The 144179-nt window shown below is 36.6% G+C and overlaps 3 protein-coding genes across 4 annotated transcripts; all 3 read right to left on the bottom strand.

The window, feature by feature from the left end:
- Positions 1-3406: 3406 nt before the first annotated feature.
- LOC132311173 (peroxisomal and mitochondrial division factor 2) lies at positions 3407-5285 on the bottom strand. Of its 2 annotated transcripts, none has more exons than XM_059808941.1 (2): positions 5169-5285; positions 3407-4845 (listed from the first exon to the last, which is right to left on the bottom strand). In XM_059808941.1, the coding sequence occupies exon 2, from the start codon at positions 4836-4838 to the stop codon at positions 3774-3776; it is 1065 nt and encodes a 354-aa protein (XP_059664924.1). In that variant the 5' UTR covers positions 4839-4845; positions 5169-5285; the 3' UTR covers positions 3407-3773. The 2 variants fall into 2 exon arrangements, with proteins under 2 accessions (XP_059664924.1, XP_059664923.1); XM_059808940.1 differs by lacking the exon at positions 5169-5285 and adding an exon at positions 5025-5162.
- A 16538-nt stretch (positions 5286-21823) lies between these two features.
- On the bottom strand, positions 21824-35874 carry LOC132313860 (probable hexosyltransferase MUCI70). The gene is made up of 8 exons (XM_059812800.1): positions 35850-35874; positions 34736-34807; positions 34445-34644; positions 31571-31754; positions 31291-31429; positions 24619-24712; positions 24029-24212; positions 21824-22411 (listed from the first exon to the last, which is right to left on the bottom strand). Exons 1-8 carry the CDS (start codon positions 35872-35874, stop codon positions 21924-21926), a joined length of 1386 nt encoding a protein of 461 aa, XP_059668783.1. The 3' UTR covers positions 21824-21923.
- Positions 35875-80109: 44235 nt separating this feature from the next.
- On the bottom strand, positions 80110-126315 carry LOC132311172 (uncharacterized). Its single transcript, XM_059808939.1, has 16 exons — positions 126175-126315; positions 124053-124125; positions 123116-123188; positions 122653-123020; positions 122512-122578; positions 118780-119084; positions 118604-118667; positions 118371-118517; positions 118212-118291; positions 117656-118079; positions 117477-117574; positions 112208-112251; positions 104635-104815; positions 94707-94851; positions 81707-81834; positions 80110-80846 (listed from the first exon to the last, which is right to left on the bottom strand). Exons 3-16 carry the CDS (start codon positions 123171-123173, stop codon positions 80706-80708), a joined length of 2250 nt encoding a protein of 749 aa, XP_059664922.1. The 5' UTR covers positions 123174-123188; positions 124053-124125; positions 126175-126315; the 3' UTR covers positions 80110-80705.
- Between the last annotated feature and the right edge of the window lie 17864 nt (positions 126316-144179).

The following is a 144179-nucleotide window of genomic DNA, read 5'->3' as shown; positions in this document are numbered from 1 at the left end:
ATCAAATCTGTAGCATTTTAGGAGAGAGCAGGCTCTTTAAAAATTTAGAGCCTGCTCAAAACCACTTAGAGCCGGCTCTAATTCACTTAGAGCTACCCAAAACGATGAGAATTTGTATCGGGATAATGGCAGGTGGTGCCTTATTCACCCAATATCTCATTTATTATTATTTAATCCAAATAACATAATTATCTTCTCCTATTGCACAGTCTCGGCCTGAGCCACACTATAAGGTCCTTTTGACAATCTTAACCATAAAACCAATTAAATAGCAGGCCACGCCCCATGATTATGAACAACCATCAAAATTTTCTTTTATAACGCTTCAAGTTCAAAATTTTAATTACTTTTCTGATCCTCTTTTCAGAAAATCCAAAAGCACCCTTGAAATACCTGAGGCACTAAATAGAGTGAAAATCTGAGCCTTTCCTTTGTTAGTGTTTCACCTAGATAAGGTAAAAATTCAGCAAGCGTAAATAGAGGCCATGAAAAGTACAAACTACTTCTTTCAAGGTATGTATATTGGCAAAAGAAAAGTCTTAAACCCATCAAATGTCTCCCATTAGCAGTGAGGATGGATATAGAGGAAGTTTTCCCAAACACAACAAATTAGGAATCGATCTCCCTGCAAAGGGATTCTGGGACAAGCTCTATGTATCAAAGGATTAACACAAGATGAATATGACAATATCCTTAAAAGTACTTCAAATTACCTAGTATACACAACCATTTTCAAGCATTATGCTCTAATTTTCTTCTAAGACTATGTTGCATCTGCGTACGGTTTCCTTTTTCATAGACTCGGTGTAGCATAATAGAGAACTACAGCAAAACTACATTCAGGCCATTCCCAAAAGTACGACAAATTGCAATTTTCAAGTTTGAAGGCACTCCTCAAATACAAAGAAAAAGCAGGGAAGAATCAATGCTTTTCTTAAAAAAAAAAAATGTAACTGCATAATTTCCCCACAAAGCTGCCAGTAAATAGATGGATACGAGTACTAGAGCAATGTGATAATCGAACTATATTCTAATCCTAATGTAACGTTCAAATTCAGAAATTAAGATAAGAATTCTGTAAAAGCAGATGCATGATGCAAATTATCCCTGGACCATGCAGAAAAGGGTATCAAACTTATCTACCTCTAGTCTAGACTTGGAGTAAACAACAATTAGGTGTTGTTTGAAAACTCAATTCAGCACTTGATTAAATGCTTACCCAATATCAAATGCAATTTGAATATCAATGAAAACGGTAAGCGTCAGTTATTATCAAACAGCACCTTAGTTTTACCATTTTGTTCTCGCACTGAAATCCGTTTCAATGATTTTCAATGAGAGATGTGTTCCTAAAACAGAAAAACACCTAACACCACTTCATCAAACCAATTTTTAGTTCAAACTCAAAACAAGACATTAATCGAAATAGGGGTGGAGGAAAGATAGGAAGGAAGAAACAATCTTCTTTCATTTGGTAGAGAGGAAACAAAGAGGGAAGAAGAAGAAGAAAAAAAAAATAAAAAAGAGATGGATAAGAGACATCCTTCCGGCTTCACAAATTCATTTCCCTCCATATATGGAGGAAAAGGAGGAAGGAAGAGTAGAAGCCCTTCATAATTATTGGATGAACCCATTTATTAGCAATCTCTTCCCCCCTTCTCTCTTAACAAACAAACAAAGTTCTCTTCCATCCAACCAAACAAAAAGAGAGGAGATCGCTATCCTTTCCCTAGAGATGTCTCGTCCATCCCTTCTTATCTCCCTTCCATCCAATTTTCTTCCTTCCTACCAAATGGAGCATAAATTGTACTTCAGCATAGCTTTAGACAACATCCTCTAGATATTAGGCTTACTTCACTGACACAAGCAGGCAAATAAAGTAACACGAAAGAGAACATAGGGGATTTACATGGGAGCTAGATCTTCCCTTAGTGACAACACTCACGCATGATTCAAAACCAGATCATAGAAAACAAGCGTTGTAGAATATATCTGGCAACTAGAATTCAACCCCTCTCGGGAAGGAATCAACCTCCTGAAGAGAGGTAGTAGGAGTATTATAAAAAATTAATCATCAATATAAATAGAGAACAGCAAATAATGAAACAAATGGCAATAAATTGCTAGAATTGATGGTCTCAATCAGCATCTATACCTCTTTCAGATTCGTAATTAAATGATTATCTTATCAAAAGCGCACGAGGGTAATTTGCAACGCAGATAGTAATAAAGAATCAACAGACATATAACCAATAAGAGCCTCTTGAAAAGTGTCAAATTCATGCAATCACAATATCCAACCACAATATACTAATGGAGCACTACAATGAGTAATCTGCATAATTATGTTGCATCTGCATACGCTTGCATTTTTCATAGACTCAAGGCAGGAGATTAGAGAACTACTGCAAAACTACATTCAGGGCATTCCCAATAGCATGACAGTTTGCAATTTTCAAGATTGGAGGAACTACTCAAATTCAAGGAAAAAGCAGGGAAGAATCAACTTTTTTCTGAAAAACGAATATAAAAAAAAAAGTAACAACATAATTTCCCCACGAAGCTGCCAGTAAGTAGAGCATGTGTATGATCGTTTAACAAATGAATATGAGTACAGAGCAATGTGATAATAGAACTATATTCTAATCCTAATGTAATGTCAAAATTCAGAAATTATGATAAGAAATCTGTAAAATGCAGATGCATGATGCAAATAATACCCTGGACCATGCAGAAAGGGGTATCAAACTTATCTGCCCCTAGACTTGGAGTAAACAACAATTAGAGTTACCATATGTGTTCCTAAAACAGAAAGACACCTAACAACACTCATCAAACCAATTTTTAGTTCAAACTCAAAATACAATATTAAATTGAAATTCAGCACAGCATTTAAACATCCTCTAGATATGAGGCTTAAGACTTAAAAAATAGTAATATAATGAGGCCAATGGGGATTTAGGTGGGAGCCAGATCTTCCCTTAGTGACAACACTCATACGCGATTCAAAACTATACCATGGGGCACAAGTGTCGTACGATATATATGCCGACTAGAATTCAACCCCTCTCGGGAAGGAATCAACCTCCTAAAGAGACATATTAGGAGTATTATCCAAAATTAATCATCAATATAAACAGAGAACAGCAAATAATGAAACAAATGGTAATAAATTGCTAGAATCGATGGTCTCAATCAGCATCTACACCTTTCAGATCGTAATTAAATGAACGCATATAGTAATAAAGAATTATCATCGATGGTCTCAATCAGCATCTACGACTTTCAGATCGCAATGAAATGAAGGCAGATAGTAATATAGAAATATCAGGCATATAACCAATAAGAGCCTCCTGAAAAGTGTCAAATTCATGCAATCACAATAACCAACCACAATATACTAATGGAGCACTGCAATGAGTAATGTGAAATACCAAACAATATTATGTTTTCTGTTGCATGATTCAACCTTAATTTGTTGGCCTAAAATAGTACATAAACTCGAGCATATCCTTACATCCAAGTAACAACAATGATCGTGTTTGATACATAGCAAACCAACTGAAAGGTTAGGAGAAAATGTTGTGAATATTACTTTTTCGCAAAACAGAATAACTTTCTTTAACTTCTAATATTGAACTAAAATACTCGATAACAAAGCGAAGCAAAAGCACAGCACCTAACAAAATCAAACCATTTTAGCACTTGAAATGAAAACCAAAATTCTGCAAGTTTCTTCATGCATGTTCTATCATTTCCTAAATACCACCCAATCACCTTTGCCTTCCGTAGCGAAGGTAGCACACAACGGCCACTGCAGCAATTGCTCCAGTTGATGCTGCCAGCATTGGCCACTGCTGCTTCAACAAACCCATTGATCCCTTTTGCCCTTCTTCAATAACAACCTCATCCATAACCACCGCCTTGCCATTAACACCTTCTGCCGATTTCGCCTTCAGCCCGCTTATCATCATCTGCTCCGCTGCCTCCAATTCCTTTTCTAATTTCTCAATCTTGGATTCCATCTCCTTTGTCTTCCTATCTGATTTCTTCAAAAGTGCTTCCAATTCGTTCTTCATAATCTGCAGCTCTTCCTTCTCCTTCTTCAACCTCTCAATCTCCAAACCACTCTTCAAACCCTTGGAATCCAACTCTTCAACCCACTTCTTCAGTTGACGAATTTCACTCTCTCTTTCATCAATCATCCCCCTTGCCTCTTCCTCAATCTTAATTCTCTCAACATTCTGAGTACTCTCTCTGGCCTCCAACGTCTCGATTTTCTTCTCCAGATCACGAATTTGACTTTCATTCTCTGCCTCCTTTCCTACCCTTTCCAACAACAAATTCCTCTCCTTCTCAAGCACCTCCACCTTCAACCCATTCTCCGAATCGCTCCTCCTCAGCTCCTCCACTGCTCTCTTCAATTCCGATACCTCCAATTTCGCTTCCTCTCCTTCTGTCATCGAAGAAATCAGATCGTGTTGAAGCCTTGAGACCTCAGTCTCAAGCTCGGCTGCCCTAGCAGCAATGGATTCCAAAGCTCTCCTGTCGGCTACAGACTGATCTATCTCTCTCTTCATCTCTTCCTTTTCGCTCTCCAACCCTTTGATCTCTTCACTCAATTTCACAACCCTCTCCCTCATAGCTTTGTTTTCCTCACCCAATTGAACTTTCTCTTGTTCTAAACCCGCAATCCTTTGGGTCGAATCTGAGTTCTTCGCGTCGTTCTCACCAAAATCCTCGAAAACGTCGTCGCGGTCTTCCTTTCCACTGATAACCACCGTCCGATCAACGGCGGCGTCCGTTGCTACGCCGTTGACGATCGCCTTATCCGCCATTCTAAACCTACAAACAATCAGAGAAACAAAAATCAAAACCGAAATCAGAACTCACAAATTATATGTATTCGTCCTGTTTGTTCGCCGAGAAACTGTGAGAAAAAATATATATATTTGAGATAACAGTCGTGAGTGTTGGTGTACAACTTTCGGACGGATATAAGATATGGAGTTCTGATTCTTTACTTTTTCTGCGTTTTCTTGAGAACCAATCGGAGTGCGAAGACTTAAAAAAAAGGATGAGATGATCTTTCTGAGTAAAGTTATGTGGATCGATCGAATGTTAAACCAATGGTGATGAGGGAAAGAACTGGACAAAAGAAGCACTACCTTTCTTTTTTGGAGTGTGAGTTGATTCGATTAGGGTTTCGATTTTTCGTCTGCTTCTTTTTTCTTTTTCTTATTCCTTTGTGTTTGATATTAGTGAAAATATGAACTCTGAAAAAGAGAGTTAGAAAAAGAATAGAACTGAAAAAAAAAAATTTAAATTATTAAAAAATTAAACAACTGCAATTAATTTTTTGTATTTTTAATAATAGCATAGAATATAAATAAAATAATTACAGTAAGAAACAAAAAATTCATTTTAATATTAGTGAAAAAGCAATACTTCGTCGAGGAAATTTTTTTTTGAGCAAAAAAAATTAGGGCAATGGAGCAAATTATGCTCAACAATTAAAAGTTTTATATGTAAAAATCTTTTATAAGAATTAATTTATCCATATATCTATAATCTAACTACGCAAATTCATTAAAAAAAAATACAGTTTTCAATAAACACTTGTTAAGTGAGCCAAAACTTTTATTTTTATTTTTTGAATTATATGTGCATACTCTATATTAATTGATATTTGTATGTGAATTGTAAGTATTCTTATACATGGATTCCTTAATTATGATTTTATGCATTGTAAATAAAATACATAAATAAAATACTCAAACTTTAAATAATGTACTTAAACGTATTTAAAATGCATTATAAATAAAAATAAGTAAATAATATACTAAATTTTTTGTATTTTAATAGACTTAAATTATTATTATAATGGAAAAAAAAAAAAAAAAGAGTAAATTTATCTATTTCCATATCTCCTTTGAGTTTTTATCCTAAATTTTATCCAATTTGAGTTCCATCCTATAATTTATTTAGTTTTAAAAAAAAAAATACTATTTTTAAAATCTATATCTATATTAAGTACAAGAAGTTTGAGTTTCCAACTTATATTTTATCCGGTTTGAGTTTCTATCTTATATTTTATCTCATTTGAGTTCCATCTTATATTTTATCCAGTTTGAGTTTCGATGTTAATTCGGAAATTCCTTTTCGGTTCCCCTATCATTACTTTATTAAAAATACAAGAAGTTCTTAGAGTTTCTATCCAATTTGAGTTTTCATCTTATATTTTATCCAATTTGAGTTTCAATCATATATTTTATTCCAATTTGAGTTTCAATCATATATTTTATTTAATAAAAAAAACATATTTCTATATTCATTTTTAAAATAAGAATTAATAGAGTTTTTATTTAATTTCTTTCCTTTGGAATTTATATTCAATTTTGTGTCATATGATCTCTCTTTAGAAAGTAGAAGCCTGATACCGCTATGCCATTAGCCTCTTGGTATCTAATTAGTTTTTTATAACTCCTTTCTATATCTTTTCAATTTTTCATAACAACATTATCTTCTTTTTCATTTTCATAATACCTTTCATGGTACTCAAATAGAAATTTTGATTCGTACAAAATTTTGAACGAAAACTGTAATATTTTTCAAATTTCAATACTTTGCAATTTTTTTTTAAAATTCTTCTTTTTGTTTTTGTTTCTGGAGCCATTAATTTTGATTATTATATCAATAAACAAATATCTATGTAATTATATATGGGAGATGCAATCTTAACTATTCATGTGTTTGAATTGTTTTTCAATTTTATATAAATTATTCTATTTTTGTACATCAATTTATGGTACATGGGTATGATGAGTGTTGCCGCGTGCTCCAATTTTTGAGGGGTGTATATCATTCTGTTGTCCATCTGGCAATCGATTGAAGATATTTTTTTGAGATCCGCCAATTGATAAAAATTAATTATTAGATTCATTCACTTGCTAACACATGTATATTCTTCAACCTACTTTCTTCATTGATTTTTAATAATATTCATAAACAAATATTTGACTATCAAGAAAAATTGTAAGAAGTGAATAATATATATTGATCAATAATTGTATTGTTTTTATTTTATTAACTATATATATAAGCAATAAATATTTGTAAAATTCTACTATATAAAATAAAAACAACTTAGACATATATAATTTATTAAACTCAAATAGATTAAGTACCAATAAGAAAATTTAAATAATAATTTTTCTGTTAATTACATATCTAATGACCATAGAATGAATATTAAAGAATTTTTTATTAAATATAATTTAAAGTGGTTAACAAAATTCTAATTAGACATATTCTGTAAACGACAAAAAACAAAAGAGTTAGCGCATTGAAAGAGAAAAGAAGACTGATACATGTTTGTAGATTTGATGTTCATTGATTTTTAGCATATTTTCTTGAAATAGATTATTATAATTGTTCATTATTAAAAATAAAATAATTATAAATCAAGTACATTATTATAATAGAACTTTAATGCTACTTTTGTTAATTTTGTTTTTGGTCCTTTGATGTCCATGTCACCATCACACACAATAAAGATAATTCTAAACCATGAAAGAAAAGTACTCTGTAACCAAAGTGAAGATAAGAGTGGAGAGAGGACATCTTTGCCTTAAACCTCTTTTAGGCTGAAAAAAAACCCACTGGAGAGCCATTCAACAATATAGAATAATCTTTACCTAAAAAATATATATATGTATATATATATATTTTTTTAGGTATAGAAATATATATATATATATAGAATAATGCACTGAGCAAACACACTCTTGAACCCAGTGAATCCAGCTTTCACCAAAACCATAATTCTTCAATAGAGAAGTTAAAAATTGCCATGAAACTGAATCATAAGATTTTTTTCAAATCCACTTTCAGAGCCATTGAGGAGTGGTTTTTGCAGTTGAAATTTCTGATTAAATCATGTGCAACAATCATGGCATCCTGCAGTCTTTTACCTTTAACAAAAGCATCTTGCCATACTCCAATTAGATGATTCAGAACCAGAGCAAGTCATGACTCCATAATTTTAGCAATAATCCGTGTAAATGTCGTATGGCGTTTCTTTAATTAAAGAAAACAAAACAAAACAAAAAATAATACACATGTAATAAAACAAAGAATCTGCGAAACAGACAAGTTATCTCCATCTTTTATCGCTTCTTCACTGTCCCCGCGATTTCGTTAAGTTAGTTTTTAATTATAAAGTAGGTAATTATTTAATAAAACAATTTAGCAAATAATAAAATAACTTATCAATTAAAATTAAATAAGATATTGTTTAATTGAAAGTAAACAAGATGTTTTAAATAATAAAATAAATTATCAATTAAAATTAAATAGGTAATTATTTAATTGAAATTCAATCTAAATATTTCAAATCATTTATAAATAAAATAATATACCAAAAAATAAAATAAGTTACCAATTAAAATAAATCCTATAAGTTACCAATATAATAAAGTAAATTACCAATTAAAATTAAATAGGTAATTGTTTAATTAAAATTCAATCAAAATGTTTCAAATAATTTATAGATAAAATAATAAAATAATTTACAAAATAATAAAATAAGTTACCAATTAAAATAAATCCTAAAAGTTACCAAATAAAATAAAACTATTTAATAAAATAATTTACCAAATAATAAAATAAATTACAAATTAAAATTGAATAGGAAATTGTTTAATTAAAATTCAATCAAGATGTTTCAAATCATTAAATAAATTACCAATTAAAATAAAATAGGTAATTGTTTAATTAAAATTCGATCAAGATGTTTCAAATAATTTATAGATAAAAAAATAAAATAATTTATCAAATAATAAAATAAGTTACCAATTAAAATAAATGCTATTATGCTCAGAATTCTTCAAGGTTAAAACAATTTTATTTTTTCTATTTTATTCTATTTCTAACTATTTCCTAATAAAGATCTAAATCTTTTCATTATAATATTATAATTTTATAATAAAATTATTATTATATTTTATTGTAATGTCATGGTGAGATACATTAGTTACATTTACCAAAAGTGAAACAAATGGTTCAAAATTCTTTGTTTTTAATTTATTTGAAATTGATGATATCCAGAACGCAGATTAAATTTAGAGAAGTATGTAGCTCCCTTCAACTGATCAAAAAGATCATCAATTCTGGGTAACGGATACTTGTTACGAACAGTAACCTTGTTCAACTCCCTGTAATATATACACAAGCGGAGTGAACCATCATTCTTCTTCACAAACAGAACTGGTGCTCCCTAGGGTGAAGTACTCCTACGAATAAAACCTTGGCTGAGTAATTGCTGAATCTGATCCTTCAGCTCTCTCATCTCCACAGGTGCCATCCTGTATGGTGCCCTAGCAATAGGCATAGTGCCCGGAGTCAAGTCAATCACTAAATCTATCTCGCGACTATGTGGCAACCCTGGAATCTCTTAAAACACATCTGGAAAGTCCTATACAATTGGTATGATATCCAATGACACAGTAACCTCCTCCTCCATTTCTTCCTCCATATGGAACAAATAAGTGCTAGCAACCCCGTTAGAACGTGGCATAGCGACGACGTACATATCCTGACTAGATATGGTGAAAACAACAAACTTATCATAACAATTAACTTGGGCATGGTAGTGTGATAACCAATCCATCCCAAGTATCACATCATAAGTGTGTATGTCCAGGACCAATAGATTAGCTAGAAATCTGAGTCTACCAATATCTAGTGTCACAAGCCCATCACTCTCATGTAAAATGGCTGTTTTGCCTAAAGGTGTAGAAATACCCTGAGGTCTACTGTATACCCGCGTCGTCATCCCAGATAAAATAACAAAAGATTTAGAAACAAATGAGTGTGTAGCTCCCGTATCAAATAAAACATGCCCCAATGAACCATAAATAGGAAACATACCCTCAACAGCCTGGGGTGCCTGAACAGCCTGTGGCATAGGGTTGTACACCCTACCATAATGCAATTACTACGGTGCCTGTCCCTGTGGCTGCGGCGGTGCTGGTAAAGCCGGGGAAGGTCTGTCCCTGAATGTGCGGAATCTGTGGAACGGGTAAAGGTAATGGTGCCCTCTATCCCTGCTGCACCTGTTGTCCCTGTCCAGCTCTGGGACACTGCCTGGAAGTGTGTCCAAGCACTCCACAAGTATAGCAAGTACTCTTAAAAGTACCAAATGGCCTCCTCTGTTGCTTAGCCTGTGGCTGATCCCGTCCTGCCTGTGGTCCCCCATTCTGCTACCTCTGAATAGATGCCCCATCTTTGTGAGCATCTGAACCACCCTTATGCTTCTTCCAAGATTGTTGTCCCTGGAATCTGCCCTTATTATTATGTCGGTGTCCGTTGCCATTCCCTTTCTCAGCTGACTGATTAATAGAGTCTATGTCACCCCGCTTCTCACCCCTAGCCTGTCTGAAGTCCACAGTCAACTAATACTGCTGTAGAGCGGCATCTACCACCTGAACATAAGTAGTGTAGGCTGGACTACCTATAATAGATCACTTAATAGACCACATAAGTCCCTTAACGAAACTATTACGTTTCTTTTCCTCTGTATCCACCTCATCTGGAGTAAAAAGAGATAAGCGCGTGAACTGCTGCTCATATTCTGTCACTGTCATGTTCCCTTACTGTAGATTAAGGAACTCTGCCTTCATAGCTGTCCGGACTGCATATAGAAAGTACTTCTCATCGAAGCGAGCACTGAACTGATCATAAATCAATAAAGTCCTCTCATCCGCAGAAGTAACTGACTCCCACCACTGGAGTGCATCCCCGACAAGCTTGAAAGTAGCAAGCATTTGTTTCTGAACCTCTGTGCACTTAACCATTCGAAGATGTCGCTCGATGTCCTTTTTCCACTGGTGAGCTACTTTCGCATCGGTGGAGCCTGAAAATTCAGGTGGGCTCCCCTTTGTGAAAGAAATCCTAGCCTTTTTCCAAGGATTAGTTTGAACCACTGGTGCTGGTATAGGTGCCTGCTGAACTTGTGGCAGATTGCGAAGTACAGCTGCTATACCTGTTTCTATAACCCGAGCAATGAGGTCATTGATATGAGGAGGAAACTCTAGATCCCTGCCATAATAGTAGCCCTGATCTTGAGACTCCTGATTTTGTTGTACTTCCTCCTGCTCAACGTGCAACTGACTAACCTCCTCATGTTCCTCCTCCTGCTTCCTACATGTCACTCCCCTTCGTTGCCTGTTTCTCTGATTGTCCCGTCTTCTTCTAGCATTAACCATTCTGTTAACATAGAAAGACAGACATCACTACGATTTAAGCGGACCATAAATTAATACAATGAATCCTAAACTTAGGCTCTGAATAAAAGAATACGCTACGCGGAAGTCTTAAAACGATAGATCTCCAGAGACACTTGAACCTGGAGTGCTTTGGTACCAACTGTGATACCCCTCGATTCTAGAGCCACGGGTGATCAAGTCCGAGTACAGATCCGAGGGATACCAATAATTAAGTATATAAACCAGCATTTGAATACAATAATAATAATAATAATAATAATAATAATAATAATAATAATAATAATAATAAATAAATAAATAAATAAATAAGAAGCTGAAGGGAACTAAATAATAAATCTTTATTTAAAAATCCTCGAATAAATGATAATTAAAAATCCCATACTAAAATCCTCCAATCATCTGATACCAGTAATTAATTAAATTACAACTCGGGAATCCATATTATGGACCCCTAATAATATCCTAACTGAAATAACTGAACTGAAATAAAACTAACAATTAAACCAAGAAGAAGAGTCCTACGTAGAGTCGGAAGAGTGAATGACTGTCTCTGCTTGGCACGAACAATCTCTAAGACTGGAACTGAAAAACACCTGAAAAATAATGGTGGGTCAGACCCACATACAAGTTCTAATCTACTACATCTCAAACAGAGACCCAATACACGTACACATCCTAATTAATTCAATAATAACTAAATAGTCCATAAATAGATATATATACACACTAAAGGAACCTCACTAGACTATAGAGTTGTCTCAACCTGAATAGTAGATAACATGCAAAACGCACATATAGTGGGCATGAGTACCTAGACCTACACAACTACACTATATCTAGCTACACATCCCTGGCAATATACGCAACTTAACCACCTATCCTGAGCCTCAAGCTCATATCATGGCGTATAATTATATATGTAAAATCCGTCCTATCCAACCATTAAAATAAACTATTCAATTATTATTTTAATAATATGTCATCCAACTGTTCCGTTGACCTGACACGAATAAGTAGGATTTAACACTATGGTTAATCCGTTCCCTTATTAAAAAAAAAAAAAAAGGTAAGACTTAACTCTTAAGTTAATCCATCCCTAATATGTCCCCATCCCATAATGGTGCATTAATCCATATCATAACCAAATAAAAGTTTCCAATCCAAGGATATTGTAAATAATATTTACATCCAATAATCCAAATAAACATGATATAAATCATATACACATCCTTTGCATTACTTGAGCAAAAATATCAATATTAAATAGCATGCATTTAATTTACATGACAAGAAATTAACATGCATCTCAACTAAATTGTACATCTCCATGTTCTGATTAAATTAATTTAAATATAAACAATTAATTAAAATAATTTAATCCAACAATATTTAATTAATTTATCCTTTTAAAATTAATTAAATTCTATACTTAGCATGTAAACTTAAATCATGCCTTCTAATTCTTGATGAATCTATTTACATTAATTAAATATTTAATATAGATCCATCAATCCAAAAATAACAAAATAATAATACTAATTAAATATTTCAGCATTAAACAGATTTACATACAAATTTATTTAATGCAAAACCAATTATGTACCAAACTGATTCATTTCTAAAACAATTGTCCTTTCCTTTTCCTATGGTGTGCACAATTGATTCTAATTACAATTGCATTACAAATTGATTCATTCCAAATCAGTATGTTTCTATTCTTCGTTCAGCGTGCATTCATAAAGGAAACAAATTCAAAATTTGACTTCATATACATATAGTGTACAAACTGATTCATGCAAATATTCGCCTCGTTCGACGTGCATTCATAAAGGAAACAAATTTCAAAATTTGATTTCATAAATCATAGTATACAAACTGATTCGTGCAACCCATCACTAGGCTAGTTCTGCGCGCCCCCTTTTGCTTTGAAGACAACAAATCAACATTTATCCAAATTGATTCATGCTACCATTAATTCATGTTTAAAAATAAAAATAGATAAATTAAAATAAAAATTAAGGCCATCAACAGTGCTAAGTTCAGCGAAAGAGAAGAATTAAATCCCATTATTTAAACATAAATTTAAATTTTCAAATTAATCAAAGAAATTTGATCCAATTAATTTATTTAAAGAACTTACAATTAATCTAGCATGCATAGATTATGAATCAAAGGAGAAGAGAAGAATTAAAACTTATCTTTAGGGATTTGATAAAAAACCCTAACAACCTTCTTCCTTTTTATCTCACTTCGTCTTCTTTTTTTCTCTTTCTAAAATATATTAATGATTATTTTCTAACCCTTTTTACTAACCTATAACTATATATTTATAGGCAAATAAAATAACCCTAATCCTTTTTCCAATCCAAGTCAAACTAATAATAAAAATAAAATAAAATTTAAATACTAAAAAGGTAACTAAAATATATTTTGCGTACAATCTATGTGTAATCCTTTTTATATATAACATATAAATATACACATCAGATTATTGCTAAAGAACTTTCCTTATATATATATATATATATATATATATATATATATATATATATATATATATATATTTATTTATTTATTTATTTATTATATATACATATCCAACCGTCCATGGGTAATTATCCGTACTCATCAAATCCCTTATCCAAGTAGTCCATGGAACCCAATAAATTGGTCCATTACTACTATCCATATCCAATTCCTTAAAAATATAAAAATAAAAATAAAAATAAAAATAAAACAATTAAATTCCTAAACAAATATACATCATCACACACAATGTCATTTAAACAAATAAATCAATTAACACATTTAAACAAATAATTAAATCAATTAAACAATTAGCCAAGAAATCGACTAAATAATTAAATGCAATTAAAATAATTTTTTTAAAAAAATACCTAGACTATCCTTTTAAAGTTATGGGTATTACAACCACCATCCAAAACTACTGTGTAAAAGCAACCTAACACCCAAGCCCTTATCTTCCTTCTTCAATTATCAAGAACAGCCACCACCAATTCATAAAACCCAAAACCACCACCTTAAAACAACAACCGCCCATCAGCATTTTACTTGCCGTTCCGTCCTCCATCCTCGCCGGTATCGTCTCTGATTTTTGCTGGAGTTGCTGGTCTTTGTAGCCGGAATTGGGGATCCTTGCTTGCCATTCATTATCACCGGTTCAGTCCCGCCGGAATCCTTGTTGGTCGTCACGGTTCGTCGGATATCACCGTGCTCATTGTTGTACAGCCTCATCATCATCTTTGCGGAGTTTTTCTGTTTGGGACATTACCGTATTTATATATATATATATATATATATATATATATATATATATATACAGTACCATATTTGGTCAGTTTGGCTACAAGTGTAGCATTGTCCTCATTCAGGAACTGAACTAGATTCTCAACCAGTTTAACAATCTTGAGTTGTCATCGGATCAACCTAGGTTTGGCATCTTTCTTGGAGAGAAGATGCCTCAATGCAGCATGACCGGTATAAATGATGACCTTGAAATCCGTGATAAGAAAGACTCTGCGAATGTAGTCGCTGATCATTTATCTCGTTTAGTTGTTGATTCGATTAGCAATTCTCTTCCCATCTCTGATTATTTCCCTGATGACCAACTTTTTACGGTATCTCCTGCACCATGGTATGCCGATATTGTCAGTTACATTGTCACAAGTCAAACCCCTTCTACTTAGTCCAAGCAAGAGAGAGATAAATTTCTAGCTAAGGTTAAGGAATATTTTTGGGATGACCCCTACCTGTTTAAGTATTGTCGAGATCAAATCATCTGTAAGTGTGTCCCCGAGGTAAACCAAGAGTCCATCATTTCATTCTGTCATGATCAGGCCTGTGATGGCCATTTAGCTCTAAACAGACCACTGCAAAAATCTTACAATCAGGCTTTTATTGGCCCACCCTTTTTAAGGACACCCATACCTACTGTGTAGCATGTCCTAGATGCCAACTCTTAGGTAAGATTACCAAAAGGAATGAATGGCCCCAACAATACATACTAGTGGTTGAAATCTTTGATGTTTGGGGTATTGACTTCATGGGACCCTTTATCTCTTCATATGGGTATACCTACATCATTCTGGCCGTTGATTATGTGTCCAAATGGGTAGAAGCCTTAGCCACAAAGACAGCCGACCATAGGGTTGTGGTGAAATTCTTGAAAGACTTAATTTTGTCTCGCTTCGGTACACCTCGAGCCATAATTAGTGAATATGGTTCACATTTCTGCAACAAAGTTTTTGCTAGCCTAATGTACAAATATGGAATCACCCATAAGATAGCCCTATCTTACCAACCACAAACCAATGGTCAGGCTGAGGTATCCAATAGGGAGATCAAGCATATCTTAGAGGAAATGGTTAAACCCACAAGAAAGGACTGGAGTCTCTGCCTTTATGATGCTTTATGGGCCTATCGTACTGCTTATAAGACCCCTATAGGAATGTCTCCATACCGATTGGTTTATGGTAAAGTCTGTCACTTGCCTATCGAACTGGAACATCGTGCTTATTGGGCCATCAAGGCCATGAACTTTGATTATGATCAAGCCGATGAGCGTAGGATACTTCAACTTAATGAGTTAGAAGAACTCAAAAATGATGCCTATGAGAGTTCGATGATTTATAAAGCTAAGACTAAATTGGAACATGACAAACAAATTTTAAGAAAGAAGTTTTTCCAAGGCCAAAAAGTTCTTTTGTATAACTCTCATCCTGAATTGTTTCTTGGGAAGTTGAGGTCACGATGGTCTGGTCCATATTATGTACACCATGTTACTAGTCATAGTGCCATTGAGGTACAAGATCCCAAAACTGGAATGCTGTTTAAAGTCAATGCTCATTGTTTAAAACCTTTATTTGATTTTGAGGCTCATGTTATTGAGGAAATTTTCCTCGTCGATCCGGTCTATTCGGACTAATCTCTTTTGGGGGAACTTCCCTCATTACGTCTGGCTGAAGACGTTAAACTTAGCACTCCTAGGAGGTAACCTAGCCGGTTGTGTCTATTCAGTTACCTTGGATTGATTTTTGAGTCTTAACCAGTTGTATCTCACTCCTACTCGTTAGCTCCGTAACTGTTTAGTATTTGAATATGGTTATATTTTGTTTGGAGGTGCTATATTTATCTGATATGGTTTTCGATTGTTTTTTATAACCTCTTTTGCAAAAATTGTACTCCACATCAAAACCAGTGAGGTAATATATTCCAATGTTTCCCTATATGTCTCCACCTATACCTGTTCATTTGATTTCCATATTCTTTGGTGCCAACATTAGGGATAGTGTTGCATTTTGTTTGGGGGTGGGGCAATGCTTTTGCTTCTATGGAAATTATAAGTTGAATTACATGTCATGTCCAATTTGGGTGAATTATTGTTCATATATGATTGGGAATTGGTATTTTACGGCAATTTTGAATCTTTAATTCATGTTTTGGTATATGTGGTCCACATCATTGTCCAGTTTGACTATTGTTAATGATAATTAGTCAATAGTGTACTTCACTTCTCACAGATGCACACTAGTATCTTTTTGTGGGGTATAGGTCTAACCTTATGTGATATATTACATGTGTTGGATACGAGTTATTAGACCTTGAAAAGTAGATGTACTTGGCATGATGATAGAGAAATGTGCATGATTAGTTATTACCTTTCACAAAGTAATCAGGTCTCTTGCCTTAGTAAGTAGTGAGCGCGTCAAAAAGTGGAAGGTTAGGAAAAAAATGAATGTGGTGGTTTAGGTTCGAAGCTTAGTTGACTTGAGTTAATAAGCTTTTTGGGGGTGTCTTTATACCTAATGCCCTAAATTTGTCTGGTTGGGAGCCATTAGCCTAAAGCTCGTTACATGGGTCATTTAGAAAGCTTAAGGGACTTAAACATTGCACAGCTTGCCATCTTCAAAAAAAAAAAAAAAAAAAGAAAAAGAAAAAGAAAAAGAGAAGATGATGGAAGAAAGAAAGATGAAAAATTTGCATGCATAAGTAAAGTCACGAATTCATGCCTTGGGTACTCTAACTTAGAAGGGAATATTAATGAGTTGAAGCTATTGTGATGTTTAATATAAGGATAAAAGGGTGAAACACATAATTGGATACTAGTTCACTTCAAAAGGAAACTAGGGATTGATTGTAATTGAAAATATGTTGAATTGAACTTTGTGTGGGGACCATAGTATTATTGCATGTAATTCGAGGTTTGTGATTGCTTGAGAATATTAATCTTTCTTATACTTGACATAATAGCTAACTTGATGATGACGTGTATGCAATCGTTTTTGATTCCATAAAAATAATTGAGCTAAGTGCAAAGTGTGCACAATTTTGGATGTTTGTGGGTATCATCTCTGGAAACTCTCACGAGGTTATAACTCGTCCACTAGGGTAACCTAGGGCTTTAAGGCCTTATTGCATATGATAAATGCAATCGAAAATAGCCTACGAAAGTGGCATATTTTTAGTTAGGAGTCAGTTAAAGTAATAATTTTGTAAACTTATCTCTTTTTGTCTTTAATTGCTAGAGGACTAGCAAAAGCTTATTTGGGGGTAATTTGATAAGTGCACAAAACTTGTTATTTTATACGTAATAATAAATGATTAATTAATATTTTTCATTAAATAAATATGCTTAGATCTGTTTTTCATGTTTTATAGGGGCTGATTTCGGAATAAGAAGAAAAGAGACAAGAATAGCAGAAATATGGGATTATACGATTAATCAAAGCCAAATTGGAAAATATATCAAGACAGATTGGAAAGTACGTCAAGTCAAAGATCAAGCCAAATTGTATAGCAGCAAGATTTTTGGAAGATTTTATTTTATTTTATTTTTCTCTTCTGTAATTAGAATTTTCTCCTCTTGATCGTTCCATTCTAAACTCTATAAATAAGGACATATGTAGAGGAGGTTAAATAGACAGTATTAGTGAGATAAAATAATAAAAGTTATAAAAAAATTAGAAAGAGGATTCTTCGTGTTTGCCAATTAGTGGTAATTCGGAGAATGCCTATTTCTATTTAACAAAGATATATCAGATTAAGTAAAATATATTCTCAAGCAATTATTATTTCACGCTATTATTTTCCTTCATCTCTCCAAGATGTAATTGGACTGGTGGAGTGATTTGCTTATAATAGGAAAATTTATATACATTGAAATATACTAATTTATTTATAGTAAGCTATGGTGGTGGATTCTTTCCTTGAGATTTTTCTTATTATTTGATCAAAATAATTTTCGTCTTATTTATTTATTTTATTTTTAGCTTATTAGTAATAAATCATTAAATTGTTTTAAAAGTTATTCTTCCTTAAATTTGGTTTTAATTTTAATTCACGAGTTTAAATCTTGTATGGTTCGACCCTGCTTATTCTATACCATTTTAAATTTAGTTTTTGCAAGTTTTTCTTATTTTTGCACGAAATGTAGAAAAACAACGACATAATCCATAATTCTATACTCGTCAAAGTGAAACAAGCATAAGAATTGGATTCTAATACTACTCCTAAGCAAAAGAAATGTAATACAATGAAAAGACTAAAGTAAATTTACAGAGAATGAAAAACATCGATAAAATGAAATTGCAGAAGTAGGAAATTTGTTGTGATCAGGGACCTTTTGCACAAGGCCCTCATGGTGCTATATATAGATGTCTGGAGCAGCAGTTTCCTTTTCAAATTCAAATATTATATTTGAATTGAAAATTTCCTTTACTTTAAGCTTATCCAAATGCAACTCTTTTTTGCCTTTTGTTTTAAGTTTATCCACATGAACGGTGTTTTTGGAATAAAATTGATGTAACTTTAAATCAGGTAATTTATTGACTTTAGACTCTAATTTTAAATAGGAGTTTTTTATAATAACAATATTAAATTATTATCACTAAAATGTTACCTCTTTTCTTCCAATCAACTAATGACATGTGACTGAATTAATATCTTTTCCTCCAATCAACCAACATCATATGTCTGAATTAAAAATTAAATTTTGGGTGCAAACATCCATAAAATTAAACTATTTAATTTTACTTTAAATTTATATATATTATTTATGTAAATTTTAGTGGAAAATAATGAGTCCTTAAACCATAAGATCTGATACCACATGTAAACTATAATTATTCGTGCCAAACATTAATCACAAATAAATATGCTATAATATTTGTGTGAGAACATTAAACACAAATCATAATCCCAGGAAATTGAACTTCATTATTTTTACATGTCTATAATGTATAAATAAATAGTTAGACATTATACGTGTACCTCGATCTATAATAGCAAATCTTGTACAAATCAAGTCAAACGTTGAGATCCTTTATGCAGAACGAACAACATTATATGTGTTGTTTCATTAGTGTTTATAATTGATGGGAATAAGATGACCAGTTTTCCTTTAGTAACCCTAATATCTACGTAACTTCATTCCGTCAAAATAAGGAACAAATAGACAAACAATTCTCCAATAATTAATTACCAAAAAAGTAATTTATAAATTGACCAAATAATATAATATTTGTTTGATATCTATTTACTTAACCACTAATTAATGAAATATATCACATATCCAAATTATGTGGGCCACACAATTAATAAATAATTAATAAATAATCTTACATAAGGTATCATGAAAGGAAACTTATGAGATGAAAAGAAAAACATTTAGGAAAGTAGGATTACCTCAAATAGTTTATTTTCTCCAAAACTAACAATCCGACCAAAAAGGTTAAAACTCTTTATGTACGGTTAACACTTAACCCATTTATTCTAATTTCACTTCTCATTCAAATCCGATGTGGGACAAGTATCCCCTTATAACACCAATTTCACTTCTCATTCAGATCTGATATGGGACAAGTCTCCCTTTGTAAGATTCTTTCCCACCTGAATTGGCCTACTCGGGATAGCACCTAAACTTGGCCTACTAGGGATGGTGCACTCCGCGCTTGGCATAACATCAGATAAAGGACTGGGTCTGACTCTGATACTAACTGTAACGTGTGGGTGCTTCACAATCTAACTTAAAGCTTAAGCTATTTTGTGGGGCTAACATCAACTCATTTATACCCATCTCACTTCCCGTTCAGATAATGTGTGGGACAAGTCTCCCTTACTAACAACTACCTCACTATGTAGGGCTGCAAGTTGGGCAAGCCCAATCTAGCCCTGTCCCAACCCAAAGTCAGGTTGGGTTGGGTCGGCCCGATGTCATAACAAACTAGGCTCTGTCAATAACCCTATCCCCCCCCCCTCCCCCCAATTTTTTCCTTTTGATTTAATTTTCGAAAAGAAGATTGGACACAGATTTACTTTTAAAATGTTTGACGGCCAAAATTTATTGATAAAGGGATATCATTTGAATATTGTTTCTCTCTTTACCCTTTTCATTAGATTTTTCTCTCATTATCGGCAATCACATATATATCTATATCTATATATATATATATATATATGAAAGACCAATTATGATACAGAACTTCACATAATATAGATACATATATATCAAATATTTGGAAGGTAAAAAATAAAAAATATTGAAAGTTTTTTTAAAATTTTAGGTTTTGAATTGGGGTCGGATTATATATATTAAAGACCAATTAGGATACAATACTTCACATATATAGATACATATATATATATACATAGATACATATATATATATATATATTTATATCAAAGATTTGAAAGGTAAAAAATAAAAAATATTAATTTTTATTTTTTTATTTTGGGTTTTAGGTTGGGTTGGGTTCGAGTTAAACTCGAGCCCAACCCAAATGCGCCTAAGTTTTGAAAAAATTTAAAAAAGAATTTGAATTCAATTTGTGAATTTAAAATTTTAAATTTCAAAAAGCTCAAATTTCAAAATTTTCTAACTTGATTAGACGCCAAAGTTGCACCACAATCACTATGCGGGGTTAATTATTACACATGCTACACGGTTTCGGGCTTTGGACCTCAAGGCTTAACATTGGATAGGATGTGACATGTTTGCCTATACTCACTCTGTTGTGTTTATGTTATGAAGCATTATTTCAAATATAAAAAATTTAAAATAGATATAAAAAATTATATTTTTATTTTAATAATTCATCAGTTTATTTTATTTATTTTGTTTGGGTTAAAATGGATATAAAAAATATCCTTTTTTAGTTGGCAGAGATTTAGTGAAGGGAAAGAAAAACAAAAATGAAAGAAACCGAAATCAAATTAGCTCGCTGTCCCTCTTGCTTACTTAATTAGACTATAAACTGTTATCCCGATCATGACAGACCTGGAGCCCGAGGTATTTTCCTTCAACTATTACTCCTCTCGAGAAAAGAGGAAAATTGCAGTAATGAGAACTAGAATTTGGAGAGAACAAAGAAAAGAAAAAACATAGTACACGTGTCATACAGTTATATGAAGTTAAATACGTAGTACTAGATTGCGAGCATGCATTGAACGTTCCATGTATAAACAAATACATGTGTCTACATTTATATGTATGTATTACATCCAAACACATCATGAAAAGTTCTACACCAACAATTAGAGAAGATGGTAAGCAGGAACATACAGTTGCAATTATGTATAACCTACTTCAACTTCTTCAAAATATCGTACAAAGACTTTCTACAAGGCCTTAATGATTTTCCCCTTGAAACAAGGAAGGAAAAATATATAAATTTTCCGACAACTACAAAAATTCCGAAACTGACACCAAAAAAAAAAATTGGAGTAACGAAAAACTAATCCTGCTTTTGATGTTCTTGATACAGGTGGTAAAGCAACTGAATTAAGATTTCCAGGGTAAGGAGTCCACAAGCCTAATCCTCCCCTACTCTCTTTCAAAGTACTATTGTTCTTGAACTCATTTAAATCTTTCACCCACTCTATAACAGAAGAATGCTCGCGTGTATGTGGGTGCAACACAAACAGCGAGTTATACTCGCAGTTATCAAACATAAAGAATTTGAACGCACCTCCTAACCTGTACACAACATATCCAAAGCTCAGCTGATCTCTTGGTGTGAAGAGATTGACCTCATTGAACCACAAGCAACTAAACAAATTATTCAGTGCTGTATGCTCGCGTATGATGATGGCTCCTTCTGGAACATCTGCATTTTTGAAAAAAAAAAAAAAAAAAAAATCTCTCAATATAACATAGAATGGCAAAAAGATTATTGGAAACATTAAGGGGGAACTGTGCAGCTTTTTATCAGCATCGAAATGACAGTGTAGGAAGCAGGACTGTGCCATTCTAAATCCTACTACCTTTTAGCAAGAATATAACCCAATAATACAGCCATGAAAATCCATGATTGCAATATTATACTAGTCACTTATAAAAACATGTACACCATAAGGCACCCTGCCTTTCAAATTTCTACACGTGGTACAACATGAAACTATAGATTTAGATCCTGTATCAGTCTGTCATAGGCAAGAGGCTTCCGTATCCTCATTCTTTTAAAAATAATAGAAAATCTATGGAAGGAAATCCATCTCCCCAACACTAAAATGGTCGTTTTGAAGGTGCTTCAAATCACAAAGGCACATAAAAATTTGACGATGCCAGTTGAAATACAGGATAACCTCAACTTTGCCAGGCTAGAGATGCCACAAGGGACCACATCCATCTGCCTTGTACAAACGAATGGCAGAATAAAAAAGATCCCCTAAACTACACCTCCTCATGAAGTGTGCATCTACGTGTCCATTCATGTACAAAAGCCATCACCCTTCCGAGTGAAAGGCAAGTATAAAGTGGTACCATGATGCTTATGCTTAAATCTGCTTCAGGTCGAAATGTCAATGCACAGGAGGTCCCTCCCTCAGGGAGTAGGGTGTAGTGCTTGTCAGTGGAGTGATTCCACAAAATGTCATGGCTATGGAATGTTCAAGCAAACTTAGCTGGCTCCTTACTCCATTTCAAATCTGGAGAATAGTAGAACATCTAGCCTAGTCAAGAAGAAAGTGAGAATCGATGTCTTCATACGACACATGACGCTCAATGAGCAATCATGAGGCCTAATTCATGACATTCCTGCTTATATAGGCCCCACAGGGTTGACACTTAACACCATTGTCTTTAGGTCTCCGCCAAGTTGCATCACTTATCCACACCGTTCTAAGACCCCTACAAATATGCTTAACAGCACAATTAAATGGGCCAACCTAACAAGGATTAGCGTTCTCAGTTTGACAGATCCCTGAGTGGAACTCATGATTATAAGGCCTCACTACTGTCATTTATTCACATATATATTCAGGCTGCTCCCACTCTTACCGGTCAAGCCTACTTCATGTGTACGTGTTGATGCTGCCTATTTGTACCAATCCCAGGAAACATGCAAGGCACCCAGCCAAGAGGTTGACAGTGTGAATTAGTGGTGTGACTGATTCGGCCTTCGAGAGTCTAGTCAGGTGTAATAGTTTTTGATCGAGAAAATAAAGATTGGGTCCTGTATTTCTTATGTGTTCCTTGACAATTGACCATAGTGCATTAGTGATTGGCTAAGAATGTGTACACCAAATCCATTACTGTAGTGAAAGTTCATTGTAAAATTAGACCCCTTGGACACTAATCTGTTAGTCTTATGCACCTCCCAGTGCAACGATCCTGACCTGTCAACAACCTTCAGGGGCATATATATATCTGACCTTCACTTAAAAACCAAAGCATAAGAAGAGAAGAAATGAAACGAAAAGAGTTTAGATAGTTCCTTTCTTACCACTGATGGTTTTTTTCTTTGGACTCCATGGTTCCAGTCCTTCATAACGGTATATTTTCATGTGAAGATCAATAAGAGGTCGAGCATATCGCTTCCTCCGTTTATTTGCATCAGCCTCCTCGTAGATATTCCGATGGTGCTTGTGCTGAGCAATGGCAAATGTGTGCTTTCCACGCCATAAATAACAATATATATATATATATATATATATATATATTAAAAAAAATAAAAACCCTTCATCATGACTCAAGGGAACTTAACCAACAGATCCCATTAGTTTAAAGGGAAATTTCATCAGATCATCATTAAACAACCCTTTATATTTATAAAAATGGTAGAAAAATATTGGGAAACTAAATTCAAAGATTTAAAGGTACAAGTGTGTTCCTCATCTAAGAAGGGGCACATGTTCCGTTCCAAAGCACTATGCATGACACACATGGTGCACACCAGTATTCTTGTGAGCTAAATTCGACTCTTTTAGTCATCAGTATCAATTTATCAAAAAGCTTCAGTTTCACCTCATTGTAAAGCTCCATAAGAAATGATAAATAAAAAAATTTATGCAATGTTTTCACCAAAAGAACATACCTTTCCAGAATAAGCAATGGATCAACTATAAGCTCCATTTTACCATCAATCCAGATGCTGTACTGTGCTTGAGGAAATAACCTGTGGGTTAATTGTGATAATTCTAATTTTCAGCATTTTAGAATTTTCTGAAAATTCGTTAATGCAAGGCCATTTTCAACTTTTCACTTTACCATCCGGGTTTGTGGTTGGGTCCAGTTACATTTCCTACATTTTAATTTATGTAGTGATGTGGCATTTGTATGGTGCAATTGTGTATTTGTGGGGTAATTAGAGACAAAAAAATAAAGAGAAAAGGAAAATAATTTCAAGTGGGGTCCACCACTAACTTATTTGGCCAAGAAATCTTCTTTTCTTTCTCATTTTCTTTCTCTTTCCCGTATGCTCTCTCTCCCTCTCGGTTCCTTCTCTTTTTCTTTCATTTTGGAGACAAAAACTTTGAGGTTTGATTACTCAATCATCTTTCATCGGATTTAGGAACCGTTTGAGGCGAAACGAAGCTTGTAGCGAGCTCTACGCATCCATACTATCAATTTCCAGATTTGAGTCTTCCTTGGAGCTCGAATTTGGAGGACCTATTCTAGGGATTTCGGCTTGGATTGTGAGGTAGGGACATCTTAAGCCATGGAATCTTGCTCTATAATGAATCATGCTCCTCTATGTGTGTTATAGCATGTTTAATTGTTATTGATTTTGATTAAAATGATTTAATTGATAACATGCTAGTTATGTAAATGTGTATAACATGGTTGAATGAAAAGTATGTCTATGTGATGGTTGTTTACATTTTTTTTTTTTTTTTGTTTAAAAAGTATTAGTTTTGAGTCGTTACAAATTTGGTATCAGAGTAAAGGTTCGAAAACCTTTAGGACGACGGGTAGAGGCCTACTTAGGGTCACATGGAATGTTGTTTGTGTTGCTTACTTGACTACTTGTTACGTGATATTTTACTTAAATGAGCATGCTTAATTGCCTATGTGCTTACTGCTTATTTGTTTATGTTAAAATGTTTCTTGCATAGTCTTGCATGCTAAGTGTTGTACGGTATCAATTCTTGTTGAGTCATCCACAGTCTTAGTGTCATGTTTCTGAATCGTTTTCTCGTTTTATAGCACGATGTCACGGCGTGAGGAACCTAGAGAAGTTGGCCCTAGGCCAATAAGGGGTGATGTTGGTGAGAGCTCCAGCTCCAATCCGGAGGAGCTAAATGATGAGAACATGCTTCTTAGGGACTTGATTCCCCCAAGAGCTGTTCCCCCAAGAAGAGAGAATGTTGAAACACCCGTACCTGTAGAAGTGGGTGAAGGTTCTGTGGCACTGGAGTTTAATCGTTTGTTGCAAAATGTCGTAAGGGCAACGATTGCTGCTCAGTCGGAGTCGGCACCACAACCTACAGTTCAAGTTGAGGAGACGCCAGCTCAGAAGCGTCTCAAGATTATTAAGGGGTTTTCTCAGCTGATGCCGGTTATGTTTGAGGGCGGTGCGGATCCAATGATAGCAGATGACTACTTGGATCAAGTTGAAACCCAACTAACCTCAATGGATGTGACAGAGGATCACTTGAAGATCATCCTAGCAACTTACAAGTTTGCTATGGATGCCAAGGTTTGGTGGAAGTCGATCACCAACTAGTACAAGATTGAAGAGATGAGTTGGGACAGGTTCAAGGAGCTGTTTTATGAGAAGTATTTTCCGCTTTCCAAAAGATGGGAGTTACAAGACCAGTTTCATAATCTTATTCAAGGGAACATGTCAGTGGCGAAGTATGAGAACAAGTTCACCTCACTCTCCTGTTTTGCTCCAGAAGTGGTGAGAAATGAAGCTAATAAGACTCAGAAGTTTATTTCCGGTCTTAATGATCGGATGAGGCCGTTGATCATGGCACAGTTCATTAAGGTTTATTCTGAAGCAGTGGAAAGGGCTTTGATGTTGGAGGCTGATAATAAAGAGAAAGATGCAAGAAGAGAACAATGGAAGCAAAGAGGGGTGCAGGGCTATCTTCAGAGGGATCTTTTTGGAATAAGAACAAGGGTGGTTCATCTCAGCTTCAGGGACAACAGTTTACAAGATCTGCTCCTACCACTCCTATGCCAGCTGGATCTGACAGGAGTGCAGTTGTTTGTTATCAGTGTCAGCAGCCTGGGCATTACAAGTCCAGTTGTCCGATAAGATCGTCTTCAGTTTCGTCAGCTCCGAAGGCTTGTTATGGGTGTGGCCAGCAGGGTCACTTAATTTGTGATTGTCCAGGCCAGGGAGTAGGCACAGGTAGTGGCAGGGGGTCACGACAGAGGCCGTCTCAGTCGGCTACAGTTCAGTCAGGTTTCAGACCGCCACCACCACAGCCTGCCGTGTCTTCACAGGGTTCACGGTCAGTTAGGAGGGATACTCCTACTATGTCAGTGCAGCAGTCAGGTGTTCAGGTTGGTAGTCCTCAGGCACAGGTACCACAGGGACGTGTTTTTGCACTGGCACAGACCGATGCATCTTCTGGACCGTCAGTTCTTCGAGGTATATTTCCAGTGTTTGGTTGTTGGGCCCGTGTTTTGTTTGACTCTGGTGCATCTCATTCTTTCATTTCATCATCATTTGCACTTGTATCGGGGTTGGAAGTTAGTTTCTTGGAACGGGCATTGAGTGTTGATACGCCAGTTAGGGTTTCAGTGTCTTTGAGCCAAATTGTGCGGGAGTGTCCCATTGTGATAGTCGGGCGGACTTTCGTGTTTGACCTTATCCTCCTGGAGATGACTAGATTTGATGTCATTCTCGGGATGGATTGGTTGGCTTCATTTCATGCCACGATCGACTGTTACAGAGGAAGGGTTACAGTTTTCACTTCCGAGGGAGACTGTTTCTTTTTCGTGGGAGATCGGAGTGATTCCCACATTTCATCGTTTTATGGAGTTCGTGGACGAAGTCATGGTGATTACTTCTTGGCTAGCCTTATAGCCGAAGAAGATGATGTTGGGAAAGAGGATTATCCTGCGGTTGTTTGTGATTTTCTGGACGTGTTTCCGGAGGATTTGACAGAGTTGCCTCTACACCGAGGAGTGGAGTTCTCTATTGATTTGATGCCATGTACCGCGCCGATTTCTATGGCACCATATCGAATGGCCCCAGTTGAATTGGAAGAATTGAAGAGGCAGCTTGATGATTTGAGGATGAAAGGTTTCATCCGACCGAGTGTGTCACTGTGGGGCGCACCGGTCTTATTTGCTAAGAAGAAAGATGGATCTTTGAGGTTGTGCATTAATTACCGGAAGTTGAATCATGCCACCATCAAGAACAAGTATCCTTTGCCAAGGATAGATGATTTATTTGATCAGTTGAGGGGAGCCAGTTGTTTCTCGAAGATTGACTTGAGGTCTGGTTATTATCAGTTACGGGTTAGGGATGAGGATATCCCGAAGACAGCATTCCGTACACGGTATAGACACTATGAGTTCCTTGTTATGCCTTTTGGCTTGACTAATGCGCCAGCGGCATTCATGGACTTGATGAACCGCGTCTTTCACGATTACTTGGACCAGTTTGTGGTAGTTTTCGTGGATGACATTCTTGTGTACTCACGGACTCGGAAAGATCACGAGGTCCATTTGAGTATTGTTTTACAGATTTTGCGGGAGCACCGATTGTATGCCAAATACGAGAAATGTGAGTTTTGGCTACAGTAGGTGAAGTTTTTGGGGCATGTTGTTTCGGAAGGTGGAGTATCAGTTGATCCATCAAAGGTTGAAGCAGTTTTGACTTGGGAGCGACCCAAGAATGTGTTTGAGATCCGCAGTTTTCTTGGTTTAGCGGGTTATTATCGGAGATTTGTGAAGGATTTCTCCCGTTTGGCAGCTCCTATGACCCGTTTGACCCAGAAAGGGGTCAAGTTTGTCTGGAATGAGGCCTGTGATTCATCTTTTCAGGAGTTGAAGACGAGATTGACTACAGCGCCAGTGTTGGTGATACCTGAGCGTGGCTTGGGTTATGTGATCTATTGTGATGCTTCACGTGAGGGGTTGGGATATGTATTGATGCAGGATGGTAGAGTAGTGGCTTATGGGTCTCGACAGTTGAAGACTCACGAGTACAACTACCCTACTCATGACCTGGAGTTAGCGGCAGTTGTATTTGCCTTGAAGTGTTGGAGACATTACTTGTATGATGAGAGATTCGAGGTATTTTCAGATCACAAAAGTCTCAAGTACCTTTTTTCCCAAAAGGACTTGAACAACAGACAGAGACAATGGGTTGAGTACTTGGAAGATTACAACTTTGATTTGCAGTATCATCCGGGCAAGGCAAATGTTGTAGCTGATGCCTTAAGCCGAAAATCTCATGGAACTTTGGCCAGTTTAGCTATTCGGAAGTGGAAGATGCTTGAAGATCTGGCAGAGATGGGATTACAGTGTTTTGATGATGATGGTTACAGTGAGTCGGCATTCTTATTTAGTCTTGTGGCTCAGCCTACTCTTGTTGTACGAGTGATTGAGTCATAGAGACAGGACCCGGACTTAGATGCCATCCACGCTTTGATCTCTAGTGGTGAGACAGTGAAAGATTGGGCCTTGCATGCAGATGGGGGTCTACGGTTCAGGGGTTTGTTGGTGGTTCCCACAGTATGTCGTGAGGATGTCCTACGGGAGTTTCACACTTCCCGTTTTGCAGTTCATCCAGGTGGTACTAAAATGTATCACAATTTGAGACGTCAGTATTGGTGGAGCGGGATGAAGAATGATGTTGCACAGTTTGTGGCTAGATGCCTTACCTGTCAGCAGGTGAAGGCCGAGCATCAGAGGCCAGCAGGTTTGTTGCAACCATTACCTGTAGCGCAATAGAAATGGGAGCATATCGCTATGGATTTTGTAACAGGTTTTCCAAGGTCACGAAGGGGCAATGAGTCTGTATGGGGCATCATTGACAAATTGACCAAGACGGCTCACTTTTTGCCTATTAAGGCAACAGACGATGCAGAGAAGCTTGGTGTATTTTATGTGAAAGAGATTGTAAGGTTACATGGAGTCCCTATAACCATTATGTCAGATAGGGATGCTAAGTTCACTTCGAAGTTTTGGAAAGGACTTCAAGCAGCGTTTAGTTCAGCGTTGCATCTTAGTACGGCATTCCATCCACAGACAGATGGTCAGTCAGAGCGTGCTATCCAGATTTTGGAGGATATGCTTCGGGCATGTGTATTTGATTTGGGAGGTAGTTGGGAGGATCACCTTCCACTTATTGAGTTTGCCTACAACAACAGTTATCAGGCGAGCATCCAGATGGCTCCATTTGAGGCGTTGTATGGTAGACCTTGTAGGTCTCCTGTTTGTTGGACTGAGGTAGGCGAGACAGCCGCCTTAGGACCCGACATTGTACTCGAGACTACTGAGAAGATTAAGTTGATAAGACAGAGGTTACTTACAGCTCAGAGCCGACAGAAGAGCTATGCGGATAAGCGGAGACGACCGTTATCCTTTGAGGTGGGAGACCACGTTTTTCTACGAGTTTCTCCACGAAAGGGGTTGATGAGATTTGGGAAGAGTGGCAAGTTATCGCCACGATTTATTGGACCATTCGAGATTTTGGATCGGGTAGGAGAGGTTGCCTACAGACTTACTTTACCACCACAGATGGACAGAGTTCACAATGTCTTTCATGTATCGATGTTACGAAAGTACGAGCCGGATCTATCTCACATTTTGAGTTGGGTTGATGTGGATATTGATGAGGATGTTTCCTACGAGGAAGGATCAATTCAGATCCTTGACACTCAGCAGAAGGTGTTGAGGAACAAGACGATACCAACGGTGAAAGTCCTTTGGAGACACCACGGAGTCGAGGAGGCTACTTGGGAGCTCGAACAGGAGGTTCGGTCTAAGTACCCAGCGTTGTTTTCTTCCTCAGGTATGTCTTGATTTCGGGGACGAAATCCTTATAAGTTGGGGAGATTGTGATAATTCTAATTTTCAGCATTTTAGAATTTTCTGAAAATTCGTTAATGCAAGGGCATTTTCATCTTTTCACTTTACCATCCGGGTTTGTGGTTGGGTCCAGTTACATTTCCTACATTTTAATTTATGTGGTGATGTAGCATTTGTATGGTGCAATTGTGTATTTGTGGGGTAATTAGAGACAAAAAAATAAAGAGAAAAGGAAAATAATTTCAAGTGGGGCCCACCACTAACTTATTTGGCCAAGAAATCTTCTTTTCTTTCTCATTTTCTTTCTCTTTCCCGTATGCTCTCTCTCCCCCTCGGTTCCTTCTCTTTTTCTTTCATTTTGGAGACAAAAACTTTGAGGTTTGATTACTCAATCATCTTTCATCGGATTTAGGAACCGTTTGAGGCGAAACGAAGCTTGTAGCGAGCTCTACGCATCCATACTATCAATTTCCAGATTTGAGTCTTCCTTGGAGCTCGAATTTGGAGGACCTATTCTAGGGATTTCGGCTTGGATTGTGAGGTAGGGACATCTTAAGCCATGGAATCTTGCTCTATAATGAATCATGCTCCTCTATGTGTGTTATAGCATGTTTAATTGTTGTTGATTTTGATTAAAATGATTTAATTGATAACATGCTAGTTATGTAAATGTGTATAACATGGTTGAATGAAAAGTATGTCTATGTGATGGTTGTTTACATTTTTTTTTTTGTTTAAAAAGTATTAGTTTTGAGTCATTACATTAATATCTTTGGAACCTTTCCGTTTCTTCTGGGTTCATCATACGGTGGATACTTCAGAAAAATAAGCCACCAAATGCCCACCCATTGTCCCCCATCATAGTCCTGCCTGACAGTAACATTCTTACTTATGAAGTTAAAGAGAACTTTCCTCCACCACCATAAGAAAGCAAAAAAGCTTTTTAGAATGGATACTTCAGAAAAATAAGCCACCAAATGCCCACCCATTGTCCCCCATCATAGTCCTGCCTGACAGTAACATTCTTACTTATGAAGTTAAAGAGAACTTTCCTCCACCACCATAAGAAAGCAAAAAAGCTTTTTAGAATGGGGGCTTAAATTCGATGGCTGATGAGGTGTATCATATCCATCAAAAATGCCTGATGCAACCACAAGTCTACACTTCTTGGCATATTCAATGTCTTTTGGAGCCATTTCTGCACCACCATTTCGCATAAAACCACAGTGCACCTAAAGATAGATTACGCAATTAAAACTTAGACCTAAAGTAAAGGGAAGAAGACAAGAATGACGATACATATCTTTTCATAATAATAGAAAAGAGTTAAAGTTGGCATTCTGCTGAGGTCCGCTCAGCTTGCCTTCCCTTCCGTTTCCTCTAAAGTTGTCAAATTATAAGTCATATGCAACACATCACAAATATATATAAAGAGATTCTTTCCTAATAGTAAGTCTCTATTTTGCAAGTTGAGCGGCAAGTGATCGACATGAACTCAATACCTATTGGTCGAAAGTGAACTATTTTAAGCCAGGTAAGTTCAAAAGTTGGGTTGGTTGAGGATTCTGGAACTTGGTAAAATACCAAACAGAATGCCTTATAAATGTTTGTCAGTTTGACCAACCAATTGAATGCAATTCTGTTGGGTATTCAAACTACTTCAGAATGCTTCACAACAGGTTGGGACAAATCACTAATCAGTTGTACAAGGTTCTGGAGTCATTGAACTCAATTTTAGCATACTTCACAATTGATTGGCAAAAAACCCAACCGGTTGTACTTGCCCCTGGAATTTTTTTTTGTTGTGCTCCAAAGATCTACTCAACCGGTTGGCCCAATATCACAACAGGATGAATGTGTCTTGTACAAGATCAAAATTTTCATTTTGATAAAGGTTTTTAGTCCAACATAAACAGAACTCAAAGAGACGTCCGTTAGTGTTTTTATACTTCTTTCTTAATGTTTTCAAGGATTCTCTGCATTATAAATTCTCAGCTTTGATAAGGATTTTATGAGAGAGAATACCACAGATTATATTTTGTATTTTGTGAGATTTTGAGAGAAAAATCAAACTGGGATTTTATTAAATTTCATCTTTCATATTGTGAGCATACATGCTCTCGTTGAGTGTTTAGTGCGAAATTCATCATCTGATCGAGAGTATTGTGAGATTTTTAACAAAGTTGTGCAGGCGATCAGAGAAACAGATGTCATTCGATCTTCGCACATAAAGTAAAGGCGAGGTGAGGTCAATCACTAGGAGAAGCAGATTATGGTGAGGTGATTGCATTGGCGTGGATCAGTGTTGCCGTTGATTCCAAAAGGCACCGGAGTCAGAAGGCACTGAGCGTTGGAGGTAAAACAATGACAGGTGAGTCTGAAAGGTCCTGGAATCGACAACTCATGGAGTAGTTCCAAAACACTAGAACTCGTACTCTCTCGGTTGTTGTGGGTTGCTTTGCCAGGGACGAATCTCCATGGTTTTTCTCGCAAAGGTTTTCCACGTTAAAAATCCTAGTGTCATCTCTCTTACTTTTCTCGTCTTTCTTTTTATTGCTTTTGTGTGACTGACTAATAGTGCTCTAATTGGTTACAATTGAAAATAACTTTAAAATCAATCAAATGAGAAAACTATTCAAACCACCATCCTCATTCTTTTACCTGCTCAAAAGATGATCTTTAACCCTTTTGATCAAGGTAGAATGAGCTTCGTATTTGTCTTGATAAAAACAACTTTTATTCAGAGTAAGATATCGGGACAAGGAGTCTTTCCACGAAACACAACAAACAAAAGATAAGCCATCTTTTAGTTATAGTTCTTCACAGATGTATATAATAATTTTTTATTAATCAATATCTAATAAGACAGATTAGGAACAACTATCTTAACCTCATTAATATATTAACAGAATTATATACCCCATACATCTAAGAAATGCTCAAAATTCTGCACCCTGCACTCAAACCTATCTTCAAGCTGATTACAATTACTGTTGGAGGAGAGACAATCTTCACAATCATCAATCACAACACAACTCCAACACAACTCCAGTACCAGCAGCAACTACAGTAGCATAATTTATTTATTTACTATGTAAATCAGTACTAAGACTTGTGAGATTAGGTACTACTGGGAAAACATTTTTAATCTAAGCTATTATTGCTTAGAATTATTTCAAGCAAGGGGGAAAGAAAAGAACAAGTATAGGTTTGCACCCATTTTTCTCCCAATATTTCTTGATTTCAAACAAGTACTTTTTCCCCTAACAAGTGTGATAAAAAATTTACTGCTCTTTTTAGGAGATGCTGCTAAAATTACATAATATTGAAACATCTATTACTACGTAAAAACCTCTATATTAAGAATCGTCCGGATTTAGAAGCTCCCATACCAGTCTCTGCACATCGACCAGAAAGTATTTTCATTTTATTCATAAAATATTAATTTTAATTTTAGAAAAACAGAAATGATATTATAGGGAAACTCACCAAACAATCTATAAACGGCCCAGCAAATAATAATAATAATAATAATAACAATAATAATAATAAAGTAGACTAGATTTCATTAATGAACACCCATTGTTTAATGGGAAATAAAAATAGAGAAGAAGGGGAAAAAGCTACTGTTTTAATTGAGTTGGAGATGGCTCTATGTTTTTCACCTAATTTTTTTTTTTGGATCTTCATAGTTCAAACACGTCATTAGAAAAACAAAAGTCAAAAGGAAAACCTTTGTTCATTGGCAGCAACAAGAATGTGATGATATTGACTTAGCTTTGTAGTTGAGATTGATTTATACTCGTCTCATAAGAACATTTATTGAAACAACTGCATAGAGATGCCTTGATGTCATTTTTAGAATTAAATAAACAAAAATATAACTAGCATGAAATTGACTGTATATAGAGTAGTTGTTCACCATCATCGCCGACTTAAGTTTAAAACTATCATCTCTCTGCGACCAGCTTTGATGCCCTCCAAATAGTGGAGATGACTGAGATCCATTATTTGCTAGCTCATCCTCCATAACATACGAAAAAGTTTTAACAATTTTGTCCGGCGATCTTCGCTTCGGAATAGCTACTTTGTCTGGGTCATCGGCAACGGGAATAGGACAGCCTAATTGCATGTCATAACCAAAAAAAGTGAACTACATCTTCATATTGAGAGATGAAAACTTAATACAAGAGAAAATGCTATATAGGCTTACGATGTGGTGGTTTTAGTCCAAATCCCATGTTGTTTAACACATCACTTACCTTGCTATCTTTGTTAAAAATAACTGTAGATCAAGCAGAAAACAGCAAAATCACTAAAAAATAAAATTTATATAATTTTGGGTAGAAAATTTGAAATCGTATGCAACATCCTGACATTTTCATTTAGCAGACACAAACATATCAACGCAAGTATTCACATTGAAAATTAGCAAATGAACTACAAATTTGTGAATCATTCTGATTCATTCAAAAAAAAATTCCTCAAACATTGAGAATGGTTCCATAATGACAAGAGTTTCCTTCCCCTTCAATGCATTGTTTTCCCTAACTCAATTTTGATTCCTAATATTCTTTCTACCACTAGCTCCACAGACCACGAGTTCTCTAGGTTTATGTAGATTTCAAAATTACCATTCTCTTGCTAACCACTAAGTTTAGTTACAAAAAAAGTTGACATAGAAGGACCCCAAAGGGTTGGCCTAGTTGGAAAAGATTTGGGCACTGGTGCCTCATGAAGTATCAGGTCTGAGGATCGATTCCTCTTAGGTGCAAACAATTCCATAGGGGTCATGTCCGCGAACATAGTCTAAGCTTTACACGATCCATGTGGAGGGGGTGCTTTGCACGGGTCCTGTGATTAGTCAGGACAAAGCCTCAGACACCCCGGTTATCGAAGAAAAATAAAAGTTGACATAGGAGGTGTAACCAAAAAGTTGGGATATACAAGAAGCAATAGAAGTTTCATTCTGCGCTAGAATGCTAAAAAGCTACTGCCCGCAGGTATCCTTTATGGAGTCCGATATTCTATTCATTAGGCTGGCATAAGATTTATAAGTTACTTCACTATTTTTTTTTAACTAGAAATATTTTCCTCAATACAAAAACCTAAAAAAAGCTTAACATCTACATAGGCTTTGAAAAAGCAACAACAAGCCAAGGAGTCCAGAAAAGGAAGGTATGAATGACAACTAGGAAGCACAGAAAAACCTAAAGGGCAAAGAATTCGTGTCGGACACCGACACGAGCCAGAAACACCCCAACATATGTCGAACACGCCAAAATATGTGTCCAAATATTTATATTTTTTCAAATATCCGGACACACCGTGGACACGCTTCCGACACGCCATGGATACGTGTCCGACACGCGTGTCCCACTCATTGGGGATTTTTAAGTTAGTTTTAGAAACAATGTTGAGTTGAAGTATAAATATTAGGAGTTGTTTAATTACATAATTACTTAAATAATTGTTGTTTCATAAAACAATTTTATACTAAAAAATTAGATATTTATTCCTATATTTTAGTTCAAAGGTTCGAACCCTTACACGATCATCTTGACTCTCTTGTTGTCCCACCAACCAAGCTTCGCTACCAGTGAATGGTCTTTCTATCTCTCTCTCTTCTTTTCTTTCTTCTTCTTCTTGTTCTTCACAGACCCTAAAATACTTCTTTTTTTTCCTCTCACAATAAATTTCTTTCTCTTTTTTCTTTTTCCTCTATTCCCCATAAACTTTTTTCTCTTCTATGGATTCTTACCTTTATTTTTGACTAAGGTTTAATCCTTTTTCTAACAAAACCTTAATCCTCTTTGTCTCTTTGTTCCCCCCCTTCCCCCCCCTCTTAACCCTCTTTCTATCATTCTTTCTTTTTTCCATCAAAACACTTTTTTTTTTTTTTGGTCATTATGAGATTGTAAAAAATAATATTACTCTTAAAGTACAACATCATGTATATAGAAAATATATTTCTTATTTGTCGTGTTCCCGCAGTGTCCGTATCCTAATTTTATAAGATTTCCCCTGTTGCCATATTCATGTCGTGTCGTATCCGTATCCCATATCCGTTTTAATGCTTGGGGTCACGCCCAAGGACATAGTCTAAGCTTTACCCGATCCATGTGGAGGGGCAGCTTTGCACGGGACCTGTGATTAGTCAGGACAAAGCCCCAGACACCGTCAGGGACGGAGCCAGAAAAAATTTTCAAGGGGGGCACATTATAGTACCATATACCATATCATATATTTATAATATAATGTATATGTATATAAGTCAATATTTATGAGTGTATATATATATAGAAAGAGATAATGATACTTTTGGAATGAAATTAATTTATAAATATAGAATATAAGGATTAAGGAAACAATTTAGGATAAAAAAATGTGAAACATATATAGAATTCTCCGGAGAATGAGAAAATTGAGGGGGGGCACTTTCCATATTTTCATTAAAAAAACATATATATTATTATAAAATATATATAGAATATAAAAGAGGGAGAAAATCCAGGGGGGGGGGGGGCACGAGCCCCTCCTGGTCCTTAATTGGCTCCGCCCCTGGACACCGTGGTTATCAAAGCAAAAAAAAAGTTCACATAGGAGGTATAACCAAAAAGGTGGGATATACAAGAAGCAATAGAAGTTTCATTCTGTGCTAGAATGCTAAAAAGCTACTGCCCGCAGGTATCCTTTATGGACCCGGATATTCTATTCATTAGGCTGGCATAAGATTTAGTTACTTCATTATTTTTTTGAACTAGAAATATTTTCCTCAATACAAAATTCTAAAAAAAGTAGCATCTACATAGGCTTTTAAAAAGCAACAAGCCAAGGAGTCCAGAAAAGGAAGTTATGAATGACAAGGAAGGTGAACTTCTAATGAAATAACATGGCGTATATCATTTAATTAAAGATAAAAAAAGGTCATTTCAAAGTACCGAGCCACTTTGCTGCTTTGTAAATGAATATAATTCTCCTATTTTTCTAAAAAATCACCAAGTTTGGCAAAAACCAAGAGATAAACTAAATGTAATTCATAAGTATATCCCGGTCATCCAAACACAATATCCAGCCATCCAATGTCAACCTTTATGTTAACCTTTTAACACAATAATCATATCTGTCCGATGCCTTGGCCTTCAAATTCCCATGGATACCACAAATAAAACCACCTGCCACGAAATCCTTACGAATGGCATTATTTGCAAATGCAAAAAGTTGATCTAGGATCAATCCTGGAAATTGTTTCTTCTTGTAAAAAATTCTTAATGATGAAAATATTAAGGATGATCATAGATTGTGACTTTCATTATTGGAAATATGAATGCTTGAGTATAACAGTAAGGAATCTTACACCGTTCAGTACAGTCATCAATAGTTCCATTAATTCATCTCTCCTCTCAGTAAATTTTCTCTAAACTTTTGCACAATATGTACAAACTTAAACATACATTCAAGAAATAACTAGGTATAAATTTCCATTATAAAAAAAAAATAATAATAATAAAAATAAAAATAAAAAAAATAAGAAGAAGAAGTTATGTTGCTAGTCCTGCAATACCTGAAAGGAAAGTCAGCGAAGATTGGCAAGACCAAACATGAAATAATAGTACACTGAGAATGAGTAACATCCATGTAATGCCACCAACAAGAACCAAACGAATAAATCCCCTTTTCCAAACAAGCTTTATTGGATAATCTTGAGAAAACCTCTCAGGAGAAAAGAAACCACCTTCAGGATCTGCATCAACCACCACATAATTTACTCCAACTATTCGTCCAAATCCAAAAACTCACTCACTCCATATATAAGAACGCACACATGTATGTGTGGCTTACCTTTAGTTTGTTGTTGTTGAAAAGAACGGTCTGTCCTACTATTTGCCCGTAAAGATATGGACCGTTGAACTTCATTTTCCATAATCAGAGTCTTAGGCTTCTTAGCATTACAATCAAAACATGTACTGTACAAAAGAATGATAAGAATTTGATCCGTGATCTAGATACAGAAGTCGGTTGGTTCTTGAAATAATGCTACAGTACAAGAAAAACAGCTTTTTACCAAGGTAGAAAATGATATCTATCACAGTTTTGAACCGTGGTGGAAACGGCCGTAGTAGTAAGTAGAAGAATTTCTACCACGGTGCAGAACCGTGGTAGAAAAAAGAATTTCTACCACGGAAAGTGTTATATAATTTAAAAAAAAAAAAAAATAGTGTAGCCCCTATGAGGCCTTTTTATTTCCCTACTAACCTTGCAAGGACCCCAGAAGGAAACCCTAAATAAATAAATATAGCATCACAACCAGAAAACTTACAGTTCACTTGAACAACGGGCGATCAGCGACAGAAAAGAAGTTGCGAAGATGATGGACCCTAAATCAAAATAAAGAATGAACAATTATGAAGAAAAAAAAATTAAAGAATGAATTTTTTATCCCTCCAAGGGAGATATACTACTGTAGATGAAATTAAGGATATCATAAATGACAAACTGTTTAATGTGGTACTATATTAACCACCGACTCTTCCAAAAGCTCAAACCTTTTTGACTAAATGATGCTTAACAATAACATAATGAATATAACCTGCATCTCTAAAGAAACTTTAAAACAATTGACCAAGGGTCTAAGGTAATTGGGATAGGGAGTAATGTTGGAGAATATTTCGGTTGGACGTGGAACTTGAGGTATTGCTTGCATTTGCTGTTAGTTCTTAGAAGAATTTTTTGAATTGTTCTTTTAATAACAAAAAGTTTACCATTTTGTTACAGTTCAAACGCATTTTCTATTGTTCAAGTAAAAGTAATGTTTTATCATTTTCGATTCATTCCTCCCGCACTACTGGTCTTTTTAACATTATTCATACAGATAAGTTAGATCTTTTCTAACTTCTTAAATAAAGGTAAAAAAGTCAAATTCTTGCTTAACAAAAGTAAGCATGTGAATTACTTGCTATTATAAAAATAAAAATAAAAAATGTTTGAATAATAATATATAATATGTTCTTTCGAATGGGATGTGAGGGGATGATGATATACTATTTTACTTTGTTCACGGGAGATGGAATAATCTTAGGCCAAGAATTCCAGTGCAATTTTTTTTATTTGTTTCACTCTGCCGTTGGCATATTATGAAAAAGTAAAAAAATTATAGGGATATAATGAACACTTGCGTTATGCCTTTTGGGAAGAAAACAAAAACTACTGAAGTTTTTGAAGAAGATTTTGAATACCCATCCTCAATTTCTTTTGGGATCTTTAGAAAGGAGAGGGTTAAGGAGCTATGTGCTTCTAGGGATATAATGAACACTTGCAGTATTGTTGAGAGAGAGAGAGAGACAGAGGAGCGTGATAATATCATAAATATATATACATATACACACTACTTGGTAATAGTTCAGTTTTTAATTTTAAATTTCATATAAAGAAATTGTTCATTCCTTTAGAATATATTATATATGATTTCATAGACAATTAGAAGTACTAATACAGTTATTAATATTGAGGAGTCTATAGCCCAATTTTATATATTTTTATGAATTGTTACTTATTTGTTTAGTACAGATTTTTCTTTTCTTAAATATAATGCAAAGTTGCTTCCTTTTATGTCATGAACAATAGTTACAATATGCAGTCATGCAGAAATTCTAAAGAGAGAGAGAGAGGAGTTAATTAACTATATTGAAGGGTGTTTGAAGGTAATGTGAGTCAGTAATTGAATTCTCAGTTGGCAGACTGTGTTGGCACATTGATTGGATTGGAAAACATCACTTCGTTCTATCACATACCACAATAAAAATCAACTACAAAAACTACAGAGGAGTCCACTAACAAAAATTATAGAGATGTACGGATGTTTACCTGAGAAACAAACTTTCCAAACAAGATTTAAAGCTCACCAAAATGAAGATGAAGCGCATTCTGTCAGAAACAAAGGAAAGGAAAAAAATATGGATCAGATCCGTTCGCACTAGGTTTCCATAACTGAACAAATATTCTGTTAAATTCTGTATGTCCTTTTGTCGATTTGAACTACAGATTTCAACTTTGAAACAATATTTTAGAGTAAATCGACAATAGCACATGCAATTTAATCTTCTCATCTTTTTTTTTCTCAAACCTAGGGTTTTTACATATGATGAAAATAAGGTGTTGATTTGAACTCATATTAATAGAAAATAAACAAAGGTTGAGTGAAAAATAAAGAAAATGAGATGCGATTCAATCTTCAAGAAAGAAAATGAAAAAAAAAAAAAAAATCTTACCGGAGTATATGATGCTCGTTAGAGGCCGTCCGCAGCCAAAAATTTCAGTTCTGTCGAAAGAGGCAATATTCAAAATATGAGATCTCTGCAACCGCTGCGATGTAGGGTTTTGTAGCGAGAGAGACTATAAAGTAGAGAAAAAAAATGTAAAATCGCGAGAAATTTTGTGCTGATCGAAGACTATCCATAATTAGGATTTGTTGTAACTCTGAGTGAGGGTGTTTCTTGCCGTCACGATAAGTGGACTTTGGTTCACCTATCACCGCCGGGATTCGAAGAGGAAGAGAGTAAAGTACTAGTAACAACAATGTTATATACTTTTTTCTTTTCTTTTTTTTTTTTTTTCACAATATATGTTGAATTATATGTTTGACATATGGTTTGTTTTAGGTGTCATGTTTTGCTACAGGAGTGTTCTGAAAAAAATTTAAAAGTACGTTTCGGAACGATATTTTAAACGTTTTACTTTTGATCCGTATTGCGATATTGTTATAATTTTGGGCCATAAATAATTGTCAAAATAAGAAAAAATAACTTTTTATTCTTTTAGTTTTGGTTACTATTTACGTAATATTTTAGCACGGTATAAAATAAAAGCACCAAACATATTTTTGTTGCCAAAATCTACATTGTAATAGCCGAAAAACAAAAACAGCAAAACAAAACGCATGCAAGAAACAAAAATTTCTTGTGATAAATAAGAAAAAATAAATTATCCTGAAATTTTTTTCGAGGAAAAATATTTTGAAAGAAAAAATTTAAAAAACTAAAAAATATTACTTTTAAAAATGAGAATTCTAGATTTATAATATTATTTGAGAACTAAGTCGCATTTTGTTTTTGTTTTTGTGTTTTTATTTTAATTTGAAAAATAAAAAAATTAGTTTTGTAGTATGGTATTTTAAATAGTAAATGAAAACATGTTTGGTAATATCTATTTATTACAAAATTTTTGAAAACAAAAATATAAAAAGTGTTTGATAAAAAAAGTGTTGTAAATTTTAAAAGTATAATGGATTGTTTAAAAAGTCATTTAACAGCTTAAAAAGAAATAAATAAAAAGAGTTGGGTACTGTTTATTGCTATAATAACCACTGTTACAGTACGAAAACATGTTAAAATATCAAATAGGTATTTTGACTTTTAGTTACTATTTACGAGATGTTTCGATACAAAACAAAATATTTTTTTACCAATCGTTGTTTTTTTTAACACTGTTACAATACTGAACAAAATAAAATCACCACAAATAAAACGTACACTAAACTGACTCTTAATTAATTATGACTCGAAATTCAGTGCATGCATTTCGCATAAAAAAATAAAAAATAAAAAAATGGAGGAGATGGTATCTAACAGATAGGGGAGGGAAAGGCTGTTAATGCAAGTCTGAATTTGGGGAAGCTAGTGTGATTTTGGGGCTAGGAAGATACAATAGTTACATTTAATAGTCCCTTAATTTTTTATTGTGCTGTGAAAAGTATTTTTATAAGGGTAAAATGTAATAAATAATACACTAGTAATAATAATAATAATAAATAATTTAGTAGTTGTTGAAATGGCTCACAACTACGCCACGTGTCAAAAAATTAGCAAAAGGTAAGCAATTTGTTTTAGCACTCCTTGAAACTAATTTAAATTCACCAAAAGACTTGAAAGGCCTCACCATCAAACAAATAAACCTTAACATTGCGCTAGGTTAAAGTCTCGAATGGTTCTCATTAACGAGCAATCAAACCCTAGCGTTGTGCTGGGTCATTAAAAGCCTTGAATGGTTCTCACCAACAAGCAATCAAACCCTAAGCATTGCGCTGGGTCATTATAAACCTCGAATGGTTCTCACCAACTAGTAATCATACCCTAGCGTTGCGCTGGGTCATTAAAAGCCTCGAATGGTTCTCAACAACGAGCAATCAAACCCTAACGTTGCGCTGGGTCATTTAAAAAAAAACCTTGAATAGTTCTCACCCACGAGTAATCAAACACTAGTGTTGCGTTAAGCCACTTAAAACTTCGAATGACCCCATCATCAAGTCAACCAAACATCGATACTATTCTACACCTCCAGGGACTTCAAGAGTCCTTGATAACCAAAGTACCACATCATGTAGTACTATGAACGCAAATCATAATCAAGCAACTCGAGATACTGATAAGTTCTTCTCGATTCTTGAAGCTTCTCCCTATTGGGATCTATAGAAGGATTTGGTTTAGTGGATGAGAAACTAGAACATGCTCTTTAGACGAGCCTGGTTAGTGAGACGATGGATGTATGCTGTAAAATAGAGACTTCGCATCACATTTAATGCTCTAACATAGTCATAATCAACTTGGCTACCACCAGTAATAAAAAATGACAAGAAGTGCATTTAATGCAATGGATAGAAATAACCAGCAGGTTCCAGGGCTCGATAAGAGGAAGTAACCTCTTAGAGTCCTACTTCAGTAGCCATGATTCATGACAAGGACCATTGGGTAAATATCTAAGGTGTTTGAAGGCTATAAATAAAAGTCTCAACACAAGCATTAAAAACAAAGCATTAAGGAAGAGTATTAAGGTGATACGATAGTGCATTCCCTATCTCCACCAACGTACTCACTAACCAGTCTACTTTCTCCTCCTTCTCCATCCTCCTCTGGATCCTTCACAGTTGTGTTTATAGATATCACCATTTATTTATTATTTAGTTGTATTAAAAAAATGTACCCTCCTACATTTGGCGACTCCGCTGGGGATATCGACACAAGCCGATGGATTCACAAAACGCGTCACCTAGCCACTCCGAGTAGCTAGCCAACGAGGAAAATATAGCCCTCGTTATGGAACATGTTCCATCTCAGGTTTCTGCTATTGGACCACTGAGACCATTTTCGATCCACCCAAAGCTCAGTCACCGTAGCCGTCAATCCTTGCCCTCAATGTAGGTGCTGCGGAGGCCAATCGCCTACTCCATGAATGAATGGACAGACTCGAGGCCATCATCATTACGAATATGAGGCCTCGGACATCGTCTTAGGAGCAAACTCTGCCTATGCACTCTACAATGCACATACCACCATTTTTTCACCCACCAACTCAGGCACAAGTCTCTCCAAAAGCACCAGCGTCCCTGGCAGTACCTCTACTTAACTCATCACCTGAGTTCGTTACCAAAACTAAACTATGGGACTTCTTCATAAAAAATTCCCCTTTTGCAGCCCGTGCGTTGGTTCTTCTATCTGAGCCACCTTATCCATGAAATCTAGCCCAGACACCATATCCCCCAGACTATGTTATTCCAAAGTTTCCAAAATATGATGCCATCAAAGGTGACACTGACGAACATGCTCAATGTTTCATCAAATCTTTGGGACAACACATCCACGACGAAGTGTTGCGCCTTAAAGAGTTTTCCAAGTTTCTCACCGGCCTTGCTTATAGATGGTTTCGAAGTTTGGAGCCAAACTCTGTCACTACATGGAAGTAGCTCTCTGACAAATTTCATGCTAAATTTGGGTAGGCCATCAAACGAGTCACTACTCTCTCCCTCACCAAAGGGGTACAAGAAAACTGGTGCGACCGAGCGTGTGCACAAAATAATGCACAACACTTTAGGTTTAGAAATAATGTCAAGTGGGCACCATATTTTAAAATTTATAAAACCACTAAACACTTATACTATGGAGTATGAAGTGAGCAGGGATCGTCCCAAGAGATCTAAACAATTATAGGTTTTCCAGAATTGAATTCTACTTTAGTGCTTATGTGATTGCCAAAAGGGTTTTGTTTGTGATTAAAATTAATTTTAAACTAAATGATTGCAATAAAGAAATAGAGTTTAAGAGATTGGAAAGAGACTTAGGGTGTAGGATTCACCACTAAGCACATTCCCTCATTCACTTTCAACTAATTGGGGAAATAATACTATGTAATCTATATGTGGCTAACAAGTGTAATGAAAAGTGTAAACCATCAATTTCAAGCATGAATCAACTACCTAATGACAATTAAACTAAGTGTAGTGCAATTCACCCATTCAAAGTATGATTTATCAATCCAAGTTACAAATTTAACACACATTAATCTAGAAGATAATGCAATTGTGACAAAAAGTATGGAATTCAAACATAAGTATGGATGGTCTACTTACCTAATAATTGAATTGCAATTAAATTAATTAAACTTAAATTAAACTAATTAAACATGAATTTAAAACTAATTAGACAACAAATTAACCTAAACATGTAGTACCATCCATCAAATGGAAGCATTTTTCATCAATTTGAAACACAATTACAACTAAGCAATACCATGCATAGCCATCACAAGAATCAATTAACAAATAATTCATATGTAAAATTTGTTTATCAATCAACCACACATAAGACAATATGAGATTAATACAGATAATCAATTGGAAGAATTTAATTCATAATATTTAAGACTATACACTAATTACATAAATTAATCCCCAAAAAGTATGAAAAGAGAGAGAGAATAGGTTACATGCTTAGGGTTTATATAACCCTAAGTAGAAGAATCAGCCACTCATGGTTGATGGAGTCGAAGACAGGACAATCCCCATCATCTGCTTCATCTTCTCTAAACTTTTCTTTCAAACCCTAGCATGTTCTTGCTTTTTCTCTTTTTTCGCGTGTTTTTCCAGAGAGAAAATACGATACAGAAAAATAATAATAAAATTTAATTCTCCAAATAATAAATCACTAAACTAATAAATACTAACCCTAAAAACAATGGGCCTCACTGGGCTTAAGTAATAAACTTATTAAAGCCCACTAGGTTACAAAATAAGCCCAAACATTAAAATAAAAATATGCAATGTTGCCAAGTCCTGGGGGATCGATCCCCCACCCTGGGGATCGATCCCCCCAGAGTTGACAAATTCCTTTAAGCCTTGTTCAGCTCCATTTTTGCCCCGAGCTATTTGGTTTGCTTCTCCATCTTTGGGAACATCATCAAAGGCCCGAAATTGACCGCTTTGTGCCATTGTCTGAAAATCTTTGCTTAACTCCAAAAAGGCTTAATTGGACCGTTCTTAGCTCATTTTAACTTTATTGCCCTGAAATACACATAAACATAAATTAGGACTAAAACATAAAATTAAGATAGATGCAAAGACTGAAATACCTTAACTTAGGTGCTGAAATGTGCAACATTTAAGCACTTATCACGCCCCCAAACTTAGATATTGCTAGTCCCTAGCAATAAACTACAGCATGGAAATGAAACAAACATATATACAATTATGAACTAATAAAGCAAATGAAGATAACACCACTTTCGTAGGGATCATGGTTGCATTTAGCATATGCAACAAGCCTTTTAAACCCCTAGGTTACCCCTAGTGGACGAGTGAAGTCTCGTGAGGGTTTGCAGAAATGATACCCACAAACATCAACAGCTCTTTCTTACTTGAAAAGTAACGACATATATCAAATAAGTGTTTAAAGTAGACTACTTCAAGTATGCAAATTTCTGCCATTTCTAAGTTATTCTCAATATTTCAACATCATGTAAGCAACAATGGTCCTCCACACATCAAGCAAGTTAATCATGCAAATTAAATCAATTCTATCATCCTTTTTTAGTGAACTGGCATCAAAATGTGTTGCTATCTTAGCAAATCAAAGTAATGGCATAGCCTTACCCTCAAACTAGTATACAGATATAGTACCAGACATCAAGACATTGAATGAACCTTGTTATTCAATCAAACATCTTTTTATTGATTTCATTTTTTTTTTAATTTTTTTTAATTTTTATTTTTATGTATGACTATGTGCAATGTCCAAGTTCATTAAGCTCTCTAATCACCCCATGTAACAAGCGTTGAGCCAACGACTCCCAAACCAGATGGTCTTAGGGCGTTAAGTGTAAAGACATTCCTAAGGGCGTAATGACTCAGAATGACTAGGCTACGAACTCAAACTAATCATACATCTTACATTCTTTCCTTGTCTTCCTTTTTAATCAGTTGACATGTTGAAAGAATGCAGTTTTTTTTTTTTAATTTATTTATTTCTTTTCTTTGCAAGGTCATTTTATCAAGAATGAAAGCTTTCAAAGCATACTAGCTCAATTGGAACAAACCAAGACAATAATCAACGAAGCATGTACCCCACAAATTAAATGCTAGAGTGTACAAGTGCAAGTGTAGAATTCTAGAATCAACTCTCAAAGCATTTTCAACCAACAAGATGATGTGTACCACAAGACCAAACATGATATCAAAAATTAAAAATTTACCCCTAAATGGCATCCTAGAGCATACATGAAGTATTAGACTTTAACAACTTGTTTTTTAAAAGTACTATGCTTCAAAAGTTCAAAATCATTGCCAAATACATCTCAAATTGCATCATGCATTTAAAACTCGACTTAAAATAGAATGAAGCATGATAACCTTACCCCTAAACTTAAACTGTACATTGTCCTCAATGTGCAAAGAGAATAATGAAAAATGATGGAAAGAGTATACCGTGATGGCAAAGATTATGAAGTCCAGCAATGATCTAGTAGGAAAGATGTCTCCCCCAAACTTGGATGCAAAAACCTAGCCGTAGAACCATACTAGCAAACTCACATCAAATATCATATAGGATAAACAATGCATACAATCAAAAACAATATAGAACAGGATGCAAAGAGATATGAGATGAAACCCTGGATAAAAGATGAACATGTATAACCAAACATAAGGGTATACTAGTAACATATTTTTTATTTTTTTTTATTTTTTTTTTGTGAAAAATCAAGCATGTATATATAAAGAAATCACAAGGCATTATAATTTAATTACAACATAATAATTCCCCAAGAAAAGAAATACAAAGGTTAGGGTTACATGAACTTAGGGCTCATCCAAGCCCTAAGTGAAGAACTAGCTCATGGAGAAGATGATCATGGTGTCAACAAGCTCCATCTCCATCTTTTGACTCCTTCTTCTTCTTCCTTCAATTGTAGACAAAGCCTCTGTAAAAATGTTCTTCAAACCCTAACTTTTCCTTTTTCCCCCAGAGAGAACGTGATATCCCGGTACAGAAAAAAATAATAAAACTTAATTCTCCAAATAATAAATCACTAAACTAATAAATACTGACCCTAAAAACAATGGGCCTCACTGGGCTTAAGTAATAAACTTATTAAAGCCCACTAGGTTACAAAATAAGCCCAAACATTAAAATAAAAATATGCAATGTTGCCAAGTCCTGGGGGATCGATCCCCCACCCTGGGGATCGATCCCCCTAGAGTTGACAAATTCCTTTAAGCCTTATTCAGCTTCATTTTTGCCCCGGGCTATTTGGTTTGCTTCTCCATCTTTGGGAACATCATCAAAGGCCCGAAATTGACCGCTTTGTGCCATTGTCTGAAAATCTTTGCTTAACTCCAAAAAGGCTTAATTGGACCGTTCTTAGCTCATTTTAACTTTATTGCCCTGAAATACACATAAACATAAATTAGGACTAAAGCATAAAATTAAGATAGATGCAAAGACTGAAATACCTTAGCTTAGGTGCTAAAATGTGCAACATTTAAGCACTTATCAAAAACAACGAGGAACCCCTTAAGTTCATCATTCGCTTCCAAGGTCGTGCTAGAGAATGCTTTGAGGGCAGCAGCGAACGTGATTTAGTTAAAATTTGCATTCAAGGCATGAACCGGGTCTACATGATACACCTGGTCAACCTTGGTTTGACTAGTTTCAGTGATCTCACCATAGCTGTGCGGAACTTGGGCAAGGACCTCGCCCCAATAAAAGCAGATGCCCCTTAGCAGAGTATTCGTCGGCCCGCTCCAGTCATCACTGACAATGACAAGGCCAAGGAGGTAGTCCTGATTTCTGCCTCTATCACCAAACTATCACTCATCCCACCCATTCTTGCCGAGTCCTCCGTCGACTCTTCCACCAGCGAATGACACCAGGGGGTGGGGGGGACCTTGAGGTCACCGCCTCAAAGGATGTGCGATACAACACTTATCTGCGTCATCAAGGGGTTGTCGCAATTTCTTTTTATGACGTGATGTGACCCGAGCGTGTGCACAAAATAATGCACAATACTTTGAGTTTAGAAATAGTGTCAAGTGGGCATCATACTTTTAATTTATAACCGCTTAACACCTATACTATGTAATATGAGTGAGAAGGGATCGTCCCAAAGGATTTACAAGATTTAGGGAATCGAAATTAAATTAGTAGGTCGAATGATCAAAAAGAGTGGTTTGTTGGTTGAATTAAGTTATGATTAATTAAAAACAATGCAATGTAAAACAAGCTGAAGTAAATGAGGTGTACAGAATGAGAGAGGGGTCTTGGGACATAGAGTTCACCACTAGGATTTACTTCAATAAACATTTAACATTTGTTAAATTAGAGGGATTCCATGTTATAAAACAAGTGTGTGTTCCATTAATTGATATATTAAGCATGGATGACAAATTAAGCATAAATTGTCTAATCAATCTAGTGAGTAACACAACCTATCAAATTAAACCATTAACCATTCAATAAACCTACAATCAATACACCTACAAAAATCTAGAGTAATGAACTACTTGTACTCATAAGCATGGACCATCAAACAACAAGAATGGATTGTCTACCTATCTAGGAAAGTAAAGCAACTAAGCTACCATTACATTAATGACAAGGAAATTAAATTAATTAAACTAATGAAGTAGTACAACCCATCAAGAAATAAGTATAGTCCATTAAATCAAATACAAGAGTAATCAATTAAGCACCATGTATTGACCAACACTAGACTCATCATTTTAATACACATAGACATGCACCAAATGTAGAGAATCAAGTGTGAACACATAATCTGTAACGACCCGGGTTTTTATTCAACCCGGTAGGTCAGTGATGAACAAATGATTGACCTGTTAACGGATCCAGATGAGGAAGCAAGAAACAAAACGATAGTCTTCCAAGGCATAAAACACCTCTAAGACCCTAAGATGACCCCCCATGAGGTCACGGAACTTAAAGAAAGTATATGCGGAAACAAAAGATAAACCAAAGTCTTAAGAGATATAGATCATCTCTCAGACGCAAATGTGACTTTCCATGAAGTCACGGAACCCAAGGAAATAACCGGAAGCGGAAACCAGGATAAAAAGGTTAAATGGTACCCTATGGTACCAATGACAACCAAGGGAACAAAGTCTAGTTCAATCTAGACCATGTATGCCATTAAATGGCTTGAACAAGCTCAACGAGATCAAGTGGGAACGAATGAAACACAGTTAACTTGTCTAAGCAACAAACCAAACAAACTCACAAGGCAGCTCCATTTCGGTCGACCGAAATGGAGCTTCGGTCTGCTGAAGTGAGCCAGGAAAGGAGAAGGAATGAGCCTTCAGTTCGGTCGACCGAAGTGACAAATCAGTCGACCAGTTTGAGGCTCGAGATAAAAGATGGTGCTTTAGTCGGCCGAAGTAGAGAACCGGTCAACTGAAATAAGCCTCTATAGTGAAAAAGGTTACTGGAATTGGAGTTTTAGCTGAACAATTGAAATCCAAAGGGGTTCGGTCGACCGAAAAAAGCCACCGGTCGACCGAAACAAGTCAAAAAACTAAGAATCAAGCCTGCCATGCACCAAATGATGAAAGAATTCCTAAGTCTCATTAGAATCCCCCATAGCATGATCAATTTGCATCATAAGCTATTGTGTGATGATGTGAACATACACGCAAGTTTAATATGGCATTTTAAACATGTTACAACGGCCTACGGCCTCATTACACTCCATTTACAAAATTTGACATGCCAACCATCCAAAGTTAGAAAAATTACATTTCAAAGGCAAAACTTGAAGTTTAAATACATACACTTGAACTTAAAGGTTTGTGGCCCTTGGCCTCATGTCATACATATCAAATACAACCCAAATAGTGTATCTATGTACACCTTACATGTTATAAGGCAAAAATGACATATTGAACCTAGTTATGTATTACATCCTTATAAACAAAACTTAAACATGCTTACACTTGCATGTGAACAAGAAAACCTTAAAAGAAACTTCAAGTCTCCAAACCACCCAAGGCAAGTGCAAATCTCCGGATCTTGAATCCTGTACCTGAACAAATCCCCCAGTAACTTCGGGGGTGAGTAAACAAGTTTACTCGTAGAGAATGAGCATGCATCGACTCGATTTCTTCCATATTTTTAGATTTACATGAAACATTGCAAAGGGATCATGCCACCTAACGTTTATGTCAATGGTGAAACTCAAGGAGCATCTTAAGTTACCTTAGAGTGTAAACAATAAGAATCGTTATATATAAATATATATGAGACGAATCAAGATTGGGATAACCCAAAAAATCACGATAAGAAGGATACTTGAATATTGATTAACATGAATTGCATTATCAATACAATTAAGCAAGGTTTGGAATAATCCAAGAAACATGACAAAAGGATACTAGAATACAAGGATCACATTATCAATGCAATTTACATGATTGGGACATACCGATTAACACGACAAGAATTATACATGGAATCAAGAACAAGACATAATATCTATGCAATTAAACAAAGATGGAATCTTCCATACAACATGAAAAGAATCTTAAATCTTCAAGGAATACAACACTTGAAATATAAGGAATAAAATCACGAATGAAGCATAAAATCTATGCAATGAAATAGGATTGGAGCATTTCACATACACGACAAGGTTTAAATCTTCAAGGAATAACAACTTGAAATTTAAAGAGTGAAATCAACCAATGTGGAAACTCGGATATCGCCCAGATTAAAACCGTACTCTTGAGATCACTTTAGGGCTACTAACCCATGGATACCTTTCCCCTAGTGCGCACTATAGTTTAAAAGGACAATCCCTCGTACTAGAACCTAGTCCCAGCCATATTAATTCTTGATTGATATCCCAAGTTCCAAAATCAACAAGTTGTGTAAGTCAAGATTTTATAAAAATACAAGAAATGCATTAACCACGTTTCATGCACAACCAAGATTTTGGAACACATGATATAATGGCATGTGAAATGTCAAGAAATCATAGTATGCATCTATATAGATTAAAACCAAGATATATAGCACAAGAAACCTATTGAAGTAAAAATACCACAAGTATAAGATACATGATATCAATTACTTATTAAACAACACGCGAGTAATTTAAATCATTCCAAGACAATCATACTAGTTCATTAACTTCCTTAATAAGATCAAGATACAAGGGGTCTAGATACATGATGACAAGCTAAAAAATCCATGAAATACGAGTTAGAACCATGTGAACTAAGTTCCATACAAGGGAAACAAGTAAATGCAAGTCTCAAAACTTATCCGATTATTCTTAATTTAATACACGTGGAGGAACTTATCAAGGAAAACATGAATACAAGGTTAGAAACTTAATTAAGTGCATAGAACCATTGAATGGATTTTAATTGTTCCATTTAATTAAAATCTCTAGATTTCGAAATTTGTCCAAATGATCTCAATTTAAAGTATGTTATACAACATGTCAAGACTTGATTTAAGGACACAATACCAATACATTCCATGCAAGATACGGCCACGAGTATTAAACCTTAATACTAGAAAGATATTAAATGAAAAGTTTCAAAACCTAATCAAATATTCTAGATTTAATATATGTGAAACTATATGATATACATATCAAGAATATCAAGTCGGAATTCAAATGGAGTGAATAGTACACTCGGAATAAATTAATTAATCAAATTAATTAAATATTACTAGATTTCAAAATGTCTTCGATTACTCTCAAATTCACCTATGTTGAAGAGCATGCTAGGGTCTAATATAATATGCTAACACATTGATTTCAAGCTAGTTAAGGCCACATGATTTAATATTTTATTCAAGATAAATATTAAATAAAATCTTCGTTACTTGTCCAAATGATCTAGATTTAATATATTTCAATCAACATGTCAAGGGGTAATCTTCTATCATGCCACATATTTAAACAAAGTCATGAGCAACCGGGAAAATCAAATCTCATACTAGAAAATAAATAATCAAAAGTTATAGATTTAATATCCTAGCATGTAAACAAGTTGTATATGCATCACAAGCATGCAATATAACAAGAAAATAAATTATAACACCCCCTACCTCAATTTGAGATGAAAACCTCAAAGACCCACTGAAATAAAAGTGCTCCGAATTCGACGATACCGAAGGGTTTTGTCGAGGATAACACGATGAACAAGAATCCCCAAGAAGCCTCATGAAAATCACAACTTGACTTCAAACCCAAATTCAAGAAGTGGTCAGAAATGGATTCTAATAAGGGGGAAAGGTGCGCGGCGTCAAGGCGAACAATAAACTTTAAAGCCGAAGACTTTTCACCAAGGAAAAGTGGTTCAAAGGAGGAGAGAGAAGGTGGCAGCCATGGCTGCCATGGAATCAGGCCAAGAGAGGGGAGGAAGATGATGAAATCTGACTTTTTGACTTAAGAACCCCTATTTATAGAAAATCTCAAAAAGTGCCCCGAAAGGGTCTCGCCGGGTTCGGAAAAGTGGATTTTGAGCAAACGCGCTCAAAAGGAAAAACTCCATGAACAAAAAAGATTCAAAATGAGAAAATATGAACAAAAGAAGAAACGACGTTAAAAACTGAGTCCCGAGCAGAGAGATATGCCCCAAACAAGTTCAGCGACAACCGGGGTCAGAAACTCAGAAACTGGAGAAAAACGACCAGAACGAAATTCTAAGAGTACATGACTCAATGAAGTGTGAAAATGAATCCCGTACGAGGATCTAGGCTCCAGACGAGGTACTTTTGCAATAACTTTCGTTAATTGCACAATGGCCCCTCCAAAAAGTGAAAACTGCACTAATGCCCCAGAATGAAAATATCTTCCAAAAATATTTTCTTAAAAACCTCTGAAATAAAATATCTTTAAAAGATATTTACGAAAAACACTCCAAGAAAAGAAAATAATTCCAAAGAACTATGCATCCATGCCCTATGAACACCGGGAGCAATCAGAGTACTTTCTTGCAAAAGTAAAGATACGTATTTCGTGGAAATCACTAAGGTTGAAGACACGTGAAGTCAAAAACTAACTCCGAGAATGAAAAGTGAGGTTTTGTCAACAAAGTGACAAATGGGGAAAAGACAGAATAGGGAAAAAGACGAAATAGGGAAAAGGACAAAAAGTGAATAGTGTCCGAAAAGTGAAAATGTGGAAATGACTCAGTCCTCAAAGGAAGTTGTCAATCCAAACGAAAGAGTCTCAGAAACCATTTTCGAGCACTCGAGATGACACTAAACGACGAAAAACTGAACTCAGAAAAGAAAATTAAACGGAAAAAATTTATTCGTAAAATTTCAGGAAAAGGAAAGGAAGGAAAATGACCGAGTCATTACATAATCATCCATTCCATCACACATAGACATATGAATAGAATTAAAGGATTAATTAGAAACATTAAATCATACAAATCATGTAAAAATAAGATTTATATAAACATGAGGTCAATACAATATTTACAACACAAATCCCCATTAATTACAAAGTATTAAGGTTTAGGAAGCAAGCCTAGGGCCATTTCTAACCCCAAGAGAATGATCTAGCCACTCATGGTTGTTGTCATCCAACCCTCAAGAGCTCTCTCCATGGTTGGATTCATCTTCCTCCTCTTGGTGTTCTTGGTAAAAACCTTAGCAATTGGAAGAATTTTCCCCAAAATGTGTATATTTTCTCTCTAATCTTGAGCCAATCTCTAACTAACCAACCTCTTTACTAAAAATAGCCAATTTCCTTATATAGGTAGCTTATATGTCACACCTAATGGTTAGACCTCGTGCACTAGGACCTCCAAATAATTGCACCACGAGCACACCTTCAATTGGGCTTGAAATCTGTTTTGCACAAATTTTGAGGCAGTTCGATCGAACACACTGTTGCTCCGATCGATTGAAGTATGGTGGCGCAATTATTTGGATAAGGACAAAGGCTAAGATATTTATGGGGAAAAAGATAAAAGTGGTTATGAAGATAAGATCAAAAGGTTCGATCGATCGAAGAAATGGTTGGTTCGACCAAATAGGAATTTTTCTTGAGGATAAGGACAAGGGTTCAATCCATCAAGGTAGGGTTGGAACGATCACTGTGTGATCGATCATAGCATGGTTTGAACGATCGAACATAGAATTTTCACCACAATGAGAATTCGAGAAAGATAGTCGGCAACAACATTTTCGGAACCTTTTTTTGTGCCGGATTTCAAAATTGAATTCTTGGAGCAAGAGTATCCAATGAATCAATCAGGGCTTGATTTCCCTTTTCGCTAGCAAATGCCTAGAGTGGCATGGTTAAAGAAAATAATGACCTTGGATCCCAAAAGGTAAGATCGGAATTTGTCCAAGGCGTAGACGATGGCTAACAACTCATTTTCGGTGGTAATGTAATTCATTTGGGCATCTAAAAGAGTTTTGCTTCCATAGTAAATAACATGTGGAATTTTGTCCAAACATTGGCCCAAAACCACGCCTATCGCATAGTCGGAGGTATTACACAGAAGATAGGAGGGATCGGAGCTTCTCGAAAGCTTGAAGGCACGCTTCATCAAAGTGGAAAGGAGTCTCTTTGTCCAGAAAATGGCAAAGGGGCCTAGAGATCTTTCTAAAGTCTTTGATGAAGCGGGGATAGAAACCCATATGACTAAGAAAAGATTGAATTTGCTTCACCGAATTAGGCTGTGACGGCCCTGGTTTTTAGGCCAGTGCGTCCTATGATAAACTGAACGTATATCTGATGATGAATCCAGAATGCGGAAGAAAAAGATAAAACAATAGTCTCTAGAGATACAACGTGTTTCAGAGACACAATGTGACACTCAATGAGGTCATGGAATCCAAAGAAAACAAATGTGGAAGCGGCGTTTCAAAAACGGATAAGAATGAAACTATAAGCAAAATGGTCATTTCTAACATGAAATTGGGTGCTACCGTGCACTCTATTGGAAAGATAACGAAAAATTAATAAATTTAGACTCAAGAATCATTTAATTCGAAGTCCGGACGAAGAAGATATGGCTAACGGAAGAAAGAAGGGCAAAACGGTCAAAAAGAGCCAACCTAAGAACATCTAATTGGTTACCAAACTTTCCTAACCGGTTAGGAGGCCAAAAATAATGATCACAACACTGCCCCAATTCATTAACCGGTTACGAGAAGGTTACTACTCACACATTTGTACTACAACTCAGCAAAAACCTAGCAACAGGGGTTTTTCAGGAAAAAAAAATGGGTTTTTAAGGCCAAGATGACATTTTTTGGAAAAAAAAAAAAAAAAAAAGAAACCCTCCTCAAAATCGAGTTTCCTACTCGAAAATTTGGAAGAAAATGGAAAAAAACTCGCTGTGAAATGCCCAAAATTCCTCTCCATGAAATCAGGTCATGAGGGTCAAAAAACTGCTAAATGAAAAACAGAAAACTGAACTTTGCGATGGATTTCCGGTTTCAAGATAACATTTTCTGGAAAAACACGAAGAAGAAACCCTCCTAAAATCATGTTTTCTAAGTGACTATGTCGAGGTCGGAATTTATTTTCTGAAGGAAAACCCCAAAATATCCCTAGACCAGATTATGCAATAAAAATACAAAATGAGCCCATATGAGGCTCATTTTACCAAAGAAAAAGTTTTTCATGAAAACGATCATACACGCAAACGTAACTTACCTAATAGGATGTGCTACAATGGTCCATGGCTTAAAAATATCGCCGATGCAAAATACGACTCCCTGATGGCCAAAATGACAAAAATGAAGTTTAGAATGAAAACTTGGAACTTAAAATTATGAAATGGTTTCAAAATACCGTTTGGCCCTTGGCCACACTTCATACATGATTAATGAATACTAATGGATGAATTTCATACACAATGCACGCTTCGGTGCAAAATAGCATACTAAAACGCATGATTTTTCATATATTCTAATTAAAGGCAAGATTTAACATCCATGACATATATGTAATTCCAAAAGAAGTTTGGCCCTTGGCCTCATGTCATATACATAAAATGAGAATCAAAAAGTGTGCCCAGGCACATATTACAAGTTTAGAATCAAATATACACATTTGACACATAAGACTACAAGTGGCATTTCAAGCCAACCTTCACAAAAATGGAACCTTCAAGTCCACGATTCATCCAAGCATAATGAGAATCTCAACCTTGATCCCTGTACTTGAAAAATATCCCCAGTAACTTCGGGGTGAGTAATATAAAGCTACTCGTAGGAAATGAGCATGCATCGACCTAGCATTTTACAATTTTATCACCTTAAGGTGAAACATGTTAAATGGGCTCATGCCACCTAACGTCTATGTCAAGATGAGACTGGGGGAGCATCCTAAGCCACCCTAGATCATTTCTAGCATAAATCACATTATTCATGCAATTTCAATAACGTAGAAGAATGTTATACAAAATAACAAAATATAGATTCTCAAAGTTATCAACTCAAAATCTAAAGTACGAAAACGACAAAAGTGGGTCATGCCAACTAACGTCTATGTTCCAAACGAATCTATAGAATTATTCCTAAGCTACGTTTGAACAACAAAACATAAATCACAATATTTATGCAATTTAACCAACATAGAAGTATGCTATACAAAGTAACAAAATATAGATTCTCATGGTTATCAACTCGAAATCTAAAGTATGAAAACAACTAAATATAGCAATTTAGTATAATTAGAATTTCTAATACCACACATCAAGACATAGATTCTCTAAGTTATCAACTAGAAATCTAAAAGTGCGAAATCAAATAGTGGAAGACTTGGACATCAAATCTCAGAGTACCAAGACCTATTTGGTTATTCCGGACACTAACCCGCTGGGAAGACCACCCCGTGCGCACAAACGACTTAGAGGACTTTTGTCCCCATACTAGAGCCAAACCCAAGCCATCTCAACGTAACAATGTCCCAAGTGACTCCAAAATAAATAAGTTAATAACTTATATACGTATTAAATAGTACACAAAACTACTTTCATGCACAAGTAGGTTGAAACCACACAATACATGCTCTAAATCCATAACTACTATAGGATGACAGTGTCAAAACTTCAGAGTGCAATTCGTTGCACGCTATAACAACATCACATGTCGAATCTTCAGTGTGCAATTCGTTACACGCTATAACAATATAATCCAATATTGAAAACATAAACTCATAAATCCATTACAAGTCTAAAATCATGCTTCAATCATAATACCAATGTCAACCACATGATTTAATCAGTAATGTAATAGAAACTTAAATTAATTAAGTAAAACAATCAATTTTTCTAAGTTTTAAATCTCAACCAAATGGTCCCTAATTAATACATGTTATACAACATAGCTTTATCATTACATATATTAATTTAAAAACTTGATTAGGCCATTTGAACAATAAAAATGAAATTTAATTAAATCATGATAATCAAATCCCTAAATTCTAAAACAACATCAAATGGTCCCAAATTAACATATGCTAATATACAAGCCTTAATTATTACAAATATCAAGTTAAAAACTTAATTAGGTCAATGGAACCATTAAAAAGATTTTAATTAATCCTTTTAATTAAAATCTCTAGATTTTCATACTTATCCGAATGCTCTCAAATTAAAGGATGTTAAAGAACAAGCCAATACTTAATTTAAAAGCATATCACTAGTTAATTTCATGCAAGGTACATCCATAAGAATTAAACTTTTACAAAAGATAATTATTAAATAAAAAGTGTAATTCTTATTCAAATAATTTCAATTTAATATATGTTATCAATGCATAATTTATCATCATGCCACAATTCAATTCTAAGTTATATACATCCTTGTAAATTAAATGTTATACAAAGAAATAAATATTACTAATTTTTTAGATTTGATATAAGGCATGCACACAAGTTGTATAATTATGGAAAACACTCAATAAAACACATACAAAATCCTAAAACACCCTCTACCTCAATTTGAGATGAAAATCTTAAAAAGCCACCAAAATGAAACCACTCCGAATTCGACGAAACTTCTAGGTTTTGTCGAGGATAACACGATGAAAAAGAACCCCAAGGAAGCCCCATCAAAATCACAACTTGACTTTAAACCCGAACTCAAGAAATGGCCAAAACAAGATTCCAATCGGTGGAATCGAAGGCTTTACTAAGGCGAACACAAAATACTAAGGCACTATGATTTTTCACTGAAGGGAGGAAGCTCAAAAGAAAAGAGAGAAAGTGGTAGCCATGGCTGCCATGAAATCCGGCCAAGAGAGAGGGAAGAGAGAGTGAAATTTGAAATTTTCTTTTAAGACCTCCTATTTATAGAAAAACTCAAAAAGTGCCTCGAACGGGCCCGACGGGTCCGGAATAGTGGAATTCGCGCAGACGAGCTCAAAAGGCAAAACTCCATGAGTGAAAAAGAATCAAAATGAGAAAATATGAATAACAGAAGAAACGGCGTCGAAAATTGAGTCCTGTGCAGAGAGATATGCCTCGAACAAGTTCGGCAACAACATGGGCTAAAAACCCTGAAACTGGAGAAAAATAACCAGAAGAAAATCCTAAGAGTACGCGACTCAATGAAAAGTGAAAATGAATCACGTATGAGGATTTAGGCTCAAAACGAGGCATTTAACAATAACTTTCATTAATTGTACAATGGCCCCTCCAAAAACTGAAAACTGCACAACTGGCCCAGAATGAAAATATCTTCCAAAAATATTTTCTTAAAAACTCCTAAAATAAAATATCTTCAAAATATATTTATGAAAAACACCTTAAGAAAGGAGGATGTTTCTGAAGAACTGTGCATCCATATTCCTATGGACACAGGGAGCAACTAGAGTACTTTTCTGCAAAAGTAAAGATACATATTTCATGGAAACCACTTAGAATGAAGATACGTGAAATCAAAAACCAACTCCAAACACAAAAGGTGAGGTTATGCCAACAAAGTGACAAATGAGGAAAAGAAAAAATAGGGAAAAGGACAAAAAGTGAATAGTGTCGAAAAAATAAAAATATGGAAATGACGCGGTCCTCAAAGGAAGTTGCCAATCCAAAGAAAAGAGTCTCGAAAATTATTTCAGAGCACTCGAGACGACACTAAGTGATGAGAAACTGAACTCAGAAAAGAAAAGATCAACGGAAAAAAAATATCCGTAAAAATCTGAGACAAAGGAAAGGAAGAAAAATGACCGGGTCATTACATAGGCGGTGAAAGATTATAAATGAATTCGACCTTGGCTTTGTCTACTTCAATGCCTTGTTTCAACACAATGTGCCCCAAAACAATGCCTTCTTAAACTCTAAAATGGCTCTTCCCCCAACTTAAGTTAAGATTGGTTTCTTTGCATTGTTTAAGCATAAGAGAAAGATTTTTGAAAACATGTGTCAAATGAGGACCCAAAGACGGAAAAATCATCTATGAACACTTCTAAGAATTTTCCACCATATCCAAGAAAATAGACATTATATAGCTTTGAAAAGTCATTGGTGCATTGCATAGCCCAAAGGACATGTGTCTATAAGTAAATGTGTTAAAGGGACATGTGTGAAGGTGGTATTCTCTTGATCTTTGGGATCAATGGCCACTTGGTTATAACCAAAATAACCATCAAGATAGCCATAATAACTTTGTCCGGCTAAACGCTCTAGGATTTGGTCAATAAATGGCAATAGAAAATGATTTTTCCTAATTGTGGAATTGAGCTTCCGATAGTCAATACACACATGCCAACCCGTAGTTATGTGTTGTGGAATTAATTCTCCTACCAAATTTTGAACCACGGTACTGCTGAATTTCTTTAGCACCACTTGGGTGGGGCTAACCCATTTGCTATCCAAGATGGGGAAAATGATTCCCGCATCTAGAAATTTTACCACTTCTTTCATCACAACTTCCTTTATATTTGGATTTAACCTACATTGCACCTCTCTAGAAGGTTTGGCATCATCCACCAAATGAATGTGGTGTATGCAAATGGAAGGGTCAATCCCTTTTAGATCGGATACCGACCACCCAATAGCTTCTTTGTGCTCTTGGAGCATGTTTATTAGGCGATTCTCTTAATCTTTGGTTAAATCTGAAGCAATGATCACCAGGAGAGTTTCATTGGAGCCCAAGAATGCATATTTTAGCTTGTCCGGCAATGGTTTGAGCTCAAGCTTTGGTGCAGACACAAGGGACGGAATTGGTGGAGTACTAGAGATGAGAGGAAGATATTCTTTTGGCAATTTCCATGGTGGATCATCCATGATTATCACCGCATCAAGTAAGGCATTGACCTCACGAATTGAGTATTCTATATCAAAATTATCAATGCCAAAATAAGTTAAGCATGTCTTTAGAGGGTTTTGTGTCAAAATGAATGGGAGAGAATCCTCGACCATTTCATCTATGACATCAAGAAAGTAACACTCACTTTCATCTAGAGGATGTTGAGATGCATTGAAGACATTAAGCTTGACTTTTATGTTCCCGAAAGATATGTTCAGGACCTCGGTTCTACAATTTATGCAAGCATTAACTGTGGCTAAGAATGGACGACCAATGATCACGGGAATGTGACTTTTTGGGTTGTGGACATGTTCCGTGTCAAGAACCAAGAAATGCATCGGGAAGTAGAATTTGTCAATTTGATGATGACATCCTCAATGATTCAACACGGTTGCTTGATAGATCGGTCCGTAAGTTACAAGACAACCATCATGGGTTTGATCTCTCCCAAGCCCAATTGCATATAGACTGAGTAAGGAATCAAGTTAACACTTGCTCCTAAGTTAAGGAGGGATTTTCAATCTCGTTATTGCCAATGACACATGACATTGTTGGAGCACTGGGGTCCTTGAACTTTAGAGGGGCATTATGTTGAAGAATGGCACTCACTTGCTCGGTTAAATATTTTACTTTCTTTGGGGCATTGCTCTTGAATACTCGCTTATGAGTGCACAAATCCTTTAGAAATTTTGCATATAGAGGGATTTGCTTGATGGCATCAAGAAGAAGAAGGTTAATTTTTACTTGCTTGAATACCTCCAGCATGTCATGAAATTTGTCTTCGTACTTCCCAAAGGAGGCAGGTTCCTTAAGATGTTAAGGAAATGGAGCTTTTGGCCCATATGATATCTCAAGGTTCAAAGTGGATGAAGAAGGTACATCGAATCTCACATGCGTTTCATTTAAAACTTTTGGATCTTGGGGATGATTTGGATTATCGGAATCCTGATTTGGATTTTAGGAATAGTTCAACTCATCATCTTCATTTTCTTACACTTTGTTATCCACTACCTTTCCACATCGAAGCGTGGTAAGGGCTTGGACTTGTTCATGGTATGATCCATTAAGCAGGACATCACCAATTTGTATTATCCATTGCAAAATCACTTTGACATTTGTGGGGTAGACACAGACGGTAGCTTGAAGAAGAAGAATTGAATGGTCAACTATTGGTTTGAAAGTTGGGTTGAGTAAGGGGTTGACCTTGTGGTCCACGAGGTGGTGTTGAATTTTGTGTGGCTTGTTGTGGTTGCTAAGAGCAGTTTGGATGATCCCTCCATCCTAGGTTGTAGGTATTTGAATATGGATTATAACCGGACCGATAGAATGTTGTATTGACTTACTCCTGACGATTTTCAAAAAATTATTCCATTGTGGGACAATCTCTCAGATGAGATGGACTTGAGCAAAATGCACAAACTTTATGAGATGAACTTGAATAAAGATGAGGAGAAGGAAGATGAGATGTTATAAGTTGATAAACCTTATGAGCTATGGCAGCAACTTGAGAACATTCTTCCCTCATGCTTTGTAGTTGACATGGGTTTACACCTTTGCTAGTTCTACGAGAACCATGTTGCGTAGAATTTTTGCTTATGTTATCAAGTAGAGTCCAAGCTTCGTCCTCACTTTTGGACATGAAAATGCCACTATAAGATGAGTCAACCAACTGTCTTTATGACTCAGTTAAGCCATCATAGAAACCTTGCACCAATTTCCATTTTGGAATTTGATGGTGTGAACATTTTCTTAAGAGTTCTTACAATCTTTCCCATGTTTCGGAAAATTATTCCCTTCTATTTGGGAGAAGCTGGGAAGTGAGCGGCGCATTTGGTTAGTTTTTCCAATAGGTAATACTTCTTTAGAAATTCATATTACATTTGGTCCCAAGAATTAATAGAATTTGCTGCTAAGGAATTCAACCAATACTTTGCTCTTTCTTTTAGAGAAAATGGGAATAGACGTAAATACAAAGCATTTTGAGGAAAATCCCGTATCTTGATAGTAGAACAGATTTCTAAGAATTCATCAAGATGCTTGTAGGAATCTTCACTATCAAATCCGTGGAATGATGGTAACATTTGAATGATGTTGGAATTGATTTCATATTGGTGTGTACCGATGGTGGGCATTTGGATGCATGAAGGAGAAGTGTATGTGGTTGGTATGAAATGATCCATAAGGACCTTTGGTATCTCATTCCTACCAGCAACCATGTTATTGTTTTCACCTTCTTGTTCTCCGAACAATTCGGGATCCCTAGGGTTCTGTCTAAGTTGTCTAAGAGTTCTTTTAAGTGAAATCAAGGTGGTCATCAAGTAAAGGAAGAGATAATGAATGATGACCCAACATACACACAAATTATCAACATATACAAACGAAGCAAGAGTGCATACAAAGAGATATGAAAACTTACCTAAGGTCCCAAAAATTTCTGATTCCTTTGTCCAAAATGATGACCTTCGTATCTACATATTGCACTCGCAACAATAAAATTTCAAAACCAAATATATACAATTCCTAGTCTAAGAACCAAACTAGACTTAATCTTTAAACTTAACGACAAAACTGTTAATGCAATCCCCAGCAGCGGTGCCAAAAATTAATGTATTCTAAAACTTGATATTCTTTTCAATTAAAAACTACGTAAAGGGTGTCGAACCACGAGGATTGCGAAGTTTATGGCTGTTAATTTTGCAAGATTAGTTCTAGTTTAATTTGAGAATGGTTGAATGTTGAATAATCTAAATTACTTGAAAATAAATGATTAAGTTTGCAAATGGAGAGAAGGCTAGGGAATTGAATTCACTATCCCCGTTGTAACTATGTCCGATTATGTTTGTCTTAGGGAAAACAATATTAAGCGTAGCAATGAATTATGTGGCTAACACTAACAACAAATTCTTTAAGAGGATGAATGTACATACAATTCAAGAACTAAGCATAGTTTAGCTTTGGTTGGTACACTTCATTTACCGGTCTAAAGTAATCTAATGTGTAGCACGAATTGTCATCCCTATGTATGATATATCAAAGTTCTTGCCTCTTATGCCATATAAACGTGTGTATAACTTGTCATTTTCATTGTCACTATAAAGATGATCATGGCTCAAACACAACAAAATCTTTCTAAGATAATAAAAGGGTTTTATCATGAAAGAATATAAATATTGAACTCCATTACAAGATATATAATACTAGCATTATCAAAGTTATACAACAAAGTTATGCATTAACATCATTTTTCCCAAAATACAAACAATTCAAAACATATTTATTTGGAGATGGCTACATCAACTCCATAGGAAGAGGTTTAGTTGCTCATGGTGAAGGTGGAAGAAGACATCATCTTCAAGTTAGAATCCATGGATGAGCTTCAAGCTTGAAGAACTAAGCTTTCTCTCCTTAGAACTCTCCCTTTCTCTCTCTATAAATGAATATCAAGTCCTCTATGCAAGATAAACCCCTTTTATAACTTGTGTGGTCTGCCAAGAGGTCAAAATTCGAGCTCAATAAAGTTACCATCTGTTCCACAAAAAGGAGGAAAGTTGGCTACTTTTGACCCACTAAAGCATATTAGACGACCTGTCGTAGAGAGTCGGGATACTAGCCATGGCATTTCTGCGCGCTCGTGGGGAGTTGTCAAGGTACTGAAGGCTGGCATACTATGTCCGATCTTAGCATGCTACTTTCGGTCGTAGGTTCATAACTTTTGTGGACTGGGAATGCAATTGAAATTGCAACATTTTTTTTATACTGACGACCGTTCGTAGGGATCAGGGCTACAACCTGTCGTAAGCCTTGAGTTGCTAATGCTTCTTGTTGGGATTGTGTTTTGCTCAGCCCAACACCTTCCATCTTCAATCAACCTAGAATGGGCCATGGACTTGGACCAATACTCTTGAGATTTTCGTTGAATCTTAGCCCAAGTAGAAGTATCATTTCAAAGCCTAAATTTCCTAATTTTTATTCTTTTTAAGGACAAAAACTTGAAAGATATAGAAAATACAAATTGCATAAAAGTATACAATAAAGGACTAAACCATGCAAATAAGGGCGCTTGAATATGTAATATTCGGTGCTTATCGAGAACCAATGCAATATAGATGTTGTTAACCTCATTAAGAAGTTTGCCATTGAGAAAGAATTCTCGAATGGCCTTAATAATGTCCCTACCAACTAATGGCCAAGGTTTCTAAAAAAAGAGTGCATTGTAACCATTAGAAAGCTTTCCCTATATTAATTAACAAGAAGCAATATTGTATTTCTAGGTCAGTGGGGATGGAAGAGAGGCTTATCAACGAGATGGATGGTACTGATTTGGAAATAAAAGGTTGCAAGTGTAATATACGTATGTAAGATGGAGGATTGACACCTAGAAAGTTATAGAAGTGATCCAAGACAACATGTTTGATAGGGATATCACCTTGAATAACGCCTTCAGTTGAGTCTTGTGAGATAATATGTTTTCTGTTGATATTTTACCCAATAGGTTTGAAGAAATAGGTTGTGTTGGTGTCCTCTACTTGTAGCCATCTTATTATTGACTTTTGCTTCAAATTTTGTTCTCCTTGAGTTCATAGTGTGTAGTCATTGATAACAACTTTATGTTTAACTATGAGATGGCGATGTTGAAATATTTCACGAAACGTTTTCTTTACATGAAGTGATACATATTGATACACGGCTTTTGTGATGCAAACTGAACACCGAAACCATCAATAGATGGAGAAGGAAGTAGATTGGATGTAAGTGAATCCAAGCATTCCTTCCTTGTCCTTTTTCCTTTCTTCTTAGTGTCGCATCTAGGAAATTTTCCAGTGGACCAATCACGGTAAATGCGACTAGGGTGGAAGGTGTGATGGGTAAGGCCAATATGTTTAGAGTCGCCACCTAACATTGATTTTTGGTGTGCTAGGTCACATAAGGGAGCTTTAACAAGCAAAATGGAAGAAGTGTGATGTGGCCCTTATGTGACTCTATACTAGTTGGCGCGACCCAAATCAATGGATTCAGGCGTTTAATTACGCTTGAGGAATGTGTTAGGTAACCTAAGACTCTCATACCAAGTATGGTTACTTACTTTAGCTTTCATGTTGCTTCTAGTTGACCTTAAAAACTCCATCCAAGGATAATCTAGAGGTTTTAATGATAACAAACCATTAATGGCATTTAAAGACTAATGTTTACATTAAGTGTTATATAGATTATTCACATTTAAAGAATAACCTCAATGAAGCTATAAAGATCATTCCAAGTATTCCATTATTCAAGATCACATCAAGGAAAACAATGGATAGAAAGAAGACATCAAGTTACAAAGAACCAAATGCAAAGTCCATCCAAAGATAGCTTGGACTACAATGAGTAAGAAAGTAGCTCAAAGGAAGGAAGAAAGCAAGACTATCTCAAAGCCTAAAGATCATGGACAAAACATGGTAGATAGGATGGTGAGTGTTTATGATTCAATGTCAAAATATTTATGAATCCATTTGAAGCTCATCTCTATAGGACCATGCATATTGTTGCCCAGATATAGACTCTAGAGGGGGGGGGGGGGGGGAGAATAGAGTCTAAGCAAACTAAGGTCAATTTTGGGTTTTAATTAATCAACTAGAACAAAGCTTAACTTCCTTGATAAATATTGAAGAAAGTAATTTGAATTTTAAACTTCAAAGGATAATATTTATCAAACAAAATATGAATCAATAAATGTAAGAGATAGAGATAGAGATTGCAAACATATACTAAGCGATTTTAGCGAGGTTCGGAAACTCCTATTCCTCGGCTCAAGACCCCTCTTGAGACTTCCCAATTCACTATGGCTTCTCCTTGTGGGTAGAGAACAAACATTTTACAAGAAGCTCTTCCTTGCTTCTAAGTGCTAAGAGAAACACCTTCTCTTAGTCTTTCTTGGGCCACACCAGCCCTTACAGGATATGAACAAGATTGATGAAGTACAAAGCGATCTCTCTTAGATCTAAAGTACAAGATTCAGCTCACTCTAGAGTATATATGAATAAATTGAAGCTCAATACTCTTTTATGATATAAAGTGTGTATATGATGATGAAAGTCTTTATGATTGCAAGAATATCTTTCTCAATGAATGTAACAACTTTTTATGAAGACCTCAACTCATTATATAAAGTTTCAGATGAGTCTGATATGAAATCTAGCTGTTGGACACACACTTCGAGAAAAACAGGTCGTTTGAAATTTGAATTTTCGCAGGTTCGGTCGTCCGAAATAAAACACCCTTGAGGTTCGGTTGACCGATTTGGTTAAAGGATGGCCATTAGCCTTGGTTCGGTAGACCGATGAAAAAGCTCTCTTTGTTCCGGTCGACTGAAACTCTTTTCTCCTTTGTTCTAAACTCTCTGTGAGAATCGACTCTGCTGATTTATTTGCCTGTCTAGTTTCTGTCGCCTGAAACTCAAGTGAGGGTCTTTCAAATGCTAGGTTCGATAGACCGAAAAATAAAGGTCCTGAGATTCGGTAGACCGAAATAGTTTACAGGTTTTGATCAAAGCTCTTTTCTTATATCGGTCGACTGATTTAATATGCCCTTTCAATTCGGTCGACCGAATTGGTTTATGTTTCAGGAACCTGTTTTGATGATGTGTTGAGCTTGGTCCTTTGATCCTTAGATATTATGAATGAGCTGTTTATGCATGATTTAGGAAATGAGCTTCAAAATATTCATACAAACTTTAACAAAGTTTCCTAAAACAACTCACCATCCTAGCTACCCCATTGATGAGATCTTGATAATTTCTTTGAATCTTGAGTCCTTTTTGATATGTCTTGATGATGCTTTTTCCTTTGAGCTTTAATATGTAACGACTTGTGTTGATGAATGCTTTTAATCTGTAATTTGCTCAAGGTAAACATTAGTACACATAGAACACCAATAATGAATTATGATCATCAAAATCCTTGGATTCAAGGTCAAAAATCTCCCCCTTTTTGATGATGATAATTCATTGATGTGTTCGTCAAATGAGAATAAATATAAAGATAAAGATGTGAACAATTCTCCCCCTATCAATGTGCATAGTTTTAAACATTGTTAGCAAGACATATTTAAGGCATATATAAAAAATATCAAGACAATATATTTGAAATTTGAAAACATGCACTTTATAAATGCCAAAAGAAAACATGTATTTCCATTTGATTTCAAAATATAGTTAAGTCAAAGACCATATAAATATATCTTCACCATTTCTTTATCCTATTCTTCACATCTTCACTAAGTTAAAGACTATATCAACATATCTTCACCATTTCACTGTCCTATTCTTCACATCTTCACTACATTTTTGACCACAACCTATATCAACATCATTCTCCCCCTTTGTCATGCATCAAAAAGGTAGGGGAGGGGTTTGAGAGCATCAGAAATGAGGAAGTCCTATGATTCGGAGGTCTGCAAGGTCGCGTTTCACAAGATCGACTTCATTAGCTACTTCTTCAAGTCATTCACACATCTCAAGAATGTGTTCCCTGTTCTCTTTGCCAAGGGTAATTTGCTCCTTAGAAAAAGCAATGCTTTCTAAGAACAGCGCACGAAGGGATTGCTCTTCTGAGGGAGGGACAACAGTGGCTTCTTGTTGCTCTTCAGCTTCTTCTTCTTCTTCTAACTCTTTTTCTTCAACCTCTTCTTCCTTTTCTCTATCTCCATCACCACCCTCTTCAGCATCTCCTACTTGTTGCTCATCCATAACCATGTCTTGGCCTTCATTTTGAGGAACTCCAAACTTAGGGTCATACCAAATGTTGGCTTCAGATTTTTTAGACCCATCCGAGTTAGCAAGTCTCTGTCAAATCTGTAGAGATTAGTAAGCTCCTTTTTGTCCTCTCCTTCTATTCGCACCTTGTATGCTCTGAAGATAAGGGTAAGAGGCATGGCATAGAAGAGGTGTGTTTTCTCCTTTTTAATGCAATCTTGCATGTGGTAAAAGATGATGAAGGAGAGATCAAACTGCTTTCCGTTTAGGACACACCATATGAGAAAGGCTTCCATAAATGACACATCCGAGCGTCCGCCGGATTTTGGAAGAATGGTATGGATGATAACATGATAAATGAGATGGGCTTGGATGGTTAACTGACTTGCAAAAATCTTGTCAATGTTTTCAGTAGGGAATTGACTCATTTGTTGGACTACTTGGAGAGGATTAAACTCTTCTCCATGATACCGATTATAAGATGTAAAGTAGGTGATATCACCATGAGGAAGTTTGAGAATGCATCGCAAACTAGACACGGTAAGGTGAACATGAGAGCCTACCACAAAGGAATCGTAAGCGTTGTTCCCTAGTTCTTTCTCGAGATGGGTGTAAAACAGTCTAACAAGCTTGGGATAGAAAGGGACTTTGAGCGATACAAATTGACCAAACCCAATAGCAGCAAACAGAGAGTAGGTATGTTGGATTAATGCTTCACTTTCACTATTGTCAAAAAACTTCCCTTTTTCAACTACCTTATGGAGGAATCGGGTTTCAAAGACCTCCTTGAACTCAGGTTCTCGGAAGAGACGCATGTTTGGAGCGGGATATGAGTCGGAATGCTCAAGGTTTGGTGGATTAGATCCTCCGGCATCCATATCATGAGAGTGCCTAGTGCGTTTTTCTAGGTTTTTAGAGGGGTTCTTTCGAGATGCCATGATAAGTCTCTTAGATGAGTTCTAGACAATTTTCTTAGGTGGTTTTCTAGTGGATGAGAGATTTTGAGAGACTAATGATAGAGATGATCTGAAGGATTGCAATAGAAATCTAATCTACAATGCTATAACAGAGATACCATCAGAGATTAACAATCGAGGGAAATGAAATTGATTAATCTTTGAAAGAGGAGTGGAACTTACCTTATATGCGAAGATAGGAGAAGGAGAGAGGTTCGTAGTCGCCTTTTTCAGAGAGAGTGAGATAGAGTTTATGAGTTTGAGAGAAAGGAAAGGGATCGTAGGTCATTTAAATTAAATTTGGGCCTATTTGTATCTGGGCCCCCAAAGAATCGGTCGACCAAATGTCTTCATCGGTCGGCTGAAATGGCTTTTAAAAAAGAAGAACAAATTTCTTATTTCAGTTGACCGAATTAGAGGAAGCTTTAGTTTCGGTCTACCGAAATATTTAAATTGGTCGATCGAAACATAGTTTCGGTCTGCCGAACTGGAGTTAGAAGTACATCTTTTATTTTTCTTGAAGGATACATTAGTGATAATAAATCTCTCTTTCTATAGCCATTCCGATTTCTCGGCGAAGAGTGCAAAATCTATCTTCTTGAAGTGGCTTCGTGAGAATGTCAGCCAATTAATTCTGGGTGTTGATGAACATTAATTCAATATCACCTTTAGAAATATGATCTCGTAAGAAATGATATCGAATCTCTATATGCTTTGTTTTAGAATGCTGAATGGGATTTTTTGATATGGAAATGGCGCTGGTATTATCACATTTGATAGGGATTTTGTTGAAGAATAAACCAAAGTCTTCAAGCTGTTGTTTGATATAGAGAATTTGAGCACAACAGCAACATATTTAGCTTCAGCGGTGGAGAGTGCGACTGAATTTTGTTTCTTGCATGACCAAGATACAAGAGACTGACCTGTAAGGTGACAAGTGCCGCTTGTACTTTTTTTTATCAACTTTACAACCGGCTAAATCTGCATCCGTAAATCCTACAAATTCAAATGATGTGTGCCTAGGATACCACAATCCTAAGTTGATAGTGCCATTTAAGTATTTAAAAATACGCTTGACAGCATTTAAGTGAAATACTTTGGGACAAGATTGAAATCCAGCACATAGATACACACTAAACATAATGTCTGGCCTACTAGCCGTTAAATATAGAAGACTTCCAATCACCCCTCTATATTTCTTAATATCAACATCCTTACCCTTCTCATCCTTATCAAGTTTTAAGGAATGACTTATGGGAGTTTTAGCATGTTTGGCATCTTCCGAGCCAAATTTCTTTAGCAAATCTTTAGTATACTTTGATTGGGGAAAAAAAATTCCATCAAGAGTTTGTTTGATTTGCTACCCTAAGAAGAAGTTGAGTTTGCTCATCATGTTCATTTCAAACTCGTTTTGCATGGAGATAGCAAACTCTTTACTTAAAGAGTCATTTGTTGATCCAAAAATAATGTCATCAATGTAAATTTGAATGATCAACAAGTTGCCCTCAATGATTTTGGTAAAAAGTGTATTATCAATTTTTCCTCTATTAAAATCATTTGAAAATAGAAACCCACTAAGTCTTTCATACCAAGCTCTAGGAGCTTGTTTCAAACCATATAAAGCTTTAGTCAATTTAAAAACATGGTTTGGATTATCATAACTTTCAAAGCCCGGTGGTTGTTCTACATATACTTCTTTATCTATAAACCCATTTAGGAAGGCACTTTTTACATCCATTTGAAATAATTTGAAATTTTTGTGGGATGCAAATGCAAGTAACATTCTTATAGCCTCAAGTCTAGCAACGGGAGTAAAATTCTCTTCATAATCTATACCTTCTTCTTGGTTATAGCCTTTTGCAACAAGTCTAGCCTTGTTCCTAACAATAGTTCCCGACTCATCCTTTTTGTTTCTAAAGACCCATTTTGTGCCAATGACTGTTTTATTTTGAGGTCTAGGGATAAGATGCCAAACTTTGTTCCTTTTGAATTGAATGAGTTCTTCTTGCATTGCCAAGAGCTAAGATTCATCATTTTCAGCCTCATGTATATTTTTAGGTTCGAATTGAGAAACAAATGCCACAAATTGCATATATTTCTTAATTGTGACCGTGCACTAACACCTTTGGGTGGATCACCAATAACTTGGTCAATGGGATGATTATGAACTAACTTCCATTCATTTGGAGTAGTTTTATTTTGAGAGGTATCATCACTTGAATTGGAACTTTGATAGATATCAATAGGAGACTCATTTATGTTTAGATCATTGATACTCTTCTCAAGCTCTATAGGGGACCTATTTGTATTAAGTTCATTGGTATCCTTTTTAAGTTCAGCTTCTTCATCATTGCCCATCACACTTTTTATGGGAGAGGTTGGGGATTCATCAAACACAACATGTATGGATTCAACCACAACTAAGGTCCTCTTGTTATAAACTCTATAAGCTTTACTTATAGAGGAATATCCAAGAAAAATGCCTTCATCGGATTTAGCATCAAATTTTCCTAGATTATCCTTGTCATTGAGGACAAAGCATTTGCATCCAAAGACTTTGAAATAACCTATATTAGGTTTTCTTTTGTTCCATAACTCATAAGGTGTTTTGTTAAGAATTTTTCTAATAACAACTCTATTTATAACATAGCATGAAGTGTTTACGGCTTCAGCCCATAGAGATCTAGGTGAATTGTGCTCATTTAGCATGGTTCTAGCCATTTCTTAAAGAGATCTGTTTTTCCTTTCAACAACACCGTTTTGTTAGGGAGTCCTAGGTGCCGAAAGATTGTGATTGTAGCTATTTTGGTCGCAAAATCTTTTAACGTCTTGATTGTCAAACTCTCTACCCCTGTCACTTCTAATGGTTTTAATTTTACATTCCTTTTCTTTTTTGACTCTTTTGCAAAATTTTGAAAGAATTGAATGAGCCTCATTTTTGCGTGCAAGAAAGAATACCCAAGTGAATCTAGAGTAGTCATCTACGATCACAAAGGCATAGAGTTTACCACCAAGACTAGCAATTTTCTCCGGTCCAAAAAGATCCATGTGAATCAATTCAAGTGGTTTTGAAATGGTTATATCCTTTTTCCTTTTGAAGGAGGACTTAATTTGCTTACCAATTTGGCAAGCACTACACGGTTTGTCTTTTAAAAAATTTGTCTTGGGGAGACCTTTGACAAGTTCATTTTTAGACAATTTTGAGATTAAATCCATGCTAGCATGACCTAACCTCTTATGCCACAACCAACTATGTTCATTGGATGACATGAAACATTTAACATCTTGTTCTTGAAGTTCACCTAAGAGCAAGGTGTATACATTACCATTTCTAGGAGCACAAATTATTTGAGATTCATTTCTTTTAACAATGCATTTATTTGATTTAAAAATCACATCAAATCCATTATCACAAAGTTGACTAACACTAAATAGATTACGCTTTAAACCTTTAACAAGTAAGACATGTTCAATTGATAAAGAAGGAGAAATACCTATGATCCCATTGCCAATTACCTTACCTTTAGAGTTGTCTCCAAATATTACGCTTCCTCCTTTGTATGCTTCTAGAGAGGAGAATTTTGTGCGGTCACCCGTCATATGTCTTGAACATCCGCTATCTAGAAACCATTTGTCCTTGGAAGATGTGGAGACTTTGAAACCATCCTACAAAAGAGATTTCAAGTATTTTTACTTGGTACCTAAATCTTGTTGGGTCCATGGGAGTTAGCTAAGAGCACATATGTTCCTTTAAGAATCCACTTCTTTATAAACTTAGGCTTTTTCTTTGAGCACTCTTGAATAAGATGACCTATCCTTTTACAATAATTGCATCTAGAATTTTTGTTCTTGCTTTTAACAAAGTAGTTAGCCAAAGGCTTTCTCTTTTTCAATAGACATGCTTTCTTGTCAAAAGGGTCATATCCTAATCCATTTTTATAAAAGACACTTCTTTGAGCACCTAGCATAAGTTCTAGATTTTTGGTACCTTGAGTAAACTTTGCCAGACCATCAATTTGGTCTTCAATGATTAACTTCAAGGATGCATTTTCAGAGATGAGTTCAGGTGATCATGTTTCTTTAAGCAAAGTGCATTCCTTTTTCAAGCACTCATTTTCATTTAGAAGAGTTTGAAATTTGCTTTCAATGATAAGTTTTTCTCTTCTTTGAGAAGCACATTTTTTGACCATTTTACCTAGTTCATCATGTAATTCTTTAAAACCATCAAGTAATCCATTATATGCATCAACTAAATCATCATAGGACATTTCATATTCAGAGGAAGAGTCATAATTAGAGTTTACCTCATCCCTATTTTCCATGAGACAGAGGATTGCCTTTTCATCATCGCTTTCGGAACCATTTGAGTCGTCATCTTCCCAAGTGGCTTGCATTGCTCTTTTCTTTTTCTTTTCCTCTTTGTAAACATGACAATCAGCTTTGAAGTGTCCTGGCTTTCCATAATGAAAACAGGTAGAGGTTTTTTGTTTGCTCTGTTCATTAGATGATTCACCATTTTTGAACCTTCCCTTGTTGAATTTCTTCTTATGAAGAAATCTTTTGAAGGATTGAGTGATAAGAGCCAAATCATCATCTTCACTTTCGTTGCCGACAACTTCCTTTTCTATTTAAGAGACTTTGAAAGCAATTTCTTTCTTTCGATGATGATCTCCTTCTCTATCTTTTAGAGTGATCTCCCATGTGAGAAGAGAGCCGAGAAGTTCATCTAACTCAAGTGTGTTGAGATTGTGAGCTTCCTTAATTAACGTTGCTTTTGCATCCCATTATTCGGGTAAGCTTCTTAGAATTTTCCTTGCAAGATCAAAGTTAGTCATAGTTCTGCCAAGATGTTTCAACCCATTAATAATGTCAGTAAATCTCACAAACATTGTATTAATAGACTCATTTTCATTCATACGAAACAATTCATATTAATGCATAAGAATGTCAATTTTGGATTCCTTGACTTGTGAAATTCCTTCATAAGTAACATAAAGTTTATCCCAAATTTCTTTAGCTGTGGTGCAAGTAGAGATTCTATTATATTCACTAGGACTTATAGGACAATTTAGATTGACTTTAGCTTTAGCATTTAAAGAAATAAGTTTATAATCCTCGGTGTCCCATTCAGCTTCAGTTTTAGGGATTCTTCTTGTGTCAACAATTTTCATTGGAACAAAAGGTCTATTAACTATAACCAGCCAAATTTGATAGTCTACGGATTGAAGAAAGTCTATCATTCTATTTTTCCAATAGCTGTAGTTTGTTCCATCGAACTAAGGAGGTTTAGTATTAGATTGGCCTTCTTGATGAAGATAACCATTTAAGTTTGCTATGATCGTTCTCTAATACACTTAAGCTTTTCCAACAGAGTTCAAGCTCTGATACCAATTGTTGCCCAGATATAGGCTCTAGAGGGGGGGAGGGGTGAATAGAGTCTAAACAAACTAAGGTCAATTTTGGGTTTTAATTAATCAACTAGAACAAAGTTTAACTTCCTTGATACATATTGAAGAAAGTAATTTGAATTTTAAACTTCAAAGGATAATATTTATTAAAAAAAAATATGAAGCAATAAATGTAAGATATAGAGATAGAGATTGCAAACATATACTCAGTGATTTTAGCGAGGTTCAGAAATACCTTCTATTAGTCTTTCTTGGGCCACACCAGCCCTTACAGGATATGAACAAGATTGATGAAGTACAAAGCGATCTCTCTTAGATCTAAAGTACAAGATTCAGCTCACTCTAGAGTATATATGAATAAATTGAAGCTCAATACTCTTTTATGATATAAAGTGTGTATATGATGATGAAAGTCTTTATGATTGCAAGAATATCTTTCTCAATGAATGTAACAACTTTTTATGAAGACCTCAACTCATTATATAAAGTTTCAGATGAGTCTGATATGAAATCTAGCTGTTGGACACACACTTCGAGAAAAACAGGCTGCTTGAAATTTGAATTTTCACAGGTTCGGTCGTTCGAAATAAAACACCCTTGAGGTTCAGTTGACCGATTTGGTTAAAGGATGGCCATTAGCCTTGGTTCGGTAGACCGATGAAAAAGCTCTCTTTGTTTCGGTCAACCGAAACTCCTTTCTCCTTTGTTCTAAACTCTCTGTGAGAATCGGCTCTGCTGATTTATTTTCCTTTCTAGTTTCGGTCGCCTGAAACTCTAGTGAGGGTCTTTCAAATGCTAGGTTTGGTAGACCGAAAAATAAAGGTCCTGAGATTCGGTAGACCGAAATAGTTTAGAGGTTTTGATCCAAGCTCTCTTCTTATATCGGTCGATTGATTTAATATGCCCTTTCAATTCGGTCGACCGAATTGGTTTATGTATCAGGAACCTGTTTTGATGATGTGTTAAGCTTGGTCCTTTGACCCTTGATATTATGAATGAGTTGTTTATGCATGATTTAGGAAATGAGCTTCAAAATGTTCATACAAACTTTAACAAAGTTTCCTAAAACAACTCACCATCCTAGCTACCTTATTGATGAGATCTTGATAATTTCTTTGAATCTTGAGTCCTTTTTGATATGTCTTGATGATGCTTTTTCCTTTGAGCTTTAATATGTAACGACTTGTGTTGATGAAAGCTTTTAATCTGTAATTTGCTCAAGGTAAACATTAGTACACATAAAACACCAATAATGAATTATGATCATCAAAATCCTTGGATTCAAGGTCAACACATATCATATCATTATTTATATGTTCCTATATATATTAGCAATAGACTATACACTTCATTCATATATAATTGCACATGAAGTCATTGCTAAAGAATGAGTTAGTTCAAGCTTGCATAAGCTTTGAAAGAACTCATCACTTGTGCTAGAAATACTAAGACCATGCACATCAATTATAAAATTCATTTTGGTCAACAATTAAGGCATGAGAAACCTTCATTACCATGAGTTGGTAATGGACATTAGGACCCCTGAATGCGCGTCATGAAAAACTGTGTTTTTGGCTAAGTGTGAAAATTGGATTTTTGAAATAATAATTATTTCAAAATAATTTTTCCCGGTACTAACTCTTTATACTTCAACTAGCATAAACTGATTTTATCATAATTTTTGACCAATTCTACATTGGTCTACATACGGATTCATTTTTATTAAAACTGTCGAAAATCCAAATTTGTACTAAAACTGAATTTTTACATTTTGATTTAGTTGGATTTCAATTTTCTTATATTTTTTATTGAATCCAAATGGAGGGCACTTCCTTATTTACATTGTAAACTTAAAGTAAATGGACATATAAATATTGTAAAGACATTTACTTAAATGTTTTCAATGGAAATAAGGTATGTGCAGATGTCCTGTGGAAAAACTATCTCATTTGTTAACTTAGAACAAAATTTCTGAAGTAGTAGTTTCATTTCGGCAGACCGAAATGCATAGGCAAATTGAATAACAACCGGCCGACCGAAATGTTATTTCAGACGACCGAAATAAGGCACTCAACATATCTCATTTCATTTCGGACAACCAAAATAAACCTTATTTCAGTTCGGTCGACCGATGCAAGTTTAGATCTGATTCAAATAGCTATATTCCTCTCAGGCAGTGTGCACAACAGCTTTTTGAATTAGATGCAGAAACTCTATAAATAGAGTAAGGGGACTTCGGGATTTCGGGATTTCATGTTGCTACACTTGAGAGACATCTTCTAGCATCATAAGAGCTTTTGTTCTTCATTCGTATCATACTCTCTCATCCCATATCATTCATATAGTATTGAGCTTCAATTTATTCATCTATACTCTAGTTGTGAGCTAATATTTATATATCAATCTTTGAGAGATATATTTATATGCAACAAATCTGATCTTCAATTTGTAAGGGATGGTGTGGCCTAAGGAAGAAGAATCAAGCTAGCTTCATATTTGCAAGGGTTAGTGTGACCCAAAGGAAGACTAAGAGAAGTTGTCTTTTAGCAAAGAGAAGCAAGGAGTTGTTTCTAATCATGGTTTGCTCTCTACCCGTAAGGAGGAGCCACAGTGGATTGGGAAGTCTCAAGAGGGGTCTTGAACCGAGGAGTAGGAGTTTCCGAACCTCGCTAAAATTGCCGTATGAATGTTTGCAAATCTCTCTTCCTTTATCTCATTTACATTTATGCTATTAATTGCTTATGTCTATATCTTGATTGTTGCATAAATGTTATAAAGTGTGTGTTAGAATTTGCAAAACAATCAAAACTGAAAATTGGCCAGTGTTTGCCATTGACCCTATTCACCCCCCTCTAGAGTCAATACTTGGGCAACACTTCTGAATATGATGTTACCTAAAGCTAAACTAATTCAATTTGCGAATGAGTCCAAGTCATATTTAGGTGTGTGGGGGACGTGGTATATATAAGTGTGAATGAAATAAAAAGGATGGAAATGTGTGGTGGCTTGAAAAAACTTAGAGTTGCCTAAGTTGCATATGCATCATGGCTATACGAAATGTGTGGGTATCAAGTCAAATGTAGTTCAAAGTAACAAGTTAGAAAGACGAAAGAAAGTGTGGTGAAAGATATGGAAATTGAATGGGGCTTGATTGAACTTAGGATTGCCTACATATTCCAATTCTACGAAGCATATGGGAATCAAGTCAAACATAGTTCGCTTAAATGAATAAGAAGGGTTATGTTTGTAACAGCCCTCACCTTACCCAGACACAATATTTTCGCTTTTGGCTCCCCCAGACCAGAGATTTCCAAGGAGGTCACCCATCCTGGTACTACTCTAGAGTATGCACGCTTAACTTTGGAGTTCTGATGGGTTCATGACCATCACGGCTTTAAAACGCATTGTGTCATAGAAATATGTTGAACCTACATATAGCACCTCACATTTCCCAGGTGATATGAGATCATGACACCCTGTAACCTGCTAGTGTGGTAACTCGTCCAGTATCTCGTACCAACCCATAGGTCGTCACAATCACCCCCGTGGGGTCCCAACATCCTTGTTGGCCACACTTTGGACTGGGCTTCGGCTCTGATACCATTTGTAACAGCCTTCACCATACACAAACACAATTGTCCGTTTTTGGTTCCCCCGGACCAACATCCTAGTACTACTCCAAAGTAAGCACGCTTAACTTTGGATTTCTGATGGATTCATGGTCATCATGGCTTTAAAACGCATTGTGTTACATATAACACTTCACTAATCCTAGGTGATGTGGGATCATAACACCTTGTAGCCTACCAATGTGGTAACTCGTCTAGTATCTTACACTCGCCCACATCACACTCGCCCATAGAAGTCGTCACAATGCTTCCTAAAGAATATACAAGTCTAAAAGATGTGAGGTATGGGATGAAGAAAGTCCTAAAAAGCATACTAGTTTGAAGGATGAGAAGTGTGATGAAAACGATCCTAAAGATGATGTTTGTTTGAAGGAATGAGGGGAGTGATAAAACAATCCTAAAGACGACGTGTCTTAAGGAATGAAGGAAAGTGATAAAACGATCCTAAAGACGATGTGTGTCCAAAGTAGCGACGAAATGTTATAAAAGCAATCCTACAACGATATGTGCCTCAAGGAACGAGGAATGCAGTAAAAATAAGTGTCTCAAGGAACGAGGAATTCAAACACCTCTTCAAACAAACAAATAGGAGGAATGTGGTAAAAACAATCCTAAAGTTGATGTGTGACTTAAGGAACGATGAACGTGATAAAATGATCCTAAAGATGACGAGGGTCTCAAGGAACAAGGAATGTGGGGAAAGTGATCTAAAGACAATGTGTATCACAAGGAATGGGGAATGTAGTAAAAACGAAACTTGAAGAGGATGAGTATCCCAAGGTACGAGAAATGTGGTAAAAGTAATCATACAGATGATGCGCGCCTCAAGAAATGTGTAATGTAGTCAAATTGACACTAAAGACAATGTGCGTCTTAAGGAACGAGGAATCTGGTAAAGTGATCCTAAAGACGATATGTGTATCAAAGAACGAAGAATGTGGTAAAAGCTCAAGGGACGAAGGAATGTGATAAAATGATCCCAAAGACATTGGTCCAAAGGAATATGGAAATGTGATAACAATGATCCTAAAGATGATGTATGTCTTGAGGAACGATGAATGTGGTAAGAGTGATCCTAAAGTCGAGATGTGTCTCAATGAACGAGATGATGACCTTATTCAAGGTGCCTTCGAATTGAAAGAAGATCCTAACAGAATGATGGGCCAAGAGGAGTCCCACAAGGCTGTAGATATGAATGACTTTATTCAAAGTGCGTTTGAGGAAGTTGTAAAAAGCAGTGTTTTGTTATGAAAATGCAATGAAAAATACTCATGCTCTGAGAGAAAAAGGAGTAAAATGTAACGAGAAATGATAAATACCTCATAGATTCTAGTCTGGCACATCATCGTAAAAAAAAAAAAAAAATCCAAGCTTCATGTCAAATGGGGTGAGCTGAGTAACCCAGTTGGTAGAGGCACTCGCTAAATTGTGTGGGAGCCCAAGTTCGAACTCGCCCCATCCTCCCCTTCCCCCTCCTTCCCAGTTATAAAAAATGCTTCATGACATATCAGCAGAATAATGTCTAGAAATGGCTCAGTAGATTAACAAATAAGGAGTCTCCTACTACAAACCGTAACTCTTTACAAACGTCCTATGTTTGATTTTCATTAGGTGCAAAAACACCCTAACTTAAATGATATATTTGATTTGCAATTGCTTGCACATATCCGGAGTTCATCCGAGTGTCCAAACAAAAAGTATATTTCCACTTCCACATCGTATCTGCCGAAAGAGAATAAGAGAGACTCGTATCAGTTGGGAACAAAAGCTCTGAAATTCTCAACATAGCAAAAGATTATACTCCGTATTATACATTAATTGCTGAAGCATAAATAAATATGACTAATGAACTATGTCACAGTAACAGAAGTATCACGCATTCCATCATTAGAATTCACTTTTATATTCACTCCATCTATACAAGTCATCTTCACTGTCACAAGACTTCACAGGACTCTGGACCTCCGATAAATTGGGTTCCATATCCTCAACTTTTTCCTGAACCTGCTCAGATTTTGCCATCTCCTCCTGCACAAATCAATCATTAAAAGGGGAGAATCAGGTCATTACTACAAAGACCAAACCATATTAACTATGAGGCTTCAACTAGAATGATATTACCAGCCATACATGCATTGAGAAGAAAAAAATCAAATCCTTAAAAAGGTCAGAGAGGCAGAATAACAAAAGGCCACAAGCACTAAAAACCAATTTAGTCCTAGCCAAACATTTTGCATTTAAATGAATTTCTGGTTGGGTTACCTGAAGTTTTCTAAAAAAAACAGTTCATTTACCTAATTATTTGACTTCACATTAAGATCTGTGTCCACAATAACAAGCTAGAGCCAAAAGCTCTGGTATAACCCAATTTCCGGCCTTCCTACAAATGCAATTTTTCTAACCTCTTGCTCGCATATATGTTATCACTTACGCCAAAAAGACGAAATATAATGATATGTTAATAAGAAATGAATAACTACTCTAGAAAAAATCTACCAATAAGCACTAATGGCCTGGATTGAGAATAATGCAAACGAGGAATATTGAGAGGCTATCGAATAATGTACGAAATCATTGGTCACTAAAAACTTACATGGGATGCAACAATTTAAAAGAATGCCATTAGCTTGAACAGATCAAATGACTTTTACAGAATGAACTCATTTGTCAAAATTCTCCAAAAAAAAGTCAAAACATTCTTCAAAATATATCTTAGGTGAGATCCACTAATAGTGAATGGAAGAAACCAAGAGCTTGTACTTGTATGAATGTACTCTACATATATAGTCTGCACGCTGCAGATGCATATATGTAATTTCCATGACAATCTTAAACCACACCTGCTATTGACCCATGCACAACAATAAGAAATAAGTAAAGAGCCATACATTAGTTTCGGGAGTCAACTCCACCTCCTGCTCTTCTGTTAAGCCATATGAGTCATCTCCACTGTTCTGTCTTTCCTGGGCTGCAACTTGCTGTAGGCGCTCAATTACTAGATCAAAATGGGAATGGTCTGAAAGAAAATTATAATTATAATTACAATTTCCAGCAAATTCCAACTCACAATATATAAAATTTCATAAAGCTTCCAATTGAAAAAAGAAAGTTATCTCCTTGGATTAAATTTTGGTGTGAATCAAGAAACTGCACGTGCATTCTACTCCGCTCAGCATATTTTACTACGTATGGTGAACCCAACAGACCTCTCCTGAGTGAGATACATGTTTTCATTAAACAAACCTGGTTGTATCTATCAGAATGCACATCGTTTAATTTTTTTCTGGGTGCAATATTAATATCAATATCAAACACTTTAAAGTTGATTCACCAAGTACCCAAGTCCCAAGGTGAGCATTCCCTTTTTATAGGAAAAATTACTCTCCCTTCCAGTTCTCGTAAGTTTTTTTGTCACCTGGTATGCTGATAATTTCTATAATCTGAAAGACAGGCAGGATTATAGTACTCTATATACTCTAATATGTGGCGTTGTATATGTAGGTTAACATAAATCACAGAGTTGGAATGTGCTGAGGCATTTCTAAATGTGCGAGTCACTCTCTTTAGAAATGAGAGCCAATTATAGGTGACACAATAAACTTCTTATTTTGCATGAAGTGACTGATCTGAGACTCATTCCTTCTCAAAATTTGCAACCTAAGCTTCAACAATGCATCTAGCAATGACCTCTTGAAATTGATTATATTAGAACTTATTACATAAAAACATAATACTAAGTATCTGCCACATCAGTTGAGCATTACAAGATGACGGTTTCTTAACATCTTTAAAGGGTGTGAATAAGAATGGCAATGGTGCGGGTTTGGGCCAGGTTTCCATAAAGCCTACCGGGCCTACCCTGCCCTACTAAACAAAATAAATTGTCTCATAACCATCCCGACCCTGGTATGGGTTTCATTTTCCCATCCCATCAATGCTTTTGAAGAGAGTCCAAAAACCTGTCCCCGCTCCGTCTAGCCCATTCCCATTTAATTTACGAGAACCTTGAGAGATGTGGAGGCTCACAGCTTTGGAAGATCAAAGATCACCGGTCATTGGCATATCACTGATTGGAAGGCTTGGAGGCCCAACGATTACCAAACAAAAGCATTTATAAATTGTCGAAAGGTGATCTTCAGCAATGAGCAAACCACGGGTAAGAAGTCTTGGAGACCAAACAATCACCACACAAAAACACTTACAAGTTGCCAACTGTTGCTCCGCGAATGGGAATGACTGGTGAGATCATGAGGGGGCGGAGGGAAAGGGGCGACTGATGAGATCATGAAGGTTTTTATTTTTAATAGAATAAAACTCATCTTGACTACAAACTAAATGGGGTTTTGTCATCTTTTTCTGTACCCGCCCCAAACCCTATTCAAAGTCCTGTCCGCAACCCAAGCAGGGTGGACAGGTCAAATTGCCATCCCTATGTGTGAATATAGCAACTGTTGCATGATAAATTCGAACTTTAGTCCTATTAAGTAAGTGGATTGCAAACCCTGCCTCTGTAGTGTGGATGGGCTATGGGACATGCCATTAACAGTTATGGCCGTCCTAAATTGCAACTGAAATCTGAATAACGAATCTGGCCAGAGTTTCTTGACCTGAATAAACATAAGATTGATGGATTATGCTGAAGTTCATCTCACCATTGACCCTTAATGAGGAAAAAGTTGCTATTATTCAATTTGAAGACATAATAGAGGAGCTGCATATGTAGGTGAGCATTGGTGGACTGCGCATCAGGCTGGAGATCCATTTGAGGAGCACTAGAAGTTCTATTGAGAGTATTCTTGCATTGGACTGTGCATCAGGCTGGAGATCCATTTGAGGAGGACTAGAATTTCTATTGAGAGTATTTTTGGAAAATTAGAGTATACATGCTAGAATATGTCGTTTATGTACAACTCCATTTCTAAGTATTCTTATTGAGTCCAGTCCTTAGCTTTGTATATTCTTGCTTTGGCTATCAACCATGTCCCTTTGTTGTTTTTGTCATTTTCCTTTTTGAGTTGTTTCTTCTCTCCTGGGGCATGCCCCTTGTACTTGTAAGCCTGTTTCTTTTAATAAAATCTAAATACCAAATAAGAAAATCAATGAACCAGAATGTTATAATAAACATTCAAGTTGAAAAGGAGAACAATCAAGTTTACCAAAATTGAAAGAGCAATAGGTTGTGTCCTATGTTTTCTATTTTGACAAGTACAGTAGAAAGCATCAAGGACGTGCAACCTAAGTCACACAGAGGGGGAGCGAAAGTGAGACCGCGAAAGCGCTAGAGTCTAATTTTTTTTAAAGCGGGAGCGTCTATATATTAGGTGTAAATAAAATTTTATCAGGTCATGACATATATATTTTATTTTTATTTTTTTATTTAAATCCAAATGAAAATATATTCATTATTATTTATTCCATTAATGATATATGTAATAAATTAGCCAACTTTTCTCACTAATAAATGTGTGATTTATTTGTAATATTCTTCAATTGGGAAGTTTAATAGTGGTATATTTTCAAAGATGTATAATTAATATATATATAATTAATATATATATATATATATATATATATATATATATATATGGTAGTATAGCAGTGCCATACAATTGGGTCACACGTGAAGTTTTAGTAATTAATGTATATATTGAGTAATAGTGTATGTAATAAATACATATATGGTAATATAGATGTTCCACATCACTAGGATTCTAACAAATTTAGCTGTATAAAGTAAATTCGTATGGAAATCGCGAATTAGGAAAACAAATTCATCAAGTCGACCCCCAACACCCTGTCCTGAGTTTCTTCTAAGAGTTATTATCAAGAGTTTCTTCTCTCTATGACTTTTCTCTCTACCCTCTCAGACGTTGGAGTCATCCACTCCGATGTCCTCTGATTCTTTTCTTTTATTTTGTCTGGTTCATCGTTCTTCATCAAAAAGCGGTGGATCTGAGATATGCTACGGTCTGTTCTCGATGTGGCGACACTTCCATGCCCCAACCTCAGCGGTGAGATCAAAAGTTTCTCAATCGACGACGGAAGGGTGTTCAGGGTTGATCATCAAAGTACAAAGATCTGTGAATCTGCTCTGAAATCCTGCCTAATCGGACGTAGCAGTCAGAGGATTGAGTCGTGGGCGACGAAGATTTGGAAGATATCGTGTGGGGTGGTGGTTTCATCCCTGCCTGACGGTTTGCTTCTGTTCAGACTACCTTCGGAGTTAGAGGCACAAAGGGTCTTGGTTTCAGGGAAGAAGAAATGGGGAAACGCTATCCTATCAATTGACGTTGGGTATTTCGAGGTGGGATGTTCAGCAGCGAGAGCAAGAGACAGGATAAGAAGGGTTGTGATGTACAGTTTGTCTTTCCATCTATGGTGCCCGAAGCTATTCGAATCCATAGGATATCTGTGCGGTGGTTGCAGAGGTGTGGAGGCGGACAAGATGGCGGGAGGTGAGAGAGTTATTCTATACGCTTTTTCCGGAGGTGCAATATTGAAGTTCGTCTTTGTCGAAGATCAGAGAGTGGCCTTTAAGGTCGCCTTGATGGAGGAATCCTCACCATTCATCCTTCCGAAGTCCTCTTACGGCACAACTGATGGTCCCCCCCTTATACCCAACGAGACGAGATTTTTAATAAGTCGCCATTCACTGCAGTTGTAGGTTCACCTCGGCCCTCAAGGACAGTGACGCGTGTTCCTCAACGCGTCGTATGCGAGGGGGGAAGGAGGCCTGCGAGTTGTACGTGTAACGCCCCCTTCCATTCCTTTTCAGGCTTACCTCGTTTTGAACTAAACACTGGAGGCCAACCACGTGGATGGGCAAGCAGTTATACAGATGTCCTTCATGCAGATTATGCTGGGCCTGATCTGAGTATTCGGCAATGGTTATTGGGACTCCGCCGTGTTATGGGCCACAGGACTCTAATGAATTAAAGAGGAAGGTCAAATGCGGGCCCAACAACCATATATCCATTTCTTTTCCAAATGCTAAGCCCAGCCTAAAGGTCCTGATAAAGCCCAGTGATTCAGCTCATGTTCTCTTACCTCCATAGCGTCTTCTTACGGCTCTTCTGCAAACAGATTGTGGACCTCGCCGGAGAAGAGGAGATGGATGCAAATTAGTGCAGGCGAGGCTAGTTTGAGCACAGGCGAGAAGACTTTTTGACATAATCAGTTTTGTACTGCTTTACCTGCAGCATCTCTTCCTTCTGTCCCTGCACTGCTGAATGACAGTTGCTCTAGATTCTCAAATCGGGGCTCTTATATGATTTGCCATGGTAATAGATGGTCTCGAAACGATAAACAGAAGTGGATCGCTCGCACCCCTTCTATCAATGACCCAGGTATGTCCTCTGTTCCTCATCCTCGGAGCTCTCCTTCTGCTCCTTTTTCTTCTTCTACACCTTCTTGTGGGGTGTTGAGGAGTGGTGTTGAGTCGAAGAAGGGTTGTGTGTTGCCAGTTGAGCCATCAGTGCCTGAAGTTGAGCTCGGATTGATTACGGAAGGGACGGTTGGCTACAGGCCTGTTCTCCCTGGTATGTTGACCTAGTTGCTTGTTTTATAAAGGAATTGTCTGAGGGGGTTAAGGTTTGTGTGGGGCGCGATCTTCATTTTTAGTTGACCAACTTCGGCTATGGCTCTGCTTAAAAAGCTTCGTCTCTATGTAGCTCTGAAAGGCCTTAATTGTTTGCCACTTGTATGGGTAGAGGCGAATGATCCTATCAGCTTTTTGAATCATGGTATGGGTGACTATGCTACAGATACGAATTCACAGAAAGAGTTGTATGTAAGTGGAAGATATAACGCAGCGAAGGTGATCAATGACTTGGTCTGCATTCGACAGGTCTGTTCTAATAAGCTTGTCCCATGATTGGAAATTGACCATTCTAACTTGGAAATGGTGGAACCATTGGCTGTCGTGCAACCCGGTTGCTCTGAAACGGCTGCTGATTTGGGTAAGGAATGGGTAGTTGCAAATATAGGAGTTACTAGTCAGTTGTGGGTGTCTCATCAGAGGGTAATAGTGATCAGGCGTTATCCATTCTTCATGCAATTGTGGAAGGAAGAGAGGTTGCAGTGACTCATGAGGTTGTGAATAAGAAGCCTTTATCGTCTTGGAAAGGGGAGCAGGAGGTCAAGAATCTTATCTCTTATGTCAGCTATGAAGGGAAGAGAGGGGCGGTGAGGGAGAGGGGAAGGACTAGAAGTAGGAGTGTAAGGAGGGATAATTTTATCTGGTTCTTAATGAAGCTACGAATCATTACTTGGAATGTTCGTGGTCTCAACGATCCGAACAAAAGGAGGGTGGTAAAGGTAGCTTTAAGGAAATGGGGAGCCCAGGTTGTTTATCTGCAAGAAACCAAGTTGGCTTCCATTTCTGATGGGGTTGTTAGGAGTCTTTGGGGAGGAAGATTTGTGGAATGGGATGCCCTAAATGTTCCAAGTACCTCTAGTGGAATTTTAGTTATGTGGGATTGCAGATGGTTGTCTCTGATGGACGTGTGGATGGGGAGGTTCTCTGTGTCCTATGTGTTTAAGATGGGGGAGGACAATTTCAGATGGGTTTCCTCTGGGGTCTACGGACCGGTTGTTGATAGTGATCGACCTCTCTTTTGGGAGGATCTTTGCCATGTTCAGAGACTGTGGTCTCTTCCTTGGTGCCTAGGTGGGGATTTTAATTTTGTTAGGTCTCCGCTAGAGAGGTCCACAGGGGGAAGGTGGTCTTTGGATAGGACTCAGTTTTCTGACTTTATTGATGATCATTTTCTCATTGATTTGCCAATAGAAGGTGCCTTTACTTGGTCCAATGGCAAGGACCAGTTACTTTATAAAGGTTGGATAGGTTTTTGATCTCTGGGGAGCAGGAAGAGAAATTCCCGGATGCTGTTCAAGCGGTTTTAGTAAGGGTCACCTCTGATCATGTTCCTCTGGTTTTGGATTGTGGGGGTTTGAGGTCTCGATGTTCCCCGTTTCGATTTGAGAATATATGGCTGAGAGCGGAGGACTTCCAAGGGAAAGTTCGGTCTTGCTGGGAGGAAGCAACGATTATAGGTTCTTCCAGTTTTCGTTAGCCCGGAAGTTAAGGGCTCTCAAACTCGAGCTTAAGAAGTGGAATAAGAATGTATTCGTGAATCTTGAATGGAGGAAGAATAGAGTCTTTGCTGATTTTTCTGAGATTGATCGTCTTGAAGAGGCGGGTGGGGATGTGGAGTCTTTACGCTCTAGAAGAGCCGCCTGTCAGGTGGTTCTTGCTGAGATTGCTAGTATGGAGGGGATCTCGTGGCGATAGAAATCTCGGGCTTTATGGCTAAAAGAAGGAGATTGTAATACTAAATTTTCACAGACTTGCTAATGCCCACAGAAGGAGTAATCATATAGGGCAAATAAGGAGGGATGGTATGAAGCTGTGGAGGGAAGAAGAGGTGCGCAATGGGATCGTTTCTTTTTATCAGAAGCTTTACACTGAGCCGTTAGCTTGGAGACCCAGGCTTGACAGCCTCCATTTTGAGGCTATTTCTGAGCTGGATAGAGATGGTCTTGAGATTCCTTTTTCCGAAGAATAAGTCCTAGAGGCTTTATTAAGTTGCAATGGGGACAAAGCCCTGGGGCCTGATGGGATTACTATGCGGTTTCTAATGGAAAGTTAAGAGGTGATGAGAAATGAGGTGATGGGTATATTCTAGGAGTTTCATTCTACTGGCGTCTTTGAGAAGTCGTTAAATGCCTCCTTCATTGCCCTCATCCCTAAGAAGGGCGGTGCATCCCTAAGAAGGGCCGTGCTTCTGACATTTAAGATTTTAGACCAATTAGCCTAGTGGGCTGCATTTACAAGTTCATCGTCAAGGTTCTTGCTCTTAGGATAAGGGATGTCACGGATAGGATAATTTCGGATTCCTAGAATGCTTTTGTTGGAGGACGGCAAATACTAGATTTAGTTCTTATTGCAGGCAAATGTGTGAATTCCAGATTGCGAAGTGGTGTCCCTGGAGTTTTATGCAAACTTGACACTGAATAAGCTTATGATCACGTGAATTGGAATTTCCTGTTGTATTTACTTCAGAGAATGGGGTTTGGAAGTAGATGGAGGAAATGGATAAAGACATGTTTTTCACTTGTAAAGTTCTCTGTTCTCATGAATGGGTCTCCTGCTGGTTTCTTTGGGTGTTCTCTGGAGGAGATCCCTTGTCGTTTTTCCTTTTTCTCATCGTAATGGAGGGTTTGAGCAGACTTATGAGGAGGGCAGAGGATCTCGGTCTTATCAAGGATTTTAGGTTGGGCAGAGATCTAGTCCATCAGTTGGAGATCTCTCATTTACTATTCACGGATGATACCTTGGTATTTTGTGATGCTGATGTGTCTCAACTTACATATTTGAGGTGCATTCTGGCTTTTTTTCGAGCGGTTTCTAGGCTGAAGGTCAATGTGGCTAAGAGCGTTCTTGTCCCGGTTAGGGATGTTCAGGACATTTCCTTCTTAGCCGCAGTCCTTGGGTGTAGGGTGAGCTCTTTTCCTATTCCTTATTTGGGTTTGCCCTTGGGGGTTTCCTCTAGGAGAGTGGGGAGCTGGGATCCTGTGATTGATAGGTATGTGAAGAGATTGGTAAGGTGGAAGAAGCAATATCTATCCCAAGGGGGGGAAAGTTACTCTCATAAGGAGCACTCTATCGAGCCTTCCTACTTATTTTTTATCTATGTTCCAAATTCCATGCTCTGTTGCCAAAAGGATCGAAAAGATCCAAAGGGATTTCCTTTGGGCAGAAGGGGCAAAGAGTTTAAATATCATCTCGTCAGATGGGAGCAAGTTTGCAAGCCCATGAAGTTGGGTGGTTTGAGTATCCGAAGGTTAGTTCCCTTTAATCAAGCTCTCTTGGGCAAATGGTTATGCAGATTTGGTAGGGAAAGGCATCGCCCTTGGAGAAGGCTTGTTTCATGATGTTTTGGGGAGGAGAGTGGCGGCTAGTCTACTCGTCCAGTCTCTATTGCGGGAAGAGTTAGTGTGTGGAAATTCATTCAGAAGGACTGGGATGTTTTCTCTTCCCACACCAAACTCAAAGTTCGTGACGACAGATGTGTTCGATTTTGGGAGGATTTATGGTGCGATGACCAGCCATTATCTTGTACCTTTCCCAAATTGTACAGTATCGCAGTTAATAGACATGTCTGCGTAAACTACTGTTATCGGCTTGGTAGTAGTTGGATTACGAGGGACGTCACTTTTGGCGTTCTTTTCAGGATTGGGAGATGGACAAGGTATGTGTTCTCTTGGATTTGTTGTATCGGCAGGACGCAGTTGGCAGAGGTGGTGATGATCTTACATGGGTCCCCTCTTCCCAAGGTTGATTTAAAGCACAGTCCATGTTTCTATGCCTCTCCAACTTTGATGGCCTTGATTTTCCATGGAAGACCATATGGCGTTCTAAGGCTCCACCTAGAGTGGCATTCTTTGTATGGACTGCTGTATGGGGCAAGATCCTGACGATCGACAATTTGAGAAAGATGAAAGGATGAAAGAAACCCTATTTTCTTCCACCATATTCTCATTAGCCACTCCCTTCTCTCATCTCCCACCATATTCTCTCTCTCTACCCTCTCATCTTCTGCACCCATGAGAAACCCTATTTTCTTCTACAAAACCTGACTCTCTCTCTTCTCTAACCCTAATCTCCATTGATCACTGCAGGATCATATTTTACTCTCTCTACCCTCTCATTTTCTACACTCATGAGAAACTCTATTCTCTTCTGCAGAACTTGACTCCCTCTCTAACCCTAATCTCCATTGATCATTTTACTCTCTCTACCATAATTTTCGCATCAAACCCTTAAGAAATTCTATGGAAAATAAAAAATAGTAATAATTTCAGCCCAAGATAATTGTTTCAGTTTGCCAATGAGTTCTTCAAGCCAGGCCCACTAGTCAACCTTTTCAATCATCTATGGTATGGCAGCTATGCTTTCTTCTAATCAAGCCCCTACTGCAACTCTCTCTTTCTCTCTCTAGTAATTGTATAGCAAATCATTTGTTTCGCAACTTTCATTAAAGTTTTTTGCCGTCACTACTCAAGCCCTCTTCTTCCAACTCTCTCTCTTGCAGGTAATATATATGTACAAACACACATGTGTATATGAATCTCTAAAATAATTCATTTCCTTACATTCTATTGTTTCGTATTTATGCTTTTACAATTTTCCCTTGTTTTCTTCTTCTAGGGCAATTATCCACCACTTAAAACCAATTTTGGTTCCTTGTGGAGCTATAACTCCATTCAATCCGTAAAAAAATATTTGGTCTTGAGAAATTTCAGTCACGGTTCAGTAAATCTTGTGATATCTCAAGGAAAACCCAAGCTAGAAACCAACAAAATTGATCCACCGAAGAAGTAGAAGACGAAGAAGAGGTTGAAGCTGCAGAGGAAGAGAGAGAAACAGAAGAGAAAAACGGCTAATAAGAGAAACCAAGGCATATTGGTGTCAAAGGGAACAAAAAAAAAAAAAAACACAGAAGTTTGTGAATGCTAAGGAACATTTTAGTAATAGGACAATGGTGAAGGTTATTTTGGTCCATTAAAATTAGTTAGAAAGGTTAAATTGGTAATTTCTTGATTCAAATGTGTCAATTCACGAGTCAGGGCATTTAGTATTTAGGTCATTTTACCATGTGTCAGAGCACTGACACAATGTGCAGTAGACGGGAGGGAATGTCTCTGTCAAAGGGAGCAAACCTTGGGGGGCAATAAGACACAAGGAAGTTTCATCTAGGTGTAATAAAGGAAACCTCAGCGGGTAAGATGTCAGTGTAATTTACCCATATAATAACCTGCAAGGAGTGCAGATTAATTGAATTGAAACGGCAAAACAAGAATAATTGAAATAATTGAAATAAAAAGGCGTTCAAGAGGGGAACGCATCCCTTATACAAAAGTGGAACTAGAACTAGAGATTAAGATCCAAAGAAGCCAAAAAAAATAATTAAATCTTCGGAAGAAAAACAGGACTTCCTCTTCACATAACTGAAAAGAGAGAAAGTAGACAGAATAATCACTACATATTTTTTAAGGAATTAGTATTATGAGTGACATGTATGACAAAACTTATTTTAATTTATTTTAATAAAAGGTGGCAGAAAAAATAATACTTTGAGACAGATGGCATTGGTCTATGAAGCACGGACATGCGTGGTAGGGCTGACGTACCAGTGTCGGACACGTGTCCAACACGAACACGCGTGTCCCAGCCTCGAACACATGTCTAACAGCCTTCTACCGGTGTCCTATTTCTTTATTCATTTTTTCAAGTCGGACACGCCATAAGATACGGCCGAGACACGCCGAAGGACACGGCTGGTACACGGAAGACACGGGTGTAGGATACGGCAGTTCAGATTAATAAAAAAAATGGAGGGGATGAGAGAGAAACTGGAAGGGAGAGGGGAAATCAACAAAGAGATGATGAAGAACCTGATGATCATGCTCTAGTTGGTGTGGATCAATCGAAGACAGAATGAAAAAAGAAATCTCTTTTAATTGTTTGAGTGAAAATTTGTTTGCATATTCTCTAAAAATAAATCAATAGACGAAGGAGAAGGAAGATAGAAAGTTAAGAGAAGGAGGAGATGGCGTCTGGCCAAGAATTCCGATTCTGCTAGGGTCTCTCTCATCTCGGTGCGAACAGATGTCAACCAGAGGTTTGATCGCCTTTTTCTTCCTCTGTCAGTGGTTATTGGTTAATAAAAGAGGAATTTCATCTTGAAGAGAGAGAGTCAGTCAAACTTGGGAAAGAGGAGATAAGATTGTAAACTTATCTTCTGTGTTTGGTTACAAAGTTAAAACTATTCTAGTATTGATACAAATTCTAGTATTGGATATAAAGATATACTACATATTTATTGTTTGAATTTTAATAGAATTTGGATTGGACTTAATTTAAATGGATCATGTCTATTAATGTAAATTAAAAATTAAGAGAAATTAAAATTTTATATATAATAAAAATATATATTATTATTTTATTACCGTATCTTTGCCGTGTCTGTGTCCAATTTTTTTGAAATTTGCCATATCGCTGTGTCCGTGTCGTATCGTATCCGTGTCCCGTGTCGGTATCCGTGCTTCATAGGCATTAGTTTTGGATCCCAGTGTTGTCCTTTTGATTACACTTCTTTATTCTTTTGGGTAAATGAGCGGTATTGTAATTTAATGGATTGTCTTTTGGTTTTTGTGGATAGCTTAAAGCTATAGTGGCGTCTTGAACGGCTGTTGTCTTCTTGGGAGCACTTCCCTTTTGAGCGCCTTTTATAAAATCTTATTTATAAAAAAAAAAAAAAACAATTATTATTATATTATTTTTTTTTTTGAATGTTTAAATGGCAATTTGTAGTAACATAATTCTAATTTTGAGCTAATTACAATTTTGTTATTGCAAACTACACCCCTATGAACAGAATAAACAAAACATATCAAGTGCTAAACTTTAAGAGAAATGGGGCCATTCACAAATCACAAGTGGCGGCCTTAAGCCAATGCCTCAGTGGCCAATGGCTTGGGCTGGCCCTGAACAAAACAATGTGCATCAATGCTATAGAATGGATCACGCTTTACTCCTCCCTAATAAGCACAAGACGGACAGCTACACCATGTTACCCAAAAAAGAACTTGGCCTATCACTAATATAACATTTTTCCCAAAAAGATTGATCAGCTATTGTGAGTCCATCATTATTGGGCAAACGATTAGCATAACATCTCCTTGGATTTGGTTTAATACTAGTGCACAATCACTAGTACATTTCTATAGCACTCAGCATGCATGTCACCATTAAACAAATTAGAGCTTGTTCTACGAATTTACAGTGCCTACTGAATCTATCAACAGTATGACAATAGCTTCATCATATGATTTTCAACCATTTAACTACAATGCACTACCCCTTTTTTTTTTATAAGTAAGAATGCACTACCCTAAGAAGCACAGATGCAACAAAATGCTGACACAACACGTCAAATCATAAAAAATTAAGATGAGAACACAGCGGGGACACGTTGACTAATAAATATATGTTTTCATATTTGATTCTGTATTTTAAGAGTAATTTCATTTCCATCAACCTAACAATGAACATTTCACAAATCATAATAATTAATGAGCTATAAAGATAATCAGTTTATCATTTAACGAACGACACAATAAAATGTACTCCACAACAACAACAATAATTGTTTTTTAAACCAAAATTTTTAAATATTTTATGTCATAAGCACCATGTTATTAAAAATGTTCAGAGTAGTAATCATATTTACACTTCTACCCATCTTTTTTTCCCCAGTGAATGGGCGTATGTATTATTGATTAAAAGTAATATGGTAGAAGGATAATCAGTGAAGACATACCATCACAATGAAAGCAATACAAGAAAAGTAAATACGCCTCTAAAGAAGCTAGTAAAACAAATTAGAAACAGAAGATCAAAACCCATCTTTCTTTTTCCAACTTTCTTAAAACTCCCTAACAAAGCAACACGTGTGTCAGACAGGTGTCCATGGCGTGTCTGTGCAGTGTCTAACGTGTGTCAGTGTCTAACACGGATTTTTTGACGCTTTAGGTGAGTCAGTGCTTCCTAGGCACTATCATCACCCCACCCAAAAGAAAAAAACCAAATTTTTTCTTGAGATGTGGGTGTCTACACCCTTTGGAACAAAAATAACTGAACTTTATCATCTAAAGTTTTATATAAAAAGCATAATCTCTGGTTTAGCGCCTGCAATACTATACCTTTAAATTGTGGGGCTCAAATCGTTTATCAAATGTTGGACTTCACACCTCTAGAAATTATATAAACACTTGTGCTCTCATAAATTAGAGAGAGAGAAAATCCAAAGAACAAAACTTTACCTTTGGCGCGATTAGTTAGAGCTTCACAAAGCCTCAAGGGGTGCTGACGCTCTTCTTTCTTGTATTTCAACTTAACTTGCCTACGTGTCCGATCAGGGAAAAGTTGCTGTATCATTGATAAATCTGTACCAAACTGCTGCACAGCCTAAAGAACAAATCAAACAAAACAGTAGCTGAAATAAATCAATGTAGCGGAGAGGAAAATTTAAAAGCCTATTCAATTTGAGCCTACAAATATGCAAGTGGTTTGATTGGAATCCATGCAGATGAGACATCAGTAGACATTAGATGAGTTGAGGCTTAGAATTTTTTTATCCACTCTCTTTGCAATACTCGTGTAATAGCCATTGTGCCACATACAGAGGATCAGGAAATACATTTGTTTCCTCTAGGAGCGAGCCCCTTTTGAGCGCCTTTCTTCAATATAATCTTACTTAACCAAAAAAAAAAAAAAAAAAATATTGGTTAAACTGCTTTCATTGCATTTGACAAATTATCAGTCTGAATTGGGATTATTAATTCTTATTGAAGCCTTATTCTCCAGGTAAGGAACATAGGTCCAACTGTAACCAGTTTGCAACAATCACACGAGAAATCAATACAGTATGTAAGGCAATAAATCCACATATTTTCCACTTTGACGTGTGTTGAAAGAAAAATAAAGTTGAAGAGAGACATTAAAAAATGAAGAACACAAGAATATAACGTGGTTCAACCACTAGGGCTTACATCCACGACACACAAAGCCCAAAGGGCTATATCTCTTTCATTCCATTCTCTCTTCATTTTGTTTCCAATAACCACCTCTATTTATAGGTGAATTGGGGAAGACTTGTAGCTAAAATAAAGGAATTACACAAAAAGTCAAATACAAATATGGCAACAACTTGTTGCCCAAGTATAGCAACTTAACATTCTGTCAAGGAGTGATTTGAGGGCTTAAATCACTCGTCTAACTATTCTCCAACACCCCCCCTCAAGTTGGTACACAGATATTTAACTCGAGTGTCCAACTTGAAATTAAATATGAAGTTGTCGAGAGTCTGAGATGAGTTGATCCAAAGATCCGAAGATCCGAGACGAGTTGATCCGAAATTCCGAGATGAGTAGAGTATAGAGTAGGGTATTATAAACCTGCTCTGATACCATGTTGAAAAAAAAATAAAAGTTGAAGAGAGACATTAAAAAATGAAGAACACAAGGATATAACGTGGTTCAGCCACGGGGGCTTACATCCACGACACACAAAGCCCAAAGGGCTACATCTCTTGCATTCCATTCTCTCTTCATTTTGTTTACAATAACCACCTCCATTTATAGGTGAACTGGGGAAGACTTGTAGCTATAATAAAGGAATTACACAGAAAGTCAAATACAAATATGGCAACAACTTGTTGCTCAAGTATAGCAACTTAACATTCTGTCAAGGAGTGATTTGAGGCTTAAATCACTTATATAATTACTCTCCAACAATGTGCAACCTTGTATACCAAAGAATAATAGGATAATTGGATTATGCTTCGTCTAGTTAATAGCAATTCCAATTGATCACTAAGAAGGGAGCATCTTTTAATAGTTTAATGGATTAGTCTTGAGAATATATGACTATCATCATAAGGGTTCACCATAAACCTTGAGCATACCAAGTAAAGGCTTGCCAAGTTCAAATTTTTGCCTAAATAGGTTTGGCTGCTAGGGGTTCATAACTTTAGAAAAGGAGTAAAAAACACTGAAGATCCTAAAACAATGTAGCCATTGTTCAACAGCACCCTAGTGCTATTTGATATAAGTTATCTCATCCCAAACAATGATATACTTATGTTCCAGATAATTAGAATGGAGGAACAAAAGACATTTAATATTATATCTACAGGTGTATTCTTGGGATGTGTTCCTCTTTTGAACGCTTTCTAACACATTTACTTATATTAAAAAAAAAGGTTAATAATTCATCTACAGAGGCAATGTTAGTATAGTGAAATGAATTCTTGCACACAATTGTGAGATAACCAACATCATCTATATTAATAGAAAGTTGATAGGAAATGCTGCAACTTTAAGGTAATGTTTCAACTTTCATGTATCATCTTCAATTGAAGAAAAGGGTCTTAAATTTAAGACCATGTTATTCACATTCGAAGCTCTAAAGCAAGCTATACTAGTTATAAAGGCCTTTCCATGCAAGTAAAATTATCACATTGCTGCACACTTTTTCAATCTACATTCCAAATAACATCATTCTCAAGAAGCCGTAGGTATCTTGAGCCATATTATTTCTATTTTCATGTCTTTCATTGCCAAGGCAACTTTAAGAAATCAGTGTGGTTCCGTACCAACTAGTGACTTGAACCTTCCAATTAAAGAGAAATTAATTGGTATTACACACTTAAAAATATAATATACTACATACAAGTGTAATGTATGATGCTATTATTCTTTAAAAAGATGCTCATTAATAATTTACACTTCGAAGGGAAAAGCGCCATAAAAAAAATACTCCTTTTTTTTTTTGTTTTTTTGATAAGTAATAATTGAAACAAAAAGGCGCTCAAGAGGGGAACGCACCCCTTATACAAAAGTGGAACCGGGGTTTAAGGCCCCAAAGAAGCCAAAAAAATAATTAAATCTTCGGGAGAGGAACTGGACTTCCTCTTCACATAACTGAAAAGAGAGCGCATGATGTGAAGTTTCAGAATCGCAAAAGACGATTCTTTCCCTTCGAGCATTCTACTATTCCTCTCCTTCAAAATGCACCACCAGACACAATGTGGTACACTCTCCAATAATCGCGAACAGCACTACTCACACGGCATCCTCTCCAAATACGAATCAAATCCTTAGGATAACGAGGCATAACCCAACACATACCAAACAAACAAAAGATAAGATTCCAACAATCCCTCGCCAAAGGACAATGCATGAGAATATGAGCAACTGACTCACCATCTTGTTTGCAAAGGCAACACCAGTTAACAAGACAGTTGCCCCTTTTCCTTAGATTATCAATCGTCAGGATCTTACCCCATACAACGGTCCAAACAAAGAATGCCACCCTATTTGGAGCCATAGAATGCTAGATAGTCTTCCACGGAAAATCAACGATATCAAAATCAAAAAGACATAAGAATAAGGATCGAACTTCGAAGTGACCATGGGAAGAGGGGATGTCATGTCATCACAACCTCTGCCAACTGCCTCCTGTCGATACAGCAAATCTAGAAAAACACATACCTCGTCCAGCTCCTAATCCTTAAAAGAGCGTCGAAAGTGCACGTCTCATGGTTTCATGCAATATTGCATGGTGACCCCTTAGGTATTGGCCGTAAAAAAATAACCATTATCTATAAAAAGTAATGTTGATAATCCCAAAATACCCTTTCATTATATATACACAATATAATATATGTATATAATATGTAATATGAGTTTTTCTTCGGTATCAATTTTGAGTTTTTCTTCTTCAATCATTAAGGATGAAGGATATGGATGACCAATTTGGGTACATTTGTCAGATACATACTCCACACCCATACCTACGTCATGTCATGTGTTGAGTGAATAGGAGAACGTGTAACACAATACTATTTGGTTGTCCTTGTACCTAGTCACTGGGACAGTCAAAATTCAAATTAGGTTATTTAACAACCGGGGCATGATTGAGTTAAGCTAAAGTTTAATGGCTATAGAAATGTGCAACAATGCACCAACTCTAGCAAGGTTTTCTTTGGAGCCAAACCTGCAATTTTCCAAAGGAAAACGCATTGCCCGTGTCAGGGTGCTTACAGAAGTGCCATCCAAAACATCCATAATACATGCAGCCAATGAATATATATCATGTCTCCTGCATTTCGAAATTTGAATATGTTTGTGTGTGTGTGTTTGTATAGATACGTCATACATGCAAACTTACTACCACTGCTCTTTCTCTTTTGCTATGGTGGTGATTCCTACTACAAGTACAACTCAATGTGCATGCAAATTAAGAAAGGGTGGAGCCAGCATGGCCCCAGGTCGGACAGGTGCCCATACCCTGACTAAATCATCATATTTAATGACGTCATCATGATGACGTCATTCTCCACTCACATGAAATAGTTGGACACATCCAACTTTCGAACTACTTATCATTATTTTTTCTGTAATTCTTTATTTCTTTTCTTTCTTATACTTCTTTTTTCTCTTTATTTTTCTTTTCTTTCTTTCTTTTCAAATAAATTTGCGTTCTCTTTATTCGGTAAAATCTTAAATTTTTTGAACAAGTTATTTTGACCATATATGCTTAACAATAGTCTTCTAAGATTAATTATATATAATTAATATACCTGGTTCATTTAATTATTCAATCAGATTTCAGTTTTTTTTCCTTCTATCATCACAGCTGAAGTCTGGATGACCAATTTGGGTACATTTGTCAGACACATACTCCACACCCACACCTAAGTCTTGTCATGTGTTGTTGAGTGAATAGGAGAACATGTAACACAATACTTTTGGTTGTCCTTGTACCTAGTCACTGTGACTGTCAAAATTCAAACTGGGGTATTCAACAACCAGTGTATGATTGAGTTAAGCTAAAATTTAATGGCTACAGAAATGTGCAACAATGCACCAACTCTAGCAAGGTTTTCTTTGAAGCCAAACCTGCAATTTTCCAAAGGGAAACACATTGACCGTGTCAGGGTGCTTACAGAACTGCTATCCAAAACGAGTACAACTTAAAAAATCTCTGAAGAGAAATGGACAACAAAGTCAAAACAATCTCCCAACCTCTCCAACAGTATCATTTCCTTCCCTCTCCACATTTACACAACAACTCAATGCATGCAACCCCCTCCCCCTTTCCGGTATATAGAAAGATTGGTTAACTATTTGATAAAGCAGAACTATCTGCATTTTTGCTAACTTTAACTCAGAGGTCAAATGATTGAAACTTGGCCCTATTATCCAGGATAGAAAAAACAAACATAAATAATTTGTGCAGCAGTCTTACTCATCTGTGAGTAAACTCTGCCATGCATGGAAATAGAAAAGCTTTTTGCTTTTCCAATCTGTCAGGTCAACAGAATTTGAATTGACAAATTTCATAGAACCAAACTTCTTCTTCTTCTTCTTTTTTCCCCACTAGTTTAGACTAGAAATTTTAAAAGTTAGTAGTGTTAGTTATTGCATCCTACTCATGGTTGAAGGAATTTGAAGCTACACTCAAGGGTAAATGCATAATCTTCTACAAGGATAAAAATGTAATTTAGCACATTGATACACTCACCAAATAAGACATGGTGAATGCATGATTAGGCTTTCGAATTTCTACATGTTTTAATTTGATTTGATTCCAAAATATTTTCAAATATACACAAAAGTGTTTTTGGAAACTTCCTGTTCTAAATTTTTCAAAATTAAACTGCAGTAGACTTCAATCGAATCGAGGGCCACTGGAGTTGTGTCGATCGATCGACGTACTCTTCAATCGATTGAGCCCTGTGAAAATTCAGTTGTCTTTTGCAATCATGCTAGGGAAGAATACCATACAACTCATATATGCAAACATATTCATACACACAGCTTTGTTGTGAGTTCTAGAGTTGCATCATATTTTCAATTTCTATTCATGATACTTAGTAATGGTGAGTTTTTTTTTTCCCTAGTTGGTACTCACACACACTTGCCTCCACCGAGGTTTAAACCCCTGACCTCCCTTTTGGAGGTAGGAGCCTGGTACCGCTAGGCCACTAGCCTGTTGGTGTAATAGTGAGTTTTCTTCACTGTGTTTTCACATCTATTGCTGTGTATTACAACTAAAGAGTTCTACATAATACTCAATTCATCGCTCAGAGATTTAATTGGATGACTAGTGGCTGATCAATCAGAGGAGCAAAATCTGTATCGTATGCCTAAAGGCTCAAGGAAAGTTTGGTGGATCAATATGTGTCAAAGATGTATCGAGGGATTTCTAGGGTTTTTGAAAACTATAACATAAGTACTAATCTTTCTTTCTCATGTTCGATTTGCTAGCTTATAGACTAAGGAATGTTCTGGATGATATCATTTCGGAGTCTCAGAATGCTTTTATTGGTGGGCGTCAGATTCTTGACTCAGCTCTTATTGCTAGCGAATGTGTGGACACGAGGCTAAGGAGCAGTGTCCCAAGGGTTCTTTGCAAGCTTGATGTTGAGAAAGCCTATGATCATGTGAGTTGGAAGTTTCTGTTGTATTTGATAGAGAGAATGGGGCTTGGGGACAAATGGAGGCATTGGATTGAAGCCCATATTACTTCAACTAGATTTTCAGTGATGGTCAATGGGTCTCCGACTGGTTTTTTTGGTAGCTCGAGAAGTCTGCACCAGGGGGATCCATTGTCTCATTTTCTATTCATTATTGTTATGGAGGTCTTGAGTAGGTACTGTAGGTTAATGGGGAGGGCGGTGGAGTTGGGTTTTATAAAGGGGTTCATGGTTGGTGGCGATTCTGCTCATCACCTGGAGATATCTCACTTATTGTTTGCGGATGATACTTTGGTGTTCTGTGAGGTAGAGGTGTCCCAGATGAGGTACTTAAGGTCGGTGTTGGTTTGTTTTCAGGCGGTCTCAAGCTTGAAAGTGAATGTAGGGAAGAGTGCTTTGATTATAGTGGGGGAGGTGCATAATATAGGTGAGTGAGCCTCTGTTCTTGGATGTGGAATTAGTAGTTTTCCAATTACATACTTGGGGTTACCTTTGGGAGTTTCTTTGAGAACCTTGGGTGTTTGGGATCCGGTGGTTGAGAGGGTTCAGAGGAGATTGGCAGGAAAAAAGTAGTAGTACTTATCGAAAGGAGTGAAGGTCACTCTTTTGAAAAGTACGCTTTCAAGTATTCCTACATATTTTCTATCTCATTTTCAGATTCCATTAGTGGTTGCTGTTTCGATTGAGAGGCTTGGGGTGGTTTACAAGGCGAGTTTAAGTATCACCTTGTCCATTGGGAGCAGGTTTGTAGGCTGATTCAGTCTGGAGGTTTAGGGTTAAGGAGGTTGGTGCAATTTAACAGGGCGCTCCTAGGTAAGTGGTTGTGGAGGTATGGAGTGAAGGCTGTGGAGGAGGGTTATTTTGTGCCGGTTCGGGGGGGGGGGGGGGGGGGGGGGGGGGAATTGGTGAGGATTCCTGGTGTTGTATGTGTTTGGGAAATCCATTAGAAAATGATGGAATGAGTTTTCAAAACACATCAGATTCAGAGTTCAGGATGTCTGCTTTTAGGAGGATCTTTAGTGTGGTGATTGTTCTTTGGCTTGTTCTTTTCCCAAATTGTTTAGGATTGCTGTTGACAGGCATGCCTCGGTTGTTGACTGTTATCGGCTTGATAGCGGGAGGTTGACTTGGGATGTGCGATTTGTGCGAGCTTTCCAAGATCGGGAGTTGGACAACATTTGTGGGTTGTTAAAGCGCCTGTATCGGCATGAGAACTGTGGCAAAGGTGGAGATTCGCTTGTCTGGGTGTTTTTTGCTCGGGTAAGGTTTGGAGTGAGTTCATTTTTCCGTTGCCTCGCAGACTCTATAAGGATTACGTTTCCATGGAAAACAGTGTGGAGATCTAAGGTGCCACTCAAAGTGGCTTTCTTTACTTGGACAGTGGTGTGGGGAAAGATTTTGACGCTTCACCAATTTGAGGAGGCGAAGACAAATAATAGTTAACTGGTGCTATATGTGCAAATGTAATGGAGAATCGGTGGATCATCTTCTTTTGCACTGTCCAGTGACTTTTGACTGTTGGTGTCTTTTGTTAGGCATGTTTGGGGTGTCGTGGGTGATGCCTAGATTTACGAGAGGACTGATGGAGGCTTGGAAAGGATGCTTTGTGGGAGGTCAAGCTTGTGGGTTTTGGAGGATGGCGCCGTTGTGCTTATGGTGGTGTCTGTGGAAGGAGCCGAATAATAGATCCTTTGAAGGAGAGGAATCCTCGATTGTTGTTCTTAAGTCAACTTTTTTTAAAAAAAAATATTTAATTCATTAAAAAAAAGCGTTCAAGAGGGGAACGCATCCCAAACAAATTACAAAAACCTGGGAACCCTAAGGCCCCAAGGAAGCCAAAAACTCAATAGTCTCCTCAGCAGAAGAACAGAGTCTACCCGAACCCCAAAAACAAAAAGAGCTAATAACAGAAGATTTCATAACAGTGATAGAAGATTCCTCTCCTTCAAAAGATCTTCTATTTCGCTCCGTCCACAAACACCACCAAAGATATAAAGGCGCCATCCTCCAGAACCCTCGAGCCTGTGCTCCCACCCAACCCCTTCTCCAGGTGTCCATCAGGCCTCTCGTAGATCTAGGCACGACCCAAAAAAACTCCAAACAAACCTAGCAAAAGGTTCCAACAATCAACCACCACTAGACAATGCAAGAGAAGATGATCAACCGACTCGTCATTGCACTTACACATGCAACACCAATTCACCATGATAAGCTTTCTCCTTCTCAAATTATCCAATGTCAAAATTTTACCCCACACAACCGTCCAAGCAAAAAAGGTCACTTTCAATGGCGCCTTAGTGCGCCACACAACCTTCCACGGGAATACCACCCCATCCAAATCCACTTGGCATCCGAAAAAAGATCTCACACTAAACATTCCTATCCACCGCAATCCTAAACATTCTAGGGAAAAACATGCTAATGTGCGGTCTCCACACCACACATTCTCCCAAAACCGAATCTCCCAACCATCATAAACTCTGAATCTGATATGCTTAGAAAATCATTACATCCCTTCCATATGGCTTTCCAAACACCTACCCCTCCAGGCATAAACACCATAGCCGAACACCCCCCTCCCCCCTTCTTCTTTTCTCCAAAACGACACAATATCACCCTCCTCCACAATCTATCCCGCTCCATGCCAAACCTCCACAACCACTTACCTAACAAGGCCCTGTTAAAAGGCAACAATCGCCTAATCCCAATTCCTCCAAACTTAACAGGCTTGCACACCTGCTCCCAACGAACTAAATGATACTTAAACTCATCCCCCAACCCTCCCCATAAAAAGTTACGCTGAAGTCTTTCAATACAAGCAGCAACCGAGGACGGAATCTGGAAGAGGAATAAAGAATACATGGGAATGCTCGACAAAGTACTTTTCAACAATGTAACCCTCCCCCATTTTGATAAATATTGCTTCTTCCACCCCACAAGCCTCCTCTCCACCCTCTCCACCACTGGATCCCAAGCACCTACAATCCTCGAAGAAACCCCCAAAGGCAAACCCAGGTAAGAGATCGGAAAAGAACTAACTCCACACCCAAGAACAGAAGCTAATTCCTCAATCTCCGAAACCTCACCCAATGGAATCAAAGCACTCTTCCCCACATTCACTTTCAACCCCAAGACTGCTTGAAAACAAATCAACACCAACCTCAAATATCTCATCTGAGACACCTTAACTTTTATTACATCTTTATGCTTTTGGCGTTCCAGAAGGCATTGTTCCTCCCTGGGGGAGACAATTGATTTTATTTCTTCCTTGGGTCCATAGATCCTTTTGTTGCTCATGGGACGCGTTCCCCTTTTGAACGCTATTTATTGAATTTGCTTAATTATCAAAAAAAATATATATATAGATTTGCCTGGACTAGGTCCCATGATTTTTTCCAGTAGAATTTTTCACATAAAAAATCATCTATGCCAATTATTTTACTGCATGCATGAGTGATCGATCAACTGGTCGAGTAAACTTAAATTTATATTATGATTCAAATTTTTGTTAAGTTAGTTTAATTTAAAAGTAGTTAAAATTCGGTAATCCAATTTAATAACCTATTCATCCCCCCTCTAGGTCTAGATCACAGGCCTAGCAGGAATCTCCTTCAGAGTCTAGGGTTTCGGTATAAAATTACACAATTAAACATTAATTTGACATAAATAGTTGGTTTATCTGTAGACTTATGTAAATGAATATATACCTCATAGAACAATTCCGTTTCTTGTTTCGACCACCTTGCAACGGGTGTTTTGTCCATAAAAGACTGATAATTATAATAGGTAGAGTTCTCCAGCACTGAAGGTATTGTTGGTTCAACATCAGATATCTTTTCTGAAGCAAAGGTATTGTCTTCATTATAGTGGCCAAAAGAATTACTAGCACTGCATAACAAAAATTATAACCAAAATTAAAAATCAATAGTTGACATATGACATTGGAATAGTGTTCAACTGGTTCCTAAGAGCAACAACTGTGCCAGCTTTAAGACAAGCAAAGTATCACAACAATAAAATTGGGTATGGAAATGTTGCAATCCAACCAAGCAACCATGACAGACATGAAAAGTTGGGGTGCCATTATGTTATCACATTCAAGGTTTAATAATGCATGACAACTGAATAGAGAAGGACCTCTGCAATTCTACACAATCAAGATGACTTCTTGCCCCACCATTCAAGCTGGCTATCTCATTTATAAATTAAAACAGTATTATATTGACAAACTTTTCACCATTTGCCAACATTAATTCCAATGTACTTCACTTTATAGAGTCGATGACAGGGGAGAGCGAGAGAGAGAGAGAGAGTAAAAAAATTTAGAATCCTAAAATACACTTTTGTTATGCCAAAAAACCTAATGTCTAAGATAAGAAAGGGATGCTTTGCCACTTATCAAATAAATAAAAATATATGCATAGCAGTTTTTTTTATGCATGATACATCTAAATCCGTTTTTTATGCATGATGCATATAAATCCATTCCAATATAATCAGATTTTATGAACATAGAGTATTCACAGAGTGTAATCAAGCAAACAACTTACCAAACATATACATTGTTAGGTCGTAGGACTTAGGTTGGTTAATTTCATTCAGAACTTGGAGTCAATGTTTTTATTTTAGCTTTTGATTACTGTTTCAAATGCTAGGTAAGTTAGTTAAGTTACCTATGTCATAAAAGTGGAATCCGAAGCTTCAAGCTAGGGAAAAAATGTAAATGCAACTTGCCAAAATTAAAGTACATGATTCATAAGCATTAATGTTTTAAATGTATTAGGATTTACAAATACATGTTTTAGTTTACAAAACTCCGCATAAAATTGTTGATGGAAGTTTTCATTTTCAAAATCCAAAGAATCCAAAAGTAGATAACTTTGATGGATCAAGGTATCCGTCAATGGAGTAATTTTGACACATCAAAGTCAAAATTACTTCAAATTGGGTGAACCTGCATGAATGAGTTCCCATATAAAAAGGCAATTTTATGGCGATTTGGAATTCTGATCTGTAAGGGCACACAGATCAAGGATATTATTATATTTAGATGTATAGATAATGAGGTGGGCAAGTCTTTTCTGGATACGGCTCAATTGCCTCGCCTCGCGACAAATGGTGAGATTGATTCCTTCCGATCCAGAGAGGGTCACGTTTTTAGGGTTGATGCTCATAGTACGTTGGCTCGGGAGGATATGCTGAAATCGGGTCTGGTTGGACGATTCAACAAAAGATGTAGGTTGTATCGAAAGGATTGAGGAGTGGGCATCAAAGACGTGGATGATTTCTTGTGGGTTGAGGGTGACATCTTTGCCGGATGGTCTTCTTCTGTTTAGATTTCCATCAGAATTCGAGGCACACAGGGCTCTGGTTTATGGAAAGAAGATGTGGGGTGATGCTTGGTTGTCAATGGATGTGTGGTATTTCGTGGTTGGCTGCTCAGCGGTGAGGTTGAGGAACCGGAAAAGAAGAGTGGTGATTAACGGGCTTCCTTTACATCTATGGTGTCACAAGCTCTTTAAAGCCATAGGATATCTGTGCGGCGGATTTAGCGAAGTGGAGGCAGATATCTCGGCTGACGGAAATAGAGTTGTCATTCTCGTCTCCAACGGTGGTGTGATACCAGAGGTGCTGTTCGTTGAGGATCAACGGGTGGCTTTCAAGGTTGTACTGATAGAAGAAGCAACTCCATGTATTCTTCCGAAGACGTTTATTGGACGACCTGGTGCGGATCTTTGTCGGGATAAGAAGATGAGGGGAGGAAAGCGCCGTCTAGCCATGGCAAACGGAGCTACAAATCCAGCTTTCAGGCCAACGACAGAGACGCGTCAGATTCACGTCACGGAGAGCGACTTGGGATGAGAGAGAGGGTACGTGTGTAAGGCCACATGGGTGTATCAGAGATAGGATTCAGCAAGATATTTTTGATGATGGTGGGCCGGGGCATGGACCTGGCTCATCTAATTTTACTGGTAGAGGAGGGGCCTGTCCACAACAAGGCTTTGGGCCTGGGGCAGCCCATAGACAAGCGTGGTTTGCTGGGCCAGTGGATACTTCCTTAGTATGTGATGCTGGTGTTGGGCCTGATAGGCTTAAGTTTAATGGACGGTTGGGCGTCTTGAAGATACTCAAGCCAGTAAGAGGGCGATCCAGTGGGGATCCAATAATAAAGGGCTTTCCATTTCTTTACTTGGGTTATCCACCTCTGATGCTGTTACGAAGGATAGAGATAGGAAAATTGTGAATGATAAAGTGTTTACAGCTTCACAGAGAGAGAAGAGGATATTGGCACCTTCGCTGCAAAATGGGTCTAAGGGTAGACATTGGTCGACGGCAGAGAAGAGTAATTAGGTAAAGGTTAGTACAAGAAATACTGGGCTGGGTGCAAGAGGGAAGAGTTTTCAACGTGATATGTGCTGTCAGAGTGTTTCAGAGAACAAGTTCGGGCCTCTCTCTTCAGTGGCTGAGGTTTCTAATGGGAATGGCCAATCCGATGCTTCACAGTGGCGTCATGAAAGGCGTTGGTCACGCCATGAAAAACAAAAATGGGTCATTCATAATCAGACGGAAGGTGGACCTGGTATGTTCCATTCTCAGCAATCTCAAAAAACTCTTTCTACTCCTTCTTCTGCTTCTACTCCTTGTTGGGTGTTGAGGGGGGTGGTGGGGGAGAATAATCGACTTTCGCCTGTGATGGAAGGAGTGGTGGATGATGAGGAGAAGGATGGGTGGATGATGAGGAGAAGGATGGGTGGATGAACGGAGGTGGGGGCCTCGGGTTGTCAGAAAGGGATGTGACGCCAGGGGAGGATGATTACAGAGGTCTGACTCTGAAAAAAGCTGATGGGTGACGGTTTGTGTGGGAAGAAATATGAGGTTCAAAATTGGTAATGAAGATGCCTCGGCTCTGGTGAAGGAGCTACATACTTACAAGGCGCTGAATGGACTGAACCGAATTTTGGATTTTGGTTCCGAAGCAATTGGAGAGGACTTGGATGGTTACTTACGCTCTCCTACTTGTAATGGAGTGGGTAGCATTGCTGATGAAGACGGGTGGGATACAGAGGATAATGCGCTCTTTGACAGGGAGTTGGTCTCATGGGAGGGGGCTGAGGTCCTGGAGTGTATTCAACCACTTCCTGGAGTGAAGGATCAATGGGGTTTGCCGTGGTGTGTGGGGGGGGGGGGATTTCAATATTGTTAGATCCCCTAGGAGGAAGATGGTCATTGGCTATGGAGCAATTTTCTGAGTTCATTGACGGTTACCACCTGCATGATCTACCGCTAAAGGGAGCTAAGTTTACATGGGGGAGTGGTAGAGAGGCTCCTACCTTGTCACAATTGGATCGTTTCCTTCTCTCGGGAAACTGGGAAGAGAAGTTTCTGGACGTGGTACAGGCAGCTTTGGCTAGACCGACATCTAATCATATTCCTGTGGTTTTAGATTGTGAGGGATTGAGGACGAGGAGTACTCCTTTCCATTTTGAGAATATGTGGTTACAGGCTAAAATTAAAAGGTGGAATAAGGAGGTGTTTGGGAATTTGGAGTGAAGGAAGAATAGGGCATTTGCGGAGATTGCCAAGATTGATAGGCGGGAAGGTGTGGGTGGCATTGATGAGGGTTACAAAAGTAGGAGGGATGCGTGTCAGAAGGAGATTGCAGTGGCGGAAGAAATCTCGTGGATAAGAACACTAAGTTTTTCCATCGCCTTGCAAATGCCCATAGGAGGAGTAATCACATTGGGAGGATTACAATTGATGGGGAGGTTCTAGTTAGGGAGAAGGATGTATGCAGGGGGATTGTCTCTTTTTATCATGGTTTGTTTATGGAGCCTTATTTATGGAGACCCCAGCTTGATGGTCTGCAGTTTGACGTCATTTCTAAAATTAATAGAGATGATTTGGAGAGTACTTTTTCTGAAGAGGAAGTGCTGAAGGCGCTGAGGAGTTGTAACGGGTACAAAGCACCGGGGCCGGATGGTTTTACTATGAGATTCCTCCTGGAGATTTGGGTTGTGGTTAGGGGAGAGGTGATGGCTACATTTCATGCCTTTCATATTCAGGGGAGGTTTAAGAGTTCCTTAGTGCATTGTTAATTGCACTTATTCCAAAGAAGGGGAGAGCTTCGAATGTTAAGGACTTTAGACCTATTAGTTTGTTGAGCTGTATTCATAAATAAAAAGCTAAAGTTCTAATATTAAGATTGAGGGGTGTTCTGAATGATATCATTTCGGAATCTCAGAACACATTTATAGGTAGGCGTCAGATTCTTGACTCAACTCTTATCGCTAGTGAATGTGTGGATACGAGGTTGAGAAGTGGCGTCCCACGGATTCTTTGTAAGCTAGATGTTGAGAAAGCTTATGATCATGTGAGCTGGAAGTTCTTGTTGTATTTGATGTAGATAATGGGTTTTGGGGATAAATAGAGGAGTTGGATTGAGGCTTGCATATCTTCAGCTAGATTTTTGATGTTGGTTAATGGGTCTCCAACAGGTTTTTTTTTTTTTAGCTCGCGAGGTTTGCACCAGAGGGATCCTTTGTTATGGAGGCTCTTAGTAGGTTGATGGGGAGGGCGGTGGAGTTAGGGTTTATAAAGAGGTTAATGGTGGGTGGGGGTGATGCTCATCATATAAAGATATCTCATTTATTGTTTGCGGATGACACGTTGGTATTTTGTGAGGCTGAGGTGTCCCATATGAGGTACTTGAGATCGGTGTTGATTTGTTTTCAGGCGGTTTCAGGCTTGAAAGTGAATGTAGGGAAGAGTGCCTTGATTCCAGTGGGGGAAGTGCAGAATATTGGGGAGTTAGCCTCTGTGCTTGGATGTGGAATTAGTAACTTTCCGATTACATACTTTGGGTTACCTTTGGGAGTTCCTTCGAGGACGGTGGGTGTTTGGGATCCGGTGATTGAGAGGGTACAGAGGAGACTTGCAGGGTGGAAGAAGCAGTACTTATCAAAAGGTGGGAAGGTCACTCTTTTGAAAAGCCCGTAATCAAGTCTCCCTACTTATTTTTTATCCTTATTCCAGATTCCATCTGTGGTTGCTTGTTCGATTGAGAGGCTCCAAAGGAACTTTCTATGGGGTGGATTATAAGGAGAATTTAAGTATCACCTTGTTCGTTGGGAGCAGGTTTGTAGGCCGATTCAAGCCGGAGGTCTTGGGATAAGGAGGTTGGTGCCTTTTAACAGGGCTCTCCTTGGTAAGTGATTGTGGAGATTTGGAGTGGAACGTCATAGGCTGTGGAAGAGGGTTATTTTGTACCGGTTTGGGAAAGAAAAGAGGGGGTGGTGTTCGTGTTTGGTGAGGATTCCTATCGGGGTGGGCGTTTGGAAATCCATTAGGAAATGATGGAATGAGTTCTCCAAACACATCAGATTCAGAGTTCAGGATGGTAGGGATGTGAGGTTTTAGGAGGATCTTTGGTGTGGTGATTGTACCCTTGCTTGTTCATTCCCCAAATTGTTTAGGATTGCTGTTGATAGGCATGTCTCGGTTGCTGATTGCTATCGGCTTGATAGCGGGAGGTTGACTTGGGATATGTGGTTTGTGCGAGCGTTTCAGTATTGGGAGTTGGACGATATTTACGGGTTGTTAGATCATTTATATCGGCTTGAGATTCGTGGCGGAGATAGAGATTCGCTTGTTTGGGTGCCTGCTTTGTGGGGAATGTTTAAAGTGAGATCTTTTTTCCGATTCCTCTCAGATACTACAGGGATTATGTTTCCGTGGAAAACAATGTGGAGATCTAAGGTGCCGCTTAAAGTGGCATTTTTTACTTGGACAGTGGTGTGGGGCAAGATCTTGACGCTTGATAATTTGAGGAGGCGAAGACAAATCACAGTTAATTGGTGTTGTATGTGTAAGTGCAATGGGTAAACGGTGGATCATCTTCTTATGCATTGTCCAGTGGCATTGGCTTGTTGGTGTCTTTTGCTTGGAATGTTTGGGATTTCGTGGGTTATGCCTCGATCTACAAGAGGATTGATGGAGGCTTTGAGAGGGTGCTATGTGGGAGGCCATGCTTGTAGGTTTTGGAAGATGGCGCCCTTGTGTTTATGGTGGTGTTTGTGGAGGGAGCGGAATAATGTATCTTTTGAAGGAAATGAATCCTCGATTGTTGTTCTTAAGTTAGCTTTTATTTCATCCTTATGTTTTTGGGGTTCGGGTAGGCTTTGTTCCTCCCCGGAGGAGATGATTGATTTTATTTCTTCTTTGGGACCATAGGATCCCTTTGTTGTCATTGGGACACGTTCCCCTTTTGAACGTTTTTAAATAAATTTGCTTAATTATCAAAAAAAAAGAAAAAAGAAAAAAGAATGAGTTCCCATATAAGATTTAAACACTTGCAACCCCAATCCTTTTATGCATCTAAACTCGACATAAAGACCTTATGGTTTCAGAAAATAAGAGGCATCTGAGCAAGCATCACATTACTCAACCATATACAATCATATTGACTGCATTCTAGCAACCTTTTTTTTTCTTTCCTAGTTGAACAACGCACCCCCCCCCCCCCCCCCCCCCCCTTTCTCCAAAAATAATAATAATAAAAAAAAATTTGCTTGCACTCTTAGAGTTGATGCCTTCATGAGGCACCAGGGTCAGATGACTTACCCACTTGAGCCAACCCCTTGGGGTGCATTCTAGCAACTCATGCTAGAATTTTCTTTCTTTGTACATTCATCAACTAGAGACGATGTATGTTATCTGAGTGTTGAATTTTAGAGATCCTAGTGCTACAAGGACTTTTTAACACAGGAAGCATCTTCTACACATATACATAAAATGTACATCACTAGTCAAAGATATCATTGTGCAAAAGAAGAAACGGGTCGCATGAGCAGTAGATTCATTGACTAGAAGCAGTAGAGTTCAAGGAGAATGTATGGCCAGAGTTTGAGTGAGAGGTAACTGGAGAATTCTTGGGCTAGAGTCTGGTTAGCCTACCGTGTAATACCTTTTCTCAATTGATCTATTTAGACTAGGTCTCATGGAATTTCTTTATTGGGTTTTCCATGTAAAAACCGCGTGTTTACCTTATTTACTTGCTCTATTTGTGCAAACATGAATAATTTTTTCATGCCTACTAGTTAGTTGAAATTCAAAATATCATTATTAGTAGCTTAAAATTTAAATTTTTGGTAAAATCTGTGAATACACCTTTCAACCCCCCTCCAGGCTTTGGTCAAGATTTTCGGATACACTGACCATCAGAGTATAGGGTTACGATGAAAGTTCATCAGAAAATAGACCCTGTTCAAAGAATTTCAATACCTGTGATCAGTTAATGGTGTTTCTGATGTTGTCACCTCCTTATTCTGCACCAGGAAAAAAAAAATAGTAGTAAGAAAATTAGAGATGCTAAAATTAGCAACACAAGCTACTAAGGCTATGGAAATGCTATGCAAAGGAAAAAAAAATCATGACTATTCCAATGGAGAAAAAAAAAAAAAGAATTAACAAAAATAAATTAATGCATATACTATTTATCGATCTATGTTACATGGACTCGAGTATGTGTATGGATGTGATTGTGTAAGCGTTAAACCTCCATATTTTCCAAATCTCAGGACACAGGGACTTGCCTGAAATGTTTCTAAGTGTTAAGTGTGGTTATGTAGACACGTGACACGTCCAGCACATTTAGGAAAGATGTTATTATTCTTTAAGAATATATTCAATTAGAATCTATTCTTGGAAGATGATAGTCGTGACAGCTAATATTAGCCATATTTAGCTCCTTTATTTAGGGATTTAATTATCATGATTGCTGTAAGTTAGGGATTTAATTATTATGATTAACATAAGTTAGGAGCAGATTAGGGAGCAGATTAGGAGCAGGTTGTAGGGATTACTTTTAGGCTTTCTTTCCTCATATAGTCTCTCTTTCCTATATATACTTGTACAAGATGTAAACATATTAAGAAGATGAAATATACAGAAAATTTTTCTCCAAAAATCAACATGAATAGTGTTGAGAAAGAGAGAAAAGAAAAGGACGAGGGATTTGAGTGTAGTGTGAGTGGATCACCAGTCTGAGCGATTACCACTGACCTTTTCTTTGACAACATCTTAAGGCTTCGATTCTTCACACCATAGACACGAAAACATGTCTGAGGTTACCTCTAAATTTCTGGTTTTCTCCAGCCAAAGTATTCTCAAGCCCAGGTAAATCAAATGATGAAAGATTATGCTCAAAAGCTATTCTAAAAATATGTTTCCTGTAAAACAACCAATACACGTAACCAACCAATACAGGTAACCTTGGATTAGCCTTTAGCACTTCTAGCGATGATGAGTCATCCTGGATTATAGATTTGGGTACTACTAATCACAACACGTGAATCTAATTTTTTTTCTTATAGCAATCATCCTAGTACAAAGAGTTTCAATACAGCAAATGGATCTACTTCTATTGTGTTTGCGGAAGGTTCCATTCCTCTAACTTCTTCTATGTGTCTCTCTACTGTCTTACATGTTCCATGTTTAACAGGTAACCTATTGTCCACTAGTCAGATTACTAAGGCTCTTAAATGTTCAGTAACATTCTTTGATACTCATTGTGTTTTTCAGGATCTTCTAACGGGAGCGAAGATTGGTTTTGGTAGAGAAAGAGGTGGTCTGTACTATTTGGATATGAATTGGGCTCCAGATGGAAAAACAAATCAAGTTGCGGGTCGGTCAACATCAGAAGAGCAGATTTGGTTATGGCATAAAAGATTAGGACACCCTCATTTAGCTATTTGCATAAACTGTTCCCATCTTTACTCTCCAAAGTTGATGTTTCTGATTTTCATTATAGTTGAGTGTTAGCCAAACACGATCGAACTTCTTTTCCTTCAAGTTCTAATATAAGTTTTTTTGCCTTTCTTAATTATTCATAGTGATGTGTGGGGGCAATCCTGTGTTCCTAACAATTCAGGTTCTAAATGGTTTTTTCTTTTATTGATGACTTCACTCGTGTTTCTTGGAGCTACCCGTGGAAAGAAAAGAGTAATGTTTTTAACACCTTCCAATCCTTTCATCAAATGGTCCTTACCCGGTTTAACACGAGAGTGCAGATTCTACAATTAGATAGAGGGGAGTATTTTAAGAAGGGTCTTCTTGGGGTATATTTTTAGGCTCATGGCATCATTCATCATATTGATACACCCCAGCAAAATGGTGTAGCCCAGCATAAAAATCGCCATCTCTTAGAGGTAGCTAGATCATTACTCTTTGCTATGAATGTTCCTAAATCCTTCTAAGGAGATTTTGTCCTTACAGTAGCATATCTCATGACTCATGACTCATTACTCTTTGCCCCATGGCTCACGAGCCTTATTTTTGGTTTGTTTGGAGTCCAATGAGTTATGCCTCAGTCTTCGAGAGATTTGATGGACATTTGGACAGGCTGCAGCATGGGGGCCCATGCCCATGATATTTGAAGGGTGACTCCCCTTTGCTTTTGGTGGTGTATTTGGAAGGAGCGGGGGATGGGGAGAAATTGTAAATCTATAAAAAAAATTGTTGATTTCTTGGGTTCCTTGAGTCCTTAGGACCTTTTATTTGGCTTTGGCCCCTGTATAGTCTTCGGGATGCGTTCCCCTTTTTAATGCTTTCTAATACTACTATATTCTTACTTATCCAAAAAAGGGGGGGGGGGGGGGGGGGGAGTCCTTCAGTTCCAAATCCCTGTTCGGTCCCTATCCAAAAACACACTCTATTCCATCTCTTCTTCATATCCCACCCAAAGTGTTTGATTGTGCCTGTTATACTTATATTCAGAAACAACACCAGAGTAAGTTGGATCTGGAGCACTCAAGTGCATTTTCTCGGGATACTCTGCCACACAAAGGGATACAAATGCTATCAGCCTCCTCCAGCAAAGATGATCGTTTCTATAGATGTTATTGTTTCTATAGATGTTACTTTTGTTGAAGATCAGGCTTACTATTCAGTGGGAGATTCAGACGCTTCTCTTCAGGGGGAGAATTTGGAAAATCAGGAGAAGTATTGGGATGTGCTGCCACTTCGTTTAACCAGCATATCATCATCTACTGGAACTTCTACATTGACTTCAAAGGAATTCCTTGAGCCACACAGATTTGTAATACTCAAGAAGGGATAAGACACATACCTCTCAGCCACCTCTTCATTAACCAAATGACCAATTAGACGCTCCTATAACAGGTAATCCTGAGGTAGTCCCTTCTCCTGAACTCCCTAATGATACTCCTATTGATGAGTCAACTCGATTACCTATTGATCAACTTGATCAAACACATGATGATACTGAGTTAGTTCTTGAGAATCAAGCTCGTTATCCCACTCAGGAAAGAAAACCTCCCTCTCGTTATGCTTTTTCAATTGTAAAATATCCCATCGCTAATTACGTGTCTTCACATCGTTTATCTTCATCTTATAACAGCCCAAGGACCAATTAGACACTCCTATGACAGGTAATCCTGAGGTAGTCCCTTCTTCTGAACTCCCTAGTGATACTCCTATTGATGAGTCAACTCAATTACCTATTGATCAACTTGATCAAACACATGATGATACTGAGTTAGTTCTTGAAAATCAAGCTCATTATTATTATAGATATTGACCCAAAATAGAGAATTTGCCCCAAATTAGCCCCAAAATAGAGAGTTTGAAAATAAATTTAGTATGTGTCTTCTTGAAATTTAAAAAAAGTTCTACTTGAACCCTTTTAACTATGCTTTTAAAAGCTCGAATATTGTCAAGAAACTCATTATTATTATAGATGTTATTGTAACACATTGTTAATTTATTTAAATATACACGTGTACAATATCTATAATATTAATTCAAGAAAGAAAAAAAAAAAAAAAAAAAAAAAAAAAAGGATAAAAATCACTAATGTTCCATCATGATTAATAAAAAAGCTTAAAGCATTTTTTGTCAAACATTTTTGTACAATGATATCTACAAGAAAAATATCTAGAATTATATAGCAATCTTTATTGACATCTTGTTCAATTTAAAATTATTTTGTTTAGTTAAAATTCATTATTTTTTTTCTTATATTTTATCTAGGTATATCTTTCCCAAGTGAAATCAAAGTACTCGAAATTTTTCTTCCAAAAATTAGATTTTGAAATATTGAAACAGTTGATCAAGAAATTTTGATTCTTTGACAATACTTATTTCTGTACATCTTCTCTTTTTTATTTTAACTCATCGTTTTTTCTCTATATTTTCCTTTCTAATATCAATTTTTCGTCTATTATTAAGTTGTATTTTTCTGTTTAGTATTTATAAAAAAATCATATTACAATTGATTTATAATAATTTTAAACTTTAGTTACATAGTACAAATCCGGCCCCCCCAACCTAAAATTTCTGGCTCCACCCCTGCTCATTCTCGACTTGACATAGCATATGCAGTGAGTGTAGTAACTTAGTTCATGCATGCTCCTTGTGAAACACACATGTTGGTTGTACACAAGATTCTTAGATATTTAAAATCTGCTATTGGGATAGGTCTATTATTCTCCAACCTTAGCCATCTCGAAGTGGAAGGGTATACAGATGCTGATTGGGCAGGATCTATAATAGATAGAAGATCAACTTCAGGATACTCCACGTTTATGGGAGGTAATCTTGTCACGTGGCGGAGCAAGAAACAATCTGTTGTGGCCACCTCCAGTGCTGAAGCAGAATTTAGGAGCCATGGCTCATGGTATATCGTCTATGTGAGAAATTGTGGCTGAAGGCTTTGTTAAAGGAGTTGGGCTTAAATTTTAGGGATCCGTTGAAGCTTTTGTGTGATAACAAAGCTACCATTAGCATTGCTCATAATCCAGTTTAGTATGATCGTACTAAGCATGTTGAAATGGATAGACACTTTATCAAGGACAAGTTGACACAAGGATTAATTTGCACTCCGTTTGTGAAGACAGAGAATCAGCATATTTTGACGGAAGTGTCAAGCAGGACTTTTAATTTAGCACTTGACAAGCTGGGCACTCGAGACATCTATGCTCCAGCTTGAGAGGGAGTGTTGGAAGATGATAGTTGTGACACTAATATTAGCCATATTTAGCTCCTTATAGGGATTTAATTATCATGATTGCTACGGTATAAGTCTGGAATTTGATTAGTATTATTGCTGTAAGTTAGAAGCAGATTGTAGGGATTTGTTTTAGACTTTCTTGTACACGATGTAAACATATTAAGAAGATGGGGAAAAAAAAAAAAAAAAAAAATTCACCATCTATATTAAATGGAATGATGCGAAAAAAGAGAGTGGGGTCTTCATCTATTTGCAAAACAATCTGCTATCAAATTTGAATATTTTTTCTTCCACCATCATCACATGTAGAGAATTGGATTGTCTCTTTGTATTCATGTGTCAAACACATATCCTAAATTCATACCAATGTTGTCTCATGTCAACAACAATTCAATGAGGGGAATAGGAAAGTCCATGTAACACAGCAACAGAGGATCTAAGATTTGCTTCATATAACCATGACAATATATATATATATATATATATATATATATATATAAAAGAATGATTGGCATGTACTACCATTCGCTCCCGGTGCTCTGCAAGCAGAATAAGATCCCTAATACGCAACTTCTGGAGGTCAATTTCATCCTCTGGAGTTTCAAGCAAAACCTTGTCCACTATAAAACGAAAGGTATTTTCAACACAATTGAAAAAATTCATCATGCCACTGAAGTTTAACACCCAGGAAATAAAGTTACCTCGTCTTTTATTTTGCCGAGTAGAGTGAGAGAACTTTTTAGGAGGCTTTTTTGTAGATTGAACTGTTACCTCATTGGCCTTGTTATGCTTTCGAGCAGGCTTATTTTTCTCAGCAACAGGTTTCTTGGACTTCCTTGGCACTCTTTTATTTCGGGACTCATTTTCCACATGATATTCAGTGTCATTTTCATGATCTTCATCTATAACAGAAACATTAGTACCCTCTGCAGGGAAGTCCGCATCATCATGACCCTCATCCTCAGACTCATCAACAAGTTCACACACATTGATCCTCTTTCTCAACTGCCTCGCTGATCTGCGGACCACATTCTCTTGAACAGATGAGGAATCATTTTGGTGTTCCACTAAAGGATCTGATATCGTATTAGTTTTTCTTTTTCTATGGTTAGCCCTCTGAATAACCTAACTCAAAATTATTGTTCAAAAAAAAGAAGAAACACACACACAAAAAACGGCTAGGATCAGATAAAAACAAATAAACAGAATAATTTATTCAAGTTAAACAAAAAGAACCACAAAAGTCGAATGTCATACAACTTCATCAGGCATTTCAGATTGAGAAGTCCCCATAAGATTTGTCGGTTCTTCATTCACCATGAGTTCAGATGTAGGATCTGCGGGAATAGCATCAAACCTCAATGGAGGGGAAATTAAGAACATGATCAAGTGGGAATGCAGGGATTGAGACCTCACCAATGCATTCAACTTCAGAACGAACCGACTGAGTATCCTGGGGACATGAAACACACTCAACTGCATCTTGATCAGAGATTCTAGCTCTAGATTTCTCCTTCTCAATGTGTACCTTGGGCCTAGATTGAAACTTGCCAGTCCACCATCCTGCATTCAAGTTGGCCTCAGTAAGAAATTCAACACAGTTAAATGAAGCAAAACAAACAATCAGGAAAGGTGAAATTTGCATATACCAGAGCTAGTGGTTAACTCGGACATAATATCTAGATTATCCAGGCAAGGAAACACCTCCAATTCCTGAAACAAACCAAAGATCAAACCAAATTAACCCCATAACTACCATTAATGAGATAATAGAATGGCTATATTATAACAAACAAGAAGAAACAAAAAGAATACAGGTCTTCACCTCTGTTTCCAACCTTTGATCATCTAAATAAAAATCTCCACCACTATTAGAAACAACAGCCTCTTCACATGATAAAGGATCTAGGCCCATGGAAAGTTCAGAACATGTATGCGCTAGCACGGCATTAGATGGCCTAGAGGTTGAGACATCAAAGGGAGAAACAGCGGGAATACCGAGTCCCTTTTTTGTGTTTCTGGTATCAGAAACATTAAAAATTGCCATGTTTGACGGCAGCACAGAGCCCTCTGCTTCGGCATTTACAGTACATGGCGTTGAGAAGTTGTTCTTTAGTTCAGCATCCATGTCTATTGTTGAAAGAGAGAGAGAGAAAGAGAATATATGAAAATGTATATATTATTGAGTGAGTAATACAATAATACAATGGTGTTTATATAGGAAAAGCTACAGGAATAGGTGCGTGGAGAACAAGTAAACCCTATACATGGTAATTCTATATATGGTAATGAGGGGTAGGTGACAAATCATACAATACTAACTATACACGTGTGACAACTCATACAGTACTGCACAACACTCACCCTCAAGCTGGAGAGTAAATGTCAATAACTCTCAGCTTGCTACATATGGAATCAATAGCGCCTTAGTGAAGATATCTGCTAGCTGCCTACCAGAAGAAACAAAAGGTGTAACAATCTCATTCGAGTCAACTTTAGATCGAAAGAAATGGCAATCTACTTTAATGTGTCTCATGGTAGACTGGATTGCTAGCAATATGAATAACTGCCTGATTGTCACAATAGAGAGGAATTAGGTACTGGATTGAAATTCCAAGTTCCTGTAAAAGAACTTTCAACCAAGTAAGTTCAAAGGCAGTGTATGCCATGACACGATACTCTACTTCGGCACTGAGCCATAACTGATTGTTTCTTACTCACCAACTTACTAGATTTCCTCTTATGAAGGCGCAGTAACATGTGGTGAATCGTCGATCAGAAAGAAAACCAGCCCAACCTGCATCTGTGTATCCCTCAATCCGAAGATGTTCAAAACATCGATAAAGCAGACGACATCCCGGAGCACCCTTAAGATACTTCAAGATGCGTACAACTGCCTCCATGTGAGGTACCCGAGAACTGGTCATGAACTGGCTCACAACACTGGCTGCATACAGATGTCTGGACGAGTGATTGTGAGGTAAATAAGTTTACCTACAAGTCTCCGATACATCTCTGGATCATCAAGTGGGTCACCATTATCCACCTTAAGTTTTACATTAGTCTCCATGGGTGTAGCTACAGATTTCGAACCAAGATATCCAGTATACTTCCGCTGAGAAAGACTAATGCCTTGCTCCAACCAAGCCACCTTAATTCTTAGAAAATACCGAAGTTTGCCCAAATCCACGATAAGGAAGCTAAAACTCAAGTGATAGATTAGAACTTGTATCCCATCTTTGTCACTGCCGATGATAACAATATCTACATACACCACAAGAATCACAATACCACGTTTCGTTTTTTTAAAAAAGAGAGAGTGGTCATCCTGGCTTCTGGTCATACCATGAGCTACCACTGCTCTACTGAACTTATCAAACCATGCACGAGGGGACTATTTGAGGCCATAGATAGACTCCTTGAGATGACACACACACTACCCCTTATACTCAAACCAAGGTGATTGAGTCATATAGACTGCCTCTATAAGGTCACCATGCAGAAAGGCATTTTTAACATCAAATTAATGAAGTGACGTATCACACAAACAGAATTCGGTTTGGCCACAGGAGAGAACGTCTCAGTATAATCAAGGCCATAAGTCTGAGTAGCCTTTAGCAACAAGTCGAGCTTTGAGACAGTTAACAGTACCATCAGGCTTCTTAATAGTAAAAACCCAACGACAACCAACAACCTGAGTATCAACAGGCTTAGGAACAAGGTCACAAGTATGATTCAATTTTAAAGCGTTTATTTCTTCTTCCATAGCTTTCCTCCACCCTACAAGGACTTAGGAAGAGCAATAGAGGATAACGACAAAGAAAAAGATTTAAGGAGGACGACAATTTATTATACGATACAAAATTGGAGATAAGGTGATTGGTACAAGACTGTTTACCTTTCCGAACAGCAATAGGTTGATCAAGATCAGAGTGCGCAGAGATGGAAGAATCTCCATGCGTTGAAGCGACTGGTGGAAGTGGCAAGGCTGGGTTTACTACTTCAATCGTTGGAACATGATTAACTACTCTTTTTCGGTGACGAGCAAAGACACTGCCGAAGCTTGATTTAGCCCAAGCTAGCTTGCCGTGAAGAGCCGATCAGAAGTCAACAGAGTGATTTTTTCGATCACAATGAGTACACTTCTTGCTGTCACAACCCCCTCCGTCGCCACGAGTACCACGGCCTGGGTTGGAAGGACCTCTGTCCCCTCTTCCTCCACGAAAAGTATCATATCGCTCAGTAGGAACAACAAGAGCAGAGTGGTTGTCCTTCTCAATCACAAGGGCATGAATAGATGCTATTCGAACTCTAGCAAAAGTCTCACTTGTTGTGGATATCTCCCCTTGGCAGACAAAATCTGCGAACTGATCGGACCAACTTCGGGTTTAAGTCCAGATAAAAATTTTGCCACCCGAAACTCCTCACTGTGCCCTTTTTGTTGTTTTATGTCTGTAGTCAATGGTTGGTAGACATTCAATTCTTCCGACATGCCCTTCAGTTTTGAGTAAAAATCTTCAACAGATGATCTCCCTGCTGAAGATTAAAAATATCCTGATACAACTGATAAATTCGAGAAATATTCTTCTCTGAAGAACACATGTCCCTAAGATTTTCCCATATATCTTTGGTAGATTCTAGGAATGACACGTTGTTGAAGATCTCAAGCTCCAAGTTGTTCCATAACCAAGTCCTAATCTTAGCATCTTCTTTCTCCCAAGCCTCAATAATCTTTTCATCACTGGTGGATCTGGTTGATTTAAGATAGGATAGTTTTCCTCGAGCCCATAAGAACACCTCTACGGCTCGAGACCATTGAAAGAGTTCGAGCCTTCCAGTTTGGTGCTGGTGACTGACCCAAAAAGATGGGATTCCTTAGTATTTATCACAAGAGATGCCGAACAAATGAGATGCAGGAGCCGAGATAAGAGAACCAAGATCTAGCCGGGTTGAACCTGAGAGAAATTATCGAGGAGAGAGTCAAGGAGGGATCCAAGAGAAATTGCTGAGACGAGAACTAAGATCACCAAGGAGAGATCGTCAAGAAGAGATTACTGAGAGAACGCCATGATGGAATCAAGATCGGAGAGTCTGAATAATACTAAAAAAAAATATTTAAAGAGGGATCGATTTCCGCTCTGATACCATGTTGAAAGAGAGAGAGAGAGAGAGAGAGAAAATATATGAAAACGTATATATTATTGAGTGAGTAATACAATAATACAATGGTATTTATATAGGAAAAGCTGGGAGTAGGTAAGTGGAGAACAAGTAAACCATATACATGGTAATTCTATATATGGTATTGAGGGGTAGGTGACAACTCATACAATACTAACTGTACACGCGTGACAACTCATACAATACTAACCGTACACATGTGACAACTCATACAATACTAACTGTACAACGTGACAACTACAATATTATACAACATCTATCTTAGGTGGAGACCTATTTGCATTGGTCACTGCCAATGTAATACACAAAGCACTCTAGTAAATTCAAGCAAGGCAAAGGGATCTAACAACAGCTTAAAAGGCATTCAGCTACTCACCTGTTCCAGTGGTAGATTGAGAAAGAAATTCATTAAGAGATTCCAACCCAGATAATACGTCTGCATTCTGAAGATAATGGGACTTACAAATCAGATGGACGCAATACACCATAAACATGAAATAGAAAAACAAATATTTACCTCTCCTATTGATTTTGCACCAAAGCCATAATGCCAATCTCCTTTGCTTTCAGCCATTACAAAGTGTGATTGCAAACCATCTATGGGGCCCACACTCTCTCTAACCGCAACACACTCTAATGAGGGGTTCACTGGTTCAGAGTTTTTATTGTCATCAGAAGAATGAACTCCTAGTAAACAGTCTTTACAGTTTTCCAGCGGTTCTTTAGTCCTGAGAGCCTCTGAGGTAGACAAAGATGAATACAGATCAGTTGATCCATTATCCGCAACATCAATAGTCTGAACTAATTGTGTGGAAGTAACTGACACCACTGAACCACTTCTTGGTCGGGGTTTGGCCTTAGGTTGGAATTTGACACCAGCCCTAGCTGCAACAACATTCAATATCAACAATTCAGCCCTTTGAAGCAAGAAAACCTCTTCATATAAAACATGTTGACAATAGTACAAAACCATTACTTACCATTCTTCGTAGCATGGTCAGGAAGGATATCATCAAAAGGGTCCAAATCAAACACCATCGGGACTGCCTCAACCTAAATAGTAGTTCTGGTTCAAAGAACTAATATTTTAAGTAGATGCAATACTATAAAAGAGAGCTCAAATCTTCAAAAAAAAAAAAAACTTGCTAATTCTTCAAAGCTAGAAAAATAATCTCCTTCATAATCTATCATTACAACATCTAAATGCAGATTTTTTGAAAAGACAAAACTAACAAGAGAGCATATCCAAGTGACAGGTTGACTATTGAGAAGACCTCTTGGGGGCCTTACTTTTAAATGAAACAACACAATGCATGATCACTTAAACATAAGACCAGCTAAAAAGACATTGTATATAATTCTAATCCTGGATTTAACGCCAGTGTCAAAATTCAATCTACATAAAAGGGGTATGTACTAGGTCCAAGAGTCCAAGATATTGCAATTGTGGACTCAAATACGACTCAACTGGTATTCACACAAGGACCATAGATAACAATCAGTGGCTGTTTCAGTGTACTCCCGACATACAATTCTTGTATTATGTTTGTAAAGGGTTGAAATTAATTGATTTGAGTCCTACAGTATTTAACACTATTCTTTTTTCGATTTTATGTAATTTTTGTCCAAAGTCAATAAATAAAATTTTAGGCAATTCCTATGAAAGGAGACTACAGGCATTTGTATCACCCCTAATAAATCAATTTAAGATTCTAATGACTCCACATAGATTATGAATTTGTTCCTTTGCGCTATATGGGATAAAAAAATATTGCCTTGTATTTCCATGGAAACGTCTAAAGCCACTTTTTTTATTTACCCAAGTAAACACTATAACCAGTTGGAAGAGAGTGAAGATAGACAGAAACGAGAATGAGAGGGAAAGAGAAAATACAGATTTGGGAAGAAAGAACTTACCCAAGTTGCCAGTGGTTTCCAATAACAGCCGTTCGTTGCAGATGAGAGGCATAGATAGAGAGTTGAGTTAGGTCTTCCAGTTGAAGGGATACAGTGCCAAAAGCGTTTTGCCATTACCATGAATATTATAGGAAGCAGAGAAATGAGTTTTTTCTATTTATATATTTATTTTCACAAAAACTAAATGGAACTTCTGTATTTAAAAAATAAAAACATTTATTAAAACGTGATTTTTTTTTTTCCTTTTTAAAGCCTGATAGCAGAAAACAAAAATTCTGCAATGGCAGCAGCGAAGAATGAAAGAGAGACAGAAATTGAAAGGTAGTGTATTTTTTCTTTTTTTTTTGGTTGGTAGAAACGGCAATGTATTAGAGTTTCTATGGAGTGGATGGTTAGTTTTAGTTTAATGAGTTTTATAATTAATACCAAGTGTGCACCTTATTTTTTGAGTTAAAAAGTGAAATTCTAACCATGTCCAAGCAAGCAATCATCAAGTTGATCTTTTCTGTTCAATTCATTCATGACCGCTTCTTTTTCTCATCTCTCCTATCTCCTATAACTAAGCAGCAGTCAATTCATTCATGAACACTTCTTTTTCTCTTTCAAATATTATCCTCTCCTCTTCTATATCCTACAACTAACCAATAACAGAAATCATCAAGTTGATCTTTTCTATTCAATTCATTCATGACCGCTTCTTTTTCTCTTTCAAATATTACTCTATCATTTCTCCTATCTCCTATAACTAACCAGCAATCAATTCATTCATGGACGCTTCTTTTTCTCTTTCAAATATTACCCTCTCCTCTTCTATATCCTATAACTAACCAACAAAAGAATCGAGAATTAATAGCAATCACTCTCTTCAAGTTGAAATTCCAACCATTTCCAAGCAAGCAATCATCAAGTTGATCTTTTCTTTTGAATTCATTCACGACCGCTTCTTTTTCTCTTTCAAATATTACTCTCTCATCTCTCCTATCTCCTATAACTAAACAGCAATCAATTCATTCATGAATGCTTCTTTTTCTCTTTCAAATATTACCCTCCCCTCTTCTATATCCTATAACTAACCAACAACAGAGTCGAGAATTAATAGCAATCACTCTCTTCAAGTTGAAATTCCAACCATGTCCAAGCAAGCAATCATCAAGTTGATCTTTTCTTTTCAATTCATTCATGACCGCTTCTTTTTCTCTTTCAAATATTACTCTCTCATCTCTTCTATCTCCTATAACTAACCAGCAACCATTTCATTCATGCACGCTTCTTTTTCTCATTCAAATATTTTTTTGACAAGTAAGAACTAAATAAAAAGGCGTTCAAGAGGGGAACGCATCCCTTATACCTTTTTCTCTTTCAAATATTACCCTCTCCTCTTCTATATACTATAACTAACCAACAACAGCATCGAGAATTAACAGCAATCACTCTCCACGCCCATCTACATCATCCTCCAGGTCTAGGTTTCCCTCTCCCTCTTCAATTCCATGCTCTTGTAGATTTTTTGTGGAGGGCTCATAGTAATATAGCTACCTTATCTCTACTCTTGTGAAGATTGTCCAATCTTTTGGTTCTACATTAGTATGTTCTTGTCTAAACAAATTTGTTGATATCTTTGTACGAATGGTCTAGTTTCCAATCTTCGATATCTCTAAACACCTCTATGACAAACAACGCATGTTGGAACACTCCAAATAAGATTCATGATAGAAGCTTCAGTAAAACCGAGTAACTCTGTACTTATGGTTGTTAAAATGGCGATTCTAACTCGTAGAATCGTGCGATTTTGTGATCCAACATGCCCAAATCGATCCGAATCGCAGGAAAATCGTGGCTTGTGCAGAATCGTGAGTTGAATCGCCGGGATCGCAGGTAGAATCGTACGATTCTATACGATCCCAACGATTCTGAATTATCCATGATTGTGGTCTTGTTTTAGGTTTAAGAGTTGTGAAGAAGCCCTAAATTGATTACCACAGTGCAACAATTCCTTCTCTTTCGCGGCCTCAGCACAACTCCGAGAGGAGATAAGATGCAGAGGACAAAAAGAATGCTAGGGTTTTGGTGAAGAAGAAGCAGAAGAGGAGGAGAAAGGGAACAAGAGGCTAAGAGAGCTTACCGAAAAAGACGAGAGGAGCTGTCACTGCCGACTGGGGAATTGGAACAGGGGAACGTTCGTCGGGAATTTTGCTCTCTTCGTCTGCTGCTGCCGCTAGGGACTTTTGCTCTCTTCAGATGGGCAAGCCTAAATAAGATTGGTCTTGGGCCTTATACTTTTCTTGTGCTCTATTTTGTTCTATTGTACAGCTGGGCCAAATGGGCTTTGCAAACTTCAAGTTTTTGAAGCCCAATGTAATATTTACATTTATATAAAATTTGTCTTATATTCTAAAAACTAAATAAATAAATTAAATTTTAAAAGAATTGTTGATAATTTTATATGAACGTATTCATATAAAATTATCAACAATTCTTTTAAAATTTAATTTATTTATTTAGTTCATATAAAATTATCAACAATTCTTTTAAAATTTAATTTATTTATTTAGTTTTTAGAATATAAGACAAATTTTATATAAATGTAATATATATATATATATATATATATATATGTGTGTGTGGTTTTTGCTCATTTTTTATTTTTTTTGAAGATAATTTTTGTTAGAGAAAGTTAGTTTGAGTTGTATTTTTATTAGTTTAGTAGAATCTTACTATTTAAGATCCGATTCTACGATTCCGATTCTACGAAATCCAAAACGATTCTCGGTAAAATCCCGATTTTAGCAACCTAAGTAACACTATTTAGACACACACACACACACAAAAATAAAATAAAAATAAAAATAAAAATAATAATAACAATAATAATAACAATAATAATAATAATAAAAGAGTAACTGCTAACTATTGCCAAGCTTGTCCTCATCTTTTTCAGTAACATTATACATCCTTAGAAGTGCATAAAATCCGTTAACAACTCACCCTATGGAGATCATATAGGTGCTGTCAGAAATAATTTCTTCATAGTTCTCCAATTAATGGTGGACCATCACCGACTATAAAGAATCCCAACTCACTAAATCATAAAGCATTCACTAATTTTTATATAAAAGACACATGAAAGGCTGAAGCCCACAAAAATAGAGTTGTTCAATCATTTTAACTTCTTTCATAGTTTTGTACAAAATGCACCTTATTGGGGGGTATCAATAATAAATTGTAAAAAACAACCCAAGACTTGAACATCTCAAATAAATCATGACTAGTAAGGCCCCAAAAAGAAGTGTTCTGCAAAAAGTGTTATCTCCAGAGTTGATAAATTGTCCAGCAGAACTATTATGATGAGCACAAATTGAAGGTCAGTACCGAACCTTTGTCATTCTTAATTGATAGTCATAATTTAATGGTTCCATCACATACTTTTGAGAGTTATTATGCTTTGGAATCTAAAGGTTTGAGTATGAGCAAGACTAAAAATCGAAATTCCATATTAAATGAAAAATAGTTTAAACTGTTGGTTCTATTATCGATGCCCACTACAAACATAATGAACCATATATATATATATATATATATATATCATACAAAATGCCCAATTTCTTTTAGGGTTTTTATTTTGCAAATGAAAAGGGGTTCGATCACTACATGAGAGAGAGAGAATCTAATAGTGAGAGAGACACTAACTTCGAAATTGAGAGCAAAAATCGAAGAAAGATAGAATGGAGATCGTGACTGAGTCTGATGAGATAGATAGACCAACACGTTCTTAATTTATTCCATGTAATTTATTATTTTATTTTTTTGGCAAGAAAGAATTAGTAGGGATTAGTAGAAATTACAAAAAAAATAAAATAATAACTTACACGGAAGAAATTACGAACATGTTCGTCTATCTTAGGGGAGAAATTAAGAACGTATTCGTCTATCTCTCTCATCAGACTCAATCACAAATCTCCATTCTGTCTTTCTTCGATTTCTGCTCCCAATTTCGAGGTTAGTGTCTCTCTCACTATTAGATTCTTTCTTTCTCTCATGTGATGATCGAACTCCTTTTCATTTGCAAAATAAAAATCCTAAAAGAAATTGGATATGTTCTCTTTTAACCTATAATACGTATTAACAATGCATGAACGTTGAAGTAGTCCAGAAAACTGATATAAATATATTTTGGCCTAAGATGCATGTGTTACAACTTACTATTTTTTTATTTCGTTGACTTCATTTATATCCATGTTGATTTGTATTATAGATGCATGGGTAGTCTTGACATTTACACCTGATACATGATATATGAGTAATTGCGGTAAGAAATTTAAGAGTTTTAAAACATGGGCTTTTATATTTTATATTTTTATTTTTTATATTAGCATATACCTTTGTATGTACGTGTTAATGGAGGCATGAGTTATTGTGAGGATTGGTCTGTCGTTTTGAATTTGCATGAGTATTTGACCTTCATTTGCAGCAAGATCATCCCACAATGTTACAATAGTTGTACTCGAGCTACGATCAGAAAGAATTTGTTTATTTGTTTATTTTGGATATATGAGCTAGTAATTATAGGGTAGAATCACTTACTTTGTATATGTTATCATGATACTTCGTATGAAGGAATTGTTAGAAGTAGTGATAACATTGTGTACCTCGATGACCATTCTTATTATATTTGTAGTAAAATATAGATTATAGTATGTTATACATTTGTTTTATAAATCATATATTATATATAAAAAAATGAAATAAATGTTTCCAAAAGTGTAAAGATGGCGTTTTGTCTCATGAATGTGGTTGTCTAGGCTTGCCAAATCCACAAAGCTATATTTGATCTTTGTTAAACATAATGATTTGGAGTCAATTTCCATTGTTGTGTGTCTTGTGAATTTTAACTCATAGTCGTCGTGCACATTTGTATATTTTTTATTCACTGGGCTCACAGTTGCATTGGAAATTATATAAGTTTGATGAAGAGAGATTGAATCATTGAATCTTGATACTTCATCATTGAACAAAGTCGCTTGTATTTGGGTTCCTGTAAAGTTTTTAGACATACAATTTTTGTAGACATTACAACATTTGTATTTAGATAAATGTACTAATACATCATATAATAGTATAAAATAATGTACTTACTTCGTCATCCGATCCATCAGTATTACTTTCAGTAGACTTCCTGTGCTCTTCTGTTGTTGTTGAATTGTTGAATATTTCCTTTGCGAAGGACGATCACATTAATTGTCCAAGTTGATTGTGAAACATTCAACGAACTAACCATGTCTATTTTGCGGCTGCTAGTCATTTCTTTTGTGCTGTTATAAACAAGAGAGGAAAAATTATTTAGAATAGAATAGTGAGTTCTCCTAGTATACATTTTAAATTGAAAAAATAGTTTATCAATGGGTGTGATTGATTTTTTACCTTTTAAAAATAAGACTTCTTTGTATACTATATTTTTTGCATATGTTCCTCTCTTAGTAATATTTTGGTCATCTTTTACCAAAACTTTTGTATTTGACATTGAAGTTCCTCTTAATAACGCCATGTCTAATTGACCATGAGAGAAAACATGTTGAGTTAAGATGAAAGAATTCTGTTACCATTGTTCGGGAAATATGTTCACAATGAATAACATATTCTAGATTCTGCCTTTCCCAGTACGAAACCATTTGTTTATTCGGAAGGTGCAACTGGAGATTAGTAACCGAATGATACATCTTGTTTAAGTTAAATTCGAAAATTCTCCAAATTGCTTCTTGTGGTGATACCCACCTTGCATCTTGATATACTCGTATTTCATCAATCACAAGTTGACTGTCGGTGTTTGATATGTGAATTGCAACTCGATCATGTCCTTTGTAGATATATTTGTAAAGATACTTGATAGTTGTTAGTCCATAGCATATTTCAACATTAGTATGACAATCGTACCTATTTAACGTACGATGAACAATTTTAAGTTGTTTTAACAATTAGAAATCAAAGCTAGATTAATTACAATAGTTTTAACTACCATAATATACGATATTAATGGTGCAAAAAACAAATAATTAATCATAAAAAGTGAAAACCTGTTTAAAAGATATGGATTGTATGGAACGACCCATCTGTTATCTAAATATGCGTTGTGGACAATAACAGATGGACCATTTCTCCTTCTGTATATTGGGTATGAATTGTTCCCTTGCATTGTATGTGTTAGGAGAGATGACAATAAACAAACACAGTGGAATAATTCTTCTCCCTATATACAAGCAAATATAATATATCTCTACTTTTATATGTGCTGAAAGTAATAGAGAACAAATCAATCACACCAAGCCACAAGAACACAAGCAATTTTTTACGTGGAAAACTTCACCAGTGTGAGGAAGAAAAACCATGGGACCTAGTCCAGTTAAAATCTCCACTATCAACCAAATAATGGGTACACAAAGTTTTCTCTAATCGCAATTAGAGGCTACAAAACATCTCATCAAGATAGCAACAATCTTGGCAAAGAACAAATAGAATTGGAGAGAAAAATACCAAAACATGGTTACTGTTCATGGGCACGAATTACTGTTCCCGAGCTCAAAATCAGATCTTCACCATTCAGATTTTAACTCATTGAGTCATGAATCTCTCCTACAAATTTCAGCTCGATCGGACCACGGACGAAGCGGGATCAGACGTTTGATGAAATCTGGGCAGAATAGAAAAACCTGCGTTTTTCTACCAAAATCCGGTTACTGTTCACGGGCACGAATCACTATTCCCGAGCTCAAAATATGATCTCCACCGTTCAGATTGTGCGTCACTGAGTTGTGAACCTCTCCTCCAAATTTCAGCTTGATCAGACCACGGACAAAGCAGAATCGGACATTTGATCAACCTGGACAGAATGGAAAAAATCTGCATTTTTCTTCTCTTTGTTCTTCCACTTGCGGCTAACCTCTCTATCTTTTTATACTAACTTCCTTAGGGTTTTCTTTTCCCTAAAAACTGGGCTTTGGGCTTTTAATAAAACCCACTTGGGCTTTCTTCCATATAGAAGGAAATAAACCCAACAGTATGTTCGGCAAACTGGTGAGTGTAATGATTTTTACATTTCCCTTCCTTCATGCATGGATTTTTTTATTTTTTTTTATTTAGACCTCCGCACGGGCCATGCATCATATGTTTCACGACTTTTTCGTAGAGAACAGGATTTTCAACTTTGTTTGGAATTTCTGCAGGGACAAATTTATCATATTAATCTGCACTGGTCATCTTATACGCAGACTGTAATATGATTAAGATGTGGGCATGTGGGAGTCCTCATTTTTGAAACTCAATAACATGCACATGTGCAGCCACGTTTCCAAATATGCATTTTTTGAACAATTGTTGCTTCAAATCAAATAACTTTGCTCAAAACACGCTCATTTATCTGGCCTGTCTTGAGCAACTTGTCTTAATTTTAGTTCCTCTTTAATCTCTTTCTAATTAGGATTGCAAGTAATAGTAACAAAAAAGTCTGGCTTTCCAAATCTTTGTACTAAAGTTATCGCATCAAAATACCTTCGCCTCATATCTCTAGGTCCTCCAATAAAGGAAGAAGGAAGAACAACTCGTTTTCCAACTTTATCGCCTCTAGTTTCTCTAGACACAACACTATCAACAATTCCCTATATAACTCTGGACGGATATGTGTTTGTTGTGTTCTAAAATAGTCCAAACGCGTTATTTCAAGCTTAATATACATATCAACAACGTATTGTTGTAATAGCCTCCCCGCGTAAAGCAAAATTGTTCGATCATGTTCACGGATTTGAAGTCTATAACGGTAATATTCTCTGCATGAAACTTTTTTAGGTGCTCTTCCTCCAACTCCTATACAAATAATTTGAAGCAAAATTTAATAGCAGGGAACACAAACAAATATTTTGAAATTAAGTGAATTGGTTTTGCATATTTATAAATTAAATACATTTACCTTGTTGACCTCTTATTGAATTGTCGTTTCTAAATGTCTTCCTCACATGTAATACCATTAACAATAAATTCCCTATGGCCTTTTCTAATATTCATATGCTAACCAATCTCTCCTAATGGAAATAATAAAGGATATTGTAGTGGATCGTAACAACCATATCGACATATCATTTTAGATTGTTCAAAATCATCAAAAACCATATCTTTCAGTTTCCATCGCCCGCTGTTCCAGTTTGGGTTTGCCATTCGTAAGCTTCACCCACTGTCTCTCAACTCTCAAGCTCGCCCCCCCTCTCACTTTCTGCAACTGCTAACTTGTATGTATGGGTTTTGTTTTAATTTTCGGGTCCTATTTTGTCCGATAACCAAGTTTTTAGTGGTAGCCCACGAGTTATATCCAAGCCCTGTTGCCAGAGGACACTCTTTGCAGTAATCCCCCCTATTTTTATCAACAACAAGCCCAAAGTGCTTAACCCTACTTTATTTTGTCCCACATCGAACAAAAATGAGAAAGGGGAATGGTTAATATAATCACATCTCACCACAGGTAGATACCAAGAAAAAGAATCTTTGTGAGGTGTAGATTCCCAACTAAATGAATGAGGAACAGCACAGTCACGGTCACTCTTTTTCTTTTCTTCTCTCATATTTAAATCTTCGGACCTCAAAAGTCCAAAGGTATCAAATAAATATTTCCTCTAAGACCAACACAGTGCGGAGGAACAATCATCCTCGGACCTCAAGAGTCCGAAGGTATCGAATAAATATTTCATCTAAGGCACAACACAATGCCTAGGAACAATCATCCTTGGACCTCAAGAGTCCGAAGGTATCAAATAAATATTTCCTCTAAGGCATAACAAAGTGCCGAGAAACAATTATCCTCAGACCTCAAGAGTCCGAAGGTATCAGATAAATATTTCCTCTAAGGCACAATATAGTGCCGAGGAATAATCATCCTTAGACCTCAAGAGTTCGATCGTATCGAATAAATATTTCCTATAAGGCATAACACAATGCCGAGGAATAATCATCCTAAGACCTTAAGACTCCGTAGGTATCAAATAAATATTTCCTCAAAGGCATATTCTATTGCCAATGAACTTCAGCCTCAGACCGCAAGAGTCTGAAGGTGTCAATAAATTCCTCAAATGCATATTCTATTGGCAAGGAACTTTAGCCTCAGACCGCAAGAGTCTGAAGGTGTCAATAAATTCCTCAAAGGCATATTCTATTGCCAAGGAACTTCAGCCTCAGACCGCAAAAGTCTGAAGATGTTAATAAATTTCTAAAAAGGCATATTCCATTGCCGAGGAACTTCAAGTCTCAAGAGTCTGAAAGTATTAGCCTTCTAAATAGGCCTAAGCCCAAATGGGGGCAAGTACTTCTAATGGATATCCTCCTCTCAGGCCTATAATATTGGTTTAACATTGCAAGTTCCATTAAATAATTTGTCCCACATCAAAAAATTGTAGGGGCAATAGAGTATTGATGTATTCATATTATAAGCTAATACACAACAAGATTTCAAGGGAACTCCTTCGTGTTGCCCATCATCTTTTATATATCTTCGGACCGTAACAAGTCCGAGGGCCCCCAGAAGAATAAATTTTCTTTAAGGCATGAAAGACTGCTGAACGAAAAAGGACATAGAAATTCTTCAAATATATATATAAATGTAGAGAATAAGCAAGTTAAGGCAATCATATAATTCAAAAGATACCATTCAAAAAATAAAAATCCATTGGTTCAAACAAATGTTACAGAAGTCATATTCATTTCCTTTTGGGATCAAAAGGAGCCAAAGCAAAGGCATCCACTACATTTGGGCTTGAACCTTTAGCTAGAGTAGCAGAAGAATATGAAGCTGGAAAATCCCCCTAATGACTCTTCACCATTTCAGCAAACAGTACCTCAGTTTCCTAGGTTGTGGACCTTCAGCATAAAGGAATGATACTTCCATGTCTCTATCAAAATCATCTGGATCCTTTATCTTATCACCTGAGCCTTAAGCAAAGCCAAACCTGATGGCCTTGGCACTAGATAAGCGCACCAGAGAAGATTAACGATTCTGCATCTGTTTCCCAGCAGTTGTGCAAGTATTAACTAAATCTTTCCAACACTGATTCTCAGCTTCTAATTCCTGCACCTTGGCTTCAGAAGCTACAAGATGACCCTTAAATACATCTCTAGCATCATAGGCCATCTTCGCATCCATAAGTGCATGGGAAAGTTTCTTCTTGGCAATAGTAAGATCACTCTCCCTCTTTTGAATGGAAAGAGATTGAGCCTTAACAGTTGTACACAAAGCCATGGTATGGTATAGACTCTACAGAATCAATCAGGATATAAGTAAAACGCAATAGCAAGATAGAAAAGAATGAAAAATAGAGGAAATGACAAACCTCCATAGCACGAATGGGGGCAGATAGAAGAAGCTACTCCAACCCTATATTTCCCATCATTTCTTCATCTTTGGGAAGCCATACTCCACGGGCGACTGCCATTGCAATAGAAGGATTCGTGACTACAAAATCTCCAAGTGAAGAATTGATTTATTAGCCCCAGGGAAAGTCAGCTTCCAGGGTTCCCTAGCTTCTGCAAAAACAAAAGCTCGAACTTCTTCTTCAACTTCAACCTCGTTAGTTTTCTTCCCTTGTTCTTGGCAAGGTTAACGCATTTACCTTTGGCAGCAAACATAGGATTTAACTTGGCCTTTTTCTTTAAAGAAAGTTCCTCAACTTCTTTCTCTTGCTCAGTGGATCGCACCACTGCAAAGGGCTCGCTCTCTACAGCCTTCTTCTTAAGAGCTTCAGCCCTCTGTTTTTCCTCGTCAGTTAAAGGAAAGTTGTCAAAGGAAGGTAGTGACAAGTCCATAAGATCAACTGATGAAGCATTAGATGCAATCTCCTTGAGGTTGGAAGAAGAAAGGAGGTCCACTGCAGAAGGAGAGTCATTCCAAACTCGTTCCTCGAGGAAAACAAGCCTTGTTCTACCCACCGAAAATGGAAAGGTTGCTGAAAAAACACCAAGAAATTCATAAATACAGCAAAAAAAGCAAAACTTAACATATGAAGCAACCAGAGCACTCTAGATGAAAGGGAGAAAAGTCTTCTATACCTAAGATCCCAAATTTATGAGGGATAGAGAGTTTTTCTGACTAAGGAACAGACCAGTTTCCCCTAACAATGATCATTCTCTCCTTCCATCTATTTTCAAAACTAGGAAGGTCTGTGCATATCCTCTGTTGAAGGGAAGATGTGAAATAATAACAACCAAGTTCAGTTTGATGCTTGGAAATGGTGTAGCTGAGCAATAAATTAGCAAGGTTTAGGTCAATTCCTTCTAACTTTTGGCGAACAAGAAGAGCCGATACTATTCTAAGAATGTTAAGGTTTACTTAAAGAGGGGCAATACCTAACTTATTGAAGACTAAGTGATAAAAGGGATGAAGGGGAAAGCGAAGGGCATTAAGGTGCCTAATCGATAAAAGTAGTTCATTCTCACCCACCCTTTTGCCAAAATTAAAATCGGTGTTGGTTAGGTATATAACTATCTCTACCCCCTCGGGGATCTCAAACTCTTCCATTACGGAATCAATGGTGACTTTGATGCGCCGGATTGACAAAATCATCTCTTTTTCCTTTTTAGTAAAGATATCGTCAAATCCAAAAGTGGATACCTCTGCTTGAGGCAAATAATCATCTCCTCTCACAGCAGAATCAATTGTAACCTCAAGAGGGTTGGAAACCCTAAGAGGTGGAATTCAAAGAAGAACAGGAGATGCTGAAGGAGTAGTTTCAGAATCTATATCCTCTATGTGGTTGTGAGTAAGTGAAGTATCCATACTGAGAAATCAACAAAGAAAAGTACAGACTAACCTGAGAAGAAGACGAAGCTACGAAATACGCTGATGATAGGAATGAACGTTGGAGAGGTTTCGTCAAAATATCAATAGTCTATATATAATCGCCTCTTACACTTCTAGCAACTGTGCAAATTTAATTCCCTTCTAACTAAGAGCCATGGTTCAATTTAAGAGGGTATTGGGGACAAAGTGTAGAGGGAAAAATCCCTCTACCAATAAAAGCCAGCCACATTATTAAAAGAATTTTATTCTTTTATTTCAATCCATTGTCCAAATTCTAATTAAGCCCAATTAAAGTCATAGTCAACCCAAAGTAATTAAAAGTCAACTTCTCGGCCCATTACAAGAAGAATCCTGTCCATTCATATCGTGATCCAGACACAATCCAATCACTTCATTCCTTTATGGTAAAGGATTCTACACAGAAGGATACTATGTGTAATCCAATATGGAAAGAATCACACAAGGGAAGAAATTATATATAGAAGACTCTCTCTCTATAAAAGTAATGGTATATGGAATTAACTTGGAGGACAAGTATAGCAAGCCCTATCATAATTCCATCTCAATTTGTATATAAATAGAGGCACAGACCACCAATAAAGAGGATTGAATATTACAGAATTTTCTCTTAATTATTTTCATTGTGAAATTTTTCTTTTATTTGAGTAAGTTGCTTTTATTCTTTAGCTATTTAGAGTTTACAAATTTTTGCACCTACAAAATTGGAGTATACCAAGCAAAAAAATTGGTGTGAATTATAGAGGATTGGAGTATGACTTTTGGTTATAAAATTTTGTATTGTAGATTTTTTAAGTACAAGAATACAAAAATGGTGGTGGATCAATCTATTAAACACAAACTTTTGGTAATTTTCAGAAATCGATGTCTTACTCCATAACTTTGAGCTTTCAGGACCAATCTGTTAAACGCAATTTAAGATATTGAAGTATACCAAACAAAAAAAAAAAAAAACATTGGTGTAAATTATGAAGGATTGGAGCATCACTTTTGGTTATAAAATTCTGTATGGTAGATTTTTCAAGTACAAGATTACAAAAGTGGTGGATCAATCTGTTAAATGTAGTTTAAATATATTAAAGTATAGCAAAAAAAAAAAAAAAAATAGAAAGATATAATATGCTAAACAATGTTTCAATTAGAAATTCATTTACTGACTTGACCAAGTTTGAAATAATTAGAAATAGAAGTATAGATATGCATATAAAAATCAATTCATTTCAATTTAAATAATTAAAGATTCATAGTTTACTCACCTGGCAAACTTGGGTAAGCTCAAGACTTAAATGGTTAAAAGCTGATAAAATACGTACCTAAACAAAATTCCAGATGAAGACAAATAAATATATTAAAAAAAAATTAAAAGCAAAATACACAAAAGACTTGAATATGCAGTTTACTACTAACCTGGATATGATCAACACTCAGAGGAAAATATATATATATATATATATATATATATATATATATATATATATATATATATATATATATTAAAACAACGGTATTATTATATAGAGAACGAAGTAACATAGATTTAGTTAAATAGGAGAATAAGAAGGAAAACATTAGAGATTGAGATATAGTAGTAGATATTTAATAGGATGGTTTAATAAGAAGAAGAGTTTAATAACAAGAAGACGTTGGAAGGTTAATTAAGGAAATAAATAATTAATGAATATTTATCCCATCAAATCCTGGCTTTTTAGACTGGATTTGAAACACAGTTGAAAAGGTATTTGAAATCCTATAATTATCAAATCTCATTTGTTATTGGTTCCAAATAAGGCAAATCCTATTTCCAAATCCAAATCCCCAAATCCAGCATTCTAAACAAAGCGTAACTAATCGGGCAACGGAACTTAAGACACCTTAAGAGCATGGCTTCTCCGAATTTACCACATCAACATTTTTCAATAGCCATGTCAACATTTCCCATACCTACGTCAGCGTTTTAGAGTCTCCAAATTTTAGTTATTGTATGTACTCCAATGGTGCATTTTCGCTCCAAAAATATTAATATTTTAATATTTTTAAAATTTAAAATAAAATTTATTTTTTAACTTTTTCCTCACTATATTTTTCATGTTATATAAACAACCATTTATTCATCTCATCATCATTACACTCATCTCAACTTATTCTAGCAAAATATCAATTCACATTTCTTTCAATCTCAAAATTCCAATAGCTTCCTCATCACGATTTTATCCTTTGTCAGGCTCTAATTCTTCATCTTCTTCATCATCCTCTTTATCAAATAACCCTATTGACTCGATGATTCAACGTAATCAAGACGCCTTTCGTGAGATTTAGAATTTAGAGAACCCAGAGATAGTAGAGCAAGTTTTTAAACTGCGTAAGAGGTGGTACATTCATCGTGATCGAGAAGGAAACCACCATTAACTAATGAAAGACTACTTTGACAAGAATTGCACATATCCATCAGAGTACTTTCACAGACAATTTAGGATACGACGAGAACTATTTCTTCGTATCCTAAATGATGTTAAAGCTTATGACGACTACTTCATCCAAAAAAAGGGATGCAACAGTTCGTTTAGGGTTGTCTTCTATACAAAAGATGACAACTGCAATACGTATACTCACATATGGTTATGCAGCCGATTATTGTGATGAGCATATTAAAATCGGCGAGAGCACTGCCATTGAAACCCTGATGACATTTTGTAAGGCTGTTATTGGTGTGCATGTGGAAAAGTACATGCGCCCACCCAATGAAGCCGACATAGCATGACTACTTCAAGAAGGAGAGGAGAGAGGATTCCCAGGTATGCTTGGTTTTATCGACTGTATGCACTGGGAGTAAAAGGATTGTCCGGTGGAGTGGCATGACACGCACAAAAGACGCTCTCGTACGCCTAAGCTCATATTAAAGGTGATTGCCTCAAAAGATTTGTGGATCTGGCATGTATTCTTTGGAATGCTAGTTTCACACAATGATATTAATGTGCTGGATCTTCTCCGGTATTCGACAATATCATTACTGGCCAAATTCCTTTAGTTAATTTCGTTGTGAATGACCATTACCATACAATGGGGTATTACCTATTTGATGGTATATACCCTAAGTGGGCAACTTTGATGCAAACCATCTCACACCAAAATACAGCAAAAGAAAAAAAAATTTGCTCAGAGACAAGAGGCCTGTAGGAAAGATGTGGAACGAGCTTTTGGGGTCTTGCAGAGCAAGTGGGCAATAACGCAAGGATCAATGCATTTTTGGGATAAAGGGGACTTGTGCCTTATAATGAAAACATGTATCATCCTTCATAACATGATCATTGAAGATGAGTGCCACGCCAATGTTGGAAGATGGACTCTATCACCAGAGGAGACAATCTCAAATCCAACTTTAATTCAAAATCCATCAGTTTTAGCAGCACACATCTACTCTCGCCAAGTCCAAATTCACAACAAAGAAATAAATACGCGATTGAGGAAAGATTTAATTGAAAATTTGTGGAACCACTTTGGTGAAGAACGCGTTTAATCTACGTTGCATTATTTTATTTTTAAATTGTTATGAAGTTTATGTAATGGAATATTTACTGTGTGATGTTTTATTTTGAAATAAATAATTAAATTGTTTGTTGATTAAATTATTTAGCCAATATGTGTGAAATCTTATAAACAATACAATATCTAATATCATTTGATTTATTAATTTATAGTGAAAACAAAGACACATTTTCTTAATAAAAAAATCATATTTTAAAATAAATTTCAATTTGTTAGGGAAAACAAATTAAAAAAAAAAATTTTGTTTGGTTAACCAATATAACCATTAAGGCACTGTTTGAGTCAGCCAAACAGTACCTAAAACGGCTATAATGTCAATAGGAACATTGAAAAATTTGAAAAGAAAAAAAAATAACTTTTTTTCAAAATTTTTAAAATTTTATTTGCCCAAAAAAGCCTTTAAAGCACTGTTTGTGTTTGCCAAATAGTATCTTAATGACTCTTTGGTTCAATTATTTTGAGGGAAAAAGAGAGACCAAAATAAGCAAAAAATCTGAATTTTAGTTTTTATTTCAGCCAAACAATGCCCTTAGGAACAGTGTTCTGGGCTGGTATAGTGGGCCTAACAAAAACAAAAAAACAAAAAAAAAACAAAACTGGGCCACAAAAAGTGAACCATAATCGCCTTCAGGGTCGCCCTTTTTGGCGACCTGCTTGGCGACCCAAATTTTGTGGCCCACTTTTTCGATAGTCCATTGGAGTAAGCGGTCTCCAAATTTTGGCCTAAATTCGCTAAATGCAGCACCAATGGAGCTGCTCTAAGCAACATTACCTAGGTTTGTTTGGTTAGCATGAATTAGGTAATAAGAAAGAAAAAAAACTAATACAAACTGTCATTTTATTTCTAAGGTAATTACACTGACACCCCTTCAGGTTTGATCAAATATTACTTTGAAACATTTTTTCAAAATTACTATCACTCATATTACAAATGTTTATTCCGTCTTTCACTCACACCCTAACTGTTACCGAACTCTGACACCACTTAAAATTACTTAAGTGTCCTTTGACTTTGTCAAAAAGCTCTTTAATCTAAAAAAAAAAAAAAAAAATTAAAAGACTAAACTACCCTTAGATACTTTGCAAATTTACAATTATATATATCTATATATATATTATATGAATATATATGGGAAAAACTATAGTACAAAAATGCCCTCAATAAAATCTCCCACCTCATAAACATCATGGGCGATTATGTAATTTTCAAAATCTAGCCACTCCGTTCTCTCACGCATATCTCTCTCTTTCTTCACATGCATATATTTTAGAGAGAAAATTAATGGGCAATTTTATCTTTTTAAGTTTGTTAATATTTTGGTTTAATATGAATTTAAAAAATGAGGCTAAAATAGTCTTTTGGCACGTTTTTAACGGTGTCACTAACAGAAAAGTAAAATTAGACCTAAATGATAATAATTTTTTTAAAAAAATTGAAAGTAATATTTGGCCAAACTTAAGAGGGTGTCAATGATATTACCCTTATTTCTAAGTTTCCTATACTGCCTACAATTGAGTTGTTTCTCTCCTTCGTTATTCTTTTCACGTATTCAAATAAAAGTATAGCGTGATTAAGTTTAGCAGCTTCAGACTTTCAAATCTTTTTTGCTTTATCATAATCGCAAGTACAAATATTTCCAATCATATGGATCAAATTGTAGTTGAGTTGTTAGGCAGAGATACGGTAGCATGCTAGCAATGTTTGTAACATATGCTCTAAGATGGGGTGTTTCTGTTTGTCCTTTTCCTTGTGAATGGGCTGGTATTCCCAGTTGGTGCATATCTTGTTTGGGTATTGTAATTATAGCGTGATTAAGTTCAGACTTTCAATTCCTTTTTCTATATCACAATCACAAGTTTAAAAATTCCATTCATATGTGGTTAGTTAAATACTTACAGTATTATTTACCTGCAACATTATAACGACTTACCTTCAAGCTTGAATTCATTGCATATCCAAAAGACTTTAAAATGATATATTTGATATTCTAACAAGAATATGAATATGTTATGATAAGTGAGCTACATTCTACACATGAATCTAAATAATTATTATTTAGAAAATAAAAAACAAAAAGAATTTAAATAATTCTGAATTTGTTCTAATTTAAATATAAATATAAATAATTATTATTTTTTTTAATAATCGATCATTTTACTTTTTATTTGCTAAAAATTAATATAAATAATTGATATAAAGAAAATTCATCTACAACAAAATTAATTTATTTTTTAGTATTTGAAATCATGAGGGTAGTTTTGGTAAGTAAATTATTTTTCTTTCCCTTTCATGCTATCCAAACTAAGTAACTAATCAAATAATAGTTTTTCACTACTTGAAATAATTTACTACTAACCAGATGCATACGGAAACTTGATTTTCTTTTATTTCACGTTCACTTTCTATCATTAATTTCTCTCTAACCAATGGACCTGTTTCCCAATTTTATTTTATTTTATTTTTTACAGTATTTAAAAAAAAAAAAACATTTATAGCCTAAAAGCAGGAAAGGGAGAGGGAGCTAATTCAAGAGCAAGCGGCAAAATTTAAGTTACCTGGAATGAAAATGGGAGCGAAAGACGAGCACGGCTCGAAAAGTGAGATTGTGGATTGTGCGACTCAGGTATTTTCCTATCCCATCTTATCCTATCATGGTCCCAAATTCACTATCAAATTCAAGACCTTTGCCCGTATGCCCTAACCACGAGGCGATCTCCACCACCGGGCACTGGAGAGAAGAAGCTCTCCTCCATCGCGAGTTGCTCCACGTTGTTCTCCACCACAGTGCTCTCTCTCTCTCTCTCTCTTCAATCTGCATTTATGAAATGTTAAATTTGTTTGTCACACACACACCATCTTAGTCAGAAAAGCATACTCAAACATAAATAGGGCAATGTTGAACGCATATAATTTTGTAGTCCCAAATTGTAAATGTGGTTTGTGTGTGTATGTATGGAAATTATTGCAGTCATACCTGGACGGACACTTTAAGGACATGTAGTTGATGGTTATGCCATGTTTGCAGTGTTACTAGGGCCTAAAAAAAATTTCTGGTATAAGGCTAAATTGCAGGGGTAGGGTTCAAAAAGCTACATTAAGCATATCTATAAACTCTATGTATCGTCCGAGCTTGGTGAATCAGTCTTTGTATAGCAAACCCAAGATAGTTGGTAAAGGCTTGAGTTTTTTTATTTTATTTTTATTTTATGGGTAATTACACTCAGACCTTCTGAGGTTAGAACATATTTCAGCTAGATGATGATTTTGCTTTTAGATTTCAATTATATTTGAATTAATAGTTTAGTATTTCATTCACACCCCAAATGTCATTTTTTATGGGTGACAGAGTACTTTTGCATGCAAAATGACTATGTTGCCCCCATTGACTAATTGTTTACTTACAAGAATGATGTTTCAATTTTTTAAAGACAAAAATACCCTTAACCCAACTCACCTCTCTCTACTCTCTCTCTCTCTGCAAAAATTAATTTGGTTAACAACTATATACACAAGCCCATCTTCTCCAAAACCAAGAATCTTACAAACCCATGGCCGCCACCTCTAGAACCAGTCACCACCACCAGTCACATACATATATATACACACTCGCACACATATACAATCTTTTCCCCTCCCTCACCAAACCTTAATTTATACACAAAATTAATAAATACAGTCAAACACACATATATACATTATATATCTATATCTATATACACACATCATATATCTATGTGGTGGTTATGTGTTCAAGTTTTCTTTGTGGTGGTTGTGTGTCGTTTACTTTTTAACCCATCGACAGCATCGTTGGCTCCTCCTCCTCCATCGTCGTCTGTGGCATCTTCAGCTCCACTGCTACCTTTGGGTAAGTCGGGGCAGCCGGATCTAAACAATTGCCCGAGCACGCCTTGTCAGGTCACCGCTTTTGAACACACCCGACCCGACAAACATCCCATCGCATCCCATTCCATCATCCGCACCTGTGAATCTAACACCGCAGGTCACTTTGGACCTCTGCCGGAAGGAAACTCTGCCCAAAACCCACAAATCGTTGCTCTCCAACGACTCTAATTTCACTACCTCCATCCCGAGTTGCTGCAGTCGCAGCTCATGATCATGCACCGCTGTCTCACCATCGTTTTCCCTCATCTGTTTCAACCCAAGAGCCACACCAAATATTATCGGCCTCATCCCGGTCTCTCCCTCCAGTTTTGCTTTCTTCTACCTCTCGTTCTCATCCACTAGCTTCGCCGCACCGCAGCTCCCTTCTCGGCGCAGCATAATACCCGTCGACGGCAACGAGTTTGACGAGATTACTTATTCCTCGCCAAAATTCGAAGGCGACACCATTTGCACTATCGCCACCGAAATTGATGCCGTCGTAGCCCCAGCTGCGACGAGGATACATTTTTCCATTTAGAGGCTCCCGGGCGTAGAGTGACACACCGGCAAATCAGCTGGGAAATTCCGATCAATTGTGCAAGCTCCAACTATGGTAATCCATGGCACGAGGTTCGTCACACACACTATATAGGGGCCTTTTTGTCATTTAAGATAATATATATTTTGTATTAAAAAAATTGAGGGTAAAAGGGTCCATTCACATGTGTCAGATGCCAAAAAATAAATTGGGGTGTAAGTGAAATCTAAAATCAAAATCTTCATCTAACTGAAATATATCCTAACCTCAGGGGTCTGAGCGTAATTTGCCCTTATTTTATTAGGTAATCACATAATGTCG

This window comes from Cornus florida, unplaced genomic scaffold (genome assembly GCF_030987335.1).
Source record: "Cornus florida cultivar Cherokee Brave unplaced genomic scaffold, ASM3098733v1 CherokeeBrave_3.0.0_Hap2_Chr06, whole genome shotgun sequence".
Classification (NCBI taxonomy): Eukaryota; Viridiplantae; Streptophyta; class Magnoliopsida; order Cornales; family Cornaceae; genus Cornus; species Cornus florida.
Note: the sequence above shows the minus strand (reverse complement) of the source record. Positions and strands in the feature narration are given on the sequence as shown.

Coding starts and splice junctions, on each gene's coding strand:
- LOC132313860 (XM_059812800.1), bottom strand. CDS start 35,874: ATGGCGTGTCGGAAGCGTGTCCACG. Junction 34,808..35,849: donor GTGTCGGAAGCGTGTCCACG/GTGTGTCCGGAT, acceptor CTTGATCTACAG/TTATTTTTAACAAAGATAGC. Junction 31,430..31,570: donor TCTTATGGTGGTGGAGGAAA/GTTCTCTTTAAC, acceptor GGTGGAGGAAAG/TTCTCTTTAACTTCATAAGT.
- LOC132311172 (XM_059808939.1), bottom strand. CDS start 123,173: ATGGTGTTTGATTTGGACCCTTTTGATGATATCCTTCCTGACCATGCT. Junction 119,085..122,511: donor TCAATCTACCACTGGAACAG/GTGAGTAGCTGA, acceptor TTTCAACAATAG/ACATGGATGCTGAACTAAAG. Junction 81,835..94,706: donor TCTAACTAATCGCGCCAAAG/GTAAAGTTTTGT, acceptor ATTTTCTTTCAG/ACCATTCCCATTTTGATCTA.
- LOC132311173 (XM_059808941.1), bottom strand. CDS start 4,838: ATGGCGGATAAGGCGATCGTCAACGGCGTAGCAACGGACGCCGCCGTT.